Source organism: Callithrix jacchus, chromosome 22 (assembly GCF_049354715.1).
Source record: "Callithrix jacchus isolate 240 chromosome 22, calJac240_pri, whole genome shotgun sequence".
Classification (NCBI taxonomy): Eukaryota; Metazoa; Chordata; class Mammalia; order Primates; family Cebidae; genus Callithrix; species Callithrix jacchus.
Genome location: NC_133523.1, coordinates 29,615,307 through 29,718,810, shown reverse-complemented (window position 1 = coordinate 29,718,810; position 103,504 = coordinate 29,615,307). Strand labels below are relative to the sequence as shown.

General features: G+C 45.4%; 2 protein-coding genes and 1 pseudogene across 7 annotated transcripts; 1 reads left to right on the top strand and 2 right to left on the bottom strand.

Moving 5' to 3' along the window:
* Positions 1-560: 560 nt before the first annotated feature.
* On the bottom strand, positions 561-80,130 carry TDRD12 (tudor domain containing 12). 5 transcript variants are annotated; one of them, XM_078362109.1, is made up of 34 exons: positions 79,813-80,130; positions 71,710-71,868; positions 68,642-68,778; positions 66,669-66,743; positions 65,714-65,833; positions 63,516-63,571; positions 62,137-62,222; positions 61,013-61,202; positions 60,360-60,452; positions 46,604-46,701; positions 45,930-46,006; positions 42,341-42,421; positions 37,902-37,962; positions 37,442-37,549; positions 34,032-34,217; positions 31,262-31,418; positions 30,728-30,855; positions 28,433-28,624; positions 28,051-28,179; positions 26,950-27,067; positions 25,937-26,070; positions 25,588-25,808; positions 21,514-21,613; positions 18,936-19,123; positions 17,835-18,045; positions 15,513-15,605; positions 13,752-13,924; positions 11,297-11,365; positions 8,482-8,591; positions 3,816-3,879; positions 3,621-3,734; positions 3,381-3,534; positions 3,233-3,299; positions 561-2,820 (listed from the first exon to the last, which is right to left on the bottom strand). In XM_078362109.1, the coding sequence occupies exons 1-34, from the start codon at positions 80,056-80,058 to the stop codon at positions 2,729-2,731; spliced, it is 4,287 nt and encodes a 1,428-aa protein (XP_078218235.1). In that variant the 5' UTR covers positions 80,059-80,130; the 3' UTR covers positions 561-2,728. The 5 variants fall into 5 exon arrangements, with proteins under 5 accessions (XP_078218235.1, XP_078218234.1, XP_078218236.1 ...); XM_078362108.1 differs by having other exon boundaries at positions 3,233-3,534; XM_078362110.1 differs by lacking the exon at positions 66,669-66,743.
* Positions 80,131-84,387: 4,257 nt separating this feature from the next.
* On the bottom strand, positions 84,388-96,916 carry NUDT19 (nudix hydrolase 19). The gene is made up of 3 exons (XM_035284868.3): positions 96,047-96,916; positions 88,180-88,387; positions 84,388-86,656 (listed from the first exon to the last, which is right to left on the bottom strand). The coding sequence occupies exons 1-3, from the start codon at positions 96,761-96,763 to the stop codon at positions 86,451-86,453; spliced, it is 1,131 nt and encodes a 376-aa protein (XP_035140759.3). The 5' UTR covers positions 96,764-96,916; the 3' UTR covers positions 84,388-86,450.
* Positions 96,917-98,808: 1,892 nt separating this feature from the next.
* On the top strand, positions 98,809-99,411 carry LOC144580953 (interferon-induced transmembrane protein 3 pseudogene; annotated as a pseudogene). Its single transcript, XR_013531353.1, has one exon. The product of XR_013531353.1 is annotated as an interferon-induced transmembrane protein 3 pseudogene (transcript).
* The last annotated feature ends 4,093 nt before the right edge of the window (positions 99,412-103,504 follow it).

The window sequence follows — 103,504 nt, the reverse complement described above, 5'->3', positions numbered from 1 at the left end:
GCATTAACCACTTTAAACACTCAAAATATTGATCGGCCATTATTGAAACCCATTTTAGGAATGAAGTAATATTCCTTTTTCCCTCTTTTTCTTTTTTTCCCCTTCTTTTTCTCTTTTTCCCTCAAAAAAAAAAAAAAAAAAAAAAGAAAGAAAGGCCTTCAAGAGAAAACTACCCCGCTGGCACCTTGATCTTGAATTCAGCCTCCAGCACTGTAAGGAAATAAATTTCTGTTGTTTAAACCAAAAAAAAAAAAAAAAAAATTGAAGTACAAATATTTATCACCCACTATCCCCAACCCAAAAGTACCGGCATCCCATACTGACCCTGTGATGTGCATGGCACGTATCTGCCAGGATCAATGTCAAGAGCTGAGCTTCTATCCAGAACCCTCCACAGCTGGCGTGCTCGTCACAAGGGTCCCCTGCGTCACCAGTCAGCATCACTGGCTCCCCAGCAGCCTTTACGGGCATTTTAGTCCAACCAGAAAGTGTGGTGAAGAAAGTTTTATTTTATCTTAGCATTCAGGGAAAGTATTGTTTAAAAAATTTAAAAAGCAACATTTCTGTGAAAACACTGAAATTATTTTATTGCTGATGATATACTGCAAAAGACATCCACACCACAACTAAGTGTCAGTGATTTTAGAAGCTAGAGACAAAGGCACTTTCACTTTGCATTTTAGATATTTGCCCAAAACTTGAAATCAGACATATTCACAGCAGTGCAGAAAACCAATTATTTACTAATTGTTATATAGTCAGCATCCTATGTCCCACGAAATGTTATTTAGAGATTCAGATATTAGAACATTTGAATGTCTGAAGAAGGAAACAATTTTCCTCCCTGCACGGTAAACATGTTCTTGCAGCTCCATTACTAACTATTACCATTCGCTATGCTGTAGAGAAGAGACTCAGCACACCCGGGCGTGAGCAGCAGGCAGCCGGTGTGCACAGGGAGCCGCAGGATGGCCGCCCACAGACCTCCACCGAGAGGGGCAGCAGCTACATGCAGAGAAGCCGATATTGATATGGGCGTCAGAAGTGCTCCACAGTCAAAACCTTTGCCATCAAAGACACCAGAACTTTCTACTTCCCAAGAGCCTGCCCAATTTACGAAAAAGGAAATCATCTTATTTCATGGGCCCATTTGATACCTGCCAGTCACCTGCAAGGGTCACCGCAGTGACCTGGGCACACTCCCTGCAGCTGTCTTGGCTGCACAGCACATTCTCCCTGGGGCACTCGGTGGGTGCTCCCTGAGACAAGGCCAGGCCACACAATGAGGGGAAGTCTCATTTTACAGATGAGGAAACTGAGCCAGAGTGTGATCTACACCTGCTCACAGGACAGCCTGGATGACAAAGTTCACCTGTAGTTCAAGCGTTGGCTTCTACCTGGGACATACATAAGCCTGGCACTTTCTGATGCAAAAAAATCAAGCTCTGGGGCCATCACACAACACTCATGTTCTATCCAAATTCTTTTCCACTCCGAGGCAAAGCTGACAAATGGATACTGAACGCACAGGACTCTCAATTTCTCAGGTCACCTTTCTACTGAACAAAGAAATCCAAAGCATGAAAAACCAGCCTCTGGGCGTGGCCACGACCTCATACACTCCTCCAAACCTGGTGACCCCAGGTGCTACAGCCACACGAGATGGGGTCGCTAATGTCTTCAGGGCTCATAGCATGTAGGTGTTCAAAGGTCACCTCCAGGCACCACACAGGCCCTTGTTAAGTTCCCACTAAACAGCAACCTTTGTGCATTTGCTCAGGACTCTGCAGGTCCAGGGGATTGTTTAGAACCAGCAGCTTCAGCCCGGAAAGCCCTGGGTCTTACTGAGCAATCTGATTTCTATCCTTTGACCATCTCTTCATCAGAAGTCAGCTTACTCTGAGGGGCCAGCACCATCCAGGACACTGACACCATCAGTGCAGCTAGACGGGCATGTTCGGTCCCACCAGCTCATGGCTGGAAGGGCTGGTTCAACAGCGGCTGAGTCTAAGTGTGTACACTGGAGACCTCAGTTTATAATAAGATCAGGTTTGTAGCAACGTATCAAACAGAGGTCTAGGTGAACCACAACATGGATGGACTGACTCTAGACAGCACATGCATCATTCAGATGTGCATCTGTTCTGCCAGGGTGAGGGGCGAGAGGTGCCGGGCAGGACAGACGAGCCGAAGCGGTCAGTCCGCACCCGCCGTTTCTGTGTCCACCCTCCTCTGATGGCCTTGTCATCAGCCTCATTTTAAGTCAACAAAGAATTTCTCACCGTGACCAAGTCCAGCACCACAGGGTGACAGTAATCATTTATCCTTGAGGTAAAGAAAGATTTGGCTCGCCAGGCGTGGTAGCTCACACCTGTAATCCCAGCACTTTGGGAGGCCAAGGCAGGCGGATCACCCGAGGTCAGGAGTTTGAGACCAGCCTGACCAATATGGTGAAACCCCATCTCTACTAAAAATACAAAAATTAGCTGGGTGTGGCGGTGGGCGCCTGTAGTCCCAGCTACTCAGGAGGCTGAGGCAGGAGAACTGATTGAACCCAGGAGGCGGAGGTTGCAGTGAGCCAAGATTTTACCACAGCACTCCAACCTGGGTGACAGAGCGAGACTCCGTCTCAAAAAAAGAAAAAAAGAAAGATTTGGCTATGACTGATTGTCTTCTTAACTTGCAGTCACGTGGCAATCTCGACTTTTGTTCAGCATCATCCACCTTCTCATTCACTCTCACTGTCGTCATCCTCTGAGGTGCTGCTGCTGTCTTCAGCTTCCTCTGCCGCTGTGTATGGCAGGTTTTTACGGTTCACTTCTGAAGGAGTAAGACACAACACATAAGTGCAGACTGATCATCAGATCTTTTATTTCCCCCCATTATTTGGGTCGATGCAGAAAAGAATGCCTTGGGTTCCAGCTCTACGTATCTTATTGTATATTTTCATTATTTTAGGTAAGGAAGGAGCAGGTAAAATTTGTCTGCTTATAAATTATTCTTCTAGGAAGAATACTGTAATGTGTTATTAAGAGGTATGTTTATAACCAAGGGTTGATAAGTACTCAAACCAGAACATTTAGCACCAAGATTGACAAAGAGAAAACGAATTTATCAGGGCTTGACATGAAAGGCCCATTTCCACCAATGCTGAACCCCTACATAAGTGACCGTGTCCCTCACTGCCCTCAGGACCTACAACCCCACGGAGAGTGGGTGCTCCACACCTTACCCTTGGGGAAGTAGCTGTCCTCTTCAGAGTCTTCCCAGTGATCAAAATCAAAAGCTACGTTGGGGTTCTGTTCAAGAGAACGGCTGACAGTGAGTGGGTGACTGAGACGCGCAGGGTAAGACTGCCACTGCAGCGCATCCCCACTCACCCTGTGTCTGAGCAGGTGACACCATGCCTCCCTTCTCTCTTTGGCCAGAGTGATTAGAGGTTCATCGTTTCTAATCACGCATGTGCAGTCATCTTGCCTTATGTTGCCCCGCAGCTCCAGATCAGCCAGGTAAAACTTGTCTCCCACCCAAGCACTGGGTTATAAAAAGAAACAAAGTCAGCCTTTTAAAATGCTAGAAATTATTTCGATTCTACTTTATATGACTATACATAAACCTACCTGAAAACAACTCTATCTCTTAAATACTGACACTTGTAGTCCTTCGCATTCCTTATTCTTATCTTTAAGACGATGACATCTTCTTTTTGGAACCATTTTACTTGTGGGTGGAAGCTAGGAGAGAGAAAGACCTGCATATCATCAGTCTTATTTACTGGGTAGGGAAGCCAACTCCTCCACGCCGAGTGGACCTACCTTTTCAGAGGGGGCTGTGCAGTCCTGCTAACAGAGGCTCCTTCAGTGTTTCCAGATGAAGTTTCTGCACAAAAGCAAAGTCAGATTGTCCTACAGGTTACTTATATGTACCTCCATCATGCACACACACATATACGCTTTTCTGCACCTTCTGCAACTTCTAGACGAGGAACCACTTGCGTGTCAATTGCATAGTAACCCTAGTATCTAACTGCAAAGAACGGTTCGAAAAAAATTAAAACCATCACACAGGAAAACAAACTTTAAAATGTTTTATGTTTAAGATTCGCTCTTGTTGCCTAGGCTAGAGTGCAATGGCACCATCTTGGCTCACTGCAACCTCCGCCTCCCAAGTTCAAGCAATTCTCTTGCCTCAGCCTTCCCAAGTAGCTGGGATTACGAGCATGGGCCACCACACTCGGCTAATGTTGTATATTTAGTAAGGACGGGTGTTACCATGTGGGTCAGGCTGGTTTTGAACTCCTGACCTCAGGTGATCCACCTGCCTTGGCCTCCCAAAGTGCTGGGATTACAGGTTTAAGCCACTGCACCTGGCCTACAATTTTATTTTAAAATAAAAACAGCCTTTGATAATATTACAATTAAATGACCAGGAAGTAAAGTCACTCATTTGAAAAAGAACCTCATTGCAGTGGCTGGCCTTGGATACAAATGTGCAGGCTTCTCTGAGGCTGTCTTGACCTGCCAGGACGCCCTAAGGATGACTTCAAGGACAGCGGCCGGCACGCACTAGGAGCCAGTGCCGGACACGACAGGTCCTCAAACATAATGTGAACCTCTTAATCTTCAACAAGTGAGGCTTCCTTCCAAACACTGGAGCAAAAATGTTCACAGCTGCTGGAATCACAGCAGGCTGAGATGGCAAACAGATCCACCATCTGTGGTTTATTCACGGTATAGAATACAATGGCAAACAGACTCCCACTGAGAAAATGCCATCCTTGGTGTCACCTGCCGCCTGCCAAGGAATGGCCTCAGGAAACAAGTGCGCTGACCCAGTGACATCAAGAACCTTCGAGAACACAATCCCCAAGTCCTTCTGAGGGGAGGCAAGCAGAGGAATCCAGAGTGGCCTGGCCTGATCACAGAAGCTGGGACTGATCGTAAAAACAGGCGTGAAGCTGGGGTATGAAAGAGGCGGTCCTGCCACCGAACGTGAACAAGAACAAGAGACTGCCTCTGAAAGCAAGTGGCCTGGTTCCTCCTCGGAGCCATAAACCAAAAAGTGACTGAGGGAGTCTCAGCCGACTCGAGGTTGATTTATCCATGGTTAAGGATGCGCCCCGGGAAACACTCAAATCACAGGAGTGCCGTAGCCTCTGCTTTTCCAAAGGGGCTTCCTGAACATCAGTGTCTAAAGGGGAGAGCAAGCCAGAGGGAGAAAGGGTGGCAGAGGGGCGGGACAAATCCAATCACACGTCCCCTGGAGCTCGGGAAAGCTACATTTTACACAAGATAAAGTGACATGTGACAGGAGACATATAGGACACAGGGCTATGACCTGTGGTCTGCTTGGGAACAAAAGGCAGGTAGCTTAGACCCAGGTCTGGCATGTAACTTCCCTTTGGCAGAGAGAGTTTAGAGATGGTGTTTTGCTTGCATAGAGCATAGCTACAGCTGGGAAGGCAAGAGCGCGCAGTGACCCCTGAGCCGCACCACATGCAGCACAAACCACCCCACGCCCACGTCCTCCAGAAGCCCTGCCTGGCACAGTGACTTCTGGGTGGTGTGTCTGCAGAGGAGGGCACAGGGTCCACCTGAGACCAGCCACCTGCTGCAGAGCCAGCAGAAGCTGCGGAGGAAACGCTGTCCTAACTGTGATGGACCTCTGAAGCTCAGGCCTTGCCCACTCACCAGCTCGTGGCGACACAATGGACACATCACACTTTTCTAGCCACAGGGAGACAGTGAGTATCCAAAACCAGAAACTCTGGGAAGCCGAGGCAAGAAGAGCCATGAAGAAAGTGCATGGCATTTTCCTTCAACTGCTCGAACCTGAAAGGGATCCCAGAGACAAGTCTCTTGCAGCTGACAGAGAGCTGGGGAGTTCCCTGTCAGAGTGGCTCTTCCATGAAGGCGGCCGAGTGCCTGGTGGCTGCAGTGGACATTTAATAGCCAGAGCTTCCCAGCAAAGCTCACTAACGATTGCATGTCCTCCAAGAGCTACGGTTTGGGGGACCCACCTGGCTACCCTGATCTCCCTTGGGCCCCACCAGGCTCTATGCAAAGCGCACATCAGCCGGTAGCAGGGCCTGCGGCAGTGCAGACCCGCTTCAGCTCCACCTCTGCAGTCTACTGGATCCCAGTCTGCTACCGTGGAATCAACACTGCTCTGGGAAAATCCTCTTAATGGTAATTGTCCCAATGACTGTGTTCCTCTGACCAGCTGGCCTTGCAACTTCTCTGTTTCCCAGAACTCTTCAGAAACCCTTTCCAGCAGATCCCAGACAGTAAAACCAGCTGCCCCCACTGTGGCCGAATCCAGGGGCAATCTTTATGAAGAGAAGGTGCGTGCGCATTTTAACAGCTACATCCAGTGCCCATGTACCACTTGCCTCTGGAAGACCCTTTCTCCTCATCTGCACCTCTCACCTCACCAGCGCAGTCACTGCCAGCAAGAGCAATAAATGGGACTGTGATGAAGAAAGGACATACCTGGGTTTGGACCACGGCAACAGTGAAATGCATCGAAACCCGTGTTTCCAAATGACCCACCTCTGTCTCAACACCCGCTTCTCCCTGCACCAAAAACTAAAAAGCTGTGTGTGGAAATGGCTGGAATAATTTCTGTAGGAAACAATTTCCAAAACATATCCAGAGATGCATGGGACTCACACAGGCAGGCAAGACGCTTCTGTCACAGAGCCGCCACCTCCCTCAATCTCCATCTTCAATGAGGAATCAGTCTGTAGGGGAGTGAACTGCCCTCTGGGGCTCTCAGCACCTCAGCTGCATCATCTGTGGGCTTCACTGTCTCAGATGTTTATCAAAGGGAGCGGAGCGGTGCAGGGTCTACCCTCCAAGGATCTTATCCCGCCCTCCTGGGAAGTGGAATGAGGGACCAGAGGGGGAGCACTGAACATCTGTGATGTGGAAAGCTGGAGGTCCCGGTGCTGGAGTGTTGGGGACTCTGTTGAGTTATGGGATGAGTTTATCAATATATGTCGTCTAGGCATTTTCTAAGATTTGTCAAGACAGGGAGCAATGACCTAACCCCATTTCATAAAGACAACAAATATCAAAATTAAAAGGCCACATGAAGATAAATTCCAGTGACGGCAAACGGTCTCACCTCTCCTTTCCTTCTCCTTCTTCCTCACTGACTTCCCCTTCTGCAAGGGTTTGGGTTTTGTCCCGTTTGTCTTTTATTTTCTTTTTTATTTTTTTGAGATGGAGTCTTGTCCTGTTGCCCAGGCTAGAGTGCAGTGGTGTGATCTCGGCTCACTGCAACCTCCGCCCCTCAGGTTCAAGCGATTCTCCTGCCTCAGCCTCCCAAGTAGCTGGGACTACAGGTGTGTACCACCATACCTGGCTAATTTTTTTGTGTTTTTAGTAGAGATGGGGTTCTAACAGGTTGGCCAGGCTGGTCTCGAACTCCTGACCTCAAGTGATCCACCTGACTCAGCACCCCAAAGTGCTGGGATTACAGGCGTGAGCCACCGCGCCCAAGCAATTCTGTTTGTTTGTTTTGTGAGACACAGTCTCGCTGTGTCATCCAGGCTGCAGTGCAGTGGTGTGATCTCAGCTCACTCCAACCTCTGCCTCTCAGGTTCAACTGATCCTCCCACCTCAGCCTTTTGAGTAGCTGGGATTTCAGGTGCCTGCCACCATGCCCAGCTAATTATCTTTATTCTTTATGGCACCTAACTCAGTGCCAAGTTCATGCATGTCAGAAATCTTTGCTAAGTCTGTGCGATTAGCCCGGCCGAGGTCAGCCAACTCTATTCCAACGCCAGCTCCTCCTCTTTGTTGAAGCCGTGCAGTAAGTGAGCCTGGACATAAAGTCTGAAGAGAGCCATGCAATATGCAAATACTTCCCAAAATTAGGGAAAAATGCCAACACTTGTAATAATGCAGATTAATTTCACAGACATAATGTTGATTGAAGGAAGCCACAAGAACATATATTATAGGCTGGGCACTGTGGCTTATGCCTATAATCCCAATACTCTTGGAGGCTAAAGCAGAGGATCACTTGAGGCCAAGAGTTCAAAATCAGCCTGGGCAACACAGTGAGACCTCATCTCTATCTCCAATAAAAGAATGTATTCTCTATGCTTCCAATTCAGCAAACTAATGGGGTCAGAAATCAGAATGGTCAGTGGGGAGGGTTCTGGGCAGGAGACTGCTGGGGTCCTGGAAATGTTCAATAGCTCCATCTGGGTGTGGTTCACGGGGACACACACACACACAGCTGAGCTGTTCACTTAACATCTGTGCACATCACTGGATGGATGTTAGACCTCAAACTACAAAAACAAAACACTGGAGGCTGAACTGTCAAAAATAAGAAGCGTTAGTAGGTGACATCAGTTTATGTCGTCTTTTCTACATTTCATCTCACAAAGTGGAAAGTCTAAACGTTAGAAAATTTCCGGACATTAACGATTTGAACTTAACCATCTTTTGAATAGCAAGTACCTACCAGGCTTCTGGTTTTCTGAGCTCATCTTGGACTCAGCCCCTCCTTCTGCACCCAGGTCCTCGGCCTGGAGGCTCTGCAGGCAAGCAGCGTCTTCTGCTGCAGGAGGTGTCCTAGACAGGAGAGGTGGGGTTCACACCTGGCTCTCTACAGGAACTCCCCAAGTGGGAGAGGAAGGCAGGCAATAAATGACTGCAAAGTGCCTGTGGCCCTGGGGAGTCAGACCCACATAGAGCTTGTGGCTCATTTAAGATGCCCCGGGCAGCCTGCCAGCTCTGTGCCTTCCGATGAGGGTGACGGGCAAGCTCATGGCCCGGTGACTGACACAGGACCAGGGAAGGCCTTCACTCTTCGCCAGGGTAGTTTGCCTTGCACACTCACTGCTGCCCACTTCAAACAGGACAGAAGTGACAAGCCAGTTTCCGGCTTCCCCTTCCCAGTCTCTGGGGCCATCTTCCCAGAGACCACCCCTGTTTCCAGTTTGGGCCTACTTCTGGAAATATTCTTTGCATAAAAAAAAATTATTGCCTTCTATATCCTTCTATCTAAAACACACAGAAACACACATTTAAATACATGGAACGTGCTGCCCCATATTTTATCCTACTTAATAACTAGCTAGATTATTTATTTTAAAATTTTTAAATTGTGTTACTCGTTTGGTTCTTTGAACAGGTAACCACATTCATGCAGTTCGGTATTTTAAAATAAGACAAATTTGGCTTTACAGTGAAAAGCTCCTCTCACTCCTGCTCCCCAGCCAGCCAGCTCCTTTCCTTGTGGGTCACAACGGGACTTGGTTTTTGTACATCTTATGAAGAGACAATTCAAGCCTAAATGAGCGTGCACACACAGAGCTGTGAGAAGGAAGGGCGCACGCATCTTCTGGCCAGGAACAAGCCTGTGGCGTGGCACTTTCCAGATTCAGGCAGTGAGTGTCCCTAGTCACTGCCCCTCCCCGGACTCTGTGCAGTCACCCACCCTCTTCCTTCCTCCTCACACTCACCAAGCTTTGACTCTCCTCAAACAGCAGCAAACCAAGAGCCTTCCCCAGCTGCTTTCCTAAGCCCCAGGCTTAGACTTTCAGTAACCTTAAAAGCTAGGACCTCCACAGCCCACCTCAGCCTCTCCTCCTCTGCCGAGGGCTGTGCATGGGAACCACCTGTCACTGCCCACCGCACCAGCGTCCCCCAGGCACCACGCTCCCCTACATCTGCCCACCACTAAGTGCTATGGCTTCTAGATCTGCCAGTCACAGCCCGAGAGACACTCGCCAGTTCCCTCTCTACCTGTCAGGATCCCCTGTTCTCCAGGAGCTGTCCAAGATGGGGTCTCTCCTAGTAGGCTCCCTGTGAAACCTCACAGTGCCTGTACTGCTATGTGCTCTGTGTTCACAATCACGGGGATGGTAAGCTCACTTCCTAACCACAAACCTACAGTGCAAAAAGGGGCCGTGCAGAGCCTTAGCACAGAGCTGGGGCTCAAAGTCAGTGCTTCCCATAAGCCACTAAACTTATTTTGGTTAAATATACTGAACTTTAATGACCTCTTCATTTCTAAAAGAGCTTCTTAAAAGTATAGAAAAATTTGTCTTGTTTCTTGAAAGTGGATGGAAATTACCCTGTAACCTAACCCGATAGGTACCCATTTTTATTAAGGTAAAAAAAAACTAAAAACTTTAGACCATATAAGGTGTTCATCTTTGCCTTTTTTGTTTTTTTGGAGACAAGGTTTTGCTGTCACCCAAGCTGGAATGCAGTGGCACAATCACAGCTCACTACAGCCTAACCCTGGGCTCAAGCAATCTTCCCACCTCAGTCTCCCAAGGAGCTGGAACTCCAGGCACACACCACCAAACCCAGCTAACTTTTATAATTTTAGCATAGACAGGGTCTTGCTATGTTGCCCAGGCTGGTCTCAAACTCCTGAGCTCAAGTGATTCTTCTGCCTCGGCCTCTCAAAGTGCTGGGATTGCTGGCATGAGCCACCGCGCCCAGCCCACATTCTCTTTAAACCCTCCTACTTTCAGCTGTGACTCAGGAATCTTTCAACATCACTAGCAACCACGAACCCCGCAGGCACTAGCCCAGGTGTCAGTCTCAGTCCGCATTCGCTGGGTCTGCAGCTGCACCTGGGCCAAGCTCATCACTCCTGCCCGGGACACGCATCCCTCACCACCCACCTCCAGACATCCTCTCCTGGCTTTCCTCCACCTGCTAGCTACAACATCCCCCCCCTTTTCCACACTCCCCGGTGGAGGCACCAGGGCTCACCCTTAGACCCCTCCTCTCACACCTCTGGGGCTCCCAGGCCCTGCCATGAGGCCTGTGCTCTTGTCACAGATGCAGCCTGCCTGGAGCCCCGTCAGCTCCAGCAGAACACCATGAGAAGCTGGCAGCTTCTCCGCCTCCACAAAGCCACCTGGTCCAAGCCTCCGTCTTTCTGTCCTAAGCTCCTGGCACAGTCTTTGTCCCCTACCCCTCCCTTAGTCCCTCAACACAGCAGCCAAGGACCAACTTCTGTTCAAATCACTCCTCTGCTCAAAATCCCCTCATGGCTCCTGGCTCTGGGAACGAGAGCTCACTCCTTGCAGTGACCAGAGACCTCGCAAGACCTGGCCCAGCCTCTCCTGGCCCATGCACCTCCGGGTCCCTGTGTGCTGCTCTGCTCCGGCATCTTCCTCCCTGCTCCTGGAACTCGCCACCCAGACTTTCCCCTAGCCCATGGGGCTCCTCCACGGCATCCATGTGGACCGTGCCTCACTGGCTCTCAACCACACCTGCACCCTGGGAGGAAGCTCTGTGGTGTTCTTACTCACCTGTGTCCCTCCTGCTGCTTGGACGGACAATCCTGGTCTTGAGCAGGCCTGGTTCCTGTCACCGTCAGCCTGGAGGAAGCAAAGCAGACTTTATTTGCAAATGATCATGGGTATCTGTGGAGCATTTGGGGACAGTGGAGGACAGAGCTCGGAGTGCAGGGGGAAAAGCAGTGGGACCTCCTTCTAAAGCTACTAGGCCCTACAGACCCAAGAGGCCTGTGTGGGCCAGGCCGGCGAAGATGCAGAGAGCAAGAGACTGGGGAATTAGGATGTTCAAAAGCAGTCATGTGTACCGGCCATTTAGAAAGCCGCATGCGTGCAGAGGCATGCCTGGAAGAGCCCTGAGGAGACCCAGAGTCTGAACCCCAGGCGGGGCCCAGGAGAGGATGTGGAGAATTGCAGGCCTCGGCGGGGCTGGTAGAATGTGCAATGAATGGGGCAGCTGCTGCGGAAACTGGATGGAGTTCCCCAAAAATCACACAGGATTCCCGCAGGACCCAGCAGCTCCACTTCCAAGTAGCAATCCCAGAGAAGAGAAGGCAGGGGTTCAAACAGGTGTTTGTACATCTGTGTTCACAGGAGCACATCCGCCACAGTCAAGAGGGGCAGCAGCCCAGGCGTGCACAGGCAGATGAATGGAGAAGCGAAATGTGGTGATCCATGCCATGGAGGATGAGCTTCGAAGGGAAGGAAATCTGACCCGGGCGGCAACAGGGGTGGACCTTGAGCACATTACACCGAGACGAGCCAGGTACAAAAGGCAAACAGCAGATGATTCCACTTCAAGTACCCAGGATTGGCAGATTCACAGAGACAAACGAGAGCAGGGCTGGCGGGGGCAGACTCTGGAATTACTATTTCAGGGCAGAGTTTCTGTCTGGATGGTAAGATAGTGATGATGGCTGCACAACACTGAGAATGTCCTAAGTGCCATTGAACTGTACACTTAAAAAGTTTAAATGGCAGCTGTTGTCATGTGAATTTTGCCACGATAAAACACATGGGATTGGAGAAGTCACTGAGTCTTTCTAGCTGTGCTAACAGCGCTCTGGTCAGGTTTTCCGAAGCCCTGCTGCTCTCATCCCTGCCTTTTTCATTCCTTCTCTCATTTCCCCCTTCTGGTGGGCTGGACGTGCAGTGGTGTTACTCCCTGTGCTCTCATCTGCGTCTCCCTGATGGCTCAGGGGTTCCAGCACCTCCTCATATGGTAATTAGACATCCTGAGGTGGCTGCTCAGGGCTTTTGCTCACTTTCCTAACAGGTGCCTGCCGTTCTCCTGTCTGGAACGAATTCTTGATACAGATCCTTCCCCCTTTGGAGTTGCCAGGATCCCTCCACAGAGTGACTGTCACAGTCTCTCTAACACCTGTCATGGGAGGAGACGCTGGCACAGCCACTTTGGAACACTGTTGGGTAGTAACTGTATGACTCAGCAATCCCATTCCCCATTCCCTCAGAAATACATTTGTAAGTGGATATATTTGTAAAAGGCATGTACGATAATGTTTAATGTACCTCAAACTGGAAATTTCCCTGGTTAACAGTAGAACGGGTAAACAAATAACGGTATATTCATACAAAGGCACTGATGTAGCTGTGAGAATTTAGAGAAATGCCTCCTTCGAGCCTAGCTTCTGTCACTCACCGTGGTGAGGAAGCATACTGCCTAATTCCATTCAAACAAAGTACAAAACCAGGGAAAACCATTTCGGTGTTTCCATGTCAGGAGAAAGGCTCCTTTTGGTGGGGAGGAGTCCCTGGGAGGGAGGGGGAGGCTCTCAGGCAGGCTCTGTTTCTTGATTCAGGCTGGTTACACAGGTATGCTCAGAAAAACCCAACACATCTGACCGTGCACATCTGATGTGTGCACTTTTTTGTATGTGTGCCGTCTGCCAATAAAAAGTTAACAGCAATCCTTGCTGTAAGACATACAGGTGAAATAATATATTTGATATCCACTTTATAATACTCCAAAAAAGCAAGAGTAGGATGGGGTATAGATAAAAACAAGATGTCCAAAAGCTTGGTCATTACTACAATTGAGTGATGAGTATGGAGACTCATTAAAAACTTTTTTTTTTTTTTTTGAGACAGAGTCTTGCTCTGTCACCAGGTTGGAGTGCAGTGGTGCGATCTCGTCTCACTGCAACCTCCACCTCCCAGGTTTGAGCAATTCTCCTGCCTCAGCCTCCCAAGTAGCTTGGATTACAGGCATGCGCCACCACACCCAGCTAATTTTTGTATTTTTAGTAGAGACAGGGTTTCATCATGTTGGCCATGCTGGTCTCGATCTCCTGACCTTGTGATCTACCCACCTCAGCCTCCCGAAGTGCTGGGATTATAGGCGTGAGCCACCGCACCTGGCCAACTCTTCTACTTTCATAAAACACGTCCTTAACACTTGTGAGTTTTACTTCCAAAAGCTCTTCCAAAAAGGACACAGAAATCCACTTACGGGGTCTGGCTTAGGCTTTCTTCAAAAGCTGGTATCTTAGCGCCTTCACGTAATTTTTTCAGTTGTTCTGCGTGTTCTGGATTATCAATGCCCATTCCCATGGACAAAATTTCAGCTCGAACATTATAATCAATGACAGAGGTTTTTAAATTGGAAAGGTTTGTAATGTGCACCTGGAATCAATGAAAAAACAGAACATCAGAAGGCGTCATTGTGAATTTTCACTGAAGCACAGACACCGTCACAGGGCCTCGGGCTCATCCTGCCACGTGGGCTATGCTTTAGCACTTGCCACGACGTGCAGGGCTTCCCACTGCAGCATCTGGTTTGGTTCGTACCTGAGGTTCCATCCGAATTGTCCACACCTCACCCCATGCCACAGAAATATGGGCAAGTGGAGGGGGGCAAGAGCAAATCTAGGCTAAACCCATAGTCAAGACCAATCTGTAAGGCCACGGCCAGATTCACACTTCTGATATCTTTCTTACTCCTTGTCAACCCCTTTTCCCTGCCAGGGCTCAGGATCTGCTTGTGCTTGGGAAGGGCCTACGCCAAGGCCCTGAATCCTGTTCTGGGCCATTTCTTCTGCAACCAAAACATCCTCATCTATTTCCATTTACACAAAATTAAGGAAAACACAAAAATCTGCAACAGACTGGCCCTGTTGGGGGTGTGGGCATAGGAGGGGGCATCCCTTCCATGGTGAGAATGGTGGGTGCTCCAGGACTGCCCTGGCTGAGTTCTCTTCCTAGGTGAACCACAGGAATGTGTGCCCACCAGGAAATGTGTGGAGGAGCCTCTCTCCACTCAAACTGGATGGGAGCAGGATCAGATGGGTCTGTTTCCCTCTGGCACACCATGGGCACTGCCACACGCGCTGCAGCATAGACACATCTGCCAGGTGGGTTTTCTTTTTTGCTTCGGTCTCTTTTAAATCCCTGCTTAATAAATTTTCTGCTTTTCTCTCCAACAAAAAGTAAACACAATACTATCACAACACCAACTAAGATGCTCAAATCTCCTCATTTACCTGCATTTGTAATCTATATTTTCTCTTCTGAAAACCATTTTCTGCTTAGAGAGAAAATCTTACATCCAAACTGCCCTTTTAACATGTTGAAGATTTTCCAACCTGATAAAAATAACTTTCAGCAACAGTTTTGATAAACTAACTCCTTTAAATCTTCTAAGCATTCATAATAAGCTTGAAGTCTAATATAGCAGAATTTTTAATTGAGAAGGGAGCTTGTGGGGAACAAGCAGGGAGGGGTGGTACCAGCAGCCGTGGAGAGACATGGATGCCTGTGAGTCACGTGTCCTTATCATGTGTCCTCCCCCCCACCTCCTCTGCAGGATGGGGCATCACCTGCATTGCTCACAGAGGGAACCCCAGTGCCCAGCACTGCTCCTGGCACGTGGCAGGCGCTCAGTAATTGTGTGGTGAATGAGCGAGTCAGAAACCGTGAGCATCAGAGGAGGTCGCGTGGAGTCCTCATGAAGCTTTGTTCGAATTCATGTGTGTGCCTCACATACACGGTGCACATGTGTGCTGGGTTACAGTGTAAAATGCTCCCCTGAACAAAAACGAAACCCACAGGCCAATTCATGCCCCAAGTAACATGAAAAACACCTCTCCCTAATAAAACCCTAAATAAGTCACCACTTCTGTGCAGCGGTTATTCAAGTGATGGGTTAGAATAATCTGGATAACTTTAGGGGCCCATTCAAACGGATTTATTGTTAAGAAAACTGCATACTTACCATCGGATCAATCCAAATTGTATTTCCCAAAGCCAGGATCACCTTTGCATCATGCAGTTTTCCAACAATTTTATGATGAATGTACCTGGTAACCTGAAAAAAAGCACGTTATTTTAGGTTAGGCTTTAAAAAATAACTTATTTTGTATTCGCCACACAGTTTGCAAAATATTCCATGAATTTCATTTGAGCCTCACAGTAATGCTATGAGGTCATCGAGGTCATCACCCCCTTTTGCGCACAGGGCTAACAGCAGAGTTTAGTGAGGCAGCTGCGGAAGGGAACTTGCCCATGGCCTCTCACTAGGGAGTTCCCAGAGCTCGAGGCAGGGCTCTGTGCCTCTAGGACCCAACAACACTGTAGGTTTTCCTTGTGGACGTATGTACTCCATCTCCTCTATCACCTGCCAATCTGTCTGTAAAGCACAGATGCCTGTTTCTCTGAAAGCTCAGTGAGAGTGAAGGGAAAGGTGTTCCCCTGCTCTGAGGCCGTCACTGCAATGGAGCTGCCTTGCAGCCAGTGACACTGGAGCTGAGGGCCTGGTCTTTATGTACCCATTCCTGAGCAAATGGCTGTTTTCTTCCTTTTTTTTGGGACAAGGTCTCTCTGCACCGCATAGGCTGGAGTGCAGTGGCACAATCATAGCTCACCATAGCCTTGAACTCCCCTGCGATCGCAGAACTCCCCTGCGATCCTCCTGCCTCAGCCTCCCCAGTAGCCGAGACCACACTTGGCTCATTTTTAGCAGCACCACCAAAGTTGGCTAATTAAAAAAAATTTTTTTTGTAGAAATGGGGTCTCACAATGTTGCCCAGGTTGGTCTTGAATTCCTAGGCTCAAGCAATCCTCCCATTTTGGGCTCCGAAAGCACTGGGTTACAGGTGAGCCACCACGTCTAGCCGTGGCCGTTTCCTCTTGAGGAGGAACACAACAGGCCGGACCTGTCCGAGCAACCTCTCCTGCACATTTTAACATGAACAAAGCAGGGCACGACGGAGCTGCCCGTTTCCATCCCCCTTGTACTCGGTGAGGTCATTTGGAAGAACATATGCAGGAGAACCTTTCTCCATTTCTACAGAAGGCTGCTCCTTCAAGGAATACTTTTGGTCAGTCATCTTTACAGGTCAGATGTTTCTTGGGGAAAGGACCGTGACCCTCCTGCTGACAGCTACATCCCCAGAGCCCAGCAGGGCACTCGGTGCACAGCAGACAGTCATTAGAAAGCGCCACTGCCTCGTGATAAGGCTCCTTTTACTACTCTTAGGACAGTAAGGCTGTGTATTTATCCTGTAACGTGTAAACATTCCCCTGTTGATTTCCTGGAAAATGTTTAACCTTGCTCATAACCCACACTGTTTTTACTTTACCAATTGCAATGATGTATTTCATGTCCCATTTGTCGAATTATGCAAAATGTAACCTTTCCTTGGAGAATCAGGGCACTCATCAACACAACTGATGCTCCAGTGACAGGCAGGACTGCTGCAGGTCTCTGCCTGGCTGCAAGGGCTGGGCCTTCCCACCCCACCTGGACAGCGCATGAGCCACACGGGCCCCTCTGTGTCTATGCCTCAGCACAGGTCTGCAAGGGTTGGTCCACCCCACCTGGACGGCCGCATGAGCCCACATGGTGCCCTCTTCTGTGCCTCAGCACTGGTGGTTCTCTTCGCTTTTGATGCCTCATCCGTTCTACTTGGTGACATTCTAGTTAACTCACAAAGCCCAGAGTAAATGACCCTTCCTTTGGCAGCTTTCTGGCCTCCATCTCTTCTTCCTGGCCCATTGTCCCTGCCCTAGGGGAATCACCTGGCCTCTCCTGAGACTGCCCATTGCCTCTGCCCCCTCTTTGGCTGGAGAGTCCACTTTTTTCACTTTTTTTCTTTTTTAAAGAAACAGGGTCTCACTCTGTCACCCAGGCTGGAATGCAGTGACACGATCATAGCTCACTGCGGCCTCGACTTCCTTGGGTCAAGGGATCCTCATCCCTCGGCCTCCCAAAGTGCTGAGATTATAGGCATGAGCCATCGCACCCAGCCTGGAATGTTCACTTCAAAGCTGATGAGCAATTCATTTTACCGTCATCCTTACTTATACCAGTTCTGTGATCATAAGTGCAAGGACAGTGGGGGCAGCAGTGTCATGGCCTCCTGGCACCTCTCCAAGGGCTCGCCTGGGACGTTCCCGCACTGAAGGGATCTAAGCAGACTGTGCTTTCCCTGCCCGAATGCAATACTCTAAATTCAGACAGGCCTCGATTCTGTGTATATTCTCGGTTAAATATATTCTAAAAGTCAACAAAACATAAAAATCCAAAATAACCCACCTTTGGATTCCATTCCATTTCATTGTCAGCAGGTTTCACCCTACAGACAATAAACTCCACAGCCTGCGGGGGCAGCGCATGGAAATGCTCTGGGAGATGCAGTAGCTGGTCCCTTGTGATGAGCCTCGTCCTACCTTCGTCAATGAACTCTACAAGGACTTCATCCAGGGCCCAGGCGTCTTCTTTCTGGCTCACTTCCAGCACCTGAACCCTAGAGAGCAATGGGGCATTGGTTCAACACAGAGATCCCAGAAAGGATCATCTTTTGCCTCGAATTACCATGAAATGGAAAATATACAAAAAGAAACTCTATAATTGTACCCTATACTAGAAATAGATAGCTAAGGCCTTCAGAAATTCAAGTGGCGGAGTAAAGTGTACATAAGTATGAAAACATGTAGTACTTTTGAATAGACTAAATCCTTTTACATAATAAAAATTAACATAGTAAATTAGTTTCAAAGTTTATTTATTTTATCTTTTGGAGAGACAAGGTCTTGCTTGCTCTGTGGCCCAGGCCAAAGAGCCTGGAGTGCAGTGTCATGATCATAGCTCAATGCAACCTCCTGGACTCAAGCAATCCACTCACCTCAGCCTCCCAGAGTGCTGGGATTATAGGCATGAGCCAAGTCACCCATCAAGTTTCCAAGTTTCTGAATTCAAGGCTATCACCAAGTGGCACCAGGTGTGGATTCAAGGGCAGTCAGTACAAACGTGATTCAGACTGACCAGATTGGAACACACTATGCCAGGTATTGAGCTGACCTTACACCATGTTCATAACATCACCAAGGCTCAGTTTTCATATCTGTAAAATGGGCATGATGCCCACTTGATAGGAACTTGGCAAGAATTAAGTGAGGTAAAGATGTATGTGTATGTCACACGCAGTGATGGCTCAACACGTCACAGTGTCACTGGGCACAGGAGCCTGGGAAAGAGTTTCCCATGAAGAACTGGAGCAGGCATCTGGAGGGACACCCTGCTGTCACCAAGCTCAAAAACACACTGAGTCAAATGACAGAGGTGGAAATCGGAACTCAATACCATTAGTTACCTCATGCTTCAAAACTTTACAGATGAAATAAACAGATACATTACCTGTGAAAAAGTGTTTTTTCTGCTACTCCATACAATCCAAACTTCTCCACCTTTTCCACAGTTGTTTTATTACTGGAATCCTTAAAATACTCATTCATTTCAGCACTGAGAGTTGCATACAGATCCATGTGTTTATCAATTACACGGCCAAAGTAATTTGTTGCATTCAAAATATAAAAGGGTATTATCTGAAACATATACGGTAAACATGACCAGGAAACAAACTTAGTCTAAACCGAAGATGTACACACTCCCTGTACCTGCAGAAATCAGTACCCAATCTAAGAACCCAAAGCTTAGTAATGTAGATTTGGAAATAAACTAGGAAGCTAGCCAGAAAACCAAAGCAAGATCAATACCTCATGCCATAGTCACAAAGAATTAGTTTCACTTTAAATCTAGTGAAAGATTTTTTCTTTTGCAAGTTTCATTATTTTAAAACCTCATTATTAGGTATAAGTGTTCCTTTGTTTACCTTCTAACTGTACTTTTATAAAAATTCTTCTGAAAATACCACTTCTGTCTTTTGAGACCTTCTGATCTTTTTTCAGGTAACAACATGCATTTTATCAAGAGTCTATGGCATACCAGCCTCCAGGGTTACAGGGATGAAACTGCATCCTACAGGGACCCTCAGCAATCCAGAAGTGGACAGAGAGGCCACAGCTTGCATGTGCTGGAGAAGACAGCCCTTCACAGGTTAGAGTAGGCAGGGGAACAATGTGCGAGGAAAGTCTGCAGAGGGCACAGGCGCTCGGTGTGAAGGCAGGGAGCCCTGGCTGCCCAGAGTGGATGCCAGGAGGGAGTGAGAAGTACGCACTTGGCAGGATGGGGGAGAGGGTCAGGCTGGTGACACCCACAGGCACCAGTTTCTGTGCCTGGGCAGGAGGAAACAAAGCGACAGACCTGAGAACAGAGAGCTCTAGAAGAGGTGAGAAGCCCTCCCTGGAAACGGGCTCAGCCAGTGCAACAAGTGAGCCCAGAAGGCTTCGCCTGCCCCCACAGTGGGTGAAGGCTGGAGCCCCTGAAAAATCTCCACCCTATCTCTCCAGGAACAAGAGGCATGAGGAAGAGAAAACCAGATAACTATGTCACCATATTTATTTTACACAGCATGTAAAACAACAGAAACGGGAACTCTGTGAAATCAGAAAAGTTACCCTGACCCACACCTCCTCCAAAATGTCAGGAAAACATATTTTATCTAAAAACAAACAATAGCAAAGTAACAAGGTCAAATCCAATATTAAGTCATCATAAAATAATAAAACATAACATGTAAATAAAAGTAATTAAAAAGAGAATAAGAACAGAACAGCCCCTAGAGACAATGAAAGCCGTTGGAAAGATACATCCACAAAACAGATCAAAACTATAACCTTCAATTTCAAGAAGACCTGCTTTTAGTTTGTTAAGTAAGAAAACAATATGTATATAAAAGAGTAACAGATCAGAATCAGAACAACTTAGAAATGAGGTGACAGAACGCAGGAAAGACTTAGAAATTTTTTTAAAAATTCAATAATGAAAACTGTGGTGGGTTGGATGGTGGCTCTCCCAAAAAAGGTATGTCCATGTTCTAACCCCCAAGGCCACTGTGACTTTGACCTGACTTGAAAACAGGGTCTTTGCAGATGTAGTGAAGCCTGCAGACTGGGAAAGGGCTCTGGGTGATCCAGGTGGGCCCTCCCTCCAATGAAATGTCCTTTATAAGGGGCACAGAGAAGAGGAGGTCATGTAAAGATGCAGGTGGAGAGACAGTGACAGTGGCTGCTGGCTGAGACGCAAGGGTGCTGGGCGAGGAGCAGGCCAGGTCACCATCTGGAGGCTGTGGAGGGGCACAGCCCTGCTGATACCCTGATGTTGGACTCTGCATCCAGGAACATGACAGAAGAAGAGTGTGTTGCTTTAAGTCACTAACTCAGTGGTTAGTTACAGCAGTCTACAAAACTAACAAAACAGATACTGCCCTAAGGAAACAGGTGAAAAGGAGAGAAACTGCATGCTCAAAAAGAAATGAAGAAATTAATAAAAAAAGAGTCGAAAGAAAATTAAAAATTCTTAGCCTGGCAATTCTATATGCATCTTATTACAGAATTTTCCTCAAAGAAAGTATAAATGTCTTGAAAAGATTCATGTAATCACTGCATCATTATTATTTCAAAAATCTGCAGAGACAAGGTCTCACTATGTTGCTCAGGCTGGTCTTGAACTCCTGGACTCAAGTGTTCTGCCCGCCTTGGTCTCCCATAATGATGAGATTACAGGTGTGAGCCACCGCACCAGGTCACTGCATTATTTTTAACAGCCCCCAAACAGAAACAATTTTTTCTGAAAATATAATTGAAAAAAATCCTTAATTTGTTATCTATTGCTGAATTTGATCTCGGCTTATAAATAAGCCAGGGCCCTGACATAAGGCGCCTTGTAAGGACACGTGCCTCTGGTCAGATTGGTGGTGGTATCTTAATACTGATCACTGAAAGGCATCATTTCATCGACTAAGATCCTGCTTAACAAATAAAACACGTTCATTAACATGACGGTTCATCACAGGACACAAGGATCTTTAACCTACTTTAATGTATCCAAATGAAGGTAGGGCTTGGCTGGACAGTTTTCTTGGCATGTCTATTTCTGGATTAATACGGTGTCGGTCAGGACAGATCCTTTTGTCTCTGAAAATAAAATGACAAGATTTAAAAATCATAAATAAATAATAACTGTTAATGTGAATTTTACTGCTTTCTTCAGAAAATTAATCTTCAACTTAAATCAGAGAACTTTTGTTCCAAACACCCTAAAAGTTGAATAACCACATTAAATATTTCAGATGACATTAACAATACATAAATAAGTAGAAATGGATTCTACATTTTAATGAACACTGAATAAACTTAATGAGTTATTTCATTATTTCTCTAGCAAACTTTTTTTTTCTTTTAAGAGTTTGGTCTCCCTGTTGCCCAGGCTGGAGTACAGTGGCACGATCATGTCTCACCATAGCCTCTTAACTCCTGGGCTCAAGAGATCCTCCCAGCTCAGCCACCCTATTTCTCTAGACATTCTAAAATGCCTTATGTAAATGAACAAAATACACTTCCAAAATAAAGACTGAATTAGAAATACACTGCCACAATACACAACCAAGGCCAATCGACCTCTAACCTAGAAGTCGTTCCTTAACTATACAATGCTACTTCCACATGGAGATATAGCTGAAATTGCCATTTTAAAAGTCAGTATTTGAGGCCGAGCACAGTGACTCATGCCTGTAATTCCAGCACTTTGGGAGGTCGAGACAGGCAAATCACCTGAGGTCAGGAGTTCAAGACCAGCCTGGCCAACATGGTGAAACCCCATCTCTACTAAAAATACAAAAATTTACCTACATGTAGTACCTACTACTACATGTAGTCCCAGCTACTTGGAAGGCTGATATAGGAGAAATGCTTGAACCCAGGAGGCGGAGGCTGCAGTGAGCCAAGATGGTGCCACAGTACTTCAGCCTGGGTGACAGACCAAGACTCCGTCTCCAAATAAATAAAATAAATGAATAAATAAGTCAGTCAGTCAGTGTTTGGCTGGGGACAGTGGTTCATGCCTATGGGAGGTCAAGTTAGGCAGATCGCTTGAGCCCATACTGCATTATTTCTCTAGCAATTTTTTAGTTTGGTCTCACTCTGTTCCAAGGCTGGAGTGGAGTTTGAGACCAGCTTGGCCAACATGGCAAATCTGATCTCTGCTAAAAAACATAAAAATTAGCTGGGTGTGGTGGTGCACACCTGTGATCCCAGATACTTGGGAGGCTGAGAGGCACAATAACTGCCTGAACCTGGGAGGTAGAGGTTTCAGTGAGCTGAGATCATTCCACTGCACTCCAGCCTGGGTGATAGAGCCAGAATTTTTCTCAAAAAAAAAAAAAAAAAAAAAAGTAGGTATTCTTTAAATATAAATATAAATGCTGCTAGTAACACATTTAATGTACCGTAATTCAATACCATTAACGTCAACAGTTACCTTCCAATTCAATCCAGCAGCTATGTATCAAACACCCATGCCCCAGCCTCAGCTGTCTATGTATCAAGCAAGCAGTGGTGTTGTCTCTAGATCACGCAGAGGGACCCCTTGACTGTCAAGGTACCCAAGCTGATACCTTGCTCTGCAAGCTGATTAACACAATCAATGCAGTCCCTAGCAAAGTTCCTCAGGGTTTCTGGAAAAACGAACAGGCTCATTCTAAAATGTATCTGGAGGCTGGGTGCAGTGGCTCACGCCTGTAATCCCAGCACTTTAGGAGGCTGAGGCAGGTAGACCACTTGAGGTCAGGAGGTCAAGACCAGCCTGGCCAACATGGTGAAACCCCATCTCTACTAAAAATACAAAAATTAGCTGGGCATGGTGGTGGGTACCTGTATTCCTAATTACTTGGGAAGTTGAGGTAGGAGAATTATTTGAACCCAGGAGACGGAGGGTGCAGTGGACCAAGATTGTGCCACTGCACTCCAGCCTGGGTGACAGGGCAAGACTCCACCTCAAAAAAATAAAATGGATGTAGAGATGCAATGGATTTAAAATAGCCAAACAACCCTGAAGAGGACCAAAGCTGGAGGCTCATACCAGCTCCCAAGACTTGCTCTAAGAAAGGGTAGTACTGGTATAAAGTTAGACAAACAGACCACTGTAACAGAACTGAGTCCACAAATGGACCACATATACCGTCACCTGGCTTATGGCAAACACACTAATGCAGTGAGAACCGAATGATGCTTTAAATAAATGATGCTGGAGCAAACCATCATCCATATGGAAAAAGCAAACCTTGCACCCAGATCTCACATTACACATATAATTTTTTTTTTTGGACACAGGGTCCTGTTCTTTTACCCAGGCTGGAGTGCAGTGGCACAATCATGGCTCACTGCATCCCCGACTTCCAAGGCTGGAGCAGTTCTCCTACCCCAGGCTCCTGAGTAGCTCATACAAGTATGTGCCACCACAGCTGGCTAATTTATTTGTTTATATTTTTTAAGGAGACTGGGTCTTCCTGTGTTGCCCAGGCTGGTCTTGAAATCCTGAGCTCAAGTGATCCTCCCACTTCAGCCTCGCAAAGTGCTGGGATTATAGGTGTGAGCCACCATACCTGGTCATACATTAAAACTAATTTAATATGAATTATAAGTGTCGCTGTGAAAGCTAAAACTACAGAGCTTCTAGAAGTATAGAAGAATGCCCTCATGACCTTGAAACAGACAATTATTTTTTAGATGGAATCTTTCTCTGTCATCCAGGCTGGAGTGCAGTGGAACACTCTCTCACTCTGCTGCCCAGGCTGAAGTACAGTAGCGCAATCTTGGTTCACAACAACCTCCACTTCCCAGGTTCCAGTGATTCTCCTGCCTTAGACTCCTAAGTAGCTGGGATTGCAGGCCTGTGCCACCATACCCAGCTAATTTTTGTATTTTTAGTAGAGACAGGGTTTCACCATGTTGGCCAGGCTGGTCTCAAACTCCTGGCTTCAACTGATCTGCCCACCTCGGCCTTCCCAAGTACTGGGATTACAGGCATGAGCCACCACATCCAGCTGACATAGGCAAATATTTCCTATATAAAAGCACACGAAAAGTAACCTTAAAATACTTCATCAAAATTAAAAATGACTGTTCATCAGCAGAGTGACGAATGCAGCAAACCACCACGGCACGTGTACACCTATGTAACAAATCTGCATGCTCTGCACATGTACCCCAGCAATTAAAGTATAAATAAAATTGAAAAAAATAAGAGTGAAAATCCAAGCCATAGCTTGGAGGACGCATCACACAAAGGCTGATGTTGAGTATAGATAAGCGACTCCCCGGACAAACTAAGAAGGAAAAGAGAAGCATTCCATGTAAAACTGGTCAAAAGACCTCCACAGGCACTTCCCAAAAAGAGAATGGCCAACTGTCCCACACGCCTATGAAAAGATATTCAACATCATTAATCATCAGAGAAACACAAATTAACATCACAATGGTTCAGCACTCCACTTCCACCAAGAGTGAGCGTTGGTGAGGGTGGGGGACAACTCAGCCTCTCGGACAGCACTGACCAGACCAGAAAATGGCCAGCCGCTTTGGAAGAGTTAAATGCATGCCCACCCCACGACCTGCCACTTCTACTCCAGAGCGTCTACCCAAGAGAAATGGGTGCACGTTTCCACAAAAGACACGACCAAGAGTGTTCCTAGCAGCTTCAAGCATCATAGCCTGCTAGTGGAAACCACTCACAGGCTCATCCCCAGGAGAATGTATACACGCACTATGATAATCATACAACAGAACACTGAGCTACAAAACAAATCACAGATACACACAACAACACAGACCAACGTCACAGACACGGGAATGAGAGAAAGAAGCCAGGCATGAAAAACAAGAAACCACGATGCCGTTCCTATGGAGTTCAAAACCAGGCAAGATTAATCAGCACTGACAGCCCTGCAGAGGGGAGGGCACCACGTGGGGATGAGAGTGAGGGAACCCTAGGGCCGCTCCCTCGGAGCAGGTGGTGGCTTCTACAGATACATGACAATTCACCACACTGTAACAGCCGTGCACTTTACTGCAGATTACACCTCAGTTTAATATGAAACAAATCACTGGCTTACTTGCAAAAACCAAAAGCCTTCAGATATGGACAAAGAGGTCTTGTGGCCTTCTTAACTTCTTTGGCTTCCAGAACTCCTGCGGTGAACTCGTACAGCTCTGCGGGGACTTTGGCGTCCGCTCGCTCCAAGTAGCGCAGGATGCCCACTGCGTGGCTTGCATCTTTCTCTGTCAGCAGCAAGACAGATTTGCCTTTCTTATCTCCCTGTTCTGCAGGAGAACCCTGAAAAGCGGGGGTGAATAAAGGAAGTGGATCATCTATTCCAGTCTGAATGAGGACACCCTGTGGACTCTGTTTATCATGACACAGAAGATGCCAGTGGAATACGGGAGAATAAAAATTCACCAAACCTGTTCAGTGTGAAAATGATCAGACATGCAGTACAGGCGTCCACCAAAAACTTTTGGCGAGGCAGGGAAGCTGAAGTGAACCACACATGTGGCATCAGTGATGGCCAAGAGTGGGACGCAGTCATCCGTGAGGGCTGCAGAGAGGGAGTCCGACAGTGTGACATGTGCTGAAGTTACCACACTTCCTTTAACCGGCAGTTCCCACGGCCACACCGCAGTGCCTTTCTGTATCACATTTTACTTTTTTGGATGCAGAGAAACTTCTCCCCTATTTTTTCCCCAAAACGCCAGTGCTTAAAATCCAGAGAAAAGTGGTCTCCTTTTTAGACTGAAAACTGTCTCTTATTACAAATCCAAGCAGCCCATACGTTTTCCACTTATTCTATGTATTTTGACTTTTCTACTTTTTCAGATGACGTCTCACTCTGTAGCCCAGGCTGGAGTGCAGTGGCGTGATCTTGGCTCACTGCAACCTCTACTTCCTGGGTTCTAGCAATTCTCCTGCCTCAGCCTCTCAAGTAGCTGGGACTATAGGCGTGCACCACTGCGTCCAGCTAATTTTTGAATTTTTTTAGAGATGGGGTTTCACCATGTTGGCCAGGCTAGTCTTGAACTCTTGACCTCATGATCCACCCACCTTGGCTTCCCAAAGTGCTGGGATTACAGGTGTGAGCCACTGCGCCTGGCTCCACATTTTGACTTTTATATTTCTAATACTAAATTTAGCAATAATGGATGACTATATACATGTCTCCTTATATATGACAGTGATCCTCAAACTGTAAGTCTAGGGAGAATATCTAGACTAATGGTGGCTGCCCACTGACCTGAGAGATTCACCTCAACATCAAAATCTTAGGGAGATTTTCATTTTGATATTAACATTGCTAATAAGCTGTCAGTAAACCTGGGGAATAATGAGAAATCTGAAGATGAGATATACAAATGAATTAAAGACAGGATTCCTAGTAGCTCAGCCTTCACTAAATAGAAGTAGAAATTAAAACACTTACCTAATATAGTATGAGAGCCAGAACTTAACTTCTTTTTCCATTGTTCTAAAACATTTTGTAAGTTAAAAACCACTTCTTTATGCATCTTCAAGCAAAATATTGAACTGCTTTCTACTACCTAAAGATGAAACCAAGGAAGCCAGGTCGCAGTCAAGGATATAGGCTGGAAGCCGACTGTTCCATCAGTAATTGTCAATGTAAAGCACTTTAAATTATCTGTGAGGGCACTACCTCACTGATCCTGTAATTCTTAAGAATGAATGAGATGATTATAAACTTAAATATATTTCCAAAACTCAGTAGTTTACGTCTAAAACCTTCCTCAAGTGAAATAAGCAATATTTTGCTAAAAATTTTGCTTCCTTTTAAAATAGCACAGCTCTACCTGTGTGTGATGTGTGTGTGTGTATATATATTTATGTACATATATGCATATACACATATACATCAGATAGAAAGTCCTTGTTGACTGGAGTACCATATAGCTATACCTTCTAGCTCATTGTTGCAGAAAGGTAGATGTTCTCCTAATTCTCGTATTTGATAGTTGGCTTCACTTCTACATTTTAGCACTAATATGTACAACATAAAACTGAAAATACATCTTTAACCAATTTGTTTGATTTTTTGGCTGTATGGTATCTTTTACTGTTATCTTCTCAATTTTTTTTTTTTTTTTTTTGGTAGAAAAATGTTGCCCAGGCTGGTCTTGAACTCCTGGCTTCAAGGAATCTTCCCACCTCGGCCTCCCAAAGAGCTGGGATTTCAGGCATAAGCCACCTCAATCTTCTTAACCAGAGGGTACAGAAGATGTTGTCATGTTTATAAATTGATACTTTTAACGGTCCAACAAGATGAAACTGTTCTGCCCTGGAGAACGCCGCTGCAGGGGAAAGGCCCTGCCCACCCACCTGCTTCTCCCCAGTGCCAGACTTCCAGCCTCGATGCTCAGTGAGCAACCCCACCGCCTCTTCTGATTGATGTTAAATTTGTAAAACTGTACTTTCCTGCCACACAGTCAACTACCCCAGTAATTTTGTGGTGACATGAGAGTCAACCGGTTGAAACAAAGAGAACATTTTTATATGGGGATGGGCTCACCTTACACACTATTTCTGTTTCAGCTACAGAGCAGGTGAAGATCAAGGTCTTTTGTGGTTGACTTGGAATGAAATCAAGAGCTTGGAGTAAAGTAGAGGTTTTTTCACATTCTAGGCAAAGATGGACTACCTGGTAATGAAGTACAGAAGCAATGTGACTTTTTAATGCCCTAGGTGCTCCAGATCCACTTTCCATAGGTGTTGGGATTTTAATAGAAAAGAATGTATAGGAAATCAATAGAAAATTAAATATTCAACTATAATTGTATTTCATTCATAATTTATATATAAAATCAAAGCTGTAATTGTTTAATAGTAAGCTATGAAATAAAAGTTGCTGGTGTTCATCAGCCCTCCAACAACACACACGCACACACAATTACCTGCTGGACGTTGCCGTAGAGAGCAGCCTCTTCCATGGCTGTGATCACAATGTAGGGATCGTTCATGAACTCCTTGATGAGATGTTCTATATGTTTGTTCCAATGAACTCCAACTGCAACAATCTGATGTGGTGCAGATTCCCTTTCTTCAACGTCAATATTTTTTTTAAAGTTATCTAATATAGCAAACATCTGAAAAAATAGTATGATTAATTTCATTTTTACTTCAGAAGAGTAAGAATTAGTGTGGCAGAACATAAAATGTAAGCGATTGTATATTTTCTGTTCTCAGAGTGGAGAAAGTCTTTTAGAAACAAAAGGAAAGGGTCGGGCATGGGGGCTCATGCCTATAATCCCAGCACTTTTGGAGGCCAAGGCGGTTGGATCACCTGAAGTCAGGAGTTAGAAACCAGCCTGGCCAACATGCCAAAACTCCATCTCTGCTAAAAATACGAACATTAGCTGGGCATGGTGGTAGATGCCTGCAATCCCAGCTACTTGGGAGGCTGAGGAAAGAGAATAGCTTGAACCCAGGAGGTGGAGGTTGCAGTGAGCCAAGATCACGCCATTGCACTCCAGCCTGGGCTACAAGAATGAAACTCCATCTCAAAAATAAAAAACAAAACAACAAAAGGCAAAAATTAAATAGGAGAAAATGTTAAGTTTAAAGTCAACAAATATCCTGCAATCTCCATTATAAACAAAATTTAAAGCACAAGCAACATATTGGTGAATATGTATAACAAACTAATAAGAGATTAACATTTTCGAATAAAAACTTCTAAAAACTGATCAGTAAAAGATGATCCTCCCAACAGAAAATAAGGAAATGAATAAGCAACTCAGAGTGGAGACAAATGATCGGTATGAATTAACTGAAAACTTAAAACGTAATCAATGAAATATAAATTAGGCTGACAAGATCGCACTGTTGGCCAACTAGACTATAAGAGAAAGCCGGACCAAGCCTGCTCTCGCAGGGGTGTGGAGAGCCTGGCATGTGGCTGATGGGAGTGCACATCAGGTCATGCTTTCAGAAAGGACGTTGCACAGAGCAGTATGCCTAGACACTAGTTTTTGTTGTTGTTGTTGTTGTTGTTGCTGTTTTTTAGACAGAGTATCATTCTGTTGTCAGGCTGGAGTGCAGTGGCGAGATCTCAGCTCACTGCAACCTCCATCTCCTGGGTTCAAGAGATTCTCTTGCCTCAGCCTCCCGAGTAGCTGGGACTACAGGCGTACACCACTTCACTCACCTAATTTTTGTATTTTTAGAAGAGTCGGGGTTTCACCATGTTGGCCAGGATGGTCTCAATCTCTTGACCTCATGATCCGCCCACCTCGGCCTCCCAAAGTGCTGGGATTACAGGAGTGAGCCACCGCACCCGGCCCATGATACTAGTTTTATGAAAATCAGAACCTGAGACTTCAGATGAGTTCAGGAACCCTGCATAACCCCATAGTCAGTAACAAAGCCTGGATTCAAAGCTGAGGCCATCATTACTCCCAAGTGCACACCCTTGGTGATCGTGTGACACTGCTTCCAAGAAAAGCCTTACAAGAGCTCACAGCCTCTGACCCGTGAATCCCTTCCTAGGAATTCATCCTAAAGGAAACAAGCGCAAAAAACATTCATGTTCTTACGAATCAACAGGAAGTTGGGCAATTAAAAAAAAATTCATGTTCCATAGCCACACACATGTACAAATTATGTCGAATGTCCAAAATCAAGACAGTTTTACAACAAACTCTGTGATGTCCACAGAACTGAATACCATATGGCCAATAGCCACTAGGCTGTGGAACAGGAAGCGGTGGCCCTCATGCTGCTGTGCCCTGCACAATGCGGGCTATAAAACAGCCTGTAAAACGCACCTGATCTTAGATTAACTATGTCTATCAACAAACACAGGAATTCAAAGAAAAAGCAGCCAGTCCTCCAAAACGGTGAGAAGGGTCCCTTCTAAGACTATGGCTGTGGGGACTGGGTTTTTCAAGTGCTCTTCTCCAAGTCTTAAACCTTCTAAATAAAAATCATTGCTCCTGTAATCAGAAAAATTTTAAGCATTTTAAGAAATCACTCAGGAAAAGAATGTTTGCACTTCAGAAAGAATTTTAACATTAGGAAGGAAATTTCAGATAACTATTCTTTCTTCTTAATTATAGAAATTAAAGCAAGAAAATTTTTTAGATTAACCAATGTATGCCCCAACCAGACACTTTTCCTCCTTCCTGCCAGCAGTTAGCACGTTAATCACATCTCTCTTCTGAGCAATGAGGACCTACAGCCACACTCACCTGTTCACTGGCTTCCAAGAATAGCACCTCCACCTCATCCAGGACCAGGTGGCAGAGCCTGAGGAACAGCAGGCTCTGAGAGGTGAGAAGCCTCAGCAGGCTGTGTGGGGTGGTAACAATCACATCACCTGCATTTAAAAGAAAAAGTGAACATTTTCAATTGTTCACAGGTTGTTCTAAGATTTCCTCTGCTAACGGTCCACATACTTCCTAGAAAGGCCTTCCAATGAAGCAAAACACTGTTTCTGTCCTTAGGTGCGTGAGTTTTAGTCAACACCATGTGCCCAGCATCTAACAAACAGCTTAAGTGTTCAGTAAATAGTTGATAAATGAATGAAGTGACATAGTTTTCTCAGTGAAGCAGACGTCAAGATCAAACCTTCATGATCAGCACTATTGGGAGCAGACATGCAGGTCTGGACTAGTGACTGTGAGTGCGTTATCACACAAGCCACGTAACTGCGGACCCAGGCCTGCCTGGCCAGGCCCCACTGTCCTCTGTAGGGAAACCCAGTGCTTGAAAAGGATACTTACAGCCCCTTGGAAGCTTCGTTTTTTTGGCTTCCTCTTTGTGGAGCCCAATTGTTAACAGCACAGGATGAAGAGGCCTGGAGGACATGCTGTATTCTCCCAATAATTCAAAAATAAATTGGGCCTTCTTCCATCCAGGGCACACAATGACTGCAAGAGGCTGCGAAGACAGACACATTCAAATGACTCCAGACAGTAGTTAGGAATTCAGCATCCACATGTGAAACATCAAGAACATCTCTTTGTACGAAAGCAGCACTCCGTAAGTTTCTGCCGTCATCATCATATAGGTCAGAAAAGTTACAGTCTAATTTCATTAAAATAGATTTCGACACAGGCCGGGCGTGGTGGCTCATTCTTGTAATCCCAGCACTTTGGGAGGCAGAGGAGGGTGGATCACAAGGTCAGGAGATCTAGACCATCCTGGCGAACATGGTGAAGTCAAACCCCGTCTCTATTAAAACTACAAAAAATTAGCTGGGTGTGGTGGCATGCGCCTGTAGTCCCAGCCACTCAGGTGGCTGAGGCAGGAGAATCACTTAAACCCGGGAGGTGGAGGTTGCAGTGAGCTGAGATAGCACCACTGTACTCCAACCTGGGTGACAGAGCAAGACTCCGTCTAAATCTAAATAGATTTAGACACATTTAGTCATATTTTTCTGAGAGTCTCAATGAAACACTTCACAAGTATTCATTCATTTAGCTCTTAAAACGCTCTCATGGGCAGAGGCTATCACTGCTTCACATCATAGGTGAGGAATTTGAGGCACAGAGAGGTGAAGTCAGTTGCCCGAGGTTGCACAGCTAATACGTGATAGCAATAGGATTTGAACCCAAGCAGTCTGACTCCAGATCCCCTGCACAGATCCTAAGCACAAGAATGAACTAAATGCCTCCTGAAAGGGGCCTTAAAAAAGACAAACCCTGGCAGGGCACAGTGGCTCACACCTGTAATCCCAATACTCTGGGAGGCCGAGATGGGTGGATCACCCAAGGTCATGAGTTCGAGACCAGCCTGACCAATATGGTGAAACCCTGTCTCTACTAAAAATACAAAAATTCTCCAGTCATGGTTGCGTGTGCGTGTACTCCCCACCACTGAGAGGGCTCAGACAGGAGAATTGCTTGAACTCGGGACGCAGAGGTTGCAGTGAGCCGAGATCATGCCACTGCACTCCAGCCTGGGTGACAAAGCGAGACTGTCTCAAAAAAAAAAAAAAAAGACAAACTCCTCTTCCTTAGGAGACTATCTTCTGAACCCTGTGCTCTGGGAGCCCACAGGTAACTCATGAATTTGCACCACCTGCCACACACCTTCCTGGCACACACCCTCCAGTAACCAAAGACAAGCAGAGCCGCCTCCTTCATTCACGCAGATCCAGGTGGGCCCAAATTCCAGGCACAGGCCTGAAAGCAGGTTGACCATGGAGGCACAGAGAAAGCTGGGGGCCACAGGGACAAGACCTGAACGTCCCTTTCTGCCCCAAGCCAGGGTTTGTCCTCAACACAAGTGGCTTCTCATCAGCAGGGCTCTGCTGCTAACTAATTTGGAAGGTAGAAACATATCCACTAATTTGATTACATTGATTCATAATAACAGATGGAGCTTTCTAAAGAGAAATCATGAAACTGCATGGCATGATTAGAAAAATGAGCTAGTATCTTTTCTAACTGCAACCTATGTCTTCCTATTGCTGTTTTTACTGGCAGAGCCCTGTCTGGAGCACCCTCAGTGCCAGGCCCTCAGATGCAGGTTCCATGCCCGTCAGGCCCCTAACAGCTTCAACCCAGCAGCACAGGGCCACACCTGCTGTCATTTACCTTCACACCGCTCCTCTCTTTCCCACCACTTTTTTCTTTTCTTTTTTTTTTTTTTTTTTTTTTTTTTTTGAGACGGAGTTTCACTCTTGTTACCCAGGCTGGAGTGCAATGGCGCGATCTCGGCTCACTGCAACCTCCACCTCCTGGGTTCAGGCAATTCTCCTGCCTCAACCTCCTGAGTAGCTGGGATTACAGGCACACGCTATCAAGCCCAGCTAATTTTTTGTATTTTTAGTAGAGACGGGGTTTCACCATGTTGACCAGGATGGTCTCGATCTCTTGACCTTGTGATCTACCCGCCTCGGCCTCCCAAAGTGCTAGGATTACAGGCGTGAGCCACCGTGCCCGGCCCTCCCACCACCTCTTTCTTAGTGATATGGTTTGGATCTGCGTCCCTGCCCAAATTTCATGTTGAATTGTCATCCCCAGTATTGGAGGTGGGGGCTGGTGGGAGGTGACTGGATCATGGGGGCCATTTCTCATGAATAGGTTAGCACCATCCTCTTGGTGCTGTTCTTTGAGATCTAGTGTTTAAAAGTATGTGGCACCCCCCACTGCTGCTCCGGCCATGTGTCACACCTGCTCCCCCTTAGACTTCCATCACGATTGTGAGTTTACTGAGGCCTCCACAGAAGCCGAGTAGATGCCAACATCACACTTCTTCTCCAGCCTGCAGACCCATGAGCCACTGTGAGCCACAGTGCTGGCCTCAATAACCATTTCTAAAAGCCTCAGCCAATGGCTCATAACTGAGGGCTCCAGGTGAGAATTGGTGTGAGAGCATCAGTAATTGGAAGGGGGAAAGGACACTTTCTCATAGGACAGTTTCTGGCCTGGAAGTCTGAAAATCAAACTGAGTAATGGAACCTGACTTTCCCCAAAGGAGAGGTGTGTAATTTTAAAATAAATATTCAACCCATTTGGTTGTGAGGCAAAACTGTCTTTGACTTACTCCGTTTCTACTTGGTAATGACTTGTAGCAGGCCCCTGTTTGCAAAATTGTCAGCACTGGTGGGAGGTAGACCAAAGGGTCGCTTTCACAGTGAGAAATGACAACCACGTCACAGCCACGGGCTATGGGAGGCCAAGAGTAAGATTCGGTGTGGCTGGGGCCTGGAAACTTATTTCTTTGAAGAGCCTAAAAACAGCAACAACCAAAAACTAAAATAAGGTAGAGAAATCTAACAACAACTCCATCGCATGGCTCATTTCACCCCAACAAGCACTACCCATCACCAAACCCGCTATTTCCCAAGTCCTAACCTGTTAAGTTTCCGGGAATCTTTTCTCAGTACCAACCTCCTATTAAAAGACCCTTGCTCTTTCTCCTATTAAGACTTCCAATAAAAGATTCTTACAGCCAGGCGCGGTGGCTCTTGCCTGTAATCATAGCACTTTGGGAGGCTGAGGCGGGTGGATCACTTGAGGTCAGGAGTTGGAGACCAGCCTGGCCAACATAGTGAAACCCCATCTCTACCAAAAATACAAAAATTAGCTGGGTGTGGTGGCGCATGCGTATAATCCCAGCTACTCCAGAGGCTGAGGCATGAGAATAATGGGAGGTGGAGGTTGAACATGGGAGGTGGAGATTGCAGTGAGCTGAGATTGCATCGCTGCACTCCAGCCTGGATAACAGAGCGAGACTCTGTCTTTAAAAAAAAAAAAAAGATTCTTGTTTCAATTTTCTAAATTAAAAGGATCCAAGAGGTAGCCCACTGACAGGCACTTGAAGTTCACCAGTCAAGGACGAGGCTTTTCCTCCTCATTCTCCTAACCTGCCAGTCCATCAGCTTCATCTGTAAAGCTTTTTAAAAGGTAAGCTTTTATTTGCTTATTTTTCTATGTAACTGTCACTAAAACCCAAATGGTCCAACAGAGTTCTCCACCCACATGTACAGGATCTTCCAGAAGGCTGAGCTCACTGGCACCAGGAGCTCTGTGAGTCCTCTTGAGTCCTGAGCCCTAGCTGCAGTCAGGACCCATGTGCTGCACCTGGCATTCAGCAACCATCCTGGGATCATCCTTCACCACCACCCTTCCTCTGCAACCCATGCGGTCATCTTGCTCAGGTTACTTCCTTGTTTTGGTAGAGAAAATGAAATTTCAGTATCTTCTTAACAAAAGGTAGAAGGGAAGTAAGTTTTTTTGAGACTCTATGTCTGCTAATGTCTTCATTCTACTCTCACACTCCATCCACAGTTTGATTATGGACCTCTGGTTGGAAAGAGCTTTCCATAAAAAAAAAAAAAAAATTTTTTTTTTTTTGAGACAGAGTCTCATTCTGTCATCCAGGCTGGAATGCAGTGGTGTGATCTTGGCTCACTGCAGCCTCTGCTTCCCAGGTTCAAGTGATTTTCATGCCTCAGCCTCCCAAGCAACTGAAACTACAGGCAGGCATCACCACACTCAGCAAATTTTTTGTATTTTGGTAGAGACAGGGTTTCACCATGTTGCCCAGGCTGGTCTCGAACTCCTGAGCTCAGGCAATCAGTACCTTGGCCTCCCAAAGTATGAGGATTATAGACGTGAGCCACCGCACCCAGCCTCATCAGAATTTTGACATCAATGCTCATCTGGTGCACTGTGGAGACATCTGAAGCCATTTTGATTCCTGGTCCGGTGTGTAGGACCAGTTTCATCTCTCATAATCTTTGGACCCCTCACCTCACATGCTTCAGAGAACATATCTAATCTCTCTTCAGCCGTTGTGCTGGGCCTGTGATGGATAGGCCCTTTTAATCTGAAGATTCTTGTCCATTAGGTCGAGAAAATGCTAATCTTCAGAACATTTCCTACCATCTTCCTTCATTCTTCCTAGAAATTCCATTTTCAGATACTGGACCTCAAATAGACCCTCAAAAATTTTTCCTCTCATTTCTGTCTCTTTGCCTTTTTCTTCTACTTTCTGATAGTTAGCTTCTATTTTATATCTCAAACATACTAGTGGTTTTTACATTTTTCATTATTTTGAATTTCCAAGAACCTTTTTTTCTGCCTGTTCCTTTAAAAAATATCCTATTTTAAATATCCCCCGAGAGACGACACTGCATTCCTTTAACAGTAAACTGTTAGGGATACAATATCTTCTCTCTGGGGATGTTTATTTTCTTTGGGGATATTTATTCTCTAACATTTTCTCCTATTCACTGCACTGCTTGTTTCCTTGAGAGTTTAGTTTTTTATTTCCTTCTTTGAGATGGAGTCTTGCTCTGTTGCTTAGGCTGCCGAGTTCTGTGGTGCAATCTCAGCTCACTGCGACCTCTGCCTCCTGGGGGATCAAGTGATTGTCTGGTCTCAGCCTCCCGAGTAGCTGGGACTTCAGGCATGTGCCACCCACGCATGGCTAATTTTTCTATTTTTAGTCGAGACGAGGTTTCACCATGTTGGCCAGGCTGATCTGAAACTACTGACCTCAGGTGATCTGCCCACCTCAGCTTCCCAAAGTGCTGGAACAGGTTTGAGCCATTGTACCCTAGCCTGGTGGTGGTTGTTTTTTTTTAAGGTGAAGGCTTCCTTCAAATGTCCATGACTCCTAATGTCTGTTCATGGTGGAGAGGAAGACACTGGAGGCCCTGTGGACTGGGCAACTCTTGTTAACACAAGTGTCACCTCCCCATAGGAAGACAGGGCAGCAAGCAGGCCCTGTTTGTGGGAGAATTTCAAAGAGCATCATCTGAAGGTCATTTCTCTAGGGCCATTCAGTTTCTTCAAAAAGGGCCTCCAACCTTGCAGCTGAGAACAATACAAGCCAGCTGTGGGTGCTCAGGAGACAGAGCAAGGGGTTTACGCTCCCTTTGCAAAGTGCTCCTTCCCTGCAGAGGCAGCCACACTCTATCTCTTGCTTTCATCTTCTAAGGTTGTGGAATCTGTCTGCTTCTCTCTCATGCTATTTGTCCTGGTAGTTTTATCTTCCTATCTTAAAAAAATTTTTTTAACTTTTTTTAACCAGAAAAAAGTATATAAACATATATGATCAGTTTTCCGCATCTGCAAGGCAATTTTGAAAAGAACAGCTGGGGAGTGCATTACAACTCCCCTGGCAGCCTGCTACTCCTCCCGCAGCCCTGTCCCCAGGCATACTGGAAATCTACTGCAGAAGGGGCTCACAGTTCCACAGCAGCTGCCTCACAAAACGCTCACTCACTCACTTCTAAGATGCTAACCTGGACTTAACAGTAAATGAGAAATTAGGCTGGGCATGGTGGCTCACGCCTGTGATCACACACACACACACACACACACACACAGAGAATTTCAAAAGCAAAGAAATTATACAATGCAACCTTAGAACCATTTTAAAATCCTTCTATATTAGGAAACGTTGGTGTCTCTTGATAAAAGCAGTTTTACGAGCCCTTGTACCTTCTTCAGTTCTGCCGACAGTGGCGACGACTCGATGGTTAAGCAGGGCTCGACCTTGTTCCGGAGCACTGCCACAGGCGGCTGCAGGCCCGACTTCAGCTTCTGCAACTGAGAGAACGTGTGCATTAGACAGCTGGTATCTGCCCCAAGGCATTAGCACAGGAGAGCAAGAATTTCATGGAAATGAAGGAAATACAGATTTCACTGTAAACACCTGGGTATATACGCTTATTTAAAAAAAAATCCAAAAGGAAGACCATTTATTACCCGCCCCCAAAAAACGGAACAATTTCTCAGAAGCAACAATCCATTAAATCGTTTCTAAAAGGATGTCTTCAGGTAGAGTCCCCCATTTAAGGAGTTTCTCCTCTAATCTCAAGTCTGGAGGGAGGAAGGAGAAGAATGTAAAGAATAAGCAATTTTCTCTCTTTTTAATTTACTTTTTTAGGGCCTGTAATACCTGCTGGAGATCAGAGATTCCATCAGCTCTCAAAGGATCAGGATTTAAAAACTGTAGTAATCTGTAAGATAGTTAAAAGACAAAAGTGAAGAAAACGGTGTTTCTGTTTCCTGAGCAGAGCTATTCCTTCAGTTCTTCCTTGATGGAGGTAGCAGCGACTGCACAGCCCATGGCTCGGCTGTACAACTGCTGCCTTTTCTGTTCTGCTTGGTTTGTGGGACATGAGGGTCTGCACCTGTGCTGCCACAACCCTGCCACACAAAGCCCCCCTGAGAGCATCTGAGGGGCCCCAGCCAAGCTCAGGAGCCACTAGTATACTTCGCTATCTTTATTTCATGGATGAGATAACGAGACCAGATAGGACTGGTCTACAACCACCTCTGAGAGAAGGAATTTGAAACTGCTCTCCTCTAGATCCAGCCCAACCCTAACATGGGTAAGGCCAGGGACAGTCAGAGAGAAGTTACAAACCACAGACATGGCGGGGATGCCAGGATAAAGAGGGTTGGCTACACCCATGGCAAACTGCACTCTTTCCTAAAGCCCCATTCCTGCAAATAGACTTTTTTCTTTAAGATGAAGTCTTGCTCTGTCACCCAGGCTGGAGTGCAACAGCGCCATCTGAGCTCACTGCAACCTCTGCCTCCCAGGTTCAAGCGATTCTCCTGCCTCAGCCTCCCGAGTAGCTGGGATTAGAGGCACCCGTGACTTCACCTGGTGAATTTTTAGTAGAGTCAGGGCTTCGCCATGTTGGCCAGGCTGGTCTCAAACTCCTGATCTCAGATGACCTGCCCTCCTCGGCTTCCCACAGTGCTGGGATTACAAGCGTGAGCCACTGTGCCCAGCCCAGCAAATGAATTTTTAAACGCAAAAGCCACAAGACCCAACTCCATCAGCTAATGAATGGGTACATGAAATATGCTCCATGCACTCAATGGAACATAAGTCAGCCATGAAAAGGCACGCTATGCTCATTTATGATATGGCAGAGGTGAGCCTTGGAAACACAGTGCGCTGTGAAACCAAGCGTCACCAAGGCCCACACACCATATGATCCCATCAATATGAAATGTCCTGGCTGGGTGCGGTGGCTCACGCCTGTAATCCCAGCACTCTGGGAGGCCGAGGCGGGTGGATCACGAGGTCAAGAGATGGTGAAACCCCATCTGTACTAAAAATACAAAAAATTAGCTGGGCATGGTGGCGCGTGCCTGTAATCCCAGCTACTCGGGAGGCTGAGGAGGAGAATCGCCTGATCCCAGGAGGCGGAGGTTGCGATGAGCCGAGATCACGCCATTGCACTCCAGCCTGGGTAACAAGAGCGAAACTCCGTCTCAATTTAAAAAAAAAAAAAAAAGAAATGTCCTTAGCAGGCAAACCCACAGAGACTGAAAGCAGACTGCTGGCTGCCAAAGGACGTGGAGAGAGGAAAATGGAGAGTGGCCACTAATGGATATGGACTTGTGTGGCTGCAAACTCTGTGGATACACTAAAGACCACTGAGCTGTACACTTGAAAAAAGGGGACATGAATTATAATCTCAAAAAAGAGGTATTTTAGAGACAATATTCCAAAATAATGTTAGAAGCTAAAAAACAGATGGACAAACTGGTAGTAGCCCCAAGACAGTTGAATCTGAGCCAGCCACGGGAGGCCTGACTCTGTCTGCAGAGAACAACCTTCAGAAAGCTTAGGAACTAGGGCCAGACTTCCTGGCTGCAACAGTGTGGCAGGGGAGGAAGCTCTGCATTGCCTATTGCTGCTCCACACCAGACAGCCACTCACCCCAATCCCAGGAAGCCCAGGGGCTGATTCTCTGGAGAGGATAAAGCAGAACTCTCAGGCTATGAGCTGCCAGCTGCAAACAGAGCTGCTGAACTGAAAAGAGGGAGGCTAAGCACACACAGGAGAGGGAGACTCAGCCTGCACCTTCCACTCAGCCCCCAGGATGGGGGCAGGTCTTCACCACAGTGGGCAGAGATAGGAGAAACCTTCCCTCTGGCATCTGGCCCACCAGAGAGGAAAGAGAGAGAAAGACGTCAGTCTCACAGGCTTGGTCCACTCAGAGACCCTCCCTGGCTCACTGGGCCACCACATTGAAATAAAAGCAGACAATCTAGGGCCGTAAGACATCTAAGGAAAGCCTCCAACCTAACAAGCAAATAATGCACCCTGCAAGAAAAAGCAACAGTGTAGAGAGAAGAAAACTCCCCCACCAACATCATTAGTCTCCTTAGAGAAATGAGAGAAACTATCATATATGTGAAACAGGGACAACACTACTGGAAAGAGAAAAGAGAACAAAAGGAAAACACTTGCAAATTGAAAATGTGACATTCGAAATAAAAAACTCAATAAAATGAGAGGAGGACAAAATTGTAAAAATGTTCCAAAAAGTCAAGCAGGCCAGGCGTGGTGGCTCATGCCTATAATCCCAGCCTTGTGGGACGCCGAGGCAGGGAAATCACTGGAGGTTAGGAGTTTGAGACCAGTCTGGTCAACATGGTGAAATCCAGTCTCTATTAAAAAATACAAAAATGGTCAGGTGTAGTGGCAGGCGCCTGTAATCCCAGACTGAGGCAGGAGAATCACTTGAACCAAGGAGGCAGAAGTTGCAGTGAGCCAAGATCCCGCCACTACACTCCAGCCTGGGTGACAGAGCCAGACTCCATTTCAAAAAAATACATAAAGCAAGAAGACAAAGAGTTTAAAAAACAAGAAGAAGAAAAATATATTTTCCAGCCTGGCCGACATGGCAAAACTCTGCCTCTACAAAAAATACAAAAATTAGCTGGACATGGTGGCAGGTGCCTGTAATTCCACCTACTCAGGAGGCTGAGGCAGGAGAATTGCTTGAACCTGGAGGTGGAGGTTGCAGTGAGCCGACATCGTGCCACTACACTCCAGCCTGGGCGACAGAGCAAGACTCTGTCTCAAATTTAAAAAATAAAATAATAATAAAAGAAAGAATATTCCAGGGTTAATTTGCCAGGTTACAATATAAAATAATAAAGAGGCCAGGTACGGTGGCTCACACCTGTAATCCTAGCACTTTGGGAGGCCGATGTGGGCAGATCACGAGGTCAAGAGATTGAGACCATCCTGGCCAACATGGTGAAAACTCCATTTCTACTAAAAATACAAAAATTAGCTGTGCATGGTGGTGGCTGGCACCTATAATCCCAGCTACTTGGGAGGCTGAGGCAGGAGGTGGAGGTTGCAGTGAGCTGAGATGTCACCATTACACTCCAGCCTGGCAACAGAGCAAGACTGTGTCTCAAAATTAATAATAATAAAGAAATAAGCTGCATGGATCATGTAAGGCTTTCTGCTCCAAGGAAAATAACCACTGTGACAGCAAAACCTTTGGGTATTAGGGCTGAGGTTGCTCTGGGAGAAGGGTGTCAGTCAGGTGCATCGACAGCATTCCCCAGCTCTGTGGGCTCCTAGAAGCCTTCAAAGCCTCAGCTTTGAAATACTGCGTGGTGTCCTGCGGGGTAAGAAGCCCTGGAAGGCCATCAGCATGGCCTCTGGGAAGCTGGGAAGCCCACATGGCTGCCCAGTCCACACCCTTGCTCCAAGCCCCAGGCAAACCAGTGGATACAGCAGGACCTCCCCACCTCTGACCTGTCTCACACTCTGTCACTGAGAGCTCCAGGGCGGCTACAGTTACTTAGAATGTAAAACTGTTTAGGCTAACATGGTAAAAAGTATAAAGATGGCATTAGGCTGGGAGCTGTGGTCATGCCTGCAATCCCAGCACTTTGAAAGGCTGAGGCAGGAGAATCATTTGAGGCCAGGAGTTTGAGACCAGCCTTGGTAACATAGCAAGACCCTTCCATACAAAAAAAATAAAATATTAGCCAGGTATGGTGGTGCATGCCTGAGGTCCCAGCTACTTGGAAGCCTGAGGTGGGAGGATCACTTGAGCCCAGGAGGTCAAAGCTGCAGTGAGCTGTGACTGTACCACCGCACTCCAGCCTGGATGACAGAGGAAGACCCTGTCTCAAAACAAAAATTGGTATGTAAATATTTTGTAGATTACACAAGTATAAAATAAAGGCAAACTGCTCACAGTTTCTCTGGCAGTGCTGCCTCAGAGAACTGGAAAGAAAGCAAAGACCAACCCACAGAACATCAACAGCCCCAAAAGATCAACTGTATCTCATTCAATTTGTGACATGGTTCGCTTCACTAAGATAATCTGGAAGGTGAGGTAGAAAATGACTACTTACACTGGAAAAAGCTCTTAACAGAAAAGTGCGCCCAAGTGGGATGGAAAAGAAAAAACGAACGTCAAACACTACAGAAGCTACACTGTACATTTGTTTTTTCATAGGAATGTAGGTTTGAAATAATAAAATATGTAGATTTCTCTTGTTTATAATTTTATTATAATTATTTCAATACACAATTCAGGCCAAGGAAAAAATTCTTACTTCACACAGCCATTCTTCTCATCAAATTCTTTCTTCTCAGCTGATCTAAGAGGTTTCTCATTTGGCTTCTGACTTAAATCACTAGAAATCAAAAAAAAAATTAATTAAAATTTGTCAACAGCAGCCTGGGTAACGTAACGAGTCCCGATCTCTGCAAAAATAAAAAATGCCAGGCATGGTGGTATGTGCCTACAATCCTAGCAACTAGGGAGGTCAAGGTGGGAGGATCGCTTAAGCTCAAGAGTTGGGACGCTGCAGTGAGCTGTGACTGTAACCACTGCACTCCAGCCTGGGCAACAAGAACAAGCCCCTGCCTCTTAAAAAGTGAACATTTATGAACCCATTTACCCCAATGCAGAAAATATCTTTATTTCTGTGTGGAGCAGGCCCACCACAGCCTCTTTCTCCTGCTGATCACAGCTAGAGATTCTGGATGAGGCCCCAGGAGCAGGGGAGAAAAGTCAAACACGTGAAAAACAGAATCACCAGGACTTTCTTGTTTTTTCCTCCCCATGTCTTTCTGTGTTGACCGCAGGGTGACTTGATGGCAGATGCAAACGGCAGAACCTCCGAGAGAGACCTCCTCTTTCAAGCCAGAGAAGTAGGAAGAGGCGCCCTTTAAACCACAGAGTGTTGGGAATCCCCATCAATTTTCTTTTCCTTCCTCACCCCGCCCCAAGGCCAGCTCTGATCTTGGAGCTGTACCCAGCAACAGCAACAGCAGTGTGGTGACCTGTAACCCTGAGAGAAGACCCACACCTAAATCCGGAGGAACCTGGAGATGGGAGCTGCGTGAGGAAGAATTTCCAAAGACTGCGTGAGGAAATCTCTATCTTTTTTCTCCCTGATTTGTTTTATTCTCGAGGTGGCCCAATCCCACATTACTGCACAGCAATGCCTCTAAGAGAAACCATCTGGCCAGAGGAACATGGGGAAGGAGCCCCTAGAAACTGATAACCGTAAGGGAGATTCTGAAAAGACAGACAGCGAGCTAGTTCATGACATAACACAAGCCACTGGCTCCCCCAAAGCTAAGCAGATTAAGAACAGGCACCGAGGCCCCAAAGCCTGCGCTCACATGGCCACCGCACCCATAGACTTCGAGGTAGAGCATGAGGGCCCGACCTCTGGGAGATACCAACCTCCTGCTAAGACAAACGACACAACCAACATTCGCTAGAGAATGTTAACAGAAACCAGAGTCTCGCAACATAACGTTTAAAATATGCAGCGTGAGTCCAAAGCTACTCAGCACACATGGGCCAGGAAAACCAGACTGACTGCCGAGAGAGGACAATCAGCAGGAGCCAACCCCAGTAGCTCAGGGTGGCGATCACTGGACATTCACTCCACAAGAAGAAAAGGCCAGCCCTCCCGAGTGGAAACACACAAGTTCTCAGCAAAGAAATATACACTTTAAAAAAAAAAGAGAGAGAAATTTAGAAATAAGAAATACAGGCCAGGCATCGTGGCTCACACCTGTAATCCTAACATTTCAGGAGGCTGAGATGGGAGAATAACTTGGTCTCAGGGGTGGGAGACCAGTAGGAGCAACATAGCGAGACCCCAATCTCTACAAAAAATTAAAATGTTAGCCAGTTGTGGTAGCATATGCCTGTAGTCCCAGTTACGTGGGAGGTCGTGGTAGGAGGATCCCTTAAGCCCAGAATTCAAGGCTGCAGTGAGCTAGGATTGCTCCACTGCACTTGAAAGCCTTGGTCACAGAGCAAGACCCTATCTCAAAATATGTACATATATAATAAATAAAATACTCACTGGATGGGCTCAATAGCCGAAGGCAGATGATAGAAGAGAATAAAAAGACAGATCAGTAGAATCATTAATTTAAAGAAGAGCAAGACTGAAAGGCTGCAAAAATGAACAGAGCCTCAGGGACTTTTGGGACAATATCAAAATATCTGACATTTGTTTTATGAAGATCTCTAAAAAAAGAGGAAAAAGAGATTGGTGCAGAAAAAATATTTGTAGACATAATGACTATTTGATGTAAGGAGGATACAAATGAAGAACATTAATGAACCCCAAGCATAAGAAATACGATAGCAATGACAGCAAGGCATATAATAAATTTAATTTTTTTTTTGAGACGGAGTCTTGTTCTGCCACTCAGGTTGCAGTGCAGTGGCATGATCTCAGCTCACAGCAATCTCTACCTCCTGGGCTGAAGCGATTCTCCTGCCTCAGTCTCCCAAGTAGCTGGGATTACAGGTGCCCACCATCACACCAGCTAATTTTTTTGAATTTTTAGTAGAGATGGGGTTTCACCTTGTTGGCCAAACTGGTCTTGAACTCCTGACCTCGGGTGATCTGCCCACCTCGGCTTTCCAAAGTGCTAGGATCATAGGCGAGAGTCACTGTGCCTGGCTGGTATACCAAAATTAAATTACTCAAACCAGTAATCAGGAGAAAATCTGAAAAGCAGTCAGAGGAAATGGCAGAGGAACAAAGACAGCGGTTACAGCAGAGGCAGTGCTGGGAACAATGCAGGCGAGAAGACAGAGGGGCAACATCTTTAAATAAAGTCCTGTCGACCTCGAATTCTACACCTACCAAAGGTATCCTTTTTAAAATAAACTTGAATACTTAAAAAATCAAAAAGCTGAAAGAGTTCATCAACAGCAGACCTGCAATACAAGAAATACTAAAGGAAGTCCTTCAGGTAGAAGGAAAATGATACCAGATGGAAACAGGGATCTACACAAAAAGTAAAAACCACCAGTGCAACCACACAGGTAAAAAGAGAAGATATTTGTGTTAGTTAACTCTCTGTAGGTTATCACTGACTATTTGAAGAAAAGTGAGCTAGAGTCCAGCATTTTTGAGATATGCAAAAGGAAAACAGAGGACAATCCACAGCATACCGTCCACGAGGGGAAGTGTGAAAGTCTCCTGCTTTGAGTTCTCAGACCATTCATGAAGTGATACAATGACATCCTTTCTGCGATGTCATTAACGTCACTGACATGTATCTTGAAGAGGACAGAGTACAGACCCAGCCTGAGACTCATGAAACCATTCTTCTCTTTCCACCCCAGGTAACCACTCAGCCTCTGCTTCCATCTGGCCATGTAAGGCCATCCCACCCATCAGGACCACTCCATGCCAAAGAAATACAACTTCAGACCTGCCTTACAGAGTCAGCTCTGTCCAACGAGGCAAAGAGGAGACAGACTCTAGGGCCACTACCAGTTTTCAGTCAACTCTGATATCAATCAGGTGTCACATTTTTCTGTTAAATTAATAAATATATTTAACCAAAATTTCCTGGGCCACTCTTTGAAAATGGACCATTTTCCCATCATCAATCTTACAGAACACTGTATAAGACAATATCACCCTTAAGTCTCTAGTCAATTATACACTGAATTATTTATTCTTTTCTTTTCCCTTTTTTTTTCTTTTTAGAGATAGAGTCTCACTCTGTCACCCAGGCTGGAGTGCAGCGGTATGATCATAGCTCACTGAAGCCTCAACCTCGTGGGCTTAAGCGATCCCCCCAGCTCTGCCTCCCTAGTAGCTGGGACTACAGGCAGGCGCCACCACACCAGCTTGAATTTTCAAATCATACCTTGCTTCTGGTATAACTGGATCAGCGTATATGGTTATGCCTCTTTTTGTTGGCCAGTATGCTGAAGATTCAACACGCTGTAAAAAAAACTTTGTTTCAGAAAGAATGTGTATGCCAGCAACATATATATATTCTTTTGGAACTAAAATTCCACGGAGTTATTCTCATGAACAACCATCCCAGACAATTTTCATGCACACAGAGATATGGAGAGACGAGAAACTGGAAAACTGGGTGATTATGCCAGTGCCATAACCACTCATTAAACATCCAAACGGCAGGCCACTGGCACTCCAGACATTTTAAATGTCCTGCAATGACTTTCACCTGCCTTGTCAAAGGGCCTGGAGGGCAGGTTAGACTTGCACGTCACTATGACAACGCCCTGGAACTCCAGATTTTCACGCCTTCGTTAAAAGAAGAAGAATCAATACCCAATTCTGTAGAAAGCAAACTAGGCCGAGAGTAAGAGCTTGATGTGAAGGAGCTGGAATTATTTTCTCCTTTCAAAATAAGCAAACATACAAACCATACTTTTTCATGAACAAAGCTAACATGGCCAAGGATTTTTTAATAGAAAACATACTTTTGGTTTCAGAGAGATTTCAAAAGAGAAAATATTTCAGTTAACACTACACAAACTTTGTATTTAAAGAACATTTTAAAAATACAACCTTATTTGTATCTTTTAAAGAGATGCAATGCTGATTCTTTTCAGATTTGTTTTTAGGTGCATCTCTCAATGAATCCATATTACATTTTACGGCTTCGTCTGCAAAATAAAAATGGTAATAAGAAAGCTACATGGAAAAGTGATATTAATAGAAAATAGAATAAAAAGGAATAAAAGCAAATACTATTATAAAATCTTAATATGTAAAATTTTTATGGAATATGAATTTCTAATAAGCCTTACTTGAGGGGATTAAATTTTAAAATCTTGTTTCAACATTTATTGTAAAAAAAACAATTACAATGTTCTAAAAATTCCCATACCAGCTAATAATTGGATGCAATAATATTTTCCCAACTTGTCAGGTGACATTTCGCTAAGACAAGAGCAACGTGTACCAACACACAGCCTCTTCTTACAACTCGACCCTGCCTCCCGCCAAGAGGTAGGCTCTATGTTCCTTTCCCATGCACCTGGGTGGGCTCATAACCAAGAGAGAAGTGGTGCTGTGTGACTTCCAAAGCAATGTCACCAAAAGGCGACATAGTCAGGATTTGCCATCTTAGATGCTCACGTTTGAAGCCCAGCCGTGATGCTGTGGGGAAGCCGCCACATGGAAAGGTTGCCAGGGTATTGTGGACGACAGCCCCAGCTGAGGTCCCAGCCAAAAGTCAGCATCAACTGCCAGAATGTGCCTGAGTCCTCAGATGCACCCGCTTAGTTACTGCCAGCCCTCAAGTTTCCCTTCTGAGGCCCTGGACAGTGTGGAACAAAGGCAAACCCTCCTGCCACGCCTGTTCCGAATGCCTGACCACAGAACCCATGAGCATTATAAAATGGCTGTTGTTTTACCCAGCAATCATTTATTAGGGAAACAGGCAATTCTACAAAGTGTCCTACTATTAATAAAAGAAACACAAATTGAAATGACAAGATACACCTTTCACCTATTAAACAACAGAAGTCATTTAAATGTGAAATGATATTATAAACTGCCCTAACCCTTCTTTAAAGTAATCTGGAGCCCAAGTCTGCATGTCATGTGGTCTTTTGGTTTGAATTACATTATCAGGGTACAACTTGCAGCCAAAAAGATAAAGTCCAGAACTAGGAGTGGCGGTGGTAGTTAAAATTCACTGAGAGAGAAATGTCCATACAAGACAAGCTCTTAAACAAAAATCACTAAGTCCGCAAAGGAGTCCAATGCCATCATAAACAGTAAATAAATAAATAAAACAGGAGATTGGGAGAAAAATATTCACGCCTGACGATATGAAGATAAAACATCAGTCTGAAAAGGACTTTCAAATAAACTTATTTAAAATATCCAAGAAATCAAAGAAGAAATAGTATTTATGAAACCAAACAGGCCAAATGCAGTGGCATGCCTGTAATCCCAGCACTTTGGGAGGCCAAGGTAGGTGGATCACTTGAGGTCAGGAGTTCAAAACCAGCCTGCTCAACATGGTAAAACCCTGTCTCTACTGAAAATACAAAAGTTTTCCAGGCATGGTGATGCACCCTGTAGTCCCAGCTACTTGGGAGGCTGAAGCAGGAGAATCACTTGAACCTGGTAAGTGGAGGTGGCAGTGAATTGAGACTGCACCACAGCATTCTAGCCTGGGTCACAGAGTGGGACTCCATCTCAAAAAATAAAAATATAAATAAATAAATAGATAGATAGATAATATAGCACTCCCTCCCCTCTCTCTCTCTTCCTCTTTCATCAGGTGACACACAGCTCCTGTTCCCCTTCTGCCACTATTGGAAGCTTCCTGAGGCCTCACCGGAAGTATATGCCAGCTCTGTGCTTCTTGTACAGCTTGCACAACTGTGAGCCAAATAAATCTTTTCTTGCTAAATTACTCAGTTTCAGGTATTCCTTTATAGCAGCGTGAACGAAGACAGCTCCCTACTAAAAGAACTACAAAGTATATACTTGGGGAAGGAGAAGAAGAAACCAGCCGTTCCATAATATTAATTACATAATCAACATCTACTTAATACTTATTATATATCAAGAACTATTCTAAATGCTTTATATGAATTAACTTTATATAATTCAATTTTATGTGATAGTAGCATGTATTTACTGAATTCCATGTGATTTCTCCATGGGCACAATTTTTTCCCCTTTTCAGAGTAGGAAAAGCAGGTACAGAGAGGTGAAATAACTTGCCCATGTTTATTCAGCTAATACAGAACAGATCTGGGATTCAAACCCAAGCAATTCCACTCTAAGAAACTTAAAGAAAATATTTATAAAATAGCAAGTTAAACTAAAATTCTAGAAACTAGGACAGAAATGGAAGAGGAGTTTATAAAAGAAAAGGTGACATTCTTGTTGTGAGAACCATGATTACCCTGAAACTTTATTAGAAAGTATAAGTATCTATAAAATTTAAGGCTAAGAGAAATGAAATGCAATATATAAAAGAGTAAAAAGGAAGAGGAAGAAAATGGTCAATTCAAGAGGAGGCAGAAAATAACAAATAAAATAGAGAGAAAAACTACAGTCAATAGAAAACACCAAATGAGTCCAGGCGTGGTGGCTCACTTTGGGAGCCCAAGGCAGGTGAATCATTGAGGTCAGGAGTTCAAGACCAGCCTGGCCAACATAGTAAAACCCCGTCTCTACTAAAAACACAAAAATTAGCTGGGCATGGTGGCACGTGCCTTTAATCACAGCTACTTGGGAGGCTGAGGTGGAAGAATCACTTGAAGCGGAGAAGCAGAGACTGCAGCGAGCCACTGCACTCCAGCCTCAGTGACAGAGTGCGATTGTCTCAAACAAACAAAAACACAAAATGAGATAATGAAAAGAAGTCCAAATATATATTAAATCACAATAAATGTATGTGACTTATTAAAGACTCATAAGTGCACTCATAATAAGGAAATGTAAATAGAAACTCATTTAAGATACTATTTCTCACTGCAAACTGAAAAACATCCAAAAACGTGAAACTCTCTGCTGGTGAGGCTGTGGGCAAACAGGCAGCCTCCTAGATTCCCATGAGACTCCCAGATAACATAGTACCCACAGCACCTGGCAACAGAGATAAAACTATTCTTTGACCAGAAACCCCTCTTCCAGGACTCTACCTTGAAGATGCAGCTCAACAAATGCAAAATAATATATAGTGGAACAACTGAATACCCACATGGAAGAAACAAAACCAAATCCTGACCCTTACCTCACATCGCTAACTTGAAATGGATCCTAGAATTCAATGTAAAAGCCAAAACTAGAAAACAAAGAGAAAGCAAAGATTTCTTAAAGAGGACATGAAATCCTAAAAGGAAAAAATGTGATTAGCTAGACTAACAAAATCAAAAACTTCTATCTCTGAGAAATATCATCAAGAAAATGAAAAGCCAAGCCACAGACTAGAATGATATTTATTTATAATACAAATATATGACAAATGCCATCTCGAGAATATATTTTTAAAAACTCAGCCAGGCACAGTGGCTTGTGCCCATAATCCTAGCACTTTGGAAGACTGAAGCAGGGGGACTGCTTGAGGCCAAGAGTTTGAGACCAGCCTGGCCAGCACAGGGAGACCCTGTCTCCAGAAAGATTAAAAATAAAAATTCTCACAGCTTATTATGATAAGAAAAACCTAAGTTTTAAAACATGTAAACAGGGACTTCACAAAGGAAAACAGACAAGTTGCCGACAGGAATACGTGCAGTGTTGTAAGTAATGAGGAAAGTGGTCTGCAATCCAAAAGGCCACCCCGGCCATTGCAATGAGAGTAACAGGGCTCAAGAGCTGATGAGAAACAGCTCCCCATACCCGGCCCTTAGGGTGTGGACGTGCTCCATCCAAGCAAAGTAAGCTAAAGAAAGGCAGGGTGCAGTGGCTCACACCTGTAATCCCAGCACTTGGGGAGGCCGAGGTAGGCAGATCACCTGAGGTCAGGAGTCTGAGACCAGCCTGACCAACATGATGAAAATCTGTCTCTAAAACAAGTCTGAAAATTAGCCAGGTATGGTGGTATGTGCCTAGTCCCAGCAACTTGGGAGGCTGAGGTGTCTGAGGCTGCAGTGAGCCACACCACTGTGGCACAGCTTGGGCAACGGTGCAAGACCTTGTCTCTAAAGAGGAAAAAAAAAGAGAATAAAGACCACCAAAAATGATAAATATGAAGGTAAATATAATATAAAAACATACATCCTTATCTTAAAAAGCTTTTTTAAAATAGAGTTAAAGTCTAAAGAGACATACGACGTCTGTGGTCTCCGTGCTGGGGAGTGCAACAAGCTCCGTTAGTTATCCTGCAACATCATTGAGCCCATGCTCCAGATCAGCGTCCGCAAACTCCTGCAAAGTGCCAGCTGGTAAATACTGCAGGCTGTGTGGGACAGGTGGCCTGAGGTACAACCACTCACCTCAGCTGTGACAGTGCAAAAGCAGCAAATGTGTCCAGCTATGTTCAGTAAAACTTTATTTGTAAATACTGGGATTCCAATTTCATATCATTTTAATGTGTCACAAAATATTTTCTCTTTTAATTTTTTTCAACTATTTAAAAAATGGAAAAATCACTTTTAGCTTAGAGGTTGTACAAAAATAGGTGGCAGGCCAGATTTGGCCCATGGTGGCAGTTTTCTAACTCTGACTTTGAGGTAACAGAACCCCTGATTTTTAGTGGGAGCCTGGCAATCCAAAAGAAGGACAACTTCTCCCAGACCTTCAATGAGAGAGAAAGCATCACGTGCAACCTTTCAGTTGTACCCACTTCTCCTCTTCCCCCACCCCCCAGCTAGCTGGAAGGGAGACACAGTGATAGATCATTTTGGAACAGGAAGATGGCAAGGCCAACAAGACAGAAGGAGCACAGACTCTGATGACCTGCCTGCATGCTTGTGACATGTTAGAGAATTAATCTCCTTTTTTCTTTCAAAAAAAAAAAAAAAAAGGGCGAAAGAATTGACTACTTAATAAAAAAACGATAAAGTATTGTGGAGTTTCTAATATATGAAGGATTAAAATTCATGACAATAGACCGGGCACTTTGGGAGGCCAAGGCAGGTGGATCACCTGAGGTTAGGAGTTTGAGACCAGCCTGGTCAACATGGTGAAACTCCATCTCTACTAAAAATACAAAAATTAGCTGAGCATAGTGGCACACACCTGTAGTGCCAGCCATTCAGGAGGCTGAGGAAGGAGAATCACTTGAACCCAGGTGGTGGAGGCTGCAGTGAACCAAGATTGCCCTATTGCACTCCAGCCTGGGAAACAAGAGCAAAACTCTATCTCAAAAATAAATAAATAAAATAAAATAAAATAAAATGCATGACAACACTTGCACAAAGGTCAGGAGGGAAGAAATGGAAGGAGACTGCTGTAAGTTCTTCATGCTATGATGAAGTGCCTAATACTGCTTGAAGGTAGACTACGAGAAGTAAAGATGTTTACTCTAAGCCCTAAAGCAATCACTAAACATAAAAAACAAAAAGTTATAGGTGGCCAGGTGTGGTGGCTCATGCCTGTAATCCCAGCACTTTGGGAGGCTGAGGCTAGTGGATCACTTAAGATCCGGAGTTCAAGACCACCCTGGCCAACATGGGGAAACCCCATCTCTACTAAAAATACAAAAACTAGCTGGGCATGGTGGCACATGCTTGTAGCCCCCAACTACTCGGGAGGCTGAGGCAGGAAAATCACATGAACCCAAGAGGGGAAGGGTGTAGTGAGCCAAGATTGCGCCACTGCACTCCAGCCTGGGCGACAGAGCAAGACTCTGTCTCAAAAAACAAACAAAAAAACATGGCTGGGCGCAGTGGCTCACGCCTGTAATCCCAGCACTTTGGGAGGCCGAGGCAGGAGGATCACGAGGTCAAGAGATTGAGACCATCCTGGCCATGGTGAAACCCCGTCTCTACTAAAAATACAAAAATTAGCTGGGCATGGTGGCACACACCTGTGGTCCCAGCTACTCAGAAGGCTGAGGCAGGAGAAGTGCTTGAACCCAGGTGGAGGTTACAGTGAGCCGAGATTGCACCACTGCACTCCAGCCTGGCGACAGAGTAAGACTCCGTCTCACAAACACACACACACACACACACACACACACACACACACAAAGGTTATAGTTAATAAGCTAACAAACAAGTTAAAATGGAGCATAAAAGGTACTTAATCCAAAAGAAAGCAGAAAAATAGGGTAAAGGGAACAAAAACCAGATGAGACAAACAGAAAATAGCAAGATACCAGATTAAAAGCCAATAGCATCAATACATTACATTAAATTAGAAAGAATTAAGATCTACTATTTTATAGCACAAGAGGGTGACTGTGAATCAGTACTTAGTTTTAGATTTTTAAATCACTTAAAGGTGTAACTGGATTGTTTGTAACGCAAAGGATAAAGCTTGAGAGGATGGGTACCCCATTCTCCTTGATGTGCTTATTTCACATTGCATACCTGTATCAAAACATCTCATGTATCCCATAAATATACATACCTACTAAGTACCCACAAAAATTTTAGATGACCAAACATTTTAAATAAATTGCATCAAACATAAATGATTTAAATACTGCAGTTAAAAGACAGAGAGGGACAGATTGGACACAACTATATGCTCCCTACAAGAACTCCCCTTTAAAGACACAAATAGGTTAAAACTAAAAGGACACAAAAAGACATACTATGCTAATATTAATCAAAAGAAATCTAGAGCAGCCACATTAATATTAAGGTAGATTTCAGAGCAAAAATACTACCTGGGATAAAGAGAGCCATTTAACAATGACTGAGGAATCAATTCATCATGGGGACATAAAAATTCTAAGCTTTTATGTACCTACACAACAGACCTTCAAAATACATGAAGGAAAAACTGACAGAACTAGAAAGAGAAAACCAAACAACTAGAGCTGACTACTTCAAAACGTCTTTCTCAATAATTGCCAGAACAGTTAATGGGAAAATCAATAAAGATAAAGATTTGAATGCTATCAACCAGTTGAGATTTCTATAACATTCTACCCAAGAACAGCAAAGCACATATTCTTCTAAGGTACACACAGAATATTTTCCAAGAGGGAGCATATCCTGGCTCATAAGAGGAGTCTCAATAGAAATTAAAAGATTCAAATCACAGAGGTTGAATACCATAAATGAGAATCTAGAACAACTTAAGGAGTCAGTGAAGATGGACAACGTAAGTTAAAAAAAGAAAAGCAATTAGAATCTCCAAGAAGTGTAAACTTATATTTGTCAATCTTACATTTTAAAACTTAGTGTAATTTCCAGTTTCCAGTCGAACATGTAAAAGCTCGATGGTTACCACTCTATCCTAACAAGTAAAAAGCTGAACACACTGAAAAATCAGGAACTCCTCCTAGGTCCATCCAAGTGAGGTCACAGGGCAAACTGCTGCCCCAACACTGGAGAGACTGACACGTGGACAGAGACTCAGAACGGACAGGGGCAGAAACCCAGAAGAAGAAACTTCTACGGGACCAGGAGTGACGTGGGAAACCGGAACTATAATGACAATTTGCTGGAGGCTCAGCGTGGACACCTGTGTTAATGAAAACTCCGGGGCAGGGGGCTGGGTGCCACACTTGTGTGAGTTCTATCTCCTGGAGCTCTAGCAGGTTCTCAGAGTGAGTATCACAGAAAAATCACCTTGTACTTCAACAAGAGGAAGAGAAAAGTAACTACTTGGAAATACAGAGGGCATGCTTTCCTTCCTAAAAGGGCCTGACCTCAGGAGAAACTATTGAACCAGAGCATAAGCTACTGGGATTTATGAAAAGCTTCCTAACCTAGAGGAAGGGAAATATAGCCCAATTTAGCCTTCTGGTCGGGGAAGGAAAATAACACAACTCAGCCCCTCCAGCCATCCTGTCCCACATAAGGCGGGAGGTGAGGGACACTGTGGGGCCCCAGAGAAGTGAGCAGTGTGCAGCCTGAGGGCATAGGCTCCCTAGAAGACTGGGTCTAATAACAGGGCTCCAGACATTTCCCTCTCCCCACCCCTGCCACCGCATCATTAAAGGCCCATTTCTGGGCTGGGCGCGGTGGCTCATGCCTATATTCCCAGCACTTTGGGAGGCGGAGGCAGGTGGATCACGAGGTCAAGATATTGAGACCATCCTGGTCAACATGTGAAACCCTGTCTCTACTAAAAATACAAAATATTAGCTGGGCATGGTGGCACATGCCTGTAATCCCAGCTACTCAGGAGGCTGAGGCAGGAGAACTGCCTGAACCCAGGAGGCGGAGGTTGTGGTGAGCCGAGATTGCGCCATTGCACTCCAGCCTGGGTAACCAGAAAGAAACTCTGTCTCAAAAAGAAAAAAAAGGGCCCATTTCTATGCTATCAAAATGCCCAATTAAAATCACAGGTGGTAGAAAAAGAGTAGAAGTCAAAAGAGGAACAAAAAACCATGGGCAATAAAATCAAAGACGGTAATAAACATGGCAGACAGCAGTCCAACTCCAGTCAAGTGCCGAATGCCAACCTTCCCGTCAGCAACAGACCACATATACAATGGTGGTCTCATAAGACGTTACTGAAGGTGAAAAATTCCTACTGCCTAGCAACGTCACAGCATAATCACTATCTTTTCTATGTTGAAATTGTTTAGATAACACAGCTACCATTGTGTTACAGCTCCCTACAGCATTCAATACAGTAACATGCTGTACAGGTTTGTGGCAGAGGAGCCGCAGGCTATACCATATGACCTATATGTGTAGTAGGCTGCACCACGTAGGCTGGTGTAAGTACACCCTATGATGTTTGCACACCAAAACCACCTAATGACGTGTTCCCAAGAACATACTCCATTCAGTAAGTAATATATGACCATATATCAATAATCACTTTAAACCCATTAGTCTTGTGAAAGTTAATTATACAAGCTAGGTCATTCCTTCATCTCCAACTAAATCAGAGTTGAGGGGCCAGAGGAAAAGTACTGGAGGCACAGAGCACCTTCCTGGCCCCACTGTAGAGGTGCTCTGCCAGAATCCCAACACCAGTTTTACCTGGTAGCTGCTGAAATAACCTGTCATGACTGTAATACTAGTTTGACCTACCGCCATCACCTACCAGTCAGAGCTTGTCACCTCCCAAAAGCTTCTCTAGTGTCGATGAGCTTCTTTTTAAAAGAGTATGTAAGATTTCTCTTTCTAATAAAACTCCATACATTCTCTTTCCAACGAATGGTGCGGGAACAACTGAGCATCCACATGCAGAAAAATGACTCTAGACACAGACTTTATACCCCTCACAGAGTCAACTCAAACAGATCAGAGACCTAAATGAAAAATGAAAAATACAAAACTCCTAGAAAATAACACAGGAGAAAACCTAGATGGTCTTGAGTACGGTGATAGCTTTTTAGAGACAACACCAAAAGCACGATACATGAAAGAAGCACTGATCACCTGGACTTCATTAAATCTAAAGACTTCTGCTCTGTGAAGACACTGCCAAGAGAATGAGAGACAAGTCACTCACTGGGAGGAAATGTTTCCAAAGGGCACATGTAAAAAAGGGCTGTCATCCAAAATGTGCAAAGTGCTCCTAAAACTCAACAATAAGACGACAAAGAAGTCCATTTAAAATAGGCAAATCCTTGACAGGCGCGCTGGCTCACACACCTGTAATCCCAGCGCTTTCGGAGCCTAGGGCAGATGGATCACTTGAGCTCAGGAGTTTGAGATCAGCCTGGCCAACATTATGAAACTCCGTCTCTATTACAGTTACAAAAATTAGCCAGGTGTGGTGGCAGGCACCTATCATCCTAGCTACTCAGGAGGCTGAGGCAAGAGGCTTGAACCCGGGAGGCAGAGGTTGCAATGAGCCGAGATTACACCTCTGTACTCCAGCCTGGGTGAAAGAACAAGACTCCATCTCAAAAAATAATAAATAAAATAAAATAGGCAAATCTTGAAGAGACCTCTCACCTGAGAAGATATACCAACAGCAAAGAAGCATATGAAAAGATGCTCACATCATATGTCATTAGAGAAATACAAATTAAAATAGTGATATTCCACTGCTCCCCTATTAGAATGGCCAAAATCCAGACCACATTCTACAAAACAACGAGTCTATAATTTGCCAAAGCGCTAGGTCATAAAAATCAAGGAGACCCAGGAACTATTCCAGAGGAAAGAAGAGTAAAGAAATGTGTTCTCTAAATGCAACAAGTGATGCTCACTGACATCTCTTGGCTAAAAAGGGAATATTAGGATAATCAGCAAAACCTGAATGGTGCCTGGGAGTTACATGATCACAATGTATCCGTGTTAATCTTCACGCTCTGATCACTGTATTGTAGATGTTTTTGAGAATGTCCTTCTTTCTAGGAAAAACTCAAGTATTGAGGAATCCAGTTAGCCACTTATTCTCAAATGGCTTGGGAAAAAAGTTCTTTGTAATACTCTCCAACTTTTCTCTAAGTTTGTGATTGTTGTAAAATAAAAAATTTTATTGAGGGGATGGCTATAAACTCTATGGAAGCAGAGATTTTGTTTCCCTCCTGTGAATCTCTAGAACAGCAACTAACAGTGAGGGCTTCATAAATATCTGATGAATGAATGAATGTGGGTGAGGGACATGAGAGCGAATCTGCCCTAGAAATCAAGACCATGTCTAAAGCTAAGAAGTAAAATAGTAAAACATACACAATTATTTTTAAATCTGGAGAAAACTACCAAAATAAACAACTTTAACAAGTGGGTTTATCTCTAGGGGATAACCTGGGGTAAGAAGAGGTTGCAAAGGAAAAAATTATTTTTCCCTGCAGTCCTTCTGTAATATGGGATTGTTTAATCAAGCATTAGCAAATCAAGTATTAGCAAAGTATTATACTTTGGTTCTTAAAAATATTAGGCAACTTCAAAGAGAAACACCAAAAACTAACTGAAATATAGTTGAGGTAGCTTCTCACAATAATTAAAGGAAAGGGAAATCCGTACTTGGAAAAGTAACACCTAATAATTCTGCTTTTCACATGCGAATTCAGTCACAGCTCACATTAGCTCTTTGTTGTTGTCACTGGAACCTTTTCTTTTCAAAGCTAAGCACAGTTCATTCCAGTACTGACTGTAGCAAGCAGGAAGCAATTACTGCCCAAAGCTGGGACTCCTGACAGTAATTCTGACATATCACACAATGGAAAGCTACACAGTAATTAAACACAGTGATGTAGTGCCTGCTATTTTTATTCCTCCAATGGAAAAAGAATATAAAAGGAAAGAATACACTCCCATCAACAATAGGGGCTACCTTCTGCCATAATTCTCACCTGGACCCCCTACAGGAGGCATATCAGAATCTGAGGCAGGGGCCACATGGGCTGAGGCTGCCACAGGCCAGGTGCGAGCCAAGCACACTACACAGATGGCCCAGTTCAGTAACTCCCAGGGGGATGGGGATGACACTGCCCCATGTCCCAGAGAAGGAAGCAGCCTGACACCTTAACAGTCTCACATCACAGCCTATGTCCTTAAACACGTTATGCCGAATATATTTGACGTAGAAAGGAGTTCAGCCATATACTAAGTAAAATACGTTACAAAGAGACATATATAGTAGGATTTCATTTCTGTGCAATAAACGTTTTATAAATACCCTCTGGAAAACTTTGGAAAGAAAAGCTCTACAATTGTATTTATTTATTTTTGAGCCGGAGTCTCGCTCTGTCGCCCAGGCTAGAGTGCAGTGGCACAATCTTGATTCACTGCAACCTCTGCCTCCCAGGTTCAAGCAATTCTCCTGGCTCAGCCTCCTGAGTAGCTGAGACTACAGGCACGTGCCACCACGCCAGGCTAATTTTTGTATTTTTAGTAGAGACGGGGTTTCACCATGTTGGCCAGGCTGGTCTCAAAGGTGATCCACCCACATTGGCCTCCCAAAGTGCTGGGATTATAGGCACGAGCCACCGTGCCTGGCCTATAATTTAATTTAATTAATTGTGTGTTTTTTGAGACAGAGCCTCTGTCACCCAGGATGGAGTGTAATGACACAATCTTGGCTCACTGCAACCTCCACCTCCCAGATTCAAGCGATTTTACTACCTCAGCCTCCCAAGAAGCTGGGACTACAGGCATGTGCTACCACACCCGGCTAATTTTTGTATTTTTTTTTTAGTAGAGATGAGGTTTCACCAATATTGGCCAGGCTGATCTTGAATCCCCAGCCTCAAGTGATCTGCCAGCCTTGACCTCCCCAAGTGCTGGGATTACAGGCGTTAGCCACTGCACCTGGCCATGACACTGCAATTTTAAAAAGTAGGTAGTGAGATGACAGGTTTCTACAATTTGGGCTATTGATAGTGGCAAAAGGCAGCCAAATGTCTATGTAGACAGGGGTGGGTCCCTGGTGAAACCCAATCTTCAAGCAGAAAACAGTTTTAAAGCCTAGCTGCAAGTCTCAGGTAATCCGCTGACTGGATTGGGGACCTGTCTTCCTGTTTGGCATTTTTTTCCTCTCATTGATCCCTACCCTTCACCTATTTCACATATACCTACCCTTTCCTAATTGGTTTTCTACACTGTCATACCCACCTTTGAGTGCTGTGTTTACTTTAACCTTTTTTGCATACTCAGTAACCAATCAGCATGCACTCCCCATTCTGAGTCCATAAAAAGCCCCAGCCCAGCCACACTGAGAGAGAAACCACCCATCCAAGAAGAATGAGGTTATACCAGGAGCTGTTCTGTTGCTCAGTAAAATTCTTTTCTGCCCATCCTCACCCTTCTGTCAGCATAACCTCATTCTTCTTGGACACGGGACAAGAGCTCAGGAACCACTGAATGCTATAGCACAGGTGGGCCAAGTGAGTGGGGAGCCTCCAGCGGCCAGGCCCAGGGCTGAGCAAGGCCCAGGTGGGGGACAGGGTTTGGGCATTGCTGTCCGTGGAGGACCCCAGTTGGTAAAGTGGAAAAATCCTTTGTATCTTTCTTGCTCTATGATGAGCAACATTACCAAAGTAACTGAAAATAATTTGAAGTACAGGGAATATTTTAGTTGGCTAAAGCTTTAATGTAGTTGTGGTTTACTATGGAAATATTATGACCACAGGTATCAGTAAGTCCTCATTTGACTCATCAACAGGTTTTTGGAAACCATGGATTTAAGTGAAACAAAGTATAGCAGGCCCTCAAATTACATTGTTTCTCAAGGTTGTTTCGTTATAACATCCTTTTACTAAAGGTCAGTTTCTAAAAACCTATCCGAGACAGGAAGTGAGGCCTTCCTGGACACACATCTAGCATAAGAGTGAAATGGCGGAGGAACCAACACAGAGTGTGAGCCAGGCATCAAAGGGGCTGACAAATTTCACCCTCACCCAGCAATTCTAATTCATTAAATATCCTAAAGACTAGCATTAAAAACTAGGTATTTCTGCCCTTATAAGCCTGTCTTCCATATTTTTATGCATCCTGTTGCCTAAGTGAAAAATCAATCATAAATACATATGTGTACTCTGAGGACAGATAGTGATTACGGGTCTAATGACTAGGCTGAAATAAATCAGTCCTGCACATGAAAGGTGCCTGTTGTGTTCTTGACGTGACAGTAAAATTTCTAAGTATGAAATGCAGGACACATGATCTCTTTCAACATCTACATCACAAATTGGTTACATTAAATTAAGAAAAGAGAGACAGAGAATTACCATGGAACTTCTAGACAACCTTTCTAATCTTTAAAAAGCTGTAAATACCTTTTTCATGCTGCCTATGAAATAAACCACACTAGCAGAACTCACCCAGTGCTGTGGCTGTTGGCCTGAGGTCACCGACAACACCTTTGCACCATGTATGCTGCAGGGACTGTGCCAGAAAATTTAAGCCATGTGAATCTGATAGAAAGAATAAATTTCAGAATTAAAGCATGAAATAAAACCCAGCATAAAAATGTGAACTCGTTCGTACACTACTTCTGCTCTTGCTTTTTGCTCTGAGGTTACAGAAGAGCTGACTAGGGGACACAAGGTGAGGGGACTAAAAACTGGATGTGGACAGAAACATCGGAAATTGTTTCCACGGTCCGTGACGAGCTCTCATATTTTCACGCTAAGGGTTACTTGTGATAAATAGCTCTTTTTAAAAGTGTCTAGAAGTCTAAATATTCAAAACCTTATTTTGTTAGAATCTTTAAGTTACAAACATTTGGACTTCTAACAACATAACTTGATGTTAATAAGAAATTGAGGACAGTTTTTTCCTGGTCTCACGAACACATGTAGCACTTTATGACCTTACAATCTGTCACAGCCTCATCAGGATTAAACTTTAAATATTAAAACAGAGCCCAAGTCTTTGTCTCCATGTGGGGAAAAGTGTGTACAACTTATATCTATATAATAAGATTATTAATAAAATAATATAAGGGAAGTTGATATGCTGAGAATCGACTCACTTTCCGTTCGTTGAACATCTTTTTCTCGCAAAAACATTGGCCAGAGGGTAAGTGCTGGATTGAGTTTATTGGAGGAGGGTGCTGATTTTATATCCAATCTTGGTTTTTCTAAATAATCAAGGTTTTTATTCTTTGTAGGTGACATATAACAAGCATAGTTCTTTGCAACAAGATCATCATTAACACAAACCTATAAAATGTTAAACATTTCATAAGACACAGTCAAGTGAATTTAAAGAAAATAATCAAATTTCAATTTTCAGAGAAATTATTTTACAGAACATAATCTGACAGAAATATTTGACTCCTGCTCTGGTAAACCCAATACTTCCCACTAATCCTTCTAACTGGTGTGAGGTGGTATCTCGATGTGGTTTTGATTTGCATTTAATAATCAAGTGATGATTGGCATTTTTTCATGGTATTTTATCAGTACTACTTTCTGGTTTAAAAACCGTACTGTGGTTTGTGCTATGTTAACATCAGAACAAACTGGGCAAAGCATCTCCCAAAATCTCTGTGCTATTTCTGCATCTCATCTGTAAGTCTACAACTATTTCAAAATATAATTTTTTAAAAATCCACGGTGAAGGTGCCCTCTGTGGGCTCTGAGCAGCCCTGGATCTGCCCCTTCTGTCCAACTCTGTCTGGTGCTGAGCTGTGCCCTGAGCCACCCTTCAGAAAGGACAGCGGCCAAAATGCTAGCAGCTGGCAGAGGTGGGGGCCGCTCACATGTAATATCCGCTTTCTTTCCACTTGTGATCTGAATTTTTCACAGCAAGCACATGTTACATACAGCAAGTATGGGGGAAAGGCAGTGAACTAATGCTACAGCAAATCACTATATTTATAAAAATCACATCCAATGAGAAGAAAATATTTCATGATAATGATAATTTCTCGGTTGTTTTAAAATAAAATGCTGAAGTCATTTTTAAAGCAATCAAAAGAAAATACAGACATGGCTAACTTCAAATCTAAGGCAGACCTTAAGAGATGAAGACAATTTCTATGCTGTGTAAACAACAGTGTTTTTAGTGTTTTTCTTGGCACTTTTTCTGTTTTATTAAAGTAAAATTTTAAATCATGATAAAATATTTTAAGAATACAGTTCTTTCACTTACTTTTTCATCTTTTATAGTTACATAAAGGTAAACCTCAAATGTGTCTTCTTCCACCGCACATAATCTGGCTTCCACCTGAGTAGTTGCTAAATAGCATAAATGAAAACACAAATTAGCTAATGTTAAGAGTGTATTTGAAACAATCATGACTATTTCCCACCTATTAACCTCTGCTAACTACTTACGAGTGCCCAGATGGCTTCCTCAGGCAGGACCCAGAGGGAGCATGTTAGGCAAAGGCTCTCCTAATTGTGGAGTGGGTCACGGGTCCCGTCCCTATCAACAGGTTCCTGTGCCACCCCATGAATACCTCCTCAAGTACAGCTCCTGGTCCTCTCTTCTCTTCTACCGCCTCCCAAACCCAGATTTCCAGTCCCAAGCCTTCACATGAGATCTGCTGTACCCTGCAAATCCCCACAGAGTACAGCACCTGGCTACTCCCTTAGAGACTCCAAACCCCACGGGCAGCTGCATCACTGCCACCTACCAGGCACTGTGCTAAGTCCTTTAGAAACCTTCTTTCGCTGAGTTTTTACCACCGCTTTCAAGGTAAGTACAGTGGTCATGTGACCAGTGAGGAGACCAGGCTCAGAAGTTAAGTCACTCGCCTGAGCCACAGAGGACTTGGTGGCCGGCCTCCTCCAAACCCACATTCTCATCTCCCAGCAGCCCCTGTGGCTCACAGGGGACAAAACTCCAGTCCCAGTGACCTCCCAGCCTCCCACTGCTCCCAGGTCAAAGGATCTGGCTCCTCCTCTACCCAGATAATGGCACAGCACAGGAGAGGAGCCAGGACCCAACGAGGTACCAGGCAATACCCCAGACATTTCCCACCCACCAACCCTCTCACTAAAACAGGTGTCTGACTGCCAGGGGTTAAGACAGATGCCACAAAAGACACTGTTTATAGTCACTGGTTTAAAATAAAAAGAGCACACGAAATTGGTTGCTGAAGACATTTTATGCATCTTAAATTAGCAGTAATGATTATTACACAATAAATATCCATTTATTATCTCTTGCTCACTAAAAATGCTAGGTTTTTCATCAATTGCTGGTCCAATAAAAACCACATGAATTTATTTTGCAGCACTGCAGCTTTTAGGCCAACTAAGAGGCAGGCATTGTTACTGTGCAGAGGTTCCCCTGCAAAAACAGCCCCCTGCCGATCTCAGCTATCAATTACTGACATCCACACCACTATGGGTGCAGAGTTACTGTGGCACCTGAGCTGGAAGAAGCCCCAGGTAGCTTAGGGAACCCCTCTGAGGAGGGCCATTCGGCCAGCGGTGGCATCTCCATCCCTCTCCAGCAGCAGAAGCTGGGGCCTCTGTGGGTGTCACTTCCCGGCAGGCTGCAGTGATCAGGCACTGGCTTACCTTTGAGAAGGTTCTGAAAGTACTGAACAGCTGCACTGTCCCACTTCCTGGCAGGTCTGGAACAGTGAACAGAGGCAACTTCATTACATAAAAATCTGAGGCTAGCACACCAACAGCATTTTGTAAAGCACGCACCGGACATTTCTCACACTACATATGGAACATGTGATGCAGATGATGGGACACCTGGTGCTGGCCCTGCTCTAGGGGTGAGGATCCCACTACATCCTGCAACATGCTCTTCTCAAAACTGTCACCTGTACAGGTGTAGACTCACAGCACAGAGGCCCCACCGAGAATGATCTGTGCCCACCACTGCACTGCCTGTCACACCACCACCATCCCCAGCTACCTGGGACAAATCAGCCTCCCCAACCAGAACACAAGCTCCTGGGGCAGGGATCCTGAGTATGGGGTGTCTAGCACAGTCTGGCACAAAGAGGGCACATGTGCTAGTGTACCCACACTCTAACAGGCAGTCATGGGACAATCAGCTACTATCTTTGTTTCATTTTGTTTTTTTGAGACAGGGTCACTCTTTACCCAGGCTGGAGTGCAGTGGCACAAACACAGCTCACTGCAGCCCTGAACTCCTGGGCTCAAGCGATCCTCTCCCTCACCTCAGCCTCCTGAGTAGCTAGGACTAAAGGTGTGCATCACCATACCCAGCAATGAAAAAAAAAGTTTATTTATAGAGACAGGGTCTCGCTATGTTGCCCAGGCTGGTCTCGAACTCCTGGGCTGAAGCGATCCTCCTGCCTCGGCCTCCCTAAGTGCTGGGATGAAAGGTGTGAGCTACTGCACTGGGACCCAGCTACTATGGAACTACAGTTCCTCACTCTGCTGACCCTAGAGCCCTCTCATTGGCTCCCATTTCACCCCTCCCATCTTGTCTTTTCTACATCTTTATTTTGCTTTGCAAAAAAAAACAAAAAAACTTGCAGGCAAAGTTGCAGGCAGTGGGGAAGGAGGAGAAACTTGTAAGCAAGGAGAAAAATAAAATGTAAGGTCAGAATGATGTTCTATGCTTCTTCTGGTTTTATGTATCAGAGATGCCCCCACCATCCTCCAAAAATTGTTTTAAAGATCAAATGAGATAATGTACATAGAACATTTAGCCTAGTGCCTGGACATAATCGTTACTCAAAACTGGTAGTTATTTTTATTTTTATAAGAGAGATATTAAGCAATTCAAGAAAATTACAAAGGATTTCTAAAAGGCAGTAAAGACAGTAGTTCTAAAACCTTGTTACACACAAAGAATCACCTAAAATTTAGCTTTTTTAAAAAAAGCAAAAGCGAGTTGATTCCTAATAACCCAAGAGAAAACTCAATCTAGTGTATGAACAGTTAAATTAGCCAGTCTCTCTCTCTCATACACACAGAATAACCACATCAGCCAGTCCCCCCACCGCCGCCCCACACACACACACACACAGAGAGAATAACCACATCAGCCAGTCTCTCTCCCTCTCTCTCACACACAGAACTACCACATCAGCAGAGAAGGACAGGGCAGGGTAGGGTAGGGCAGGATAGGGCAGGGCAGGGCAGGGTAGGGTAGGGCAGGAGAGGTCAAGGCAGGGTGAGGAAAAGGAAAGGAGTGGAGGATGAGGGGAGAGGAGGAGGTGGGAGGGGAGGGGAGGAAAGGACAGGAGAGGAGGAGGGGAAGGGAGGGAAAAGAGGGGAGGAGGAGAGGAGAGGAGGGGAAGGGAAGGGAGGGAGTGGAGGGGAGGAGAGGAGAGAAAAATTAGCTGGGTGTGGTGGCATGTGCCTGTAGTCCCAGACGTTCGGGAGGCTGAGTTAGGAGGATTGCTTGAACCCAGGAGGCTGAAGCTACAGTGAACCATGATCATGCTACTGCACTATAGCCTGTGCAACAGGGTGAGACCCTGTCTCAAAAAACGTGTGCGTGTACACACGTATATGATGCTCCATGATTCTGCCTTATGAATACTTTTCTTTACAGTTAATTTATTACTTTTTATAAGTTTGAAACAAAGGCAAGAAGCATAGAGCTAGGCCTGCTCCAAACTCCTCAACCACAGCAAGGTCAAACACTGACTCAGAAGCCCCTCCTGAAGAACACAGAGGCCTCCTGCTCAGTACTTCTACAGAGGAACTGGCTTCATATAACACCATGCACTTGACAGAAGGCTTTTACTAAGGATTCAAAGGTCTTAAGAAGCCTCACTTACATGATGTCAGTACTGTCTTCACAGAAGTCGATGTGTAATGTGACAGGCCTCGTACAGTACAGGCTGAATTTTTTTGCTCTATAGGGAAGCTGCATAAATGATTCTACGGCAACTCGGATGCTAAAGAGTGAAACAGAAACAGCTCCATTATATAGAAAATTATATACAACATATTCCATTAAAGTACACCGATTTTATTAATATACTTAATGTAAAACAAAACACACAAAAAACAATTCTTTGTTTCTAATATAGCCATCAACGGTGCTTGGAGACATTTGGCCGAGAGGGAAAAACTGTTTCTTGGGAGGATGAAAAAAAATCGACTCTTTTGATACATAAAGCACTGATATGGGAGCCGGGCGCAGTGGCTCACACCTGTTATCCCAGCACTTTGAGAGGCCAAGGCGGGTGGATCACGAGGTCAAGAGATCGAGACCATCCTGGTCAACATGGTGAAACCCCGTCTCTACTAAAAATACAAAAAATTAGCTGGGCACGGTGGTGCGTGCGTGTAATCCCAGCTACTCAGGAGGCTGAGGCAGGAGAATTGCCTGAACCCAGGAGGTGGAGGTTGCAGTGGGCCGAGATCGTGCCATTGCACTCCAGCCTGGGTAACAAGAGCGAAACTCTGTCTCCGGGGGGGAAAAAAAGCACCGATATGGAACATAGACAGTGTATCAGTGAAAATGACATTTCATGACCTAGGGGTAGAAGTTTAGGAAAAAAAAATATCTAATAAGGCTCCTGGCTGAGCACGGTGGCTCACGCCTGTAATTCCAGCTCTTTGGGAGGCCGAGGCAGGTGGATCACCTGAGGTCAGGAGTTTTGAGAGCAGCCTAGGTAACATGGTGAAACCCCATTTCTACTACAAATACAAAAATTAGCCAGGCGTGGTGGCACACTCCTATAATCCCAGCTACTCAGGAGACTAAAGCAGGAGACTTGCTTGTACCTGGGACTCGGAGGTTGCAGTGAGCCAAGACTGCACCATTGCACTCCAGCTTGGGCAACAAGAGAGAAACTCGGCCTCAAAAAAAAAAAAAAAAAAAGTCTAATAAGGCTCCTTAGGTGAACAAATACTGGATGCCAATAAATAAATCAATCTGTAAAGCAAACTCTATTCAAGATTTTCTAAATATCAATCTCAACATATGACCAAAATTACCTTAAAAGTTTCTGTAAATAAACAGATGTTTTAATAGTATTTGCCAACTTTGCACAAAAGAGCTGCAGGACTGAGATTTTTAAATAGTAAGTTCAGCAATTTAATTTCCATTCTTCTTCAGCAAAAGACAGAGCACTTTATTTTTACATTTTTTTATTTGTAGTGTGGGTCTCACTATGCTGCTCGGGCTGGTCTTGCTTGAACTCCTGGCCTCAAGCGATCCTCCTGTCTTGGCTTTCCAAAGCACTGGGATTACATGCGTGAGTCACTGCTCCTGGCCCAAAAACCACTTCCACGTACTGTTTCCACAGGAACTGGCTCTCTTTCCAGGGTTCCTACTGTGCCCTGTCTGGGTAACCTGGCCATCTTCTGTCTCAGACAGGTTAGAAAAAGGTGGCTGCACTCATGGCCCCTGAAGCATCCTCAAGCTCTGTTTAATCATACAATTTTCTCACCCAAAACAAACTAAATGTAAAATACCAAATGCAAAAAGAAAAGCTCTCCAGTTAAACACAGCGATTGTTTTTGCAGCAATTATGGTTGTATGAAATGCAGATCACAAGCTCAAATTCTTACAGTAAGTACTGCAAATTCCCAATGTCTGATAAGCACATCTGCCATGAAATTATTCTACTCAATAGATACTGCTGGCTTACGCCAGTAATCCCAGCATTTTGGGAGGCCGAGGTGGGTAGATCACCTGAGATCAGGAGTTCGAGATCAGCCTACCCAACATGATGAAATCCTGTCTCTACTAAAAATACAAAAATTAGCCAGGCATGGTGGCACATGCCTGTAGTCCCAGCTACTCAGGAGGTTGAGGCAGAAGAATCGCTTGAATCAGGAAGCAGAGGGTGCAGTGAGTTGAGATCACACCACTGCACTCCAGCCTGGGTGACAGAGCAAGACTCTGTGTCACCGAAAAAAAAAAAAAGGAATAGACACCTCTTATTGCAATCAAGTCTATTTGGTATTGCTCTTTCTTCAATGGTATCAGAATCCTCATATTTATTAAACTGACATCCTCTTACTCTGGGATGGGAAACTATGGAAAAATCATCACAAAACATGAAGACTGAATTGTTGCCGGTGTTTTCTAATGAGCTATGACACGTGGTCCCAGAAGGAATGAAGGCTGAACAGCACCATTTTGGCACCAGCTCATTCTGAGCAGTCTCCCACCCTCACTGATGGTCACACCCTCCCTCTCTTAAGTAGGACAACCAGGAACACCTATATGAGTACATGCTCTGCTCTCTGCTCTCCGAGGCTATGCTAGCAATCCCTTTCTGTGGAGAGAAGCATTTCTCTCTACCTCCTGGAAGTGTCTTTCTTGTAGCCAAGCCTCCCTAAACAGCACAAGCAAACTGAGGACAGGCCAGGAGGGCAGCAAGGAGCAGCCAGGAGATGCAGAGAGAACCCCAGCAGATGCAGAAAGCAGCAAGGAGATGCAGAGAGCAGCCAGGAGACGCAGAGAGAACACCAGGAGATACAGAGAACACCGCCTGAATCTGGCTGCCCTGCCAGGACACACAGCAGCAGAGGGCCAGAGCTTGCCTCAGCCTTCATCCTGCCCACCCACTCTGCCAGTCACTGGGTGCAGACCAGAAACCCACAAAGCCCCCTTCTTGAACCTAAAGAACTCCAGTTTTGTCTTTTCTCAATGGTAGTGACCTCTAGCCCCACAGTTTAAAATATATTCTCCTCTGAAACTGACATTTGTCTCGAAAAGAGTATAAGTGAGATAAACACGTACATACTTTTTAGATTTGACTGGAATGTTCTTGGCAAAGTCCACAAGGAAACATTCTGCCAGGTACTGGTCTGCAGAAGACACAATTGACTTGACAATGGCCCTGCACCAGCACTTCAGCTCCTCACAATAGACCACACACACCTGCAAAATAAATCAGAGAGGTTGTTTTTTTTTGAAACAGAGTCTCACTCTGTCGCCTAGGCTGGAATGCAGTGGCATGATCTCAGCTCACTGCAACCTTCGCCTCCCAAGTTGAAGAAATTCTCCTGCCTCAGCCTCCCGAGTAGCTGGGATTACAGGCACCCGATGCGATGCCCAGTTAATTTTTTTTATTTTAGTAGAGACGGGGTTTCACCATGTTGGCCAGGCTGGTCTCAAACTCCTGACCTCGTGATCTGCTTGCCTCAGCCTCCCAAACTGTGGTTATTACAAGCGTGAGCCACTGCGCCCAGCCAACAGAGAGGTTTTAAGGTCAGTGTTAACATCTTGTCATAGAACAAGACAGCTAAAAGTTACTCTCAAAACCATGCCAGCCAACATCCTCCCTTAGAGCAGAGGACAGTGTTTCCAGGAGGCCGGGCGTGCCCAAGCTGAGCCCCTCTGCCCGTAAGAGAACCTCAGGAACACAGGCCACCTGGGTACTAGGTCACTGTTTTACTCGATACGGTCATTTTCACTCCTTGAAAATTGTTAGAAAGTAAAATAAGAAAATGCATTCCTTTACCTTCTTAAATCAGGAAATAATGCTTAGGAATGACTGTCGATCATGTCAGACCAACAGGAAGCTGCCACCAGCCTCATCCTTCTACTCCCTTCTCTGTGACTTGTATTGGCCTCTGACATTGCTTACTATCTGTCACACCTGGATGCTGGCTCCTTGATGACATGGATTTTTCTCTGTTTTGTTTACTGCCGTATTCCCAGCACCTAGTACAGTGCCTGGCATTTATTAAGTCTTCAAAAACTACTTGAGCCAGGCATGGTGACATGTACCCATAGTCTCCGCTACTTGGGAGGCTGAAGCAGGAGGATCACTTGAACCCAGGAGTTGGAGTGGGCTGGAGTGGGCTACAGTGGGTTACAACCGCACCACTGCACTCCAGCCTGGGTGGCACAGTGAGACCCTGTTCCAAAAAACAATAGTAATAACATGTTTTAAAAATAAACCACCTGGGCCGAGCATGGTGGCTCATGCTAGTGGTCCCAGCACTTTGGGAGGCTGAGGTGACTGGATCACCTGCAGTCAGGAGTTCAAGACCAGCCTGACCAATATGGAAAACCCGTCTCTACTGAAAATACAAAAATTAGCTGGGCATGGTGGCACGTGCCTGCAGTCCCAACTACTCAGAAGGCTGAGGCAGGAAGATCACTTAAGCCAGGAAGGCAGAGATTGCAGTGAACCAAGATCACGCCCCTGCACTCCAGCCTGGGCAACAGAATGAGAGTCTGTCCCAATCAATCAATCAATAAACTCCCTGTTTGATGGCTGAATAAATGCAGAGTCCCTGACTTATGATGGTTTAACTTACGATTTTTCAACATTTTGATGGTGTGAAACTATTGCAATTTTTATATAATGTGCAGTATGCAATAAAATACATAGATATTTAAACTCTACTATGAAACAGGCTTTGTATTAGATGATTTGGCCCAACCATAAGCTAATGTTAAGTGTTCTGAGCACATTTAAGTAGGCAAGGCTAAGCTAGGCTGGTCAGCAGGTTAGGTATATTTAGTGCATTTCTGACTTACAATATCAGGACATACCCACATAGTAAGTTAAGAAGCATCCGTAAATGCCTGCAGCCCCTTTTAAGGAGAACCACCATGCAGAAGTGACAGCCCTTGGCATCCTAACTGTACCACAGGACTGCCAGGCCACAGCCAACTCAACTAACAAACCGTATGCTAACCACAGGTTTACAAGGCAGTCCAGCAGGGAGAGCTGTGCTCACACAGAAAAGGAGGAGACCGAGAGAGATTGCGGTCCTCGGGGATCCAAGTGGGAAAATACACTACAATCATACTGTAAGGGATATAGAACCTTCCATAAGTCAAAACTCAAATAATGCCACAGAAATCCTGACCAAGGATGAAGGGTATTTCTATTTAATGCTGAAGTCAAAGCATCTCGTAGAAATACCATGAATAGTCAGTAATTCATACAGCAGTCAACCTTGAAAATGACGCATGAAAATGAGCCACATTCATCTCCTCACACATCTCCATGAGAGCTCTTCAGTGACCAGGAGCACTGTCTTCAGTGGCCATCAGCACTGATTGTTTGTTGTTTTTTGTTTGAGAGACAGGGTCTCATTGCTACGTTGCCTAGGCTGGACTTGAACTCCCAGACCCAAGTCATCGTCCCACCTCAGCCTCCGAAGTAGCTGGGACTGTGGACACAGGCCACCACACCCAGCTCACCAGTAACATTTTGAAAGAAATCTTTTTTTCTGGGCATAGACCTCAACAGTAAGCTTAAAATATTCAGTGAGCCATGCTATAAACAGATGTGCTGTCATCCAGGCTTTCTTGTTCCATTTGTAGAGCAGATAGAGTAGTAGAGCCAGCATAATATATTTTTTTTTTTGAGATGGAGTTTCACTCTTGTTACCCAGGCTGGAGTACAATGGCACGATCTCGGCTCACTGCAACCTCCACCTCCTGGGTTCAGGCAATTCTCCTGCCTCAGCCTCCTGAGTAGCTGGGATTACAGGCACGCGCCACCATGCCCAGTTAATTTTTTGTATTTTTAGTAGAGACGGGGTTTCACTGTGTTGACCAGGATGGTCTCGATCTCTTGACCTCGTGATCCACCCGCCTCGGCCTCCCAAAGGGCTGGGATTACAGGCGTGAGCCACTGCGCCTGGCCTAACCAGCATAATCTTTAAGGGTCATAGGACTCTCGGAATGGTAAAGGAGTACTGGCTTCAACTTAAAAATCACCAGCTGCATTAGCCTCTAACAAGAAAGCCACTCTGTCCTTTAAAGCTTTCGTCCTTTAAAGACACCGACTTCTCCTAGTTATTTACTTATTTATTTATTTATTGAGATGAACATTTAGATACATACCTGTCCTTCTTCCAATATTAACGGTTTTATTTCTATGTCTTGACACATGCTGTTGTAGAAGTCATTCATGGCACTATGTAATTTTTGATAGTCGACATCATGATCTAAAAAGGGACTACACCCTTTTATAATAACCCAGAAGCAACCTGGATCTTCAATCTGTAAAAATTTTAAAAGACAAACAGAACAATGTATGATTTAAAAGCAGTACCACAAAATAATAAACTTTAGAGCCACGAATACTGTTTATTTAAGTGACCTAACAAATTCTTGACAAATGCCTTTGCTAAATTGTTAGACCAAAGATAAAATTCTAAAACATGTAAGTAATTCTCAATTATGTGCCATGACTCAAAAAACAAACAGATGTCCTCAATCTCCTATATTCTGAAAAAAATCCGTAATATACAAAAGCAAGGTTCAGAGCAATGTTTTTAGGACTTTTATTTGTTAAAATAATGTTTTTAATTAAACAACAACAACAACAAATAGAGACAGTGTCTCCCTATGTTGCCCAGGCTAGTCTCAAACTTTGGGGCTCAAGCAATTTTCCCATCTTGGCCTCCCTAAGTGCTGAGAGTATAGGCATGAGCCACTGTACCTGACCTGTATCCTTTTGTAAGACAGAGAAAGAAATGTGAATATAAGTACATTCTGCTCATAATAAAAAAGAGAAATAATGGCAGATAAACCAAAATAAATGTAAATCATGACCTAAGGGGAGGGAAGAAAGGGACAAGGGACATGAAAGAAAGTCAGACTTCCTGGAATGTATTTTGTTATGTACTACTGTTATTAGAAACCAAGATTTTCATTGTTAAAGACACAAGTATAAGTGAAAAGTTAAATTTGAATTGAAAATATCTAAAGGTCTCACTCTGTCATCCAGGCTGAAGCGCAGTGGCGCGATCTCTGCTCACTACAACCTCCACCTCGCAGGTTCAAGCAATTCTCCTGCCTGAACCTCCCAAGCAGCTGGGATTACAGGCATATGCCACTGTGCCTGGCTCATTTTGTATTTTTTAGTAGAGACAGGGTTTCATTCACTGTGTTGGCCAGGCTGGTCTCAAACGTCTGATCTCAGGTTCCCAAGGTGTTGGGATTACAGGCGTGAGCCAGCACACCTGGCCAAGAACTCATGATTTTTCAGAAGTATTACTTATCTCTGCCTAGAAGCAATGACGTCTCAAGATTTGGGATCCTATATCCAATGTGGCAAGAATACAGGTATTCACATTAGTATTATTTCTACTTTTCCGAATGTTTGAACATTTTTATAACAAATAATCAGAAAAAACAACAGCAGTTATTCTGGTTCCAGTAACAATAGAATAGTTTCTAATCACCTGTGGGTAACAACAATAATCCCTGGAAAAAATACAAAATAACGATTTGAAGGCAGTGAAGAGCTACCAAAAGCGAGCAGAACCTGGAGGAGCTTCAACAACTGAAAGAATGAAACTTCCCTGGGTGCGATCTGCATCTACTTTTATATGGGTTTTGCCCCGAGCCCATTCCCCCGTTCAGTGGTGTGAAGCAGCTGCAATTCAAGGAGAAAGTCGTAATGTCTGTGGCTTGAGGAATCAGAAAACAGAGTTTGGGGCTGCCAGGGCAGCTGAGAATTAAAGGATAAAATTCCTAAATGGAGAGCCGCGGAGGGGAAGCACTAAAGTCTGCATGAGAACACCTGTCACATTATTGGCAGAGATGAGACCCCAAGGAGTCCAGAGAAGACCGACAGCGGGAAGGCTGAAAGAAATATGCAGTTTTAGCTGAGTGCAGTGGCTCACGCCTGTAATCCCTGCACTTTGGGAGGCTGAGCCAAGCAGATCATTTGAGGTCAGGAGTTTGAGACCAGCCTGGCCAACATGGTGAAGCCCTGTCTCTACTAAAAATACAAAAATTAGCTGGGAGTGGTGGTGCATGCCTGTAATCCCAGCTACTGGAGAGGCTGAGGCAGGAGAATCGTTTGAACCCAGGAGGCGGAGGTTGCAGTGAGCCAAATCATGTCATTGTCCTCCAGCCTGGGCAACAGAGTGAAACTGCGTCTCCAAAAAGTACGCAGTTTCAGCTGTTGCTCGTGAGAGATGCAGAATCCTGGACGAGGAGCAACTCCATCCAAAGCTCTGCACTTGGAGAAAACCAAACTCCAGCAGCATAAGGCTGTGTCCCTGAGACAACCAGTACCCCATCAAAATGCCTGCCTGAGCTAGCTCACTGCTGCCAGTGGTTTGTTCATCAAACACCTGACACAGCCCCCTCACCTCCCCTTCTTGGAGCACATACTACAAAAGGCTCAAGATTGGGAATGTGTACCTACCGCAACTCATGAGTGTCTTTCTCAAGGACCAGAAAGCTTTCCTTTGAAATGTAATCTTTAGGAAGCGTCTCCTAGTCTCTGTGGGAAGACAGAATCCTAACTTCTATAACTACCAGCTAGCAGACAGAACTGCCTTGCCACATTTACGCTGACTCAGGTGGGGCACAGGGGCTCATGCCTGTAATCCCAGCACTTTGAGAGACCGAGGTGGGTGGATCACTTGAGGTAAGGAGTTCAAGACCAGCCTGTCTAACACGACGAAACCCTGTCTCCACAAAAAAAAACACAAAAATTAGCCAGACGTGGTGGTGCCACCTGTGGTTTGGCTACTCAGGAGGCTGAGGCAGGAAAACTGCTTGAACCCGGGAGGCGGAGGTTGCAGTGAGTTGAGATCACACCACTGCACTCCTATCTGGGCGAAAGAGTGAGATTCCATTAAAAAAAAAAAATACGCTAACCTAGTCTTTGTAACTTTTCACCCAAGCCCTGCTCCTGCCCATTCTCCCTTTAAAAGGCCAGTCACCTGCACACAAATCAGAATAGAGCTCTGTTCTTTCCCCTACTGTTAGTTGTTGAATAAAATCTGTTCTCACCACTCTCACTAATGTCTATATTTGTCTGTCTTTGACACTCATCAAGGAAAATGGAATTTGGAGCAGGCGTCTTACCAAGTTACAGAGGCTTAGTAAGCACCTCAGGCGTGAAAAGGGCAGTGCTCAAGAAGACCATGTTCCAGGACAAGGACAATGTGTTCCAACGATCAGGGCAAAACCCAACTGGTGTACAAAGTGTACATGCCACAGTGACCGGCCAGTCAGTGACTGAACTACACGTCAGCACTTCCAGTTTATTCATCATAACCACAACGTCCACTGTGAAAGAGACAATCATTAGACACGTGAAGAAATGATCATGTGGTAGACGGCCAAGAAAAAGTAGTCACCAGCAAGTGAACCCAAGAGATCCATATGTTGGAGTTAACAGGCAAGGACTTAAAAACAGCTATTATAAATAGAGAACTTAAGGATGAGATGGTTATAGTGAGTTGAAAACAAAAGAATCTCATGTAAGAAATGGAAACTATGTATGTATATAGATAGGTATCTATTTATATGTATATAGATATATATACACACAAGCTGTGGAAAAAGTAAATTTCAGAAATGAAAAATAAAAATTTCACTAGGGGTGCATCACTAACATTGTACTAAAGGTCCCAGTTATTATAATAAGGCAGGAAAAAGACAGGAAGACTAGAAAGGAAGAAATAAAATTGTCTTTATTCATAAAAAACATGACTGTCTACATAGAGAATCTTAAAGTCTATTAAAAATTAGAACTATAATGAAAACTATAAAACACTGCTGAAATAAATTAAAGAAGACATAAATGGAAAGATGTCTCACATTCGTTCACTGGAAGACAATATCATTAGGATGTCAATCCTACCCAAAGCAATCTACGCATTCAATTCAATCCCTACCAAAATCCAAATGACATGTTTTTCAGAAATAGAAAAGTCCATTCTAAAATGCACATGAAATCTCAAAGGACCCAAAATAGCCAAAACAATCTCAAAAAAGAACAAAGCTGGAGGACTCACACTTGATCTCAAAACTTACTATAAAGTTACAGGAATCAAAACAGTGTGGTACTGTCATAAAGACAGACATATAGACGTAGATGTAAAACCTAAAACTATAAAAAAAACCTAGAAGAAAATCTAGGCAATAACATTCAACCCATAGGCACTGGCAAAGATTTCATGACAAAAACATCAAAAGCAATTGCAACAAAAGCAAAAATTGACAAATGGGATTGAATTAAAGAGCTCTGCACAGCAAAAGAAACTATCATCAGAGTTAACAGAAAACCTATAGAATGGGAGAAATTTTTTGTGATCTTTCCACCTGGCAAAGGTCTAATATCCAGAATCCATAAAGAATTTAAACAAATTTACAAGAACAAAACAACCCCATCAAAAAGTGAGCAAAGCAAATAACACTTCTCAAAAGAAGACATTTATGGGTTTTTGAGACATTTATGCGGCCAATAAACATATGAAAAAAACTCAACATCACTTATCAGTAGAGAAATGCAAATCAAAACCACATTTTTAATAATGCAAATTATTCAAAAGTCAAGAAACAACAGATGCTGGTGAGACTGTGAAGAAACAGGACAGCTGTTACACTGCTGGTGGGAGTGTAAATGAATTCAACTATTGTAGAAGACAGTGTGGTGAATCCTCAAAGATCTAGAACCAGAAATACCATTTGACCCAGCAATCCCATTACTGGGTACATAGGACTATCAATCATTCTGTTATAAAGACACATGCATGTGTATGTTCACTGCCACACTATTCACAATAGCAAAGACATGAAATCAACCAAAATGCCCATTGGAGACAAACTGGATAAAGAAAATGTGGTACATATACACCATGGAACACTATGCAGCCAAAAAAGGAACGAGATAATGTCCTTTGTAGAGACATAGATAAAGCTGGAAGCCATTATCCTCAAACATTGGAAACGGCAAACACTGGAACAGAAAATCAAACACCTTATGTTCTCACTTATAAACAGGAGCTGAACAATGAGAACACATAGACACGGGGGGAACAATGCACACTGGGGCCCGTGGGGCTGGGGGAAGAGAGCATCAGGATAAATACCTAATGCATGCAAGGCTTAATACCTAGATGATGGGTTGATAAGTGCAGCAAACCACCATGGCACATGTATACCTATGCAACAAACCTGCACATCCTGCACTTGTATCCTGGAACTTAAAATTAAAAAATAATAATAATTCAACTACTATATTCTAGAAATGAAAATTGGAAATTTAAAATTACAAAAAGGCTGGAAATGATGGCTCACCCCTGTAATCCCAGTACTTTGGGAAGCTAAGGTAGGAGGATTGCTTGAGCCCAGGAGTTTGAGGTCGAATTTCGCAGAATCAACAAGCAATTATGAAACCCGTATTAGAAAAGCCAAGGAGCTAGAACAATTCTGAAAAAGATTATAGCTAGAAAACTCACATCACCTGACTTCAAGACTTATCTGTAAAGCTACAGTAAGCAAGACAGTGTGGTACCGTACATAAATCAATACAGGAATATAATCACATATATAAAGTCAATTGATTTTTGATAGACACAAAAAAGGAAGGATAGTCACTCCAATAAATGATGCTGGAACAGTTAATCACTTCATCCATTCCTTGCATTATATACAAAAATTAATTTGGATCACATATCTAAATGTAAAATACAAAATTATAAAACTTCTAAAAGGATACATGGGGAGGCCAGGTGCAGCAGCTCACACCTGTAATCCCAGCACTTTGGGAGGCAAAGGAGGGCAGATCACTTGAGGTCAGGAGTTAGAGACCAGCCTGGCCAACATGGTGAAACCCCGTCTCTACCAAAAATATAACAAATTAGCTGGCTGTGGTGGCGCATGCCTGCAATCCCAGTTACTCAAGAGGCTGAGGAAGGAGAATGGCTTGAAAGCCAGAGGCAGAGGTTGCAGTGAGCCGAGATCACTCTACTACACTCCAGCCTGGGTGATGGAGCAAGACTCCATCTCAAAAAATACATTTTTTTAAAAAAAAGGCTACATGGAGGAAAAAATATTTGCGACTGTGAGTTAGGCAAAGATTTCTCAGATATTTAAGACTAAATAATATTCCACTGTATAGGTACAAATCACCTTCAGTTTACCCAGTCACCTGTTGATGGAAACATGGGGGGAAAATACTTCATCCTTGTAAAAGCTAACTTAATCTGCAGGACAGCTGGTATGTGCACCACACTTGGAGAGACATTCCTATTCAGGACAGAATTTGCTCAGAGGGTGAGCTGGGTGAGGGCTGGAAGTGGGGACAGATCAGAATTGAGTAGTTAAATAAAAGGGTTCTTGGGCCCAACTGAGGGGAGAGGGGTTCCCGAGTTGGAGGCAGCAAGTCCAGCTCCTGCTGCCAAAGTTCTGCCAGGATGGCTGTGCTTATTCAGGGTGTGTAGCTCTGGAAGAGCCCCATCTCTTCTAAAGGAGAAACCGGGCTATCATCCTTAGGACTGACAGACAACATCTGATTGGGGGAGAGGAGCTGGCCAGGTGGCTCTGAATCCCTAAAAGTCTCAGGGCAAGTTGTCTGTAACAATCAGCTGCCTCAAACGTGTTCTGTTTATTGTTTTTGTTTTTTTTTCTGAGATAAGAGTCTTGCTCTGTTGTCTAGGCTGGAGTGCTGTGGTTCACCAAAACCTCTGCCTCCCAGGTTCAAGCAATTCTCCTGCCTCAGCCTCCAGAGTAGGTGGGATTACAGGTGCCTGCCATCATGCCCAGCTAATTTTTGTACTTTTGGTAGAGACAGGGTTTTACCATGCTGGCCAAGCTGGTCTTGAACTCCTGACCTCGTGATCCACCCATCTCGGCCTCCCAAAGTGCTGGGATTACAGGCATGAGCCACCGCGCATGGCCCCTGAAACGTTTATAAATCTTTCTTCAGATGGATTACACAAGACATCAAGTAGGAGTAGGAGAGTGCTGGTTTTAAAAATAGCACCACTGGTCTGGGGGTGGTGGCTCCCACCTGTAATCTCTCACTTTGAGAGGCTGAGATGGGAGGATAGCTTGAGGCCAGGAGTTCCAGACCAGCCTAGGAAACACGAGGAGACCTTGTCTCTATAAAAAGTAAAATAATCTCACAATTTGCTACCTCTCCCACCTGGGTCCACTTGAAGTGTGATTTAGATTTCCTTTCTCCAATAACCCAAACCCACCCCTCTGCTCTAGCCTGTCAACTCCTTCCTCCAGCAATGCCTTCCCCTTCACCAATGAGCCCTCACTGGATGCCAAGGAGGAAAAGCACGGGTCCAGGAAGACGCCCCTTCCCCGGAAACTAGGACATCACCCACGCGGAGTCTGCGCGGTGAGCAGAGAGGGTGAGAAAGACCAGGGGCACAAAGGAAGCCAGAACTCCAGGTGCCTATCCTGAGAGCCCCATGGAATATGGAGGGCAGTGTCATGCGGCCCAGGTGACCTTGCATTTGGAGAGGCAGCCAACCCCATGCTACTCCAGATGCACCCCAAGGCACAATGGGCCTGTGAAACCCGGGCTCATCCGGGTTCTACCCTAGGTCCCAGCCCAGGGTGTCCCCTGGTGGGGGAGGATGGAGTGTGATATGGGGTGGGGTGGGGTGGAGGTGGGAGTGGAGATGGGGTGGCAGTGGGGTGGGTGGGGGCGAGTGTGAGGGGATGAAATGTCAGGGTGGAAATGAGAGTGGGAATGGGGTGGGGACAGGGGTGAGGGTGTGACTGTGGGGCTGGCAAGGATAAGAAAATGGGTGGAAGGTAGGGCTGGGGTAGGAGTGGGGGTGCATGGGGGTGGGGGAGTGGGATGGGGTGGGAATGTGAGTGTGTAGGGGTGGAGCTGGGTGAGAGTGGGCGTGAGGGGATGTGGGGGTTGTGTGTCGGTTGGGCGTGGGGGCATGTGTAGTGCTGGGGTGGGGGTGAGTATGGGGTTGATGTGGGAGGGCTGTGTTGGGCTGGAGTGGGTGTGGGGGTGCTGGGGTGGGGTGCTGTGTGGGGGGCGTGGGTGGAGCTGGAGTGGGGGGTCTGTGTGGGGCTGCAGTGGGTGTGGGGGGATAGGGTGGGGCTTTGTGGGGCTGAGGTGGAGGGCTGTGGGGGGTTGGGGTGGGTGTGGGGGGACTGGGGTGGGGCATGAGTAGGGCTCTGTGGGGGGCTATGTGGGGCTGGCTTGATGGCACTCACCTTCAGCATCAGGAGCTGGAGCATCCTCCTGGCGCCCGAGGGCAGACAGGCCCCTTCGCCCTGTAAGTCCCATGCTACGGCGGGCGAGGCTGGCTGTGTCCGCCCCCGCCAGGCCCCCGCCACGTCTGCGTTCTTTCCCTCTGCGTTTAGTGCCTCGGGCCCCCAAGGTAGGTGCCCTGCATTCCTCGCCCCCAGGTGCCCTCGCGGACCCCGGGGTCCTCGCCTGCCTGAGGCAACACGCTCCATCCTGGCATCGACACAGCCCCTCGCTCACAGCTTCCCGCCCGCCTGGCCTCGGGACTACCGCACGGACGGAATGCCGGCGCACGCTGAGCAGGCCACGAGGCGTCGGAGACCACGTGGGCCGCCCAACGGCGTAACAACTCTCGGCACAGCGCCACGTGGCGGCTGGGAGGACTGGCACTGGGAGGTTCTGAGAGGCCCGACCCGGAGGTCACGTGATTTGTTCCTTTGCAGCCAGCCGGCCACCCAGGCCCCAGGGACACTCGCTTGTCCTCCGGAGGGACGGAGGGGCTGCCTGCGGTTGAGTCCGTTGAAAACCACCTTTGCAAAATTCCAACTGAGGACATTGTGATGGTGAAAGAAATCAGACCTAACCAACTCCATCTTGCTTCTAACCTTTTTTGAGACGGAATTTCGCTCTTGTTGCCCAGGCTGGAGTGCAATGGCGAGATCTCCGCTCACCGCAACCTCTGCCTCCCAGGTTCAAGCAATTCTCCTGCCTCAGCCTCCCGAGTAGCTGGGACTACAGGCATGTGCCACCACACCCAGTTAATTTTGTGTTTTTAGTAGAGACGGGGTTTCTCCATGTTGGTCAGGCTAGTCTCCAACCCCCGACCTCGGGTGATCCACCAGCCTCAGCCTCCCAAAGTGCTGGGATTACAGGCGTGAGCCACCGCACCTGGCCTGCTTCTAACCTTTAAGATGTCCTTTTTTATTCCTGGGCGGAGGTCCAACTAACTTTGGGAAGGAATGCAGTCCACGATTTGACTCTGAAACAAAATTGATAACAACCTGTGAACCCCAAAGTTTTGAGACAGGTCTCAGTTCATTTAGAAAGTTTATTTTGCCGGGAAGGCGAGGTGGCTCAGCCTGTAATCCCCAGCACTTTGGGAGGCCGAGGCGGGCGGATCACGAGGTCAAGATATCGAGACTGTCCAGGCCAACATAGTGAAACCCTGTCTATACTAAAATACAAAAATTAGCCAGGCATGGTGATGGGCACCTGTAGTCCCAGCTATTCAGGAGGCTGAGGCAGGAGAATTGCTTGACATGGAGGTTGCAGTGAGCTGCACCATGGCACTCCAGCATGGCACCTGGCAAAAGAGCAAGACTCCATCTGAAAAACAAAAACAAAAAAAGTCTGTCTGTCGAATGCATGGAGAGATTTGAGTAATAGTAATTTTAAAAACTCCAGTCTCCCACACAGCCAGTTCTGCATGAATTACTTTCTCCATTGCAATTCCCTACCTTGATAAATTGGCTCTGTCTAGGCAGCAGGCAAGGTAAACCCATTAGGTGGTTACAAGTTCGTCATTTTATTTTTAAAGAGACAGGGTCTGGCTCTGTTGCCCAGGCTGGAGTGCAGTGGCACAATCATGGCTCACTGCAGCCTCAAACTCTTGGGCTCAGTTGATCCTCCTCAGCTTCAGCCTCTCAAATAGCTGGGACTACAGGCATGCACCACCACGCCTGGATAATTTTAAAATTTTTTGTAGAGATGGGGGGGCGGTCTCGCTGTGTGGCCCAGGCTGGTCTTGAACTCCTGGGCTCAAGCCATCCTCCTGCCTCAGCCCCCTGAGTAGCTGAGATTACAGGGATGAACCAGCATGCCAGGCCCTCAGCTTGTCCTTGTCACCTGGCAGGGGTCCCCTGTCCTCCTGCTTTCTCTAGGCCAGTCTATACCACTTTTTTTTTTTTTTTTTGAGACAGAGTTTTGCTCTTGTCGGCCCAGGCTAGAGTGCAATGGTGTGATCTCGGCTCACCACAACCTCTGCCTCCTGGGTTCAAGTGATTCTCCTACCTCAGCCTCCCAAGTAGCTGGGATTACAGGCATGTGCCACCACACCCAGATAATTTTTTTATTTGTAGTAAAAACAGGGTTTCATCATGTTGGTCAGGCTGGTCTCAAACTTCTGACCTCATGATTCACCCGTCTCAGCCTTCTAAAGTGCTGGGATTACAGGCGTGAGCCACCGTGCCTGGCCCACCCTATATCTTTTAACCACTATGAGCTGAAAGACTTGGTGGTGAGGAAGAATCCTGGTCAGCCACGAATCCCTGGATCTTCATGGCCTCCTGGCAATATTTGCATTTGATCTGCACCTTCTGGAAAGGTTCCTGGTCCTGGCTTTCTTCCCAGCTGGCCTTCAACTAGCAGAGCTCTCTGAATCTAAATGAGTTCATTTGCTAGTAAGGGAACCAACAAGATGACAAAAGACTGCAAGAGTTTGGAGAGAGCATGGAAATTGTGGAGTTACGTATTTTGGGGAACAGAATGCTCACATAAGCATGCAGTTCTATAAGTAAACTAGATTGCATAATATCTCAGGTAGGATGGTTGGAGAGGCGTGTAGCTGCCATTTGGAAGAAAAATTCACCTGTTCCTTAAATTAGGCTGACAAGGCCTCACCTCCAATCAAGGCACCTGGTACAGCCAACTCACCTGAAATCTCTAGACCTCGCCAAAAAGAGATGGAAAACAACAGGATCTGATTTAAACAGGAGGTACTGGCTGAGCAAGGTGGCTCATGTCTGTAATCCCAGCACTTTGGGAGGCCAAGGTGGGCAGACCACTTTAGGTCAGGAGTTCCAGACCAGCTTGGCAACATGGTGAAACCGTTTCTACTAAAAATACAAAAATTAGCCAGGCATGGTGATGCGCACCTGTAATCCCAGCTATTCAGGAGACCGAGGCAGAAGAATCACTTGAACCAAGGAGGCAGAGTTTGCAGTGAGCTGATATCACACCACTACACTCCAGCCTGGACAACAGCGTGAGACTATCTCAAAACACACACACACACCACAACACATGAGGGAAACAAGTGGTGTGAAAACTGCGTTTTCTGTGAAGGAAAACCAATCATATTACTTTATCATGACATCTTCTAATATCACCCACTGAGCCATAGCAAGTCCAGTGAAGACAGAGTTGGCACTAACCAGCTGCATGTCTGTTTTCTCACTGAAAAAATCATGGTGTTCACTGAGGTCCCTTCCAGCTGCAACATTCTAGTAATCTTTGAGAGTCAAAAAATAAAGCTAGGCTGGGCATGGTGGCTCATGCCTATAATCCCAGGCACTTCCGAAGGCTGAAGTGGGCAGATCACCTGAGGTCAAGAGTTCGAGGGCCGGGCGCGGTGGCTCATGCCTGTAATCCCAGCACTTTGGGAGGCCGAGGTGGGTGGATCACGAGGTCCAGAGATCGAGACCATCCTGGTCAACATGGTGAAACCCCGTCTCTACTAAAAATACAAAAAATTAGCTGGACATGGTGGCGCATGCCTGTAGTCTCAGCTACTCAGGAGGCTGAGGCAGGAGAATTGCCTGAACCCAGGAAGCAGAGGTTGCGGTGAGGCGAGATCGCGCCATTGCACTCCAGCCTGGGTAACAAAAGCGAAACTCCATCTCAAAAAAAAAAAAAAAGAGTTCAAGACCAGCCTGGCCAACATGGTGAAACTGTCTCTACTAAAAATACAAAAATTAGCCAGGCATGGTGACCTACGCCTGTAATCCCAGCTACTTGGAAGGTTGAAGCACAAGAACTGCTTGAACCCAGGAGGCAGAGGTTGCAGTGAGATGAAATAGCATCACTGCACTCCAGCCTGGGCAGCAGAGTGAGACCCTATCTCAAAAAAAAAAAAAAAAAGTCCAAAGGACAATAATTTTTATACTTTTTTTTTTGAGACTGTTTTGCTCGTCACCCAGACTGGAGTGCAATCTCAGCTCTCTGCAACCGCCGCCTCTCATGTTCAAGCGATTCTCCCGCCTCAGCCTCCCAAGTAGCTGAGACCACCATGCCTGGCTTTTTTTGTATTATTAGTAGAGATGGGATTTCACCATGCTGGCCAGGCTGGTCTTGAACTCCTGACCTCAGATGATCTGCCTGCCTCTGCCTCCCAAAGCCCTGGAATTACAGGCGTGAGCCATTATGCCCAGCCAACTTTGTTTTTTGTTGTTGTTTTTTTTTAATGGAACATAATTTCCCATTTTTGTACATTCAAAAAGCAGAATAATAGTATCTGTGGTTCTCAAAATTTGCATATTGGAACCATTTATTGAGGAAAAACATTTACTTTCGATCGGGTGTCTCACCCTTGGTCAGGTAATTCTTTGTTCTGGGTGGTGAGACTGTGCATTGCAGGCTGTTCAACTGCATCCCTGGCCTCCCCCCACTAGATGGTAGTAGCATACTGCCCCAGCTCATCCACTCTGTTCCCACTCTCAACAACCAAAAATGTTTCCACACATAGCCAAATGTTTAAGTGCCCAGGCTGAGGCCGGCTGCTCTAGATGTAGTTCTCTAATCAGGATTAAATAATGCACATAAACTTTATTCATCATTCTCTTTATGTTGTAGTAGGAAAACTAAGGCATTTCATGAAAAATGAGATCCGCTGTACAATGCATAATACAGTCAAAGGTCTTAACTATCATTTCTCACCTTTAATCAATAAAGATTATTCCTCTTTAAAGATGATGAAAAATTACTCATATTAAACATAGTAAAAATAAGTATCATTAATCGCACACTACATTTCTAACCTCTTTACATTCATTAATGCTCCGAACACAATGCTGGTTTTGGTTATGGCTTTGTGTTTCTTTAAAATGTTAACTGGGCCAGACGAGATGGCTCACACCTGTAATCCCAGCACTTTGGGAGGCCGAGGCAGGTGGATTACCTGAGGTCAGGAGTTCGAGACCAGCTTGGACAATATGGTGAAACCCCATCTCTACTAAAAATATCAAAATTAAGCTGGGAATGGTGGCTCATGTCTATAATCCCAGCACTTTGGGAGGCTGAGGCAGGTGGATCATGAAGTCAGGAGATTGAGACCATCCTGGCCAACATGATGAAACCCCGTCTCAACTAAAATATAAAAATTAAAAAAAAAATTAGCCAGGTGTGGTGGCATGTACCTGTAGTCCCAGCTACTGGTGAGGCTGAGACAGGGGAATTGCTTGAACCGGGACGTGGAGGTTGCAGTGAGCCGAGATCGTGCCACTGCACTCCAACCCGGCAACAGAGCAAGACTCCATCTCAAAAAACAAAATTAGCTGGGTGTGGTAGCTGGCACCTGTAATCCTAGCTACTCAGGAGGCTGAGGCAGGAATATCAGGAGGCGGAGGTTGCAGTGAACTGAGATTGCCATACTGCACTCTGGCCTGGGCAACAGAGTGAGACTTTATCTCAAAAAAAATACAATAAAATAAAATGTTAACAAAAATAGATTTTTAATTTGTGAAACACAGTAACTGTCATTTGGTTTTAAAAAGAATTGTATCTTAATCATTAAGCTAAAAACATAGCAAGAAAACAATGACATGGTCACTTGATGGCTGTCTCAGTCTGCTTTTCACCATCTAATAAGACACCATTAAAGTAATTCCAGCAGAAAGTCTCACAAATTCATCAACCTCCAAAGCACATGAGGGAAGGTGCTAATACAGTGGACAGCAAGAACCATAATGGCAGCAGAACATGTTATTTAAATTTTTGAAATAATAATACAGAAGTAGGAACCCTTGTGAAATCATGTTCTTGTTTGGTTAACAAGATCATTAATACTTTATAAACTTCATATATGTGGCATACTGTAAGATTGAAAGAATAAAATAAGCAAGAAAGCACCATAAAACACGTGACATAAGAAACACCATGCTAGGTGCAGTGGCTCATGCCTGTAATCCCAGCATTTGGGGAGGCCGAGGGAAGCAGATCACCTGAGGTCAGGAGTTCAAGACCAGCCTGCCCAACATGGTGAAACTCTGTCTCTACTAAAAATACAAAAATTAGCCGGTCGTGGTAGCGCACACCTGTAGTCCCAGCTACTCAGGAGGTTGAGGCATGAGAATCGCTTGAACCCATGAGGTGGAGGTTGTGGTGAGCTGAGTCTGAGCCACTGAACTCCAGCCTGGGCTCTAGGCAAGAGTGAGACTCTGTCTCAAAATAAAAAAAATAAAAATAAGAGAAATACTGCATTACAGTAACTTTTTTGTCTTTTGAGATGGAGTCTCCTTCTGTCACCCATGCTGGAGAACAATGGCGCCATCTTGGCTCACTGCAACCTCCACCTCCCGGGTTCAAGTGATTCTCCTGTGTCAGCCTCCAAGTAGCTGGGATTACAGGCATGCGCCACCACACCCAGCTAATTTTTGTATTATTAGTAAAGACGGGGTTTCATCATGTTCAGGCTGGTCTTGAACTCCTGACCTCATGATCCACCTGTCTCGGCTTCCCAAAGTGCTGGGATTACAGGCGTGAGCCACCGCACCCGGCCTACAATAACTTTTATAGGCACAAACTTCCTTAAGTTTCAGGCAAGTGAAATTCAACCCTCATTATTCATGAGGACGTCAAGAAAGCCAGTTTACAAACAAGCTCGAGCACCCTACAAATGGCTCTTACTTAGTACAGAGGTCTTAGGATAAACGTGTTTATACTTTGACTGAACAGTCACGTGGATATCATAGAGATGGCGACTGTGTATCACTATCCGATGAAACTGCTTGCCTTCCTTCATGATTTCTTCAGTCTTTTTTTCAGTAGACATAAGATTTTCAAAAAAGTCTGAATCTTCTAAGTATAGCTCATCACCTGAAAAAGGAAAAAAATTCATTTTATTTTTAAATACAAAATTATTTTTCACCATGGCAAAATGGATACAATTTTAATTATTTCTAGTATTACTGTATAAATCACTCTGATATATTAGTGACATACCAATCAGTATTTATTTTATCTATTTTGTATGTTTAGAAGTGAGATAGCTGTTAAAGTAGTATTTCTTTATTGGGGGGTGTTTTTATTTTGTCTTTTTAAATTTTGTTTTGTTTTGTTTTGAGACGGCAACCTCCACCTCCCGGGCCTGAGCGATTCTCAACCCTCAGTTTCACGAGTAGCTGGGATTACAGGTGCCCGCCATGATGCCTGGCTTATTTTTGTATAGTTAGTAGAGACAGGTTTCACCATGTTGACCAGGCTGGTCTCGAACTCCTGACCTCAAATGATTCACCCACCTTGGCCTCCCAAAGTGCTGGGATTACAGGCGTGAGGTACTGCGCCCGCCTCTTTCTTGTGTTTTTAATATCCCCTCACAACTCCCCAGCCAAGAGTTTTCTTTAGGCTCATAAACATCTGTGACTGGTATGTTTTCACTGTGAACTGTGACTTTTATACTAGTTCATGACTCTCTTTATTCCATTCAATATTGATATTAAGATTGGCCTTGATATCCACATACTTTTGGTGTTTCAAAGTAGGCTATTCTGATCAATTACATTCAGGTTAATTTAGGGAAATTCTATCAAAATCATTACATTTTACCCCTGTAGGTTGAGTAACTTTTTTAAAAAATTTTTTATATTTTTGAAACAGAATCTCACTCTGTTACCCAGGCTGGAAAGCAGTGCCATGATCTTGTCTCACTGCAACCTCCACCTCCTGGGTTCAAGCGATTTTCCTGCCTCAGCCTCCTGAGTAGCAGGGATTACAGGTGTATGCCACCATGCCTAGCTAACGTATATATTTTTTTGTATGTTTAGTTGAGACAGAGTTTCACCATGTTGGCCAGGCTGGTCTTAAACTCCTGACCTTAAGTTATCCACCTGCCTCAGCCTCCCAAAGTGCTGGGCGTGAGCCACTGTGCCCGGCCCTGAGTCACAAATCTTATCACTATTTGCAGGAACTAAGCAGGCAACCGTGACAACAGGTCTCAAAGCCCTACTCTAAACTGCCACTGCCATGAAAACTCCAACCTGTGGCTCACCCCACAGCAACTGACCATCAACAAGCTCCCTAATTCAAATTAGGTGACAACTTATGAGTTCTCAAAATTCAAACTTAAAATGCAAAAAAGTGAGAAATTACATGAGAAAGACCTTTGTCAATGTCTAGGAAATATACTAATATAAATGTATGTGTATGTATATGACATTATGCAGAATTTCTGGTTATAATAAGTAACATGGATATTTTATAGCCTTTGATCTTCTCTAGCTAATACCCTCTAGACTATAAAACACAGGCTCTAATTCCTGTTTCTGTTGGGTAATACCGCCATGCAGCCCAGGGCACGGAATGTGAATACTAACGAAAGCACTGAGGCTTCACTGATTTACCTGGTAAAATCTGGAGCGTCGCATCAGCAGTTAACAAGGTGATCGGCAGCCACCTTTCCCGTCCTTCTAATGCACGATCCAAGCAGAATCTTTGCAAGTCAGAGAGTGAGGCAAAGTTTGCAAGTCTTCTCACTTCATAGAACTGTGGGGGTGCCAACCAGATTTCTTTTGATAAGAAACTTTCAGTCGCCTCTGATGGAGATGACCACTGTGAAAGACGAAGGCAGGGTTTCCTAAGGTTTATGCCATAGACAGTGTGAGGCTTGAGCTAGTTAGACCAGTACCTAAGGTAGAATTGAAAGTGTCAAATGAATTCCTTAATGTGCCCTGTGAGATCCCTCCGACAACATGACAGGATGCAGTGAAGAAAGCTGGGTTGATCCTCTTAAGAGGTTACTTATCGGGACACTGATCCTCAGAACTAGTAAAAAAAATAGGGCAGACTTCTGAGGCTTGACCTGGGACAGCTGTTCAGCATGAAAGGTGGGAGATGCAGAGAGGACAAGGTGGTTCTGGTCACTGCTGAAAGAAAGACTCTGAGGGTATACTCATCACAGTAGATTGAGAATGTGGTGCCTGTTCATTCCTCCGGGAAATGAGTATTTGGCTAGATCCTGAGGATATGATGATGGACATCACAAAGCTCTCTTAGGCCCTATGGGGACTTCAGCAACCGAAATGCTCTGTGATGTATGCCACATGGTACAACGGCAGTGAAGCATCAGGAGCAACAGCAGCTTTCAGGAAGCCACCAGGCACGACTCAGCTACAGTTGAGAGAGTAATAACTTGGTAGGATTTCAGCCATGCAGTGTTTGCCCAGTAAACTTCAGTGGCTTCATTCTACAACCTCCTCTTCTTCCTCAGCCTGCTTTCCATAGACATTTAGATAAAGAGCTGATTCAATGGATATGGAATAACCTCGAAGGGTTGTTCTTTAGTTGGTTTACTAAATATCCACTTACACACCTAGGAAAAACTGATTCTCACCCACAACCCCTGGGATTTGGAATTGATTTCTGCTTTGGATGACTGTAGGTCAAGGTTTGCAAGCTTGTATTGCTTAAATATTGACTGAGAAGCCCGTGAAGCCTTCACACTCCCAGGGCCCTGGTATGCACCCAGCAATCTAAGAGTTCCGAGAGTCCCCTAATCATTCTGCAGTTGGCCAGAACTGCATTTGAAAAACAGAGCTCGGGGCCTCAAAGGACCACCCAACCTCTCTCTGTTATTTCCAAGGCAACTGTGTGAGTTCAGTGATAACGAAGACAAAGGGTTAAATGGCAGGCATCAACCCACTTAAGCCAACCTGTTTCAGTTAGTCCAGACCACAGGTTACAATACCTTATCACTTACTGGTTACTTCTTACTAGCAGAGCACTGTTTCAAATGCAATGCTTTACTGCTGAGTGCAGTGGCTCACACCTGCAATCCCAGCCACCTGGGAGGCTGTGGTGGGCGGCGAGTCCTACCACAGCCAGGGTTACTGCTTAAAGGGAATTTCCAGACTGCAACCCAGGGAGCAAGAGTCTAATCAGAGCCAGGGATTTCCACTGGCTTGAGACACAGCTTGAAGTTTGGGAAGCCCACACAGCAGAATTTGGGAAGCAGTGTACAGAAGTCTCCCCTTAGGCAAGAGGAATACTTTTCCAGATCCCTAGTGGATGCCCGAAACTAAGGAAGTGCTGAGCCTTATACCAACTATGCCCTTCCTACACAAAACACCTATGATAAAGTTTGACTGAAAAATTAGGCCCAGTAAGAGATTAACACTAATTTATAATAAACTATAACAATGATAACAATTCCTGTAATAAAAGTTAGTGAGTGTGGTCTCTCTCTCTAAATATCTTAATATTTTCAGACCTTGGTTGACTGAGGGTAACTGAAATCATGAAAAGAGACACCAAGGATAAAGCTGTACCCGAGAGGAAAGACCTACAGAGTAGAGCTCCAGAACTCTGTGTAGGGTGCCCTTGAATCTCTGCTAAACACTTAATCTATGCATGCATAAGGTGAAACCATATGAGACCAGGAAAGAATGAGGCCTCTTTTTTTTTCCTATTATTATTATTTTACTTACCACTATACGCACAAGGAAGGAATGATTTCTGAAGAAAGAACAATTACCTGACAGTTTTAAGATTAAACTCCCAGAGCTCACCTGGGGCCAAGGATTACTGGAGTTCCTTCCAATCACAGTGGAGACATCATGTTGAATATAAGCAGCACTCAAGTAGACTTCATAAGAGTTACACATTTAGAAGTGCAGCTAATGGCCAGGTGCAGTGGCTCATGTCTGTAATCCCACCACTTTGGGAGGCAGAGGCGGGCTGATCACCTGAGGTCAGGAGTTCAAGACCAGCCTGACCAACATGGTAAAATCCTAACTTCTAAAAATACAAAAATTAGCCAGGCATGGTGATGCATGTCTGTAATCACAGCTACTCGGGAGGCTGAGGCACGAGAATCACTTGAACCAGGGAGGCAGACATTGCAGTGAGCCAAGATTGCACCACTGCACTCCAGCCTGGGTGAAAGAGTGAGACTCTGTCTCAAAAAAAAAAAAAAAAAAAGTTGGGGGGAGCTAAATTAGCTCTAGAATAAAGAATAAAGGCTATATAGATGCATGTTAAAATTATTTAAAATTAAACCTCAAGACCATTAAGGTAATTTGCAATCACTTAACTGCCTGCTAGGAAAAGTCCAATACTCTCTTTTTTCTTTTCTTTTTTTTGAGACGGAGTCATGCTCTGTCACCCAGACTTGAGTGCAGTGGCACAATTTCGGCTCACTGCAACCTCTGCCTCCTGGGTTCAAGCAATTTTCCTGCTTCAGCCTCCCTAGTAGCTAGGATTACAGGGGTCCGCTAATTTTTTTTTGTTTTTTTTTTTTTTGAGACGGAGTTTCACTCTTGTTACCCAGGCTGGAGTGCAATGGCGCAATCTCAGCTCATCGCAACCTCCGCCTCCTGGGTTCAGGCAATTCTCCTGCCTCAGCCTCCTGAGTAGCTGAGGTTACAGGCACGCGCCACCATGTCCAGCTAATTTTTTGTAATTTTTAGTAGAGACGGGGTTTCACCATGTTGACCAGGATGGTCTCGATCTGTTGACCTCGTGATCCACCCGCCTCGGCCTCCCAAAGTGCTGGGATTACAGGCTTGAGCCACCGCGCCCGGCCTTTTTTTTGTATTTTTAGTAGAGATAGGGTTTCACCGTGTTGGCAAGGCTGGTCTCAAACTCCTGACCTCGTGATCCACCCACCTAGGCCTCCCAAAGGGCTAGAATTACAGCAGTAAGCCCCTGCACCCAGCCAATACTCTTTAAGGAATTGACAAAATCTAGCACTGAACAACATAAAGTCACAATATCCAATATTCAATTAAAAAAACTGCAAGACATGGCTGGGCACGGTGGCTCATGCCTGTAATCCTAGCACTTTGGGAGGCTGAGGTGGGTGGATCATGAGGTCAAGAGATTGAGACCATCCTGGCAAACATGGTAAAACCCCGTCTCTATTAAAAATACAAAAATTGGCTGGGTGTGGTGGTACCTGCCTGTAATCCCAGCTACTTGAGAGGCTGAGGCAGGAGAATCACTTGAACCCAGGAGGTGGAGGTTGTAGTGAGCTGAAATCATGCCACTGCACTCCAGCCAGGGCGACAAAGCAAGACTGCATCTTAAAAACAAAAAAACTGGCCGGACGCGGTGGCTCAAGCCTGTAATCCCAGCACTTTGGGAGGCCGAGGCGGGTGGATCACGAGGTCAAGATATCGAGACTACCCTGGTCAACATGGTGAAACCCCGTCTCTACTAAAGATACAAAAAATTAGCTGGGCATGGTGGCGCGTGCCTATAATCCCAGATACTCAGGAGGCTGAGGCAGGAGAATTGCCTGAACCCAGGAGGCGGAGGTTGCGGTGAGCCGAGATCGCGCCATTGCACTCCAGCCTGGGTAACAAGAGCGAAACTCCGTCTCAAAAAAAAAACAAAAAACCTGCAAGCTATGATGAAGCAAGACAACATCATCTAAAACTCGAAGAAAAATAAATCAATAGAAACAGACCCAGAAATTACATCAATTATTAAGTTAGCAGAAAAGGACATTAAAACCAATGCTGTAAGTATGTTCCACTGGTTTAAAGATACAAAGGAAAACATTGGCATGATGAAAGAAATAAAAAATATTACCTGCAAAAGTGCTCTCATAAGAAATGTATGCAAACTAGAAAATAATGGAGCAATATTTTTAGGTAAAAAATATTTTAGGTAAAAAATTAAAAAACCTATCCAACTAGAATTTTATACCTAGTCAGAGTATCTTCCAAAATCAAAGGAAAAATAGTAATTTTCAAGCAAACAAAAATTAGAGTATTCATTGTCATAGGCTCTAAACTACAAGATATATTAGAGAAACTTCTTTAGGCAGAAGGATACCAGAGATAGATTTAGAACCACACGAAGGAATAAAGAGTGCTAAAAACAGTAAATATGTGGCTAAACATGGTGCCCAGCATTTCAGGAGACTGAGGTGGGTGGATCACCTGAGGTCACGAGTTCAAGACCAGCCTGGCCAACATGGTGAAACCTCGTCTCTATTAAAAATACAAAAATTAGCCAGGCATGGTGGCAGGCACCTGTAATCCCAGCTACTTGGGAGTCTGAGGCAGGAGAATTGCTTGAACCCAGGAGGCGGAGACTGTGCTAAGCCGAGATCGCACGACCTCACTCCAGCCTGAGTGAGTGAGACTCCATCTAAAAAAACAAAAGTAAATATGCAGGTAAACATAAGACATTTCTTCTCATTAAGATTGATGATCTAGGCCACAGACAGGGGTTCATGCCTGTAATCCCAGCACTTTGAAAGGCTGAGGCGGGTGGATCACCTGAGGTCAGGAGTTTGAGACCAGCCTGACCAACATGGAGAAACCCCATCTCTACTAAAAATACAAAAAATTAGCCGGGTGTGGTGGCGCATGCTGTAGTCCCAGCTACTTGGGAGGCTGAGGCAGGAGAATCGCTTGAACCCAGGAAGTGGAGGTTGTGGTGAGCCCAGATCGCACCATTGCACTCCAGCTTGGGCAACAGGAGTAAAATTGTGTCTAAAAAAAAAAAAAACACCTTGACAGTCTAAAGCAAAATTAATCTGAGTGTAGAGTTTATAATAAAAGTCAGATGTCTGACAACAATAGCATAAAAGACAGGAGGGAAAAAACAAGTATAATGTCAAAAGGTTCTAACTATAAATGAAATGAAACGTGTAGACTGCAAATTTTAGAGCAATTACAAAGAACTATAGTCAATAAGTTAATAATGGAAATAAAACAATAATAGGAAAAACAGTCCATTTCAAATAGACGAGAGCAAAAAAATGCGCAGCAAGATGGTAGATTTGAATCTAACCTTATTGACTATAACAACTGTAAATAAACACTCCAAATAAAAGGCAAAAGTTTTTATACTGGATAAAAAGCAAGACTATATGCTGCCGATAAGAAACACGTTTTATTTTTTTAATTTAATTAATTTTTCTTGAGACGGAGTCTAGCTCTGTCTCCAGGCTGGAATGAAGTGGTGTGATCTTGGCTAACTACAACCTCCACCTCCTGGTTCAAGTGATTCTTCGGCCTCAGCCTGAGTAGCTGGGATTACAAGCCTACACCACCACACCCAGCTAATTTTTTGTATTTTTTAGTACAGACAGGTTTTCACCATGTTGGTCAGGATGGTCTCAATCTCTTGACCTCATGATCTGCCCACCTCAGACTCCAAAAGTGCTGGGATTACAGGCAAGAGCCACCATGCCTGGCCTTTTTTTTTTTTTTTTTTTTTTTTTTTCAGATGGAGTCTCACTTTGTGACCCAGGAGGCTGGAATGATCCTGGTTCCCTGCAACCTCCGCCTCCTAGATTCAAGAGATTCTCCCATCTCCACTAGGCTAATTTTTGTATTTTTACTAGAGATGGGGTTTTGCTATGTTGCTGGGCTGGTCTCAAATTCCTGACCTCAGGTGATCTGCCTATCTTGGCCTCCCAAAGTGTTGGGATTATAGGTGTGAGCCACTGTGTCGAGCCAGAAACACACTTTAAATATAGAGACACAAATAGTTTAAAAGGATGGAAAATATATACTAACATGAATCAAAAGAAAGTCAGAATAGCTATATTAATCTCAAACTGAGTAAACTTCAGATTTCAGAATACAGATTATTACTAGGAATAAAGAAGGATATTTCATAATCATCAAAGGGTTAATCCGTGAAGTTTTAAAAGTCCTAAATGTGGATGCAGTTAATACCTTACATGGGAGCTTCAAAATACCTGAAGCCAAATCTGATAAAACTGAAAGGTGAAAAAGACAGATCCATGATTATTAGTTGAAGATGTCCACATTCTGCTCTCAGCATCTGATAAAATAAGGAAATGATGTAGAAGACCTGCAAGACTGGCTGGGTATGGTGGCTCACGCCTGTAATCCAGCACTTTGGGAGGCCCAGGCAGGTGGATCACGTGAGGTCAGGAGTTCGAGACCAGCCTGACCAACATGGTGAAACCCCGTCTCTACTAAAAATACAAAAGTTAGTTGGGCGTGGTGGTGGGCGCCTGTAATCCCAGCTGCTGAGGAGGTTGAGGCAGGGAGGTGAGGTTGCAGTGAGCCGAGATCACGCCACTGTACTCTAGCCTGGACGACAGCGCAAGACTCCATCTCAAAAAAAAAAAAAAGACTTGCAAGATGCTATGGAACAATTCAACCTAATTTGATGTTTTTACAAATACCAACAAACAACAGAATACATATTCTTCTTAGGTGCAAAGAGAACATTCACCAAGACAGACTATATTCATGACCATAAAACAAGTCTCAATGATTTTTTTTTTTGAGACAGGTCTCACTCTGTCATCCAGACTGAAGTGCAGTGGTGTGATCATGACTCGCTGCAGCCTCAACCTCCCAGGCTCAAGTGATCCTCCTACCTTAGCTTCCTCAGTAACAGGAACCACAAGCGCACACCACCATACCCAGCTAATTTAAAACATTTTTTGTAGATATGAGGTCTTAGTATATTACAGTCCAGGCAGGTCTTGAGCTCCTGAGCTAAATCGATCCTCCCGCCTTGCTCCTCCAAAAACCTGAGATTATAGGTGTCAGTCACTGTACTGGTCAATAAATTTTAAAAGACTTAAACTGGCCAAGCACAGTAGCGTATGCCAATAATCCCCAAGACTTTGGGAGGCTGAGGCTGGACAGTCGCTTGAGACCAGGAGTTCAAGACCTGCCTGAGCAACATAGTGAGATCTGGTCTTTACAAAACAAACAAACAAAATTAGTCAATGGTTGCAGGTGTCTGTGGGCCCAGCTACCCGGGAAGCTGAGATTGGAAAATCACTTGAGCCCGGAAGCTGGAGACCAGCCTGGGCAACACTGAGAGACAAGACCCCTATCTGTACCAAAAAAATAAATAAAAATAGTAAGATCGAAATCCTATTAAGTCTGCTCTCCACGAAAACCATATTAAACGGCTGGAGATGAAGTATATCTAGACAAGTACAAGTGCTCGGGACAGAGTCTGGTGTCTGATCAGTGCTCTGCAGAGCTGGCTGGGTCTCCGCAGTGGCCCCTCTGGAGGAACCACGTGGAGAGACAGGCTCGAGGCCTTGAGACCCCAAAGCCTGGGAAAGCAGAGAATGCTTCACCAAGTGCATGGCTTTGGAATAGTGGGGTGAGAGTTTCCTGCCCATCCAAGCGTTCCCAGCTGATTAACCTCTCTGGGCTCGGCCTATGCGGGGGTCCCTAGAAGGCCTAGGCCGCCTGGAGGGGCCCTCCCTCTTAGGTCCCCGGGGTCCCCAGCCCGGCGGTGAGTAGACCCTACCTGGAAGCCCACCACCTCTGCCAAGTCGGGGTAGACAGGCGGCGGCTCGCGCAGGCAGCACAGGAAGAAGGCCGTGTCGAAGCGGCGAGTGCCGCCGCGCCAGAAAGGTGTGAGCCAGCAGCTCCAGTCGTGCAGCGCCCAGATGTTGGGCGTGCAGTCGAGGTGCTCGCACAGCCGCAGGAAGTGGCTCGGGTCCCGGCGCACGCGGGCTCGCCAAGCGGCCAGGCCGGGCGGCGGCTCGAGGGCCAGGCCTGGCCCGGACGCTGGGTCTGGCGGGGAAGTCCTGGGCCTCAGCAGTAGCACGCCAGCCTCCTCGAAGGCCTCGCGCACAGCGCAGATGCGGAACGCGACGTCCTCAGGCAGCGTCCACTTGCTGTCGGCGTTGCCGTCGCCGGCGACGTTGGGCAGCGACGGGAAGGCGTTGCAGCGGACCGGCGCCGGGCCCAGGCCGAAGCGCGGCGGCCCATGGTGCGGCGCGAAGAGATCCAGCCAGTCCGCCGAGTGGTCGGCCGCGTCTAGCACTCCGCCTGGGAAGACGTGCGCGCCCGGCATGAAGCCTTGTCGCCCGGAGCGCTGCAGCAGCAGCAGCCGGAAGTCCTCGGCGGGCGGCGGGGGCGAAGGCTGGGTGGCGGTCCCCGGGCGCGTCCAGCCAGCCGCCAGCACTACGCTGGCCGCCTGTCGCCAGCGGCTGGGGTCCGGCCGCAGGGAGCCGCTCATGGCGGGCGGCGCGCGCGGCTTCCGGGATCCGATTCCTGCGCGGCCCGAGCTCCTCGGCAGGTGGCCCGGCCCTGCAGCGACCCCCGCACCCGCAGAGGCTGAGCGATGACAGCGCCCCGCGTTAGGTCGGCACACGCACCCTCTCCGGCGCCTGCTTGTGGGAGGGGCCTGCGCCACCAGAGCAGGCGCGGCCTCCAGTGCACTGGGGTCCAGCTAGGGCGCTCGCGCAGGACAAAGGGTGTCACAGCAGCCAGCGAGCGGTGGTCATTCACACTGCCTGAAAGCAGGACCGCAGTATTCTCACGCAGGAAGCTTGGACCGAAAGCAGGAATGCTTAAGGGCACATATGACTTGTCACAGTAAAAAAAAAAAAAAAAAAAACAGGATGCAAACCCAGGCCTGATAACATCCACCTCACTGAAAGCCCAAGACTAGGACTTTCACATTTGAACAAGGATCCACATGTGTGTGGGTGTTTCCTGCGAGAGGGAGAGAGGGCATTCAAAGGGCGAAAGTCTGACCTTTGCAAGCACAGATGAACCACATTAATGAGAAACGAATGGATGAACCAGATGCCAAATTATACGTTTCCTACTGCACAGCTTCAATGTGAAAGGTCCTCCCAGAGTAATTCCTTCCTTTCTTCTGGAAACCTTTTATTGTCAGGGCCCCTGGGGACCACCTTACCTGTCTTAGGACATTTGACAAGTTCCACTTTGATGGGAGATGTTTAATCTGGGCCTCAACATGGAAATTTCTCTCCACTCCACGTTTTTGGTGTCTAGAGGACTCCCACCTCCCATAGCAGGGTTATGATCTTTTGAAAAGCCTGTGTAAAATTGAGTCTTCTCTTTTATAACTCCTTATCAGTCACTGACAGCTTCTCCCATAATTGCTATTATAATTGGATCACACATTTGTTATGTTTTTGGATGACATACACTGTACTCCTGCCAACCCTCACAAACCATCATTTTAATGTGGGTTATATCCTAGTCCATAGATGACACTGTCAATATTTAGGGGTTTTTGTTTAAGAGACCTGGTATCTGGCTGGGTGCTGTGGCTCATGCCTGTAATCCCAGGTCCATGCTGGTGGATTACCTGAGGCCAGGACTTCGAGACCAGCTGGGCCAACATGGCAAAACCGCATCTCTACTAAAAAAATACAAAAGTTAGCCGGTTGTGATGGCCCACACCTATAGTCGCAGCTACTCCTGAGGCTGAGGCACGAGAATCACTTGAATCCAGGCAGAGGTTGCAGTGAGACAAGATCGTGCCACTGCATTCCAGCATGGGTGACAGAGTGAGACTCTATCTCAAAAAAAAAAAAATAAATAAATAACCAAGGGAGAGAAAGGAATTAAGGTACTCAGGTGATTAAAGTAATATGTCTTCAATACTAGGAGTAATAATAATCCTAGGGGATACAAATAGTAGTAGTTACTAAGTACACTGTGTATGAGGCACTAGGAACTTTGTAAGTATAGCATTAGTGGTGTAATTCATAAAAAACTCCATGAAGTGGAAACAGTTATCACCATTTTACAGATGACTAACCATTTATGGAGGGATTAAGAATCTTAGGAACATACTACTCCCTTCGCTGTAAAATAACACTGTAGTTTTGTGAGTGAATGTGTGTTTTTCAACATCAGTTGGTTTTCACAGAAGCTGGTTACCCCTGAGTGAGATGACCAAGTCCTGGGTGCAAAACAACAGAAACCACACCTCGCCCGGCCCCTGTAGTAGTGCAGGCCTGTTGTCCCAGCTACTCAAGAGGCTGAGTTGGGAGGATCACTTGATCTCAGGAGTTGGAGGCTGCAGTAAGCCATGATGGCATCACTGCACTCCGACCTGGGCAATAGAGCAAGACTGCCTCAAAAGAAGAAGAAAAAATAAAGTCTGGGTGCGGTGGCTCATGCCTGTAATCCTAGCACTTTGGGAGGCTGAGAAAGGAAAGTGATCTGGGGCTGCTTTTAATTAAAAAGAAAACCTGGAAGGGAAGGGACCACTGAGAAGCATCCCAGCTACCCGACTACGGCCAGTCTTCCCTGGACACCATGAACCACACGGTCCAAACCTTCTTCACTCCCGCCAGCACCAGCCGTCCCCTGGACTATGAGATGCTGAAGGAGGAACATGAGGTGGCTGTGCTGGGGGCGCCCCACAACCCTGCGCCCCCGACATCCACCGTGATCCACATCCGAAGCGAGACCTCCGTGCCCGACCACGTCGTCTGGTCCCTGTTCAACACCCTCTTCATGAACTCCTGCTGCCTGGGCTTCATGTGCGTTCGCCTACTCCGTGAAGTCTAGGGACAGGAAGATGGTTGGCGACCTGACCGGGGCCCAGGCCTACGCCTCCACCGCCAAGTGCCTGAACATCTGGGCGCTGATCTTGGGCATCCTCACGACCATTCTGCTGATCATCATCCCAATACTGATTCTGCAAGCCTATCAGTAGATCAGAGGAATCATCCCGGCCAGGGGCTCTGCCCGGGACCTGTCTCCCACATACTCCCGCTTCCATTCCTCGCCCTGCCCCCAGCCAATCCTGTATCAGCCTTTTTCCCTCACACACTTTTCCACAGTTGTGTTCAATAAAGTGCACATGTTCCTGGTGCAAAAAAAAAAAAAAAAAGAAAACCTTACGGAAGACTTGTGTGCCCTCACTGTCTGCTTAAATAAATTCTTCTTAACTCCTGTATCAATCTCAGCCTCATTTTACCCAGCCTCTAAACAAGATGGAGTTGCTCTGGTTCAAATGCATCTCACACAACCTTGCCCCAAAGTAAGCATGGGGGATGTATGTTAGCTATATGTTCACCCATTGCACATGCGGTCAACACCCCCGTAAATATGTACAGCTTCCCCCAAAACCTGTGGAATATGACTTTCTTGTGTAATACAGACCCTGGGAGGCATAAAACCCAACTTGCCCTTTCCCTCTTTGAAGAGAAAGACCTTTACAAAATGATATCCTGTCAAAGTGACATGGGGGAGCTTTTTCGGGGTGATAGAAACATTCTATATCTTTTTGGCTGTAGTAGTATTTACATTATTGTATACATTATTGCACACCTATAGAATGAATTTAACTGTATTTACTTTTTTTTTTTTTTGAGACAATCTCATTCTGTCACCCAGGTTGTAGTGCAATGGTGCAATCTCAGTTCACTGCAACCTCTGCCTCCCAGATTCAAGTGATTCTTGTGCCTCAGCCTCTCGACTAGCTGGGATTACAGGTGTGCGCCATCACACCCAGCTATTTCTGTATTTTTAGTAGTGATGGGGTTTTACCATGTGGGCCAGGCTGGCCTCGAACTCCTGACCTCAGGTGATCCACCTGCCTCAGCCTCCCAAAGTTGGGATTATAGGTGTGAGCCACTACATCTGGCCTGTATTTACTTTTGTTTGTTTGTTTTTGAGACAGAGTCTTGCTCTGTCGACCAAGCTGGAGTGCAGTGGCACGATCTCAGCCTACTGCAAGCTCTGCCTCCCGGGTTCAAGTGATTCTCCTGCCTCCGACTCCCAAGTAGCTGGGATTACAATTGCCTGCCATCATGCCCAGCTAATTTTTGTATTTTTTAGTAGAGCTGGGACTTCACCATGTTTGGCCGGGATGGTGTGGAACTCCTGACCTCGGGAGATATGCCCACCTTGGCCTCCCAAAGTGTTGGGATTACAAGTGTGAGCCACTGCGCCCAGCCTTCTATTTTCTTTACACTTCAATACATTTAACTTTAAAAAGTATATAGGTTTCAACTTTAGATTGACCTGAATTTCCTTCTCTTACTTAAAGCTTGTTGTTATATACTGTGGCATAATATGAAATACAAAATACGTCCGGGCGCGGTGGCTCACGCCTATAATCCCAGCACTTTGGGAGGCCGAGGTGGGTGGATCACGAGGTCAAGAGATCGAGACCATCCTGGTCAACATGGTGAAACCCTGTCTCTACTAAAGATACAAAATATTAGCTGGGCATGGTGGCGTGTGCCTGTAATCCCAGCTACTCAGGAGGCTGAGGCAGGAGAATTGCCTGAACCCAGGAGGCGGAGGTTGTGGTGAGCCGAGATCGCGTCATTGCACTCCAGCCTGGGTAAAAGAGCGAAACTCCATCTCAAAAAAAAAAATTAGCTGGGCATGGTGGTGCGTGCATGTACTCCCAGCTACTTGGGAGGCTGAGGTGGGAGGATTGTTTGAGCCCAGGAGGTGAAGGTTGCAGTGAGCCAGGCACCAGTGCCCTCCAGGCCTGGGTGACAGAGTGATACTGTTGAATGAGAGATTTGGTGGACTTCTGGATTGCTGAAGACATGGAGGTGGTGGGAGGGTGGCTCACGCAGAGGGCCGTGTAAGCTTTGCGTGCGCTGAAAGCTTGCCCTGTCCATCATCTCCAGCTTTAATTATATCTCTCATAATTAACTGGTAAATGTAAGTAAAGTATCAGGACAAAACAACACATTTAGTTAAGATCTTAACTGGTTTTTATTTTCAATTCTGGAATCAGGCAACTCCTCATTCTATAAAATAAAATGGGTGCTCCCATGAGCTGGACAGAGGAGCTCGGTGCTTTTTTTTAGGTAGACTCTTGCTCTGTTGCCCAGGCTGAAATGCAGTGGTATGATCTCGGCTCACTGCAACCTCCACCTCCTGGGTTCGAGTGATTGTCCTGCCTCAGCTTCCCTAGTAGCTGGGACTATAGGCACACACTGCCACACCCAGCTAGTTTTTTTTTTTTGTATTTTAGTAGTGGGGTTTCACTGTGTTGGCCAGGCTGGTCTTGAACTCCTGAGCTCAGCAGTCCTCCCACCTTGGCCACCCAAAGTGCTGGGATTACAGGTGTGAGCCACTGTGCCTGGCATGGAGCTCAGTTTTACAGACAAACAGAAAACAAAAGGCAGACTGGTTGTTTCAAAGTTACTTTCTTTGAAAGGTGAAAGCAGAGGGGACTTCCTTATCACGCACGTTGAAACTGTCTCAGTAGGTATGGCTTGGCACGCACCTGTAGCCCCACCTACTCAGGAGGCTAAGGTGGGAGGATCTCTTGAGTCCAGGTATTCAAGACCAGCTTGGGAAACATATCCAGACTCCATCTCATTTAAAAAAAACACACACACACAAAAACACACACAAAAAAACTGGATTTGGGGATTTGGCTATCATCTCTAACTCTCCTGATCCCTGGGAAAGTCAGATAAAAAGTTAGTTTCAGCATGGTGACATGGAATTTTTAGCATGATTAACTCCATTTTGGGTTGGTCTGTTGGGCCTAAGCAGTAGCTCAGTTCGAACCAAAGGTCTCCTATAAATTTCATGTAACAAGTATTGCCCTGAGTTGTGTGAGCTATCCTAGCAAATGATTAAACCCAACAAGGGGGGTCATGGGAACTCCAACTTATGTCCCATGAATGAGAATCCCAGGTCACACTTTTTTTTTTGAGACAGAGTTTCTTTCTGTCCCGGGCTGGAGTGCCATAGTGGGATCTTGGCTCACTGCAACCTCCACCTCCCAAGTTCAAGTGATTCTCCTGCCTTGGCCTCCCAGGTAGCTGAGATTACAGGCAAGCACCACCATGCCCAGCTATTTTTTGGTATTTTGAGTAAAGATGGGGTTTCACCATATAGGCCAGGCTGCTCTTGAACTCCTGACCTCGTGATCCGCCTGCCTGGGCCTCCCAAAGTGCTGGGATTACAGGTGTGCACCATCACACCTGGCCCCAGGTCACACTTCTTTAACTGGTGTCCGAAGTGTATGTGTATGGCAGGGTGCTGCCTTGTGGGCCTTTCACCTGTGGGGTCTTTATAGACAGTATCCAGTAGAGAGCGTCAGAATTGAATGATAGTACACCCAGTTGCTGACGTTCTCTGTTGAAGAATTTTTTTTCTTTCTTCTTTTTTAATTGAGACAGCGTCTCACTGCAACATCCAGGCTGGAGTGCAATGGCCCAAACTTGGCCTATTGCAACCTCTGCCTCCCAGGATCAAGCAATTCTCCTACCTCAGCTTCCCAGGTAGCTGGGATTACAAATGCGCACTACCATGCATGGCTAATTTTTGGATTTTTAGTAGAGATGGGGTTTCACCATGTTGGCCAGGCTGGTCTCGAACTCCTGATCTCAAGTGATCTACCCACCTCATGCTCCCAAAGTGCTGGGATTACAAGTGTGAGCCACTGCACCCAACCAAATTACTCTTTATGTCCTTCTGACAACAGGAGCTCTTACTTGGCTTATTTACATTGGTCTTATTAGCCTTAAAGCTTTACAATTCTCAGGCCAGCACAGGGACTCACACCTGTAATTTCAAGGCAGGCAGATCACTTGAGGTCAGGAGTTTGAGACCAGCCTGGCCAACATAGTGAAACCCCATCTCTAGCAAATACAAAAATTAGCCGGGCGTGGTGGCATGCATCTGTCATCCCAGCTACTCTGGAGGCTGAGGCATGGGAATCGCTTGAACCTGGGAGGTGGAGGTTGCAGCGAGCTAAGATCCTGCCACTGCACTCCAGCCTAGACAACAGAGCAAGACTCTGCGTTAAAAAAAGAAAAATTCTCAAATACCAAAGAAAAAGTATGCCCAAGATTCTCATGGTACTGTGATAAAAACACCCAGAATCTTCTATGGATCAGATGAAAAATAAGTAAATGAGAAAAACATCTTTCTAGATATTCATCTTGTCCTCGTGGAGAGAAGACTGCAACATAATCTTTGCTCAGTTCCTAACAGCCAGAAGAAG

Bases quoted from the DNA above. Each gene is read 5' to 3' on its own strand.
- TDRD12 (XM_078362108.1), bottom strand. From the start codon at position 80,058: ATGGAGCGTGTTGCCTCAGGCAGGCGAGGACCCCGGGGTCCGCGAGGG. The intron at 63,572-65,713 runs GTAAGTGAGGCT...TCACTGTTCCAG, and splicing joins GAAGACAGTACTGACATCAT to ACCTGCCAGGAAGTGGGACA. The intron at 3,535-3,620 runs GTAGGTTTATGT...TTTATAACCCAG, and splicing joins AGAGATAGAGTTGTTTTCAG to TGCTTGGGTGGGAGACAAGT.
- NUDT19 (XM_035284868.3), bottom strand. From the start codon at position 96,763: ATGAGCGGCTCCCTGCGGCCGGACCCCAGCCGCTGGCGACAGGCGGCC. The intron at 88,388-96,046 runs GTAGGGTCTACT...CGTCTTTCACAG, and splicing joins CAGAGGTGGTGGGCTTCCAG to TGGTCATCTCCATCAGAGGC. The intron at 86,657-88,179 runs GTAAATCAGTGA...TTCCTTTTTCAG, and splicing joins GACGCTCCAGATTTTACCAG to GTGATGAGCTATACTTAGAA.